The sequence below is a fragment of the Phyllobates terribilis genome, unplaced genomic scaffold, assembly GCF_046119375.1.
Source record: "Phyllobates terribilis strain yellow unplaced genomic scaffold, ASM4611937v1 Scaffold_2__4_contigs__length_985480577, whole genome shotgun sequence".
In the NCBI taxonomy this organism is placed as follows: Eukaryota; Metazoa; Chordata; class Amphibia; order Anura; family Dendrobatidae; genus Phyllobates; species Phyllobates terribilis.
The window spans coordinates 93,636,600-93,780,778 of record NW_027362762.1 but is presented as its reverse complement, the minus strand read 5'-3'; the positions used below and the strand labels follow the sequence as shown (position 1 = coordinate 93,780,778).

The window sequence follows — 144,179 nt, the reverse complement described above, 5'->3', positions numbered from 1 at the left end:
GCTTCAGTAGGGACTTCAAGGTTGGGGTCAGGAGGTCTCAGGGAGGACAGACCCTGCGTGACGGCTTGCCTCTACGTCTAGCACGTCTGGACTGCCTCTTGAGGTTGGGAGAAGTATTCCGGAAAGCGTAGTCACCCTGTGAGGATTCTGGGTGGGCAGTAGTCTCATTGGGCTGGAGGACTATTGCGCTACCCACACACATTACCCATTGGGGCTGCTCCGGGATATTGGGAAGTGAAGCTTCAGCAGGAGCCTCCGGGTTAGGATCATCGAAGACCATTAGAAAGGCCACCAGGAAGGCCATTAGGTCCAGGAGGATCGGATCCTGTGTTTCATATAGGGGGTTGATCCATTCCAAGGCATCACCCGCCAGGTAAGAGATAATGAATGCCACCTTAACCCGATCGGTGGGAAAACATAGAGGGTAGAACTTGAAGTGTAGCATGCATTGCTCCACAAATGCACGACTTTGTCTAGGATCCCCATAATAACGTAGCGGATCCGCGGGAACGAGAGCAGATAGATCCATCTGGACGGGTGCGTACTTCGCCTGGAACTCAGCTAAAGGAAAAAAAAAATATTTATTTATTTATTTTAATGCATGTATTCGCTGGAAAACTTCTCAGAGAGCGAAGGCCGTGGGGCTCAACGGGAACCATGGCCTGAGCATGCTGTTATGCACACGCCCGGGCTGAGCGGCGTGTGCGTGTGATTGTAGTGATTCCACTGGACCATGAACCGGAGAGTGCCTGGAGGGGCGTGACTAAGTATCTGGCCGATCCGACCAAGATGGCACGACGGCATACGACGCCAGTGCACCAGGGAGAAACCGGGCAGAGGAACCAGGTGCTACTCCAGGTCAAACTCCGGACACGGGGGTTGACCCACACAGGGATTACTGGATCAGGCTGGTTAGGCTGGCGCACAGACTGCAGGGTATAGGCAGGCACGACTGGTATGCAGGCAGGCGGGTAAAGGCAAGCGCAGCTAGAGTGCAGACAGGGAGGCACTAGCAGGTAGGAACACAGGCGGGATAGGACCCAGTACACACTGGGACTCAGGAACAATACAGGTAGAGGGGTACAGGCAAGCACAGCTAGAGTGCAGACAGGGAGGCACAAGCAGGTAGGAACACAGGCGGGATAGGACCCAGTACACACTGGGACTCAGGAACAGGCAGGTTAGGCTGGCACAGACTGGTGGATATAAGCAAACACGGCAGGTATGCAGATGGGTGGATACAGGCGAGTATGCAGGCAGGGAGGTACTGGCTGAAAGGACGGGCTGGAGCACAGAAAGGTTAAGACCCAGTACAGAATGGGTCACAGAACCACAGATGCGGTAGACAACCACAGCAGAGAGGGAACGCCCGAAGCGGTGGGCAAGAACAGAGCAGGACGGGGCTGCAGGAGCAGCGAGCACAAGCAGGGCAGGACAGGACTGCCGGAGCAGCGGGCAGAAGCAGGGCAGGACAGGACTGCCGAAGCAGCGGGCAGAAGCAGGGCAGGACAGGACTGCCGAAGCAGCGGGCAGAACAGGACTGCCGGAGCAGCGGGCAGAAGCAGGGCAGGACAGGACTGCCGGAGCAGTGGGCAGAAGCAGGGCAGGACAGGACTGCCGGAGCAGTAGGCAGAAGCAGGGCAGGACAGGACTGCCGGAGCAGTAGGCAGAAGCAGGGCAGGACAGGACTGCCGGAGCAGTGGGCAGAGGAGTCAGAGCAGGCTAGAACCGCCGGAGCGGTGAGCAAGGCAGAGCAGGGGGGACAGGGCTCTGTTCACACGGAACAGACAGGAAGAGAAAGGCAGAGCCAGATACCAACAGGGTACTTGCAGTGAAGTAGCGAGTGGACCACAAACTCACAAACGGGAGTACAGAGACAACAAGCAGGAGTTAGGTACGAGTTCAGACTCTGCAGAAAAAGGAAGGGAACGGACATCGGACATAGAGGCAAAACAGGTAAAGGATAGGAGAGAGTTCAGACTGGAACTGAGTGTACGGAGGAGACCGACACTGCAGAGGGATACAGGAGCGGGTCTGGGAATACGGCCCCCAGAGAGGCGGGACGAACAGGCAAGGAGCGTGTTCAGACAGGACAGACAAGATACAGGAGCGGGTCTAGGTAAACGGCCCCTAGAAGGCGGGAGGAACAGGCTAGGAGCGTGTTCAGACAGGACAGACAAGATACAGGAGCGGGTCTAGGTAATCGGCCCCTAGAAGGCGGGAGGAACAGGCTAGGAGCGTGTTCAGACAGGCCTGGAAATACAGCCTCCAGGAAAGGCAGACAAGAGAACACAGAACGGGACCTGGCACCTTCAGAGTGCAAGCACACACTGAATGAAACACTATGCTCAGGCAGGGATAGATGGGCGCAGCTGAGCTATATACCAGGTGACAGACAGCAATAGGCTGAGGATGCACAAGAGGTGTGACCCACAGCAGGTACAAAAAGCAGGAAGTGATCGGGCGCCGCCCTTAAGCAGCAGAAACAGACACAAACAGACAGCATGGAGGGAAGCCAGAGAGACATTCTGGACAGGAGATCAAGTGCGCGCTCTTGCACAGTGGGAGATGGACCACTATGCAAGGACGCCGCCAGGTATGTTACACATGTGAGTACACAAGCTTAATGTTAACCCAAAATGTAATATTGGTACAGTTCTTGATGTTTACAAATCAATATTGAGGCACAGAGCTTCACAGTTGCACAATGAAAGTAATAGTCTCTTAGCTTGTCAGTTATACTACCATACTTATACTACTATACACTACTACTACTACAGTGGTGCAGATCTTTGCCATTACACTACAGTGGCATAGAGTTTGTCAATTACATTACTATATAGTGGTACAGAGCTTGGCAGGTACAATACAGGGCCTGGAGCCTGGCGGTGTACTACTTTACAATGGAAGGGAGCTTGCTCGTTAGGCCTCGCTCACACTGGTGTATACATTGGACGAGTGCAATGAGAGAAAATATCGCATTGCACTCTGACCAATGCTAGTAAATGAGTCAGTGGTCATCTGCGAGTTTTTTCTCAGCTCGGATCGGACTGAGAAAAAAAATTGCAGCATGCTGAGATTGTCTGCAAGGATAGGATTGCACTCGCCGATGCAAGTCAATGGGTACAAGGAAAGAATCACACGGTACACGGACCATGCGTATGCCGTCCGATTTGTATGCACACATCTCAAAGGAAACCTGACATTTCATCAGCCAAGTACAGTAAATTCACAGCCCGAAACGTCAGAATAGGATAGAATAGATATATAGATAGATAGAGATATGTCAGTGAGATATATAATTAGTGCAGTGCATGTGTAGTTTTCTGTACTTATATTTAGGTAATAAAGAAATAAAAAAAATGGCATAGGGTCCCCCTCATTATTAATAATCAGCTAAGGGAAAGCAGACAGCTGTGAGCTGGTCTTATTAGTATGGGAAGGGGCCATTAACCATGGTCCTTCCCAGCCTATTAATATCAGCCCACAGCTGTCTGCTTAGCCTTTGCTAATAGGGGGTACACCATGTCATTTTTGGGTCCCCCCTTTTTAATAACCAGTAAAGGCAAAGCAGACAGCTCGGGGCTGATATCAACAGACTGGGAAGCTTCATGGTTATTGGCCCCTTTCCAGACTCCTAAGGTCAGCTCACAGTTGTCTGCTTTTTTAGCTGTTTATTAAAAATAAGGGGAACCCCACGCCATTTTTTTAAGTTAATTATTTATTTAATAGGTTAAATAAGGCTAAACACCCTTTAGTGCCACATGAAAAGCACTAAAGAGTGGTAGTTTATTATATGTAGGGGGCGTGTGACATTAAATATCTACAGGACATCTATCCTATTTATTCTATCTAATTGCTTTATTAGTTTCTAAACTAGCTTTAAATTACATAGAGAATTACAGTAAGTAAAAGCTGTCATGTGGATGCTAGTTAAGAAAAATTGCATTGTACTCGCATGACACTTGTTCTACTTTTCAGGAACAACATCGGAGAGATTTTATTTATGCAGATGAGTGCGAGCCCTTATGGTACTTTACAGGAATAGTCTATAATAAATATAGCAGGCAGTTTCCAAAGGCAACACATACTGGCTTATTGCTGCGTAACAAAGCAGTTATCTTACAAGTAGGTTACACTTGGAACAGACCACAGATGCTCTCTTAGGCCTCTTTCACATGTCCGGATATTTCTGGTACTGGAAAAGCCAGTACCGGAAATATCCGTGTCTGTGTGTACCTGTGTGGCAACCGTGTGCCGCATCAGAATCACACATACCGGGGAGTCAACTGTGCGGTTAGTGCTGTTCCCAAGCGCCGGGTGCTGGAGGAAAGTCTCATCATTGTCCCCTACCGGCGATGCGATCAGCACGAGCAAGGGACAACGTTGAGAATAGTATTCTGCTGCCGCGGTCTCCAAAAAGTGTAAAAATAAGAATAAAATAAAAAAATCATTATACTCACCTGGCTTGAGGCGACTGCACACACTGAGGAGCAGAGGAGAATGACATGCTGCAGCGAGCAGGCCACTGAACTGTGCTGATCTCAATGATTTTTTAATTCTATTCTTATTTTTACACTTTTTGTAGACAGCGGCAGCAGAATACTACTCTCAACATTGTCCCTTGCTCACGCTGATCGCAGGGGACAATGATGAGAGCTGCCTCCAGCACCCGGTGCTTGGGAACAGCGCGAACTGTACTGCTGATTCCCAGGCACTGGTACGTGTCACATGGATAACACATGTGTGCATGTGTGCTGGATGTTTTGCGGCTCGTGCAACATGCAAAAAATGGACATGTCAGCATGTTTTGCCCAAGGACACAAGGTCCATGGAAACACACTGACATGGGCACAGACCTATTCATTTGAATAGACCTGGGAGTCTGAACTGAAACGTAAATTTATGTGCATGCAAAATGTAAATGCATGTTCACACAAGGCCACTAGACAGAGAAAAGCCAAAGACGAGCAAAATACCCAAATAACTGGAAGTAACTGGATAAATCGCAAGTACATAAAAATAATGATGAATAATAAAGGAGTATTTAGTTAACATAATTTTGATCAAAATAATGTAAAAGCCACCCCACCACGTCACGGCAACCCTTATGGGACAGTCCTAACTCTAATATTAAAACCTTACCATTTGTCAAGTGACATAAGTACATATGGATAAGGGCAGAGAGACTGAACCCTAGTAGAAGCATGGACCTGAGAGGCAGCTCAGACAAAGGGTGGCCACACCCTTATATGCACTGAAGCACACTAAACTACTACTGCTTCTACTAGGGTTCAGTCTCTCTGCCCTTATCCATATGTATGTCACTTGACAAATGGTAAGGTTTTAATATTAGAGTTAGGACTGTCCCATAAGGGTTGCCGTGACGTGGCGGGATAGTTTTTACATTATTTTGATCAAAATTATGTTAACTAAATACCCTTTATTATTTATCATTATTTTTATGTACTTGCGATTTATCCATTTACTTCTAGTTATTTGGGTATTTTGCTTGTCTTTGGTTTTTCTCTATTCATTTGAATAGGTCTACATGTGTAAGTGTCTCCAGTACGTGTGAAAACTGTCATCACACGTACTAGAGGCACTAATGTGCGAAAGAGCCCTTACAAGGGGCATTGCAGGTTGACAATTGATTTCAAGGGCAGCCAGGACCTGCTAAAGTCCACGTGGTTGCAATCTTGGTACACATGTGCAGCTCAGCCTCAAGCTGGCTTCTTTACCATTATTTACACTATATACTGCAATACAGCAGTGTTTCAGTATCTACAACAACATCAAAGGATGGTAGGTTCAAGTCCCCTGTAATTAGAATCAATAAAAATCAATAAAAATGCAAGCTCTCCATGCAAAAATCAAGCCTTCAAAAAGCGAAAATCGCCCCCAAAAATGAAAAAGTTATAGGTCTTGGAAAATAGCAACACAAACCAATTTATTTATTTATTTTTTACAAAGATCTATTTTTTTAACCACTAAATTAATAAAAAAAAAATTACAACGTTTTGCTATCGCTGTATTTATACTGGACTGAGGAGTCATATTGCAGGATCATTTGTAAAAACCATGGCGAAATTGCATTTTTTTTTCAACAATTAATGCCACTTGGAATATTTTTCCCATTTTTTCTGTACATTACATGTTAAAGTGAATTATGCCATTTAAAATGCAGAAAACAAGCCCTCATATGGCAGTCGAATATAAAAAATAAATAAGTTATAGTTCTTGGAAGAAAGGGAGGAAAAAAAAGCTAAAGCTTCAAAAAGGAAAAATTGCCTGGGAGTGGAGGGGTTAAACAAGTTTAGACTGTTAATTATATATCTGCTTCATATTTTATCAATCTAAAACCCATTTTAATGAAAAACAAACAAAAGGTTGACACTGTGGTTTTACCACTTTACTGCAGTAAGTTTGGTGTTACTAATTATTTGCCATTCATAAAAGAGTCGTAGTGTTAAAAAATAGTGGAGTCACAACCTTGGCTTACTGACTCCGCAGCCCTAGATTTTACACCACTGACCACATCTACTAACAGTCTGCGTCAAGGTGTGTTATAATAAGCAACATAAACCCAAACTGGAAGTTGCGACCGAGACTACATAGTGGAAGAGAGCAATAAAAGAAGGAAAGTAGTGATAAAGATAAATAGTATTGTCAGCTGGACTGCACTCTTCGCTACTGGCCAGACCTTCTGCTGGATCATCAATCAGTAAATCGCTGATTCAGACATACAATTGATGATACTAAATAGCTTCCTCATGGAGAACTTGAAGAGACACAAGTCTACTCTGTTCGTAGCCTAAACACTAGAGCTGCCACAAACAAAGGACGACGTGTATGAGTTTATTCAAGACTGACCAATCTCTGGCTGTGAGATTGATAGAAGGACAGACCATGGAACTGGTCACAGACAAAAATAATCATTGGCCAACAGATCTTTGAATTATGTTTTAATTTCCTAAAGTCGGTTGTCTCAGTCCAATGTTCATGTATTGGGCCCAGGGCCTGCCTCAGTACCTAGGCAAGTGCCGGGGCCCTGGACCATTAGAAGGGCCCACTCGCCGTCAGAGCCTGGGCCGCTCCCCCAGCATCTGTGCAGGGCCACTGGCGCTATTTGATTGCCATCGCTTTACCAGACATGGCCACGCACAATGCACTGTGCTGCTGTGTATGCTAGTGACGCACCCCTGGGCCTGTGTCGCGCAGCGTTGCGCACGCGGGAGCTTACCCGGAGCCGGATCTGTTGAGGGTTGTAGTCTCGTGGCGGTGACCCAGTCCGTGCCCAGGGAGTCAGACTAAGTGGCGCTGTATCAGCGGTAGATGTAGGACGACTACGCCACCCGTTGAATGCAGCTATGGAGCTGCCGCTGCAGGGCAGACCGCTGAGGCCGGTGGTAGGATAGTGCAGCGTAGATGGTATAACCCCCAACGGGAGGGGTATGGCCTCAGGGCAGTCGACGTGGATGATGGGGGTAGCAGGAATCACTCAGAGACGATGCGGTGTGATTCAGGGTCTTTACTGGTGACAAAGATAGACCCTCCTGGAGTACTGGCTAGCGATCGGGGCCTGGTCAGTCCTTGAGCAGATGGGATCTCCCCTGGCCAGGCGGAGTTGTAGGCCTCCCAAACTGACTGTACTCTTCTGGCTACCTTGCTAGAGGCGGGTATAAGTAGCCCACGTCCCTGAGTGTACCGTGTGGTGCTCACCCGTATGGCCGGTGACTCGGGGCCTTCTAGTAGCTTCCGCTCCATGACGGCGGTGCTGGTCCCATGCGTGTGACCGTGCCTTCGGGTTTCTTGGCCAGAGGACCTGAAATCCCCTGCCTGACGGATTCTGCTGCTGGGTAGGAGTTAGTCCCCACAGCCTCGGACTCCGGGTCCGGTAAGAAATCTTCTCAGTCAGGGCGAGCTCTGCAGCTGCCAGCCCCTGACTCCTTGTAACACTGCTCCCACAGAGCTCCTGTTGTTTCTTCCTATGCTGCTTCTCTTCTCTACTTCTGGCATGGCCCAGGAGCTGGGCCCAGCCGGAGCCACAGCTCCCTGTCAGCCCTCCTGGCTGCACTCTCCCTCTGAACTCTCTAACCCTGCCTCAGCCCCAGGTTTATATAGGGGAAGTTCTTCCCCTCCCAGGACTGGGCAGGAGGTGTGGCATGCATAAGATCCCTGACCAAGAGACCTCCCACCTGCTCTCAGACATAATATTGCTATTATTGTGGAGACCAGACCCCTGGGGTGCCACATTCCCCCCTAGTGAAATTTAGTACTCCGGGACTAAACATATTTTACAAAAACATAACAGGGTATAACAACAACAATAAAATACAATAAGGAAACACATAAAGATGGTCACGGTGTGTCCGCAACCGGGTGCAGTCTTTGAAGAAAACAATGGTGTCCATTTCACCAAAACAGGGAGACGTAACCAGGTAGGGGTCTGTCCTGCCCCGAGTCCTTAACAGTCTTTAGTCCATTCCTAGGTTACGCTCCAACCATGTACAAGGATTCCCGGTAAATCCACCAAGGACTCCTAAAAATAACTAGAAACACATAATTATTTACAGGATATGGCCGCTCTCAGTCCTCGGCCAGGTAGAGGGAAAGAACGACCGCTCTCAGTCCTCGGTCAGTGGGGATAAGGAATGGCTGCTCACAGTCCTCAGCCTGGTTTAAGATAGGGGCACATGGGGAACAATTCACTAATCCCAACGGGGACCATATTTTAATTAGCAGCAGTCCTTGTACCCTTACGGGTAACTATTTACAGCTCTTTATTCACGCTACTTCCCTTCAGTAGCTATGTCCTCTTTGTGCTCCCTCCTGAGGGTAGTCCTCAGACCCGTCCGGGTCCTCTTGGCTTTCCTCGTATTGGTAGTACTGCAGCTCCTCCTCGGTTAGCTGGGTTAGTATCTCTGCGACAGTCCTCCTCCCAGGTGGCCAGGACTTTACCTCCCTTTGGGCTGCCCCGGTTAATTGGGCCACCAGGATGCTCACTTTTTGCTCCTCTGTGAGGGGGTACACCTGGAAGAGGCTATCCAGCTTTTCTCTAAAGTCATGCAGGGTATGTGACTCCCCTGAGTACTGGGGTAGCCAGGCTGCCCCCGGGATATAGGGCATGGTGAAAGGCATGACCGCAACAGCGGTGGCGCTGGCGGGGGTTGAAGCGGTGAAGCTCTCCTCCGTATCCGACATCCTTCTCCCCCCTAGTGGACCGTGGCCTACCTTGCGATGATCCTCTTCCGTAGGCCGCGGCTCCGCAGTGGATCGTCAGGGTTGAGGACCTTCCGTCGCGCTCCTGTGACGTCGGCGTCTGCTGGGCTCCTTCCAGGACCTTACGCAACGTCCGGACGTGAGGCGGGGCTTCAGTTCTCGCGCGCTTTCGGAGTCCACGCCCCTCTTCTTCCCGCGCGGCGTCTTCAAGATGGCGTCCAACGGCGGGAAAACTCCACGGAAGGCGGGAAGAAGGCTGAAAATGGCGCCGGATGGCGGGAATCTTCACCGATGGCGGGAAGAAGGCTGAAGATGGCGCCGGATGGCGGGAATCTTCACCGATGGTAAGTTTAAAAGTCTCTTTTTTCAGGCACGCAGTACCCGGTGGTTGCGGGCACGGAATCCTGCCGACTACGCCAAAAGTTGACGCACCCCTGGGCCTGTGTCGCGCAGCGTTGCGCACGCGGGAGCTTACCCGGAGCCGGATCTGTTGAGGGTTGTAGTCTCGTGGCGGTGACCCGGTCCGTGCCCAGGGAGTCAGACTAAGTGGCGCTGTATCAGCGGTAGATGTAGGACGACTACGCCACCCGTTGAATGCAGCTATGGAGCTGCCGCTGCAGGGCAGACCGCTGAGGCTGGTGGTAGGATAGTGCAGCGTAGACGGTATAACCCCCAACGGGAGGGGTATGGCCTCAGGGCAGCCGACGTGGATGATGGGGGTAGCAGGAATCACTCAGAGACGATGCGGTGTGATTCAGGGTCTTTACTGGTGACAAAGATAGACCCTCCCGGAGTACTGGCTAGCGATCGGGGCCTGGTCAGTCCTTGAGCAGATGGGATCTCCCCTGGCCAGGCGGAGTTGTAGGCCTCCCAAACTGACTGTACTCTTCTGGCTACCTTGCTAGAGGCGGGTATAAGTAGCCCACGTCCCTGAGTGTACCGTGTGGTGCTCACCCGTATGGCCGGTGACTCGGGGCCTTCTAGTAGCTTCCGCTCCATGACGGCGGTGCTGGTCCCATGCGTGTGACCGTGCCTTCGGGTTTCTTGGCCAGAGGACCTGAAATCCCCTGCCTGACGGATTCTGCTGCTGGGTAGGAGTTAGTCCCCACAGCCTCGGACTCCGGGTCCGGTAAGAAATCTTCTCAGTCAGGGCGAGCTCTGCAGCTGCCAGCCCCTGACTCCTTGTAACACTGCTCCCACAGAGCTCCTGTTGTTTCTTCCTATGCTGCTTCTCTTCTCTACTTCTGGCATGGCCCAGGAGCTGGGCCCAGCCGGAGCCACAGCTCCCTGTCAGCCCTCCTGGCTGCACTCTCCCTCTGAACTCTCTAACCCTGCCTCAGCCCCAGGTTTATATAGGGGAAGTTCTTCCCCTTCCAGGACTGGGCAGGAGGTGTGGCATGCATAAGATCCCTGACCAAGAGACCTCCCACCTGCTCTCAGACATAATATTGCTATTATTGTGGAGACCAGACCCCTGGGGTGCCACACTAGTAATGACACAGCAGGGTCGGCACTGCACCTTTAATTTTGCCTGTGTGTCGCCCCAGCCGTGACATTACTAGTAGACACAGCCACACAGCACACTGCATGGGGCATGTCTGGTAAAGTGATAGATTAAACAGCGCCAGCGGCCCTGCACAGATGCTGGGGGAGCGGCCCAGGCCCCGATGGCGAGTGTGCCCCCCTGATGGTCCAGGGCCATGTCTGTGACTGTGAAAGTGATGGCCCTGCACTGCCACATGCCAGAGGAGCTGGATGGGAGACAGGCTGGGGGCAGGTGAGCGAGGCTTTTTGCTGACTTACCCAATCCCCATATTAAAAATATTTCTAATGTTTCTGTGAGTGTGTCTGCGTACTGTTTATTATTATTACTTATTTATATAGCGCCATTGATTTCATGGTGCTGTGCATGAGAAGGGGTTACATACCAAATACAGACATCACTTACAGTAAACAAAATAACAATGATAGAACGGTACGGAGGGAAGAGGACCCTGCCCTTGTGGGCTTACGTTCTGTTTGTATGTGGGTGCGCATATAGAGTACTCTGTGTGTGTGCATGTCTGCGTAAAGTGCATGTGTGCATGTCTGCGTACCATGCATGTGTGCATGTCTACATACCGTGCGTGTGTGCATGTCTACGTACTGTGTGTGTGTGCATGTCTACGTCCCGTGCGTGTGTACATGTCTGCGTCCCATGTGTATGTGCATGTCTGCGTACCATATGTGTGTGTGTCTGCGTACCATATGTGTGTGTCAGCATACTGTATGTGTATGCATGTCTGCATTATGTATATGTGTGCATGTCACCATACTGTATGTGTGTGCATGTTAGCATACTGTATGTGTGTGCATGTTAGCATACTGTATGTGTGTGCATGTCAGCGTACTGGATTTGTGCGCACGTTTGCTTAAGTGAAGGATGAGGGTGCAGTCTGGGCCCTATATTTGTATACCTATATTTCTCTGCCGTATCTGTGCATCATGAATCATGGTGTGTGTTAAAGGGGTCCACTGAGTCTCTTTTGCCCAGGGCCCACGAAAACCTGGAGCCTGTCTGGGCAATTTGCACATATTCTGTATTCACAGCAGATTTTTTTCTGCAGCAAAAATCAGAGTGTTGGCAGGAAAAACGCTTTGTAAAATACACACTTTTTTGACAAGTTTTGAGTGTGTTTTTGATGCATTTTTGAGCGTTTTTTCCTATTCATTTGAATGAATGAAAAATTCCGAAAGAATTGACGATGCAGATTTGAAAAGAAAAACAAAAATCGCTTTGATGGTTAAAATCTGCAAGGAAAAAGTAAGCAGAGTGTGCATAAGATTTCAGAAATTTCATTCACTTTGCTGGAACTGTAAAACGCTGCATCGCCACATCTGTCCTGGGCAATGTGGTCAATGTCCTCCTTCAACAGCAAAATTGCAGATTTTGTTCCTGCATATTTGGTCCTACATGTTGCTGCACTTTTGGACAGAATGCATCCTATGAGCTTCAGTCATTGAAGTTCAACTGCCTCCAGTTACAACCAATTCCTAGGTTTCATAATTTTTTCAACCGTTAATAAATAATTAATGAAATTTCCGTTCTAGATCAGATATCAGATAACTGTAGAATAAGACACGCACCGCACATCCAAAACTTATACTGTACATTGACCTAAAGATTCACAAAGTTAAACACGAGGTTCTTGGTTAACATTCGAACTCTTAGTGGGTCCCTGGATCATCTTTTCTTGCAAGCAGGTCTTGTGCTGCTCCTCCGTTAGGACAGCTTGAATTTTGACAGTTGAAATTTGAATTTTAAATTGATAGTTGGATGTTATCAGTTGGGGAAGTGTCCCTACACAGTCTTGCCCTGTCCAATCAGTGCTGCGGGTATCACACGGTGTAGAGACACGCCCTTTTGAAAAGGAAAATTGTAACACCCAGCTGTCAATTTATTCATAAATATTTAGAAGTATCAGCACATTACAGAATTGTGAGAAACAATAGAATCATTTTCTATATGAAGAATACAAGTATTTACCAAAACATACATATCAGAAGTGGTGAGTGGTGACAGGTTCCCTTTGATAAATATTAATGAGGTATCAATTTGGAAAAGGACACAGAACTTTAACAAACATAACAATGTCTTTATTCAGGTGGGGCAACTCCGGAATAGTTTATTTAGTTTATTATTATGTATCACTAATGTCCAAAGGGGAAGGATACAGGTGCATCTCACTAAATTAGAATATCATCAAAAAGTTAATTTATTTCAGTTCTTCAATACAAAAAGTGAAACTCATATATTACATAGTCATTACAAACAGAGTGATCTATTTCAAGTGTTTATTTCTGTTAATATTGATGATTATGGCTTACAGCCAATGAAAACACAACAGTCATTATCTCAATAAATTAAAATAATTAACAAAAAACACCTGCAAAGACTTCCTAAGAATTTAAAAATGCCCCTTAGTCTGTTTCAGTAGGCAGCCATTGACACACTCCACAAGGTCCCATAGTTCTAATTTTCATTTGGAAATCAAGGTCCCAGAGTCTGGAGGAAGAGTGGAGAGTCACACAAGCCAAGCTGCTTGAGGTCTAGTGTGAAGTTTCCACAATCAGTGATGGTTTGGGGAGCCATGTCATCTGCTGGTGGAGGTCCACTGTGTTTTATCAAGACCAAAGTCAGTGCAGCCGTCTACCAGGACATTTTAGAGCACTTCATACTTCCCTCTGCTGACAAGCTTTTTGGAGATGGAAATGTCATTCTCCAGCAGGACTTGGCGCCTGTCCACACTGACAAGAGTACCAATACCTGGCTTATAAACAACAGTATCACTGTGCTTGATTGGCAGCAAACTTGCCTGACCTTAACCCTATAGAGAATCTATGGGGTATTGTCAAGAGGAAGATGAGAGACACCAGACCGACAGTGCAGACGAGCTGAAGGCTGCTATCAAAGCAACCTGGGCTTCCATAACACCTCAGCAGTGCCACAGGCTGATCGCCTCCATGCCACGCCGCATTGATGCAGCAATTGATGCAAAAGGAGCCCTGACCAAGTATTGAGGGCATTTACTGAACAGACATTTCAGTAGGACAACATTTCGGATTTTAAAAACATTTTTCAAGCTGTTATAAAGTATTCTAATTTACTGAGATGATGACTTTTGTTTTTTCATTGGCTGTAAGCCATAATCATCAACATTAATAGAAATAAACACTTGTTTGTAATGACTCTATATAATATATGAGTTTCAATTTTTGTATTGAAGAACTGAAATAAATTAACTTTTTGATGATATTCTAATTTTGTGAGATGCACCTGTATGTATCAACGAAACGATGTAGAAGAAGAAAGGTGTCTAAATGTCTGCGCTCCTCCGCATACAATGATAATCCAGTGTCCGATGGATAGATGTAAGAATTTTATTGGATAAAAGCCTCATTCAAACGCGTTTTGCTTTTTTTCTGGACAACTTATAAAAAAATCACAGACAGACAATATTTTCATGGACACATTGGAAAACCATAATAAATCATTACAATTTTAAGTGATAAATGTCTACAGCCCATAATTCTGATAAGAAGACGAGCTGTATTCTCCGTCAACTGCAAAATGATGATAATTACAGTCATAATAATCTGTACAGGTTTCTCCAGCTTAAAGAAAAATAATCACGTACATATCAAATGTTTTGGGTTTTTTTTACAGAAAGGAGAAAAAATTACCTTGTTTTTATGGACTGTCCAGGAATCTCTGGACAGATGGCAACCCTGGTCTATATGGGTACCATAGAGCAGTACATTTATAATAATCAAGTGGGCAAAGCGTTTGTTTCTTTTGCAATCTGTTTTTTTTATCTTTTGTAGGAAACAAAAGCAGTTGTGAAAACTATGTGTTTTTTTAATGTCTGTCCAAACAACGGATAGCAGATGGAACGATGCACATGGAAGACACTTTAAGAAAAATAATACCTTGAATGTGATTTGTAGCTGAACATTTTATTTTTGTGTTTGTGCTCCCCAACAGGTCATAAAAACGGACATGTGAACACAGACTAAGCACGGATTCACACAAGGTCTGTATATGGACCACAATGCTCGGACTGACCGTGGGTCTCTCGACCCAAACTTACAGCCTCAGGGTATGTCCACATGACTGTATAAAAAATCGTTCCGAGTTTCATCCTGAAAAGTGAGCCGATTTTTTTCTCACTTGTCATCCGTATACAATCCTTTTTTTTTACAGCACCAGCTATTAATCATTTACTTGACTATTTACAGTTCATTATGTTACAGAATAGCAATGTATCCGCAAAAATCGGATGATTTACTGTGGCTCCATATGGCATCAGATTTGCTTTTGTGCAACCATTCTAGTCTCATCTGATTTATAGAAGAAACTAGTGCATGATGCGATTTTTTTCACACGCAGATATGGTCAGTGATAAAAATTGCTTATCTGTACCGTCCCATTGAGTAACATTGGCCCAAGTGCTGTCCTTTTTTTTTCAAAATACGGTCGTGTGAACGAACCCGCAATGTGTGTCTATGAGGCTGCAAGTTCAGATCAGGAGTCTCGCGGTGAGTCCGGGCATTGTGGTTTATATATACACAGGTACGTAACTACAATGGGTTCAGTCGCACCTGGGCTCTGGAGCCCAGAGGGGTCTAAAAATCCTTTAGGCTCAAATTAAAAGGCCAATGAGACCTGTGATATTTAGGGGCCCTGATAGAGATTTTGCTTTGCGGTTTAGGTTACGCCACTGCACATACATCCTGTGAAATACTCTAGTGTGAACCAGGCCTTACTAAAAAATGGACCAGTTTCAGTCCCGTTTGTAGGGTTAAGGAAGGTTGGTCTCTCCCTGTTGGAATGAATGGTACTCATAGTATAATATTGCACGACACAATGCTCCTACAATTGACTAGGCCCACTGGGCATTTTCAGAGGTCACAATGTAGAATTGATAGATGTTGACTCCTGAAGAATCTTTATTTTATTTTTTCCACAATTGTCCTTCCTCAAGCTTTAGTACTCTAATTTAAGGAATTAAAGACATATTGCTAAAGGCAATTGCTATCCAGGCTGTCTACCCATGAGCAGATTAAGGGAATTGTAGACGTAAATCTCTTAGCCAGAGCCCCAGGCTCTTCCCTTTTAAGAAGCTGAAAATCGGCGTTCATAAGGCGTGTTAAAGAACCGGCAGCTAATTTACTGTGACAATAGGTTTTAGTAAATAAGGCAAAGAAAACGGCACCTTGGTAAATCCTGAAAAGTCTGAGCTATGCAGGGGCCTGAGATGAGGTGTGACAGATTAGCCTATGTCATTGCAGACAGCACCAAGGCCTTAATTGCAGGACCCCGGTGACAAGCGGCTACTTGTAGGAGCTCTTATAAATAAATAGCCGTGCAATGTAAAATCCTGAAGAATGGATGATTTATCTGCAGTCTGTGTTTAATTGTGATTAACCCCAGCCTAGGAAGGTTGCTGTTGACAGCAGACAGATTAGATCCTGATAGCCCTTGCAGCAATGCGGTGGCACAGGTTGACCTCTATAGACTGACATGTCTCTGCCCTCTGTAGTCCGCCACCGAACACTTAGGTAAACAGTAGGATAAATGATTCCTTCCAGTGGTTTTTACACCTCCTCGATGTTAACGCTTTCGTGACTCCATCTCTCAGCTGTCGCTCGGACGTTTCACCTTAGCTGACTCCTTCCTAGCATCTGCTAATCTTTCAGGTTTCGCAATATTGTCTTTTTTTTTATTCAGACCATTCCACTGCGGTGTGTGTTTTTTTTTTTTATACAGACAGTACCGTACTTGCCAACATTTCGGAGAAAACTTCCAGTGTAAATATTGGGTTCAAAATGTGCAATTTTCTCCGTCTTATGTGTCAAAAGGAAATGGTCATCGATTTATCATTAGGGATAACGTACGTACAGCTTTAGATTTTAAACAGAGAATAACATTACTAGCAACTTTGAAAAATATTATCTGCGTATAAAAATTGCCTGTTCTGCTGTCGGACCCCCACCGATCAATAAGTTATCACCTATTCTTTGGATAGGTGACAATCTCTTTTCACCGGAGAACCTCTTAAAATAGTGCAAAGTAGATCTCAAACTTTCTGTGATCGGCTATGAAATATTAGCACAGCCGTCGCTGGCTTTATCACAGGTGGGATGGATAGTTCAGGGCAGTAAATCTTCTCTCAGAAACAACTACAAAATGTTCTGTGTTAAAAGTAGCTACTCAATGTGGAGGAGCTGAGGGTGCCAAAAACTCAGACCACACACAGGTTTGCTTACACTAAACTACACGTTCCAGAAGTGGAAATTCTTCTCTATTAGTTGAATTGCACAGAACAACCCAAAATATATTACTAAACTGAATGGTCATTACTGTTACTTATAGTTGCTTATATGTCTACAAAAAATTAGCGTTGTGTGAAGTGTGACATGTATGTAGTATGTCGACATCAGTGTACCATGTTGGAGAAGTGTGCAGGGTGAGTGACATGGAAAATGTGAAAGCATCATTAGTATGGAGGGGTTTCATGTGTGTGTTCTTCTGAGTAAGGTCCATATGTCCAGTGTATTATAATGCACAGAATCCAGGGGACTAGTGTTGTACCAGAATTCCATATATTGGCTTTATAATGCTTCCAATTCTGGAGAATCTTCCTTACAACTTCCCTGTAATTCTTCCAGGACATATATAGATCAATTGACAACTGGGTGTTACCATTCATCTTTTGAAAGAGGTGTGTTCCTACACAGTCTGCTATGGTCAGCCCTGATTGGACAGTGTCAGACTGTGCAGAGACACACCCCTAACTGGTAACACCCAGATGTCAATATATTTCTAGGAAGAATTACAAAAGAATGGCACAACCCAGAATTCTAACACTAACTGCTCCAGAATTATTTAATTATGAGCAAACAATTAGCTGACAGTGACAGGTCCTCTTTAAAGGGTTATTCTCATCTAAGAAAGTGATGGTAGTGGTGCCGATTATGTTATGAGTCTGACCCCACACACCTGAGCATGCACAATGAACAGGAAATGTGCATGATACCTGCCGATCGCACATACGTATTGTCAGGTGTGCGGGGTCGTAATATCATCGGCAGTGCTCTGATGCAGAAGTGAGCAGAGAAGAACGGCTCTACATGGTTAAAATATGTAATTTCCTGCTCAGATACCTGGAGCTCAGTCAGATTTTATTGGTGACAGTTTATGGGTGGACTGAAGCAATTGGTCTGATGCATTTTGAACTGTTCTGAATTCAAGAAGAGATTAGGACTGGTGTAATGTAGTCAGAGCAATAAACTGGTAGAGTACTAGTAAAGATATGTGGTACCCCAGGGGTCTGGTTGCCACAGTGGCATTGCCTCCCTCACAAGAGGTGATGCCATGCCTGGAAGCAAGCAGGGGTCCCCTAATCAGGTTTTACTAAGAATGCAACACTTTCCTGGCTCCAGACCAACAAGGGGAGTTCCTCCCCTTGGCAACTGGGATCTGGGGGTGGGGTTAATTAGTCTTAGTGTGAGGAGTTGAAGTCAGGACATCGAGGAGAGAGGAGCTGGGGAGTGGAGCTGCGCGGCAGTTCACCCCAGAGGGACACAGGAGAACCGGACACCGGAGTCCAAGGCTGTGGGGCACTGAAGGCCCAGCCACAGAAACCGGAGGGCAGGAGACTGCAGGTCTCCTGGCCCCATCAGACGCCCGGAGGCTCAGCAGCACCACAGGGTCCAGCACCGCCACGTGGGAGCGGCGCACCAGCAAGGCCTGAGCTGCCTGCCATACGGGTGAGCACAGAAACATTGCACTCAGGGACGAGGGCCACCGCATAGCTACAAGCAGCAGGGCCAAAGAGTTTAGTGGAAAGGGAAGGCCTCCAACTTCACCTGGCAAGGAGGATTCTTTACTTGCTTCCAGGCTGCCCGGACTTCCACCTCTGGCCAGTACCCTAGTCCCGGCTTGTCTAATCACCACCAGTAAAGATAAGAGGAAACCGCCATTAAGTTGTGGACTGATTATTGCTGCGCCATCAAACCCTGCACTACAACGCCCAGCATAACCCATAACATCTACACTGCCCTGGAGCTAAGCTCTACCTGTGGAGAGCCACACCATCCCTGCTGCAGTAACATCAGCTCCAGAGGACCTGCTCCGCAGCGGCGGCTCCCCTAGCCGCATACCACAGGTGGCGTCACAAACTTTATACAATCACTGTAAATCCCCTATCAATAACCCCTTTTTATTGACCGCCCTGGGTCACGGACCGGGTCACCGCCACTGTGACATCCCCCAGCATTTACTGGCCCGGCACCGGGTACCCCACGGCCCAGGGGGCGCGTCAACTTGGCGTCACAAACAGGATATGAGCCCACCCGTTATCACCAGGTATTGTGCGCCTAAAGACTATGTTTTCTACTGAATGTGGCGCCCGCCCCAGAAGAACGGGCGCCATTATGTGCGAGCCAAAAGACAACAAGAAACCGCCTCCCATCGTGGGCCGGGTTCCAGAATGGCACCAAAAGCGAGGCCCGCCCCGAGCAACAGTGACCATGTATGTGAATGTGTCAGTCAAACTGGGGGGGCCGCCCCAAAGTGTGTCCGACAGCAAGTTGCCATGGAACCGCCCCCGAAAGGGGAGAGGAGAGGAGAAACCTGGGAGACAGGGTGTGGTCTCCAAGAGTCCAGACAGACCGCACCCGGAGGGCAAGATGGAGAGTCAGGAGCCAGCTCCCATCCGTGGTCTGCAACAGGCGGCAAGGCCTCTTACCTTGGAGGAGGCCATGGCAGAGCTATCCCTGGAGGATACTGAATTCCTCCAGGCGGAAATCCAGGAGCTGGGAAGGAGAATGGAGAGGGCCCAGCAGGACACCATCGCCGGCTGGAGAAAGGAGCTGCTGGAGAAGCTGATGATCCGGCAGCAGCCAGCGCTGCACTCCACCAGCAGCGCCCCAGCCCCGGAGAACCTGAACGGAGCCAGGAGGCAGAGGACGGCACAAGCGTGGCCGCGGGAGCAGGTAAGGAGAGACTCCCTGTCCCAGGCGCTGAGAGTGCTAGCCTGCTCCTGGGCTCCCCGGCGGAACCTCCAGCACCGGCGGGCACCTGCTCTGTTGATCCGCTGCCCGGTCTTCCGGCGGAATCTCCCGTCCCGAATACCTGCTACGCAGACTGGCTCCCAGACCCCTGGCGGAAACCCCGTACCCGGGCGCTTGCTCTGCCGACCTGCTCCTGGGCCCCCTACCGGAGCCACATGCCCCCGCGCCTGAGTGGATCTACGGAGACACTGGCTATGACTGGTCCGCCCGATATGAGGACCAGCAAGGACCCCCGCTCGCACCTGCACCCCCGGTTACCTGCTCAGGAGGAGAAGAGTTCCGGTGGGATAACCGGGGAGGGGACCTCATGGTGTTCCCATGGGAAACGCAGGCCCAGGCCCTCTGGAGGGAAGAGCACTGCAGGAGGGAGCTCCTGCAGCTGGAGCGGGAACGTCATGACCGACAGATGCGGTGGGAAAAGATGGAGGCCTGGAACATGGCGGCCAAAACCTGGGCCCCCCAAGCCTGAGCAACCACCCCTAATCCGCGTCTGGAAGGGATCGTCGTTAAGTTTGACCTAAACGCAGGGTGGGGCTTTGTGAGGGAACCGCATACCGACAGGGATGTGTTTGTAAACCGGCAGGATGTGGAACCCCACCTCCAACAGGGGCATTCCAGTCGAAATCTGTATCCCGGTGACTACGTCACATTTACCCGGCACAAGGGCGAGCGCGGCTGGTATGCCCTGCAAGTATACCGCGTGGTAAAGAAAGGAGACCTGCCCCCGCCACGCCCTGGGCCTACGTTGAGGGTTTTCGAACGGGTCCCTCATGTTGCACCTTCTTCAGTGAGATGAACACCCAGTTACAGATCTCACTGTAGTTACTGAAAATGTGTTTTATATGTGAAGAATGTTTTATTGATGTGAAGAGAATTTAATTGGAAAAAGTTTTACAATGTTTTGTAAGCTGATATAGTAACATGTAACGTTCAAGAAAATGTGCCTCCCATAAAGGGAAGAAAAAGTTTTGATTACTCTTATATGTGATGCATCTAAAATTTTGCATGTCTTAAAATTTGTTTCACTCTGTTCCAGCCCGCGGACGTGCTGTGTTTTTCCAGAGTTTTTTGCATCTCATCCAGAGGTGTTGTATCCCACTCTCAGGTAAGGATGGAGTACTACCCGGGACCCACGCACTTGCATCCATTACACTCCACTTCAGAGGGAAGAGCGAGATTGCTCCTAAGGGAGAGCACAGTCCCGGGTCCCTAGCTGGGGGGCAGGAACTATGTAGTGGGTGTGGGTGGAGGAAGTAGCTTAGGGGAGCACATGAGAGGAAGGTATAAAAAGAGAAGCCATCTTAGAAAGACAAGCCAGTCAGTCTGAGGAGAGAGAGAGAACAGTCTACAGTGAGAGGAGTGGAGCAGGGCTCTGCAGGGACTCTGCTCAGGCAGAGGGCCTGAGGAGAGGCCCAGGACTGAAGAAAGAGGAGAGGGAGCAGGAAGGGCTCCAGGAACGGAAGAAGGGACCTCAGGGGTATGGGCAGTGCTGAAGGCCACCCATACGCCCGAATCTACCAGGAGGTGGAGGGGTCAGTCCACACAAAGGGGAACGGTCCCTCAACTAGCAGAGAACTTTATGACTCAACTAGAAACCGGAGGCTGCAGTATTTCAAGTCCTGCAGCCAACAGTCCATATCAGTCTCACCAAGAAGGTAGCTATAGAGGACCCAGGGGACGGAACAGACGTCGCCCGACAAGGCCCGCGGTTACTGAATTGGGACACTAGGTGTGAGGTGCAGGGAGATGGCCAGAGAAAGGACACAGAAAGGGGTCCTGCTAAGTACTCCGGAGATATCTGAGGGTGGACTGAACCCCTCCCTGAGTAAGCGCAGCACGACGAGGGAAGTTACTGTGGTACCCGTAACTTGGACTGCAACAACCGCGAGTAAAGACCCTGAGGACTGCACTTCATTGTCTCTGTGATTACTGCTGCGCCATCAAACCCTGCACTACAACGCCCAGCACAACCTATTAAATCTACACTGCCCTGGAGCTAAGCTCTACCTGTGGAGAGCCACACCATCCCTGCTGCAGTAACATCAGCTCCAGAGGACCTGCTCCGCAGCGGCGGCTCCCTTAGCCGCATACCACAGGTGGCGTCACAAACTTTATACAATCTCTATAAATCCCCAATCAATAACCCCTTTTTTATTGACCGCCCTGGGTCACGGACCGGGTCACCGCCACTGTGACATCCCCCAGCATCTACCGGCCCGGCACCGGGTACTCCACGGCCCAGGGGGCGCATCAGATATAGCTATAGATAATGCACCCTGAGTTAGAAGTCACACCCTGGCCCTAGAGACTGAGGGTACTAAAAGGGATTGTCCTGCCTTGGGGTACAAGTCCGCAGTCACTATGTTGCACGCTGAGGATTCTTCGGCGTCGGGAGTGGGCAGTGACGTGACTGCAAGCATGTGATTTGCATATCTGGCCACATCCCAACTAGACGTGTCTGGCCTTGCTCAATTCACTTGAATTGAGCGAGGCCACACACGTCTAGTCGGCACGTAACCACATATATACAAATCGCATACTTGCTGTCACGTGCCTGCCCACTTCCAGTGCCGTAGAATCTTCACAGCGAACAGGCTCACAGTGCGCATGCTGTGAGGATTCACAAGTCTGCAGTCACATAGAGTGACTGCAGACTTCTACCCCAAGACTGGATAAACCCTTTAATGTCCCCTCTCCAAGGGCCACCAGTATAATATATGGAACATAGTAGGAGAGGGTCCTATTACAGATAAGGAGAAAGTTAGTTGAGGGCAGTAGGGACCAATAATCCTTGTTGCTCTGGCAAACGGCTAAATAGCAAGCAAGACAATATAGAAAATGCCTGATGTGGACATCCACCTGTGCTAGCCCTGCAAAGAACAGTGGACACCCCAGCACCTAACCCTGGCCCTCTATTATCCACTCTATTAGACAAAATGTGACTCGCTTCACCAGGTGTTCATTGTGGCTACTGTTCCACTGGTCCTTCTCTTTTTTTGGAAGAAGGCAACCATCTTTTTCTAATCATGGAAAACCCCTTCAAACAGTGGCATAACTAGAGTCTGCTGGGCCCCCACCTGCATGTTGGTCAGATATATGGGCCATTCTAGTGTTCTAGATCCTATAAAGATATATGTGTTCACTCTTCATGTTATAACATAGTAACATAGTTTTTAAGGTTGAAGGAAGACTAAGTCCATCTAGTTCAACCCATAGCCTAACATGTTGATCCAGAGGAAGGCAAAAAACCCCATGTGGCAAACACTAAGCTCCACATTGGGGAAAAAAATTCCTTCCCGACTCCATACGACAATCAGACTAGTTCCCTGGATCAATGCCCTATCAAGGAATCTAGTATATATAACCTGTAATATTATACTTTTCAAGAAAGGCATCCATGTCCTTCTTAAATTTTAGTAGAGAATCACTCATTACAACATCATGCGGCAGAGAGTTCCATAGTCTCACTGCTCTTACAGTAAAGAATCCGCGTCTGTGATTATGATTAAACCTTCTTTCCTCCAGACGTAGAAGATGCCCCCTTGTCCCCGTCTCAGGCCTCAGAGTAAAAAGATCAGTAGAAAGGTCTTTGTACTGTCCCCTCATATACTTGTACATAGTAATAAGATGACCCCTAAGCCTTCGTTTTTCCACAGTAAATAACCCCAAGTGTAATAACCTGTCTTGGTATTGCAGACCCCCCAGTCCTCTAATAACCTTGGTCGCTCTTCTCTGCACCCGCTCTAGTTCAGCTATGTCTTTCTTATTCACCGGAGACCAAAACTGTACACAGTATTCTAAGTGCGGTTGCACTAATGACTTGTATAGAGGTAAAATTATCTTCTCCTCATGAGCATCTATGCCTCTTTTAATGCATCCCATTATTTTATTTGCCTTTGCAGCAGCTGCCTGACACTGGCCACCAAACGTGAGCTTGTCGTCCACCAATACACCCAGGTCTTTTTCAGTTACAGTTTTGCCCAGTGTTTTACAATTAAGCATATAATTATACATTTTATTTCCTCTGCCCAAGTGCATTACCTTACATTTATCCCCATTAAAGCTCATTTGCCATTTATCAGCCCAAGCTTTTAGTTTACATAGATCCCCCTGTAATATAAAATTGTCCTCCTCTGTATTGATTACCTGCAGAGTTTAGTGTCATCTGCAAATATTGAAATATTACTCTGTATGCCCCCTACAAGGTCATTAATAAATATGTTAAAAAGAAGGGGGCCCAATACTGACCCCTGTGGTACCCCACTGTTAACTGAGACCCAGTCTGAGTGTGTTCCATTAATAACCACCCTTTGTTTCCTATCACTGAGCCAATTCTTAACCCACATACATATATTTTCCCCTATCCCCATTGTTCTCATTTTATGTATCAACCTTTTGTATCGAACCGTATCAAAAGCTTTTGAAAAGTCCATATACACAACATCCACTGCATTTCCTTGGTCCAATCCGGAACTTGTCTCCTCATAAAAACTGATCAGATTAGTTTGACAGGAATGCTCCCTCGTAAACCCATGTTGATATTGGGTCACGAGGTTATTCTTCTTCCGATACTCTAGTATAGCATCTCTTAGGAAACCCTCCAGGATTTTACCCACAGTAGAGGTTAAGCTTAACGGCCTATAATTTCCAAGTTCAGTTTTTGTCCCCTTTTTGAATATTGGCACCACATTTGCTATACGCCAGTCGTGTGGTACAGACCCTGTTATTATGGAATCTTTAAAGATTAAAAATAATGGTCTATCTATGAAGTTACTTAATTCCTGCAGTACTCGCGGGTGTATCCCATCCGGGCCCGGGGATTTGTCAACTTTAGTGATTTTTAGATGCCGCCGTCCCCTGTCCTGGCTACTTTCTGTAATAATGTCCCCCGTCCTGACCCCTTCATGTAATAATGCCCCTCATCTTGGCACCTTCCTGTAACAATATCCCCTGTCCTGGCCCCTTCATGTAATAATGCCCCCCATCTTGGTCCCTTCCTGTAATAATGTCTCTCGTCTTGGCCCCCATTCTGTAATAAATTATGTCCCCTGTCCATGCCCATTCCTGTAATAATGCCCCCCATCTTGGCCCCTTTCTGTAATAATGTCCCTTGCCCTGGCCCCCTCCTATAATAATGTCCTCTGTTCTGGCCCCTTTTTGTAATATTGTGTCCTGTCCTGGCCCCCATTCTGTAATATTGTCCCCATCTTGGCCTCTTCCTGTAATAATGACCCCGTCTTGGCCTCTTCCTGTAATAATGTCCCCTGTCCCGTCCTGGCCCCCATTCTATAATAATGACCCTCATCCTGGCCCCTTCCTGTAATAATGCCCCCTGTCTTGGCCTCTTCCTGCAATAATGTCCCATGTCCTGGCCCCCATTCTGTAATAATGTCCTCCGTTCTGGTCATGGCCCCTTCCTGTAATATATCCTATAATAAAATCCCCCATCCTGCTATAATGGCCGTGGACACACATTCAGCTGAAATAGGTGCCGCTGTCAAGGGGGCCCCCTCCAGCACGGAACCTGTCACAGTCGCACCCTCTGCGACCGCGATCAATATGCATCTGCCTTTAAAGAGGACTTTACCAGACTTTACCAGATCAAAAGTGGCCAGTTTTTGCTCTTATTTTATTCCCGCTGAGAATGCTGTATTTTTTTTTTTTAATTCATAATTTTAAGTCATATGGTTCCAGACAAATGGGCCTTTTTGTTCAGGGCTAATTTTTATAGTATTTGCCAAGGAGGTGTGTCTTTATGCCGCTCTGCATAATTTCCCTGTGAGCACTGCCACCTTGATAAAGATCATAAAAATTATCACCAAATAAAAAGGCCCATATCTCTGGACCCGCTTAAACCGTATGGCGGATTAAAAAACAAAACAAAAGACTGAATACTCAGGGGAGCAGCGGGACTAAAAGAAGAGCAAAAACTGGTCTCTTTTGATCTGGTGACAGGACTTTAATGCAGGTGAAAACGCTGGAGTCCCTGGAACTCTTGGCAGCAGTAGAGATGTCAAAACCTATTATATCCCGTTTATCGATGGTGGTCAGCAAACTGCAGTCCCAAGCATTTACCTACTTTAACATCAAATAATTTGGAGGGGTCACCCCATGGAAATACAGTTGGAAATCACTATATTGGTAGCACGGTGGCTCAGTGGTTAGCACTGTTGCTTTGCAGCACTGGGGTCCTGGGTTCAAATCCCACCAAGGACAACATCTGCCAGAAGTTTGTATGTTCTCCCTGGGTTTCCTCCAGGTTCTCCAGTTTCCTCCCACATTTCAAAGACATACTGATAGGGAATGTAGATTGTGAGCCCCAATGGGGACAGAGATGATAATATCTAAAGAGCTGTGGAATTAATGGTGCTGTATAAATGAGTAAATAAAATAAGAAATATTAGGGATACCGGGAAACCTGTAAATGACTATTTACAATAGGCAAGATGTTTTTCTTTTATCCCTTGTGAACCTCCATTTTTGAAGTTTCAGAAATATTTAGGAAATGCATAATGTGTGAAAATGAGTTTCTATTATACATGAAATAGCATATACGGTGTATCCTATGGGGCATCCATTGCATTGACTGCCGCTATATGGGGCTTCACAGATCATGCAGTTAATGCAGGCTAAAAATGCACATGTTGGAGGAGACAATAGAACGGTATTGATTTATCTGAGATTTCGTGTCTGTGATTGATACTATTCAATAGTCCTTGAATTGCACTCTTTCTGAGGACAAATGCTCCTCTTTATCATCCACACCTCAGCAGACCGTCCTGAAATAAAGAGTCATTTTGACATTTGCTTCAAGAAGAAAGCAGAGGAAAATATAATTAAGGCCGGTTTCAAATATTTTTTTTTCTCTCATACATGAAAATCCGCCCATGTTTTTTTTATAATGATTTGAACCCGTTTTTGGTCCTTATTTCAGTCTTTACAAACCTTGTTGCATCCGATTTTCACGTATGAAAAAAAGAAATCTTAGCTTTTACCTATTTACAGTGAAATACGGAAAGCCCACAGATGACACCAGTGTCCTGTTTTTTTTTTCATGGGGGACATTGATTTGAATTGGTGAGTTTGATCCATATCACAGATCAAAGTAGGACATGCCTATATATTTTTTGTTTGCAAGCAATTAGTCCACAAAAATATGGAACGTGAAAAGCGCATTCATTATAATGTTTCCGTGATCGGTCCTCAAAAATAATCGATAGCACACGTACCAAAAACATTGAGACCGGCCTAAGTATGTGTTTCAAGAGATTGATACAGTTTCTCATAGAAATAAAGTATCTAGAGGTGATTGTCACCACCCTATGCCTTCAATACAGACATTTGTGACTCAACATGGGAATAGAGCTAGCCATTTCTGGAGTTGAGCTTTCTGGAAAGTCATTGGGAGGTCAGGCTTGCTGCCGTCTGCACAGGTGATGTTCTGGGATCAGAATGAGCTCACTGAAAATGATGAAGTCTTGGGGAGCTTTATTAAGGGTAAAGCCCACCATACACAATAGATAGTTAATGGCCAAACGATGGTCTGGCTGATCTTTCTACAATCTGCCACCTCTCCCGACTAATCCACACACACTGGAGCGCTCAGACGCTGCTAGACTCATCTGATGGCGGCTAATCTCCCAGAGAACAAAAAGATTGGCCATAGGAAATCCAACTTGCCTAATTCTTCTCTCCCACAAAATCATCTGTTGGGGGAGAAGAGTTGGAGGCCTCACTACACATTAGACTATCGGCCAATGCTACCGATATCAGCGGAGTTGGACAACTTTAGTCTAATATACGTATAGGCCTTCAGCCCAGATGGAGAGGTCTTGTCGTGGACTGGCCAGCCTAAAAATAAGTAACAAAATAAAATTGTTGAAGTAGAATCATGGGATGTTAGCGTTGGAGGGGACCTCCAGGGTCATCTGGTCCAACCCCCTGCTCAACGTCAGATTCACTAAACCATCTCAGACAGATGTCTGCCCAGCCTCTGTATGAAGACTTCCATTGAAGGAGAACTCACCACCTCTTGTGGCCGCCTGTTCCACTCATTGATCGCCCTCACTGTCAAAAAGTTTTTTCTAATGTCTAATCTGTATCTTCTCCCTTTTGGTTTCATCCCATTACTTCTAGTCTTTCTTTGTGCAAATGAGAATAAAGCTGATCCCTCTACATGGTGACATCCCTTCAGATATTTGTAGACAACTATTAAGTCTCCTCTCATCCTTCTTTTTTGCAAGCTAAACCTTCCCAGATCTTTTAACGCTTTCTCGTAGGACATAATTTGCAGTCCGCTCATCATCCTAGGGAGTTGTGTCAAATTAAATTCATAAGTTTGGACTGTTCTGAAGTGAGAAAATGAAATGTACACCTGCTTGCTTTTCACGGTGCAACCTGAAGTTTTTATTGGTACAATTTTGAGATACATACAACTTTATTTTATCACTTTTTTCTCCATTTTAAAAAATAATTTGTATGTTTTTTTTTTAAACTACTTTGTCTTTTGGCCCCCCATAAAGCTGCGGTCGCTCTATCTATAGATTGCAATACTAATGTACTGCCCTTTAGGGATCACCCTAATTGAACCCTTCCTTTTGAGCGTAACAGAAGATGGGGTGACAGCAGCTCCCATCCCCGTGTCTGACTCTATGACCGCTTAGATGCCGAAGTCACGATTGACTGTAGCATCTAAGGTGTTAAACTACCATAATTTGAGGTTGCACAGATTGCGCTGGGCAGTTAAAGGCAGGTGTCAGCTGTATAGTACAGTCGACATCTGCTGCATATAGAACTCAATCGGACATCTTCAATACGTATGCGCCAAATGTAAAAAAGATGTTAAATAGAAAATATCAGGCAAAAAAAAAAAATCACACCATCAAGAAAAATTTTTAGGTTTTAAAAACAATCATCTTAAAATGGCTTAAGGGATGTTTGAAGATTTATTTCGGAAATTTCTTTGACTGTCCTAGCCATCTGATTGGGATTAGCGCAAATTAATGCAAATGCTGCAGAAACAACTCTAGTATGGGACAAACTTTCAGTCGCAGAAATGTGTGGAACAACGGAGAAAACGTTCTAAAAATTCATGTAAAAAGCACAATTGTGTTCTAGCATTACAATAGTTTTTTCATAGTAGTATTTCCTGGAATTGCTTTATCAAAAATAAAAAATAAAATAAGTGACATGAAATCTGGTAAATCTATGTATTCATGCCGGGGTTTCCATGCGGTTTTTAGATGTGGTCGTGGTGTAGCTCCCTGAGGCTATGTCTAATTAATTTGTTAATGTATTAATCTTATCATGTTTATTCCAATACATTATACCCCGGTTATGCAAAAGAGGGAAAACCAGAAATTAAAAAGAAAAATAATCATTACATTTATGATGAAAGATCCACTTGAGATTCTGGTTTTGGGTTAACCGCTGTGAATAATATGAAGACAAAACAGTCCCATTAGCCGCACATACAGGAAGCACAGCACTGGGATACTGTATACAAGCTCATTTTCCGCACAGTCAATCATATGATTGGAAATATATACACATACAATCACTTCCATATTTATTTTCAGTTGTCTTATTGTTTTGCAACACGAACGAAGCAGTTAGAAAAACAAAACCCTGCAGCCCGATCTTACAGGGGAGTATTCACAGCGTAACCACACATCCGAAAATCACACTATATATAGGTTCTGCTCCGCAACATGTGTCCACAGCCACCGGTGGTGGTGAGGAGAGTGGAAACAGTCAGACATGGTTTATACAGAACCAGGGTATGAATGAAACGTATGGGGGATGCAGCACTAAGCCATGCACTAAATATCTGCCCAAGCATCATGAAGCCAAGGTATGGATGCTGAGCTGTGGTTTATCACCTGTGGCAAGGACATGCATGCAATAAGGCCGTCAGTCCAGCTGCTATGGGGCTCTTGGAGAGAGGGGCGCCAATAATGGTTTGACCTTTTGCTATTTGGTGATGGTACAACCGTTGCTGCACTCCTCTCCTTAAGATTTGCAATGTTAGGCTACGCTCACATTTCCTTTTTGCACATTCCGTTTAGGGGAACAGACAAATGAAATTTACGTGCAAAATGGGTTCATTGCATTACTGATGCAAACGGAAACAGAGGGGCGCAATTGATTATTATGGAATCTGCTGAGTTCAATTTTGTGACTGTGTGTTTTTAGAATAGAAGAGAACACGCAGCATGCAGAACTTTGATTTCATTCTCAAAAGAGGACACAAAGATGGATCCCATAATAATAATAATAATAATGGGATCCTCTCGTTTCCATTTGCATCAGTAATTCAACAGATCTTGTTTCCACATGAATTTTGTTTGTCCGTTCCTCAAACAGATTGTCTGGCCTTAGGCTACAAGTCTGCAGTCATTCTATGTGACTGCAGACTTGAGGATCCTCACATCGGACACACTGCGCGCTGTGAGGATTCTCTGATGCCGGCACCGAGATCAGGAAGTCATGTGACCGTAAGTATGTGATTTGTATACTTCCGGCCACATTCCGACTACAGTCATGGCCAAAAGTTTTGAGAATGACACCAAAATTATATTTTTACATGATCTGCTGGCCTCTGGTTTTTATTAGTGTTTGTCTGATGTTTATATCACATACAGAAATATAATTGCAATCATATTATGAGTACCAATAGGTTATATTGACAGTTAGAATGAGTTAATGCAGCAAGTCAATATTTGCAGTGTTGCCCCTTCTTCTTCAAGACCTCTGTAATTCTCCCTGGCATGCTCTCAATCAACTTTTGGACCAAATCCTGACTGATAGCAGTCCATTCTTGCATAATCAATGCTTGCATTTTGCCAGAATTTGTTGTTTTTTTTTTGTCCACCCGTCTCTTGATGATTGACCACAAGTTCTCAATGGGATTAAGATCTGGGGAGTTTCCAGGCCATGGACCCAAAATCTCTATGTTTTGTTCCATGAGCCATTTAGTTATCACCTTTGCTTTATGGCAAGGTGCTCCATCATGCTGGAAAAGGCATTGTTGGGTGCCAAACTGCTCTTGGACGGTTGGGAGAAGTTGCTCTTGGAGGACATTCTGGTACCATTCTTTATTCATGGCTGTGTTTTTAGGCAAGACTGTGAGTGAGCCGATTCCCTTGGCTGAGAAGCAACCCCACACATGAATGGTTTCAGGATGCTTTACAGTTGGCATGAGACAAGACTGGTGGTAGCGCTCACCTCTTCTTCTCCGAATAAGCTGTTTTCCAGATGTCCCAAACAATCGAAAAGGGGATTCATCAGAGAAAATGACTTTGCCCCAGTCCTCAGCAGTCCACTCCCTGTACCTTTTGCAGAATATCAGTCGGTCCCTGATGTTTTTTCTGGAGAGAAGTGGCTTCTTTGCTGCCCTCCTTGAAACCAGCCCTTGCTCAAAGAGTCTCCGCCTCACAGTGCGTGCAGAAGCACTCACACCAGCCTGCTGCCATTCCTGAGCAAGCTCGGCACTGCTGGTAGTCCGATCCCGCAGCTGAAACAGTTTTAAGATACGGTTCTGGCGCTTGCTGGTCTTTCTTGGGAGCCCTGGAGCCTTTTTGACAACAATGGAAGCTCTCTCCTTGAAGTTCTTGATGATGCGATAGATTGTTGACTGAGGTGCAATCTTTGTAGCTGCGATACTCTTCCCTGTTAGGCCATTTTTGTGCAGTGCAATGATGGCTGCACGTGTTTCTTTAGAGATAACCATGATTAACTGAAGAGAAACAATGATACCAAGAACCAGCCTCCTTTTAACCCCTTAAGCCACGCGGGTGGTTTGCACGTTAATGACCGGGCCAATTTTTACAATTCTGACCACTGTCACTTTATGAGGTAATTACTCTGGAACGCTTCAACGGATCCCCCTGATTCTGAGACTGTTTTTTCGTGACATATTGTACTTCATGATTGTGGAAAAATGTCTTCGATATCACTTGCGTTTATTTGTGAAAAAAATGGAAATTTGGCAAAAATTTTGAAAATTTTGCAATTTTCAAAATTTGAATTTTTAAGCCCTGAAATCAGAGCGATATGTCACACAAAAGAGTTAATAAATAACATTTCCCACATGCCTACTTTACATCAGCACAATTTTGGAACCAAAATTTTTTTTTGTTAGGGAGCTATAAGGGTTAACAGTTGACCAGCGATTTCTCATTTTTCCAACAAAATTTACAAAACCATTTTTTTAGGGACCACATCACATTTGAAGTCACTTTGAGAGGTCTTTATGACAGAAAATACCCAAAAGTGACACCATTCTAAAAACTGCACCCCTCAAGGTGCTCAAAACCACATTCAAGAACTTTATTAACCCTTCAGGTGCTTCATAGGAATTTTTTGAATGTGGAAGAAAAAAATGAACATTTAACTTTTTTCACAAAAATGTTACTTTAGACCCAATTTTTTTTATTTTCACAGGGGTAACAAGAAAAAATAGACCGCAAAATTTGTTGTGCAATTTCCCCTGGGCACGCAGATACCCAATATTTGGGGAAAAAACACTGTTTGGGCGCACTGTAGGGCTCGGAAGGGAAGGAGCGCCATTTGACTTTTTGATTGTAAAATTTGCTTGAATAATTAGCGGATACCATGTTGCGTTTAGAGAGCCCCTGTGTGCCCAAACATTGGAGCTCCCCCACAAGTGACCCCATTTTGGAAACTAGACCCCCCAAGGCACCTATCTAGATGCATAGTAAGCACTTGGAACCCCCAGGTGCTTCACAAATTGATTCGTAATAATGAAAAAGTGAAAAAAAAAACACTTTTTCATTTTTACGAATCAATTTGTGAAGCACCTAGGGGTTCAAAGTGCTCACTATGCATCTAGATAGGTGCCTTGGGGGGTCTAGTTTCCAAAATGGGGTCAATTGTGGGGGAGCTCCAATGTTTGGGCACACAGGGACTCTCTAAATGCAACATGGTATCCGCTAACAAATTGAATGGAAAATCGGCTCAAATTGTTAGCGGACACCACATTGCGTTTGGAGAGCCCCTCTGTGCCCAAACTTTGGAGCTCCCCCACAAGTGACCCCATTTTGGAAACTAGACCCCCCAAGGCACCTTTCTAGATGCATAGTGAGCACTTGGAACCCCCAGGTGCTTCACAAATGGATTCGTAAAAATGAAAAAGTGAAAAAAAAAACACTTTTTCATTTTTACGAATCAATTTGTGAAGCACCTAGAGGTTCCAAATGCTCACTATGCATCTAGATAGGTGCCTTGGGGGTTCTAGTTTCCAAAATGGGGTCACTTGTGGGGGAGCTCCAATGTTTGGGCACACAGGGACTCTCTAAATGCAACATGGTATCCGCTAACAAATTGAATGGAAAATCGGCTCAAATTGTTAGCGGACACCACATTGCGTTTGGAGAGCCCCTCTGTGCCCAAACTTTGGAGCTCCCCCACAAGTGACCGTATTTTGGAAACTAGACCCCCCAAGGCACCTTTCTAGATGCATAGTGAGCACTTGGAACCCCCAGGTGCTTCACAAATTGATTCGTAATAATGAAAAAGTGAAAAAAAAAACACTTTTTCATTTTTACGAATCAATTTGTGAAGCACCTAGGGGTTCCAAGTGCTCACTATGCATCTAGATAGGTGCCTTGGTGGGTCTAGTTTCCAAAATGGGTTCACTTGTGGGGGAGCTCCAATGTTTGGGCACACAGGGACTCTCTAAATGCAACATGGTATCCGCTAACAAATTGAATGGAAAATCGGCTCAAATTGTTAGCGGACACCACATTGCGTTTGGAGAGCCCCTCTGTGCCCAAACTTTGGAGCTCCCCCACAAGTGACCCCATTTTGGAAACTAGACCCCCCAAGGCACCTTTCTAGATGCATAGTGAGCACTTGGAACCCCCAGGTGCTTCACAAATTGATTCGTAAAAATGAAAAAGTGAAAAAAAAAACACTTTTTCATTTTTACGAATCAATTTGTGAAGCACCTAGGGGTTCCAAGTGCTCACTATGCATCTAGATGGGTGCCTTGGGGGTTCTAGTTTCCAAAATGGGGTCACTTGTGGGGGAGCTCCAATGTTTGGGCACACAGGGACTCTCTAAATGCAACATGGTATCCGCTAACAAATTGAATGGAAAATCGGCTCAAATTGTTAGCGGACACCACATTGCGTTTGGAGAGCCCCTCTGTGCCCAAACTTTGGAGCTCCCCCACAAGTGACCCCATTTTGGAAACTAGACCCCCCAAGGCACCTTTCTAGATGCATAGTGAGCACTTGGAACCCCCAGGTGCTTCACAAATTGATTCGTAATAATGAAAAAGTGAAAAAAAAAACACTTTTTCATTTTTACGAATCAATTTGTGAAGCACCTAGGGGTTCCAAGTGCTCACTATGCATCTAGATAGGTGCCTTGGGGGGTCTAGTTTCCAAAATGGGTTCACTTGTGGGGGAGCTCCAATGTTTGGGCACACAGGGACTCTCTAAATGCAACATGGTATCCGCTAACAAATTGAATGGAAAATCGGCTCAAATTGTTAGCGGACACCACATTGCGTTTGGAGAGCCCCTCTGTGCCCAAACTTTGGAGCTCCCCCACAAGTGACCCCATTTTGGAAACTAGACCCCCCAAGGCACCTTTCTAGATGCATAGTGAGCACTTGAAACCCCCAGGTGCTTCACAAATTGATTCGTAATAATGAAAAAGTGAAAAAAAAAACACTTTTTCATTTTTATGAATCAATTTGTGAAGCACCTGGGGTTCCAAGTGCTCACTATGCATCTAGATAGGTGCCTTGGGGGGTCTAGTTTCCAAAATGGGGTCACTTGTGGGGGAGCTCCAATGTTTGGGCACACAGGGACTCTCCAAATGCAACATGATATCCGCTAACAATTTGAGCCGACAATTTGTTAGCGGATATCATGTTGCATTTGGAGAGTCCCTGTGTGCCCAAATATTGGAGCTCCCCCACAAGTGACCCCATTTTGGAAACTAGACCCCCCAAGGCACCTATCTAGATTCATAGTGAGCACTTGGAACCCCAGGTGCTTCACAAATTGATTTATAAAAATGAAAAAGTGTTTTTTTTTTCACTTTTTCATTATTACAAATCAATTTGTGAAGCACCTGGGGGTTCCAAGTGCTCACTATGCATCTAGAAAGGTGCCTTGGGGGGTCTAGTTTCCAAAATGGGGTCACTTGTGGGGGAGCTCCAAAGTTTGGGCACAGAGGGGCTCTCCAAACGCAATGTGGTGTCCACTAACAATTTGAGCCGATTTTCCATTCAATTTGTTAGCGGATACCATGTTGCATTTAGAGAGTCCCTGCGTGCCCAAACATTGGAGCTCCCCCACAAGTGACCCCATTTTGGAAACTAGACCCCCCAAGGCACCTATCTAGATTCATAGTGAGCACTTGGAACCCCAGGTGCTTCACAAATTGATTCATAAAAATGAAAAAGTGTTTTTTTTTTCACTTTTTCATTTTTACGAATCAATTTGTGAAGCACCTGGGGATTCCAAGTGCTCACTATGCATCTAGATAGGTGCCTTGGGGGGTCTAGTTTCCAAAATGGGGTCACTTGTGGGGGAGCTCCTATGTTTGGGCACACAGGGGCTCTCCAAACGCAACATGGCGTCCGCTAACAATTTGAGCCGATTTTCCATTCAATTTGTTAGCGGACACCATGTCGCGTTTGGAGAGCCCGTGATGTGCCTAAACAGTGGAGCTCCCCCACAAGTGACCCCATTTTGGAAACTATACCCCTCAAGGATTTTATTAAGGTGTATAGTGAACATTTTGAACCCAGAGGTACGGCACAGAATTTGTTTACATTAGGTCATCATATTGAATAAGTTGTCATTATTCTTGAGCGCAAGTGCTCGCTACTTGAGTTTGCATCGGGTACTCAGGTATGCACCATGTACAGCGTGTGCTCGAGTGACATGCTCGAGTCCCTGCTCCGCATGTTTCACGGTTATTAGACACCCTAAAAAAAACATGCGGGGATCGCTCGTGCATGGCAGGCAATCCCCGTAAAGTTTTTTGGCCGCGAAGCATATGGGGCAGAGACTCGAGCATGTCACTCAAATACCCACGATACTCAATGCATACCAGAGCACCCGATGCAAACTCAAGTAGCGAGCACTTGCTCTCAACACTAGTCGCCATATCGTCATCTTTTTTTCTTACTTTTGAAAAAAATCCCAACCCCAGCCCTAACCCTAGCACAACCCTAGCCCCAGCACAACCCTAGCCCCAGCACAACCCTAGCCCCAGCACAACCCTAGCCCCAAACCCAGCCCTAACCCTAGCCCAATCCTAACCCAAGAGTTTATTTTTGACGCCGTTCCTTGTGCGGTATAAGTGATTAGACGACTTTATTCTTCGGGTCGGTGTGATTACAGCAATGCCAGAATCATATGGGGTTTTTATGACTGACAGCTGTCACACACTAAAAGACGCATTTTTTGTAAAATCTAGTTTTTGCATCGCCATATTTTGAGAGCTATAATTTTTCCAGATTTTGGCAGACAGTCATGTGACGACTCGTTTTTTGCGGGATGACTTGACGTTGTTATTGGTGCCATTTTCAGGCACGTGACATTTTTTGATCGCTTTCTATTCCGATTTTTGGGAGGCAGAATAAACAAAAACCAACAATTCAGGAATTGTTTTTTTTTTTTTTTTTATTCTGTTCCGCGTGTGGTAAAATTGATGAGGTAGCTTTATTCTTCGGTTCAGTACGTTTACAGCGGTACCACATTTGTATCATTTTTCTATGTTTTGGCGCTTATACACAATAAAAGCTATTTTATAGAAAAAAATATTTTTTAGTATCGCTTTATTCTGAGAGCTATAACTTTTTTATTTTTCGGCTGATGGAGCTGTATGGTGGCTTTTTTTTTGCGGGACGAGATGAAGTTTTCAGGGGTATCATTTTTATTTATATGCGTCTTTTTGATCGCGTGTTATTCCACTTTTTGTTTGGCGGTATGGTGATAAAGCATTGTTTTTTGCTTCGTTTTTTTTTTTTTTTTTTTACCGTGTTCACTGAAGGGGTTAACTAGTGGGACAGTTTTATAGGTCAGGTTGTTCCGGACGCGGCGATACCAAATATGTGTACTTTTATTGTTTTTTTTTTATTTTTTTTATAATAATATTTATTGATGGGTACATTATATTTTTATTTTTGGTGTATTATTTTTTTTATTTTTTTTATAATATTTTTGCACATTTTTTTTTTTTTTTCCACTTTCACACAGTTTATACACTTTATTACTTTGTCCCACTCTTGGACTTTCACTTTTTTTTTCTGATCGCCTGCATGGCACAGGAATGGAGCACCATCCCTATGCCATGAAGGCTGACAGAAGTGCACAGTGTGAAGATTGCTTGGAGATGCACTGCGCATGTCCAAGCAATCTTCCTGCTCTCTGGTGACCCGGATGTTGTCATGACGACATCGGGTCGTCATGGCAACACCCGGGAAGCCTTTGCAGACTGCGCTGGAAGCCGGAAGAGGAGGTGAGTATCGCCGATCACCTCCCCTTGCCCCCGCAATGCCGCGATCGACTTCGATCGACTTCGATCGCAGCATCGCGGGGGTTAATGTGCTGGGAGCGGTGCAGGACCGCTCCCTGCACATAGTACCGGGTGTCAGCTGTGACAATCAGCTGACACCCGGCGGCGATCGCGCCCGCACAGCCTGTGTGCGCGCGCGATCGCGATGACGTACTAATACGGGTCTGGCTCTTAAGTCCCAGGGCACAGACGCGTATTAGTACGTCAAATGTTATTAAGGGGTTAAAGTGTCCAGTGATGTCATTCTTACTTAATCATGACTGATTGATCGCCAGCCCTGTCCTTATCAACACCCACACCTGTGTTAATGGATCAATCACTAAAACGATGTTAGCTGCTCCTTTTAAGGCAGGACTGCAATGATGTTGAAATGTGTTTTGGGGGTTAAAGTTCATTTTCTGGGCAAATATTGACTTTGCAAGTACAGTAATTGCTGTTAAGCTGATCACTCTTTGACATTCAGGAGTACATGCAAATTGCCATTACAAAAAATGAAGCAGTAAACTTTGGAAAAATTACTATTTGTCTCATTCTCAATACTTTTCGCCATGACTGTAGACATGTCTGACCTCACTCATTGCACTTGCAATGAGCGAGGCAACGCCCATCTAATCGGTATGTAACGGCGTGTATGCAAATCACATACTTGTTGCCACGCATAATGAATGCGTTATCAATAAACACCTGCTAACTTAACCCATATAGATAGATATTTTGGCCAAATCAGGCTCCAATTCTGATGAAAAATCTGATTGGTTGCTATAAGCAACTTCTCTAGGTAGTCTCAAGCTAAAGAATAGTATCATATGACTTTTCAGAGTAAGCTCACGTGTACATGAGCAATAACCCTATCATATGAGTTTAATGCTGCAATTTTCAAAAGTTTCCTTCTTTGTAAGTTTTATTTTTCATTTTCAGTTGTCTCTGTGCTACTGGATGGAGACTAGCTGGTGTGTGGTTGCCTTTGCTTAGTATACAGAGACAAGAGGGATTCCTGCTCCCTTAGGTGCCGGAATTCCATTTTCCTCAGGTTCCAGCATGCATTGTTTCCACATTGTCCAATTGCTTGCCCACTCTAAACTGAAGGCGTACCTCTGTGTTATGCCTGTATGCAATTTAACAGACAATAGAGCAGCAGGGAGGCAAAAAACACCTCACTTGCTGGAATTCTCAGTGTCTCTGCCACTAGAGACGGATTACACTTGACAACAGGCAGTGGACAGCAAGTTACAAAAAAGGGAGACACCTACTGGCCAGCACTAGAGTATTTTGCTGAACATAAAACAACACAATATTATCTACTAAATAAGATCAAAACCCAAGAAGAAAAAAATAAAAAATGAGCATATACCCTGTTGTAAGTAAATAATAATTGTACAAGTAAATAACATGGGGTACTTACCTTATGTCTGCTGACCTCAATGTGAATAAGGGCAGAGCAAGAAAGGAGCCCGACTGTTCAGACACCTGCCCATGGGAAGCTATATAGAAGAAATATCAATAAATATCTATATAGCTTCCCACGGACAGGTGGCTAAGCAGTCGGGCTCCAGTCCCACTATGCCCTTATTCACATTAAGTTCAGCTGACACAAGGTAAGGTTTCATTGCTAGAGACAGGATAACACCATCCTGATTGGATACACCTTGTCACGGTGTGATGGTTTTGATCAAAATAGCTTTAACTAAGTGCCCTGTTATTTACATGTGTTATTACTATTTATTTACTTAGAATTGTAGAATCATAGAATGTTAGAGTTGAAGGGGACCTCCAGGGTCATCGTGTCCAACCCCCTGCTCAAAGCAGGATTCACTAAACCATCTCAGACAGATGTCTGTCCGGCCTCTGTTTGAAGACTTCCATTGAAGGAGAACTCACCACCTCTTGTGGCCGCCTGTTCCACTCATTGATCACCCTCACTGTCAAAATTTTTTTTCTAATATCTAATCTGTATCTTCTCCCTTTCAGTTTCATCCCATTGCTTCTCGTGTTTCCATGAGCAAATGAGAATAAGGATGATCCCTCTACACTGTGACATCCCTTCAGATATTTGTAGACAGCTATTAAGTCTCCTCTCAGTCTTCTTTTTTGCAAGCTAAACATCCCCAGATCCTTTAACCGTTCCTCATAGGAAATAGTTTGCAGTCCGCTCACCATCCAGGTAGCTCTTCTCTGAACTTGCTCCAGATTTTCAATGTCTTTTTTTAAAATGTGGTACCGAGAACTGGACACAGTATTCCAGATGAGGCCTGACCAAGGAGGAGTAGAGGGTGATAATTACTTCACGTGACCTAGACTCTATGCTTCTTTATAAATCCCAGAACTGTGTTTGACTTTTTGCTGCTGCATCACACTGTTGACTCATGTGCAGTCTGTGATTTATTAGTATACCAAAGTCTTTTTCACACGTGCTGTTGCTTAGTTCAGTTCCTCCCATTCTGTAGGTCATTTTCATTTTTCTTGCCCAGATGTATAATCTTGCAATTCTCCCTGTTAAATACCATTGTATTAGTCACTGCCCATTGTTCAAGCTTATCTAGATCCTTCTGAATCCTTTACTTACTACAGGGTATATGCTTATTTTTTTTCTTGGGTTAGGTCTTTGAAATGGCCACCGTGTGAATGTACTCTTAGGCTGTGTGCCCACGATGCGTTTTTGGTGCGTTTTTTGGTGCGGATTTGCAGCGCAGAAATGCTCCAGAAACGCATTGCATACCTTATCCCATGACTTCCTATGACATTCTGCAAGTTCTGTGCACATGGTCAGGATTTTTTCGGCGTGGATTTTACTTGCAGAAAAAATCCGGACATGACCAATTCTTGTGCGTTTCTGCATGCAGATTTGCCTATACAATGCATTGGAAAAACACATGACAAATACGCATGCAAAAACACATAAAAAAATGCACCAAAAATGCATGTAAAAACCGCATGCGTTTTTCTGCCAAGGAGATGCAGAAATGCTCAGGAAAATTTCTGCTTCATGTCTGCATTGTGGGCACTAAGCATTACACATTGTATGTATACCAATTTATTAATGAGATCAAGGTGTCTAGAAGTACAGTGACTATTTAAAAGGAACACAAATAAATGGCAGGGAGTGAGGAGGTGGTGCATATCGCTCTCTTTTAATGCCAGTGTCATACAGCGCCTCCTCAGGTTCTGCACTTGGTACAACACCGTTCATTTGTTTGCCTTGCACAAGAACTGTTTTAGCCAAAAAAGGAAATATTGCATCCATGCATTCTGTAGGGCAAAGCAAATACTTGCTGAAGAACAATCATGGTCTTGTAAATCTACCTGGTATCTATAGTAAATCTTACAGACATGTCAATTGGTTCAGTGTTTATATCCTGAACATTCCTTGCAATGAATAAAAACATTTGTTTTTAAAAAAGTAATGATGTTTCTTTGCATAACAGCAGTTTTACAAAGAGTGGTGCAAGGGTTAAATCATGAGGACACTTCCCTGTCACCTTGAGTTATCAGTGTTACATCTGCCGGCTTGATAAAGAGCAATTTACCTTGAAAACTGAGATTTCCCAAAGCTAATAAATCACTGCTGTTCCTGGTGAACAGTGAGGAGCAGAGCAATGCAATAGATGTCAACACAAGAGTGGAGTATTTCACAGCAGACTGTCCCATTTGGGATTGAGTTTCCTAATAATGTCACAAGGGACAATCTAAGTGCCAGGGAAAAATATGGGGAAGTAATGGATCAAAGGCTTGATAGGGACGGATCTAGTAACATTTGGTCTAATATGATGATGCTTGTAAGTTGTAAATGAGACACCATCTTAGATCGCGGGTCGATGTACGAAATACCATTGCAAAGTATTCACGCCCCATCACGATACAGGAAAATGGGGGTCCAAGCTGTGTGTGTGTGCTGCTGGTACCCTAGCGATACACCTCTGAGGACCGCATACTGCCGCTTGACATGGCAGGCCAGGACCTGATGGATTGGACTTGCCGCGCCACTGCATCTTTAGCTCCCCATAGAGGAACTCGCCTGGCCATCTTCTCCTGGATGTTCCTCAGGCCTGGCTACACTCTAGCTTCTTATCTAGTATAGATAATCATTTGCTTAGGACCCGCTTGCCTGAGATGAGGAATCCTTCCTTCAGCTTAGTCCATGCTTTAAGCCTCCTTGCCTGAGATGAGGAACCCGTCTTCCTCTTAGTCCTTGTTAGGCCCTCTCGCTTGACATCCAAAATCTGCCTGCCACTTAATTTTGGCTTGCCTTCAGAACATGCCTCCCTCTCTTGGAACACAAACCCCCCGTTTCAATGCAGGTCTGCGAGTAACAGGACCATAGGTCTATTCACTTCTCAATACTTTCAATATCTGCCTAACAACAGGAAACTGCATTCCCTTATGCCCACATAACTCCTTCCATCCTGGGCTGGCTCCAATAGTTAATCCGGTCTGCAGCTAACCCACTGTTGTAGAACACAAACCAGATAAAAACAACATTTAAAATATGGCAATGCATTATATAACCATAATATCTTCAAGGGGGTGTGGGCAACTTCTCCAATCCTTTACACCATGAATGTTCTAAAGTTAAGATGGTGTTATTACTCCCTATAAAAGGGTATTCCTATGCTGAGCATTTAGAACTTATCTATAGGACATGTCTATGATTGGTGCTGGCCCTAGATGTGAGACCTGCACTTATTGCGAGAATGGAGTCTTGTCGATCAGTAGAAAGGTAGTTGCCCATATGCCGGCTCTCTCCCTTGATTTCTACGAAAGCTGTGATTAGAGCTGAGCAAGTGTGCTCGGCCATGGCAGCAGACCACGAGACTGCTATGGGGCCGGTGAGTTAGAGGGGCACTACCTCCTGCCTGGCGTTTGGTCAGCCAACTGCTCCTGGCATCCGCCAATGTACAGCAGAAGTCGGGAGGATTTGTGTGACTCTTATCCCATTCCATAACTTGCGAGTTTCCGGCTGTTTTACACAGCATACTTCTGATGGTAACTCCTGCAGTTGGAGTCAGGTGTGACTGCTGTAGTTTAACCCCTTTACTGCCGTGAAGAAAACCAAAGTGGTTAATCGGGAGGGGGGGGGACCTCTGTCACCCTCATTGGGTTATCGCAGCGAGATTGCACAAACCCGATTGAGTGTTCATTGGCAGTCGAGGTCCCCACTTAGTCCTTCACAATAGGATTCAAGATTTCTATGTATGCCCTGGTTCTATTTTCAGAGATCCCCTTACAGGTAAAGACAACTCTTTATTCCTGGCAGCATTAGGCAAGGCCCCATTCTGTGGACTTGTCATAAAACTCTTACATAGATGTCCACTGTTCAAAGCACTGGTCCCCAAACTTTTTCAAGCCATTGAATCCCAAAATCATTACAGACCCCACTGATAGACTGTTGTCCATACAATAACAGGTTTTACTGTAATGGCTGTATTATCCAAGAGGGTTTTCCCAACTGAGAAAGAATCAGAGAGTGAAGACAGTCAAGGATTGGTGGACATAGCCACCAATACTGGCATAAAGCCAAGCGTTCCTAAAAGGTGGGCCCCTGAGCAGATATATTGGTATTAATTACCTGCATCCTTAAATTGGCTTTAAGTATCCGCCATTACTGGGGTCTAATCCATAGACCCTCAGAGACCCCGGGTTGCTTTAGGTGGAAGCTCCAATTTATATTTGTGTTTTCTTTCTTTCCTCCCATTCTTCCATTAGCCATAACTTTATTTTTTCATCTTCATAACAAAAGGAAGGGCTGTTTGTTACGGGGTTAATTGTAGTTTTGAAAGACACCATTCACATTACCTTATATTATATGGAAAAAAATTCTTAGTGAGTTGAATTGGTGCACTGTAGGCAGTGCAGTGACAAAAAAAAAGACGACAATTATAGAGTTTGATTTTATTTTTTCACAGGCAGGATAACAATGAGAGATAACACATGATCCATCATAAATAACAGATGATGTCACAGCTCACCTCCTCCACCCTCCCTGCACAATGACTTCTGCACAGATAACAGAGCATGCTCATAAAGACTCTCCCTTAGAAATCAGTGATTCACCTATTGAATATTACTATCTATGGTCTTTTTGACTGCTATAAAACATTTTCTTAAATGCCGTTAATGAAAGTTCAAGCAAGATGTACAGAAAACAAAATAAAACAAATAAAAAAATAGTAATAATAATAATATATAGTACAAAAATTATAGTGATACATTCCCTTTAAAAGGATAGCTTCAACTGCAAGAGAACAATTTTCAGTTGGGTTGTTGGATTTGTAACATTTTGGAAAAAGCAATCAGCTAGATAAAGGATTTACAGACACTGCAGCAAAATTGGTAGAATAGTTTTAATAAAGAATAAATAGAAAATTGCTTAAAGGGAATCTGTCACCAGGTTTTTGCTACCCCATCTGATAGCAGCATAATGTAGAGACAGAGACCCCGATTCCAGCGATGTCTCACTTACTGGGCTGCTTGCTGTCATTTTGATAAAAACATTGTTTTATTTGCTGCAAATCTAGCAGTTCTCTAAATGCTGAGTTCTGTATAAAACTCCACCCACACAACTGATTGGCTGCTTTCTGTGTACACTCTGCCAATCAGTGGTGAGGGCAGGGTTTGCATTTAGGACTACATGGCAGCAGGTTTACCAGTCCTCTAGTGATTATCTCCTCCTGATAAAATCACTTTTATCAAAACTACAGCGAGCAGCCCAGTAAGTGATAAATCGCTCGTTTCAGGGTCTTTGTCTCTACATTATGCTGCTTCTAGATTAGGTGGCAAAAACCTAATGACAGATTCCTTTAAGTTTGCATTTAGGAAGCAACTAAACAAAGAAAGAAAAAAAAATCTGTGCAAAGGTGTACGTAAGTGTTAAGGATGCAAGAACCTGTTCCCGCTTCCCTAAAGAGCCCAACAATTAAAGAGAATGGTAGAACTATGATAAAGTGAAAAAATGGGTGTTAAAAAGAGATAAGGGAAATTCATCAAGACTTGGGCTTTGTAGTTTTATGATAGACTTGAACAAACTTATTAAAGGGTGTGCCCCTCCTAGTGAATTAGAAATTGAAATCTAATTAATTAATCTGATTAATAAATCCACTCTTCATCTTTTTCTGCTGTAGGTTTGTACTAGAGTATCAGTAAAACTGGACGTTATAAAAGGGGGGTTCCATTTTGACTATGACTTTAGCTAAAGAGGCACTGACATCCACAGAAAGGTTGCATAGGATTCTAAAAAAAATTGCTGCTTTCTTTCAAAAAACAGCGCCACATCTGTCCACAGGTTGTGTGTGGTATTGCAGTTCAACTATATTGAAATGAATGGGGCTGAGCTGTAATATCATTCACAACCTAAAAGACAGATGTGGCACTATGTTTAGAAGAAAGTGGCCATGTGTTTTTTAATCCTGTACATCATCTTTATCCACACCCACCCCCGCAATATATACTCAAAATGATGATATCCGTAGCTGGTGTGAAACGTCATAGCTTCCATTTAATAGGATTTCAGCGTGAATCAAACACCTTTCATAGTTTATTTTCCACATTGACTCATAAAAGCCAAGCAATCTGGCATCATAATCACGTTATCACATTATTACACCTACGTCAGTCCGATCGGCACAGTTTACATCCACTGGATTTTCGTTAGGCTTAATGCATTGTAGACTGGGCCACCATCAAAGATGCGATAAGGTCATTGCTGTCAAAATTATCAGGTACCATCATATCTCACAAAGTAAATCCCTTGCAATAACTACTTTAGTTGATTCTTCATCTATTTCCCAGGAGACTGATAAGATAATTATGAATTTGCCTGTTTGGTCTATGTCCCTGTGCTGCTTTTCCCTTTGCATTATCTTTATAGACTAAAGAATAAATAAATAAATATAGAATAAAGTCAATCACGTGATACAAGAATGGGCCGGGTCCACAGAAAGAGCTGATCTTTTTCGACTCTGTGATCTGGCTAACAGACACCACCGTGACCTCTACATGCCTTAAAGTCTATGGGCAACTTTGACATGGGAAAAAATGATTCCTTTTAGTTTATAAAATTGCACTCAGTTCCAGCCTTTAATTTTTATTCATTTTCAGACGCCCTGATATGCAACCGCGAACCAGATCCAAGTGTCAGATTTTTCTCAGTGGGAGTGTCCCTCCCAGTAATACGGGTTGGATGTGAAGTCTCTGTATATCCAGGGTACTGCTCTCTTTATTAGCTAATATGTCAGCAGAGCTTCTATCCTGCACTTATTATCTTCATGTGATTTCCATACATATACTGTATATACATATATGTGTGTGTATACATATATATATGTGTGTGTGTATATATATATATATATATATATATATATATATATATACACACACACATATACATATGCACACACAGTACAGACCAAAAGTTTGGACACACCCCATTTAGAGATTTTTCTGTATTTTCATGACTATGAAAATTGTACATTCACCCTGAAGGCATCAAAACTATGAATTAACACATGTGGAATTATATACTTAACAAAAAAGTGTGAAACAACTGAAAATATGTCTTATATTCTAGGTTCTTCAAAGTAGCCACCTTTTGCTTAGATGACTGCTTTGCACATGCTTCGCATTCTCTTGATGTGCTTCAAGAGGTAGTCCCTGGAAATGGTCTTCCAACAATCTTGAAGGAGTTCCCAGAGATGCTTAGCACTTGTTGGCCCTTTTGCCTTCACTCTGTGGTCCAGCTCACCCCAAACCATCTCGATTGGGTTCAGGTCTGGTGACTGTGGAGGCCAGGTCATCTGGCGTAGCACCCCATCACTTTCCTTCTTGGTCAAATAGCCCTTACACAGCCTGGAGGTGTGTTTGGGGTCATTGTCCTGTTGAAAAATAAATGATGGTCAAACTAAACGCAAACTGGATGGAATAGCATGCCGCTGCAAGATGCTGTGGTAGCCATGCTGGTTCAGTATAACTTCAATTTTGAATAAATCCCCGACAGTGTCACCAGCAAAGCACCCCCACACCATCACACCTCCTCCTCCATGCTTCACGGTAGGAACCAGGAATGTAAAGTCCATCCGTTCACCTTTTCTGCGTCGCACAAAGACACGGTGGTTGGAACCAAAGATCTCAAATTTGGACTCATCAGACCAAAGCACAGATTTCCACTGGTCTAATGTCCATTCCTTGTGTTCTTTAGCCCAAACAAGTCTCTTCTGCTTGTTGCCTGTCCTTAGCAGTGGTTTCCTAGCTGCTATTTTACAATGAAGGCCTGCTGCACAACGTCTCCTCTTAATAGTTGTTATAGAGATGTGTCTGCTGCTAGAACTGTGTGTGGCATTGACCTGGTCTCTAATCTGAGCTGCTGTTAACCTGTGATTTCTGAGGCTGGTGACTCTGATAAACTTATCCTCAGAAGCAGAGGTGACTCTTGGTCTTCCTTTCCTGGGGCGGTCCTCATGTGAGCCAGTTTCTTTGTAGCGCTTGTTGGTTTTTACAACTGCACTTGGGGACACTTTCAAAGTTTGGCCAATTTTTCGGACTGACTGACCTTCATTTCTAAAAGTAATGATGGCCACTCATTTTTCTTTACTTAGAATTTGTATTACGGCAAGAAAAAGGCAGCTAACAGTCTATTCAGTAGGACTATCAGCTGTGTATCCACCAGACTTCTGCACAACACAACTGATGGTCCCAACCCCATTTATAAGGAAAGAAATCCCACTTATTATACCTGACAGGGAACACCTGTGAAGTGAAAACCATTTCCAGTGACTACCTCTTGAAGCTCATCAAGAGAATGCCAAGAGTGTGCAAAGCAGTCATCAAAGCAAAAGGAGGCTACTTTGAAGAACCTAGAATATAAGACATATTTTCAGTTGCTTCACACTTTTTTGTTAAGTATATAATTCCACATGTGTTAATTCATGGTTTTGATGCCTTCAGTGTGAATGTACAATTTTCATAGTTATGAAAATACAGAAAAATCTTTAAATGAGAAGGTGTGTCCAAACTTTTGGTCTGTACTGTATATATATATATATATATATATATATATAGACTTGTTTTCTCTGCCCTTCCTGAGATACTTTCCCCCCTTTCCATGCGGTGGAGAGCTGTATAAAACAATCAAAAATGATTGTAGGAAAAGGAGGGAGGAAAAAGGAAAATCATCAGCTCACCAGAGTAGGAGTAATGTCAGATAGGGTGCGGTACATGGATAGCTCAAGGTTGGTTCTTTGGTTGAATATGCATGAAAAAAGGGTGTTTGTCCAGCAAGCGTTATATCAAGGAGAAAAAGTTTAAAACTTCACATCTATTCCATATTGTATTAAAAATTAAGAATAGATAAACTCAGAAAAATGGATGTTCAGACATCGTGCCTATGTGTTTCCAGCAAACGCTTTAAATGATGATGTACATCAGACATATATCATCATGATTAAAAGCGTTTGCTCAAAACACGTAGACCCGATATCTGGACATTCATTCTTATCGTTTTATTGTTTTTCCCAGTTTTTAATGAAACATGGAATAAATGATACATTTTAAAAATGTACTCCTTTATATCGCAGTTGCTGGACAAACCTTTATTCCTGCATCTGTGTAAAACCCCTCATCCTCCCATCTATTACAGAGAGAAGTAAGGGGAGAGCAGAAAGAGCCATCGGAACTGAGCAGGATTTGTAATGTTTTTGTAGAGCACCCAGCTAGATAAAGAATAAAAAACAAGGTAGAACATTTTCAATTTTAGAAAGTTAGGTAACTTTGCATTTAAAAAGCAAATGAACAATAGAAAAAAAATCTGTGAATTTGTACATAGCTTTTAAAGTCTAAATACAACTGCATTTTCTTGTCAAGTCCAGGCCCGATTGTGGATCTCCTTACTGGAACAAACAACATCATAGGGATAAATGATGTCATTTTGGATCACGAGACTGGTGGTCGAACCAGGAATTGCATCCGTAATACGAATGTGAATATATGGCCACTATACAGTCGAATGAACCTTCCATCAATAGGGTAGTAAAAATGGTTTTGGGAACCCATGCTCTTAAAAACAGAGAGCCAAGCTATAGGACGGGAAGCGAAAATCTAGCATAGAAAAATTTGATCCACACCAGGGGTGGTCTCCTCAAAGGGGAGAGAGGAGGGACACTTTGGAATAATGTCCTCCTTTCTGAGTATTGTCTTCAGATTTGTGCAATGAGAGGACATAGCATGTACAAAGTAAAGAAGCAGTAGTAAAAATGGTGTGGAGGACAATAATTGGCAGATATACCTTTGACCTCAAGGTTTTGAGCCTCTTTGGAACATCCTGTAATTTCTTAACTTTCATGGGGTTAGATCAAAACACCCTCCACATGCTCGGCCTCCTAATTACCCTTCAGTCTGAATGTTTAACTTGTGCCTCTTAATTGCTCCGAGAGTTAACAAGCCCTTGGCCCCTAGTTTTATGTGACATTCATTGCGGTGTTGCACACAGTTGCACTGGCTAAAACTTGATATTTGTCCAAGTTTCTTCCGTTTACTGTTGTAGGCCGTGTCCCTATTACTTGTCCCCAGTTCAGTAATCACACGGATCTATACATTTTGCTTACAGGTGGATCTGCTGAATAATGGGATCATCTATTAAGATCAGTAAGTGACCTTCAAATTTTTCTGTAGGACGGAGCTAAGAATCCACAGAAAGTAGATCACAGGGGTAAAGCATGGTTTTGACGCAGATTTTGCATCTTATTTTAAGTCCAAAATTAATTTTGAAATAGTAGAATGAAGGGGAAGGCTCATGTAAGAAACCATTACACATTGACGCTCATTACCAATTATCATTCCGTGGAAACATGCAGCCGATGACCGTTCGTTCGTCAGTTGATTGATGATTTAAAGGGAATCCGTCAGCAGGTTTTTGCTATGTATTCTGAGAGCAGCAGGAGATAGGGGCTGAAACACCGAATTCAGGGATGCATCACTTATCAGGCTGTGTGCTGTTGTTTACTTACAATAAAGGTTTTATCAATAGGACATTATCATTGCTGGGACTAGCTGCATCGTGCCATGTCGTCCGACCACACCCCCCTTTGTGATAAGCAGCTCACTCTCAATAGACAATGTACATAGAGAGTCTGGTGGGGGCGGGGTTAGCTTTCTCAGCTCTGCTACATTCTACATCTAAGAACTTGTGTCAAGCTGCACCCAGTAAACTAAGTGATATATCGCCAGAATCATGGTCTCTACTCCTACATTATGCTGCTCTCAGATGAGGTAGCAAAAACCTGGTGACAGATTCCGTTTAATAGTCCGCATGAAGAATCCATTGTTGGCTGTACATTGCCCCATGTAAAATGGAGATATGCTGTTGATAACATACAGTGGTGGCCAAAAGTATTGGCACCTCTGCAATTCTGTCAGATAATACTCAGTTTCTTCCTGAAAATGATTGCAATCACAAATTCTTTGGTATTATTATCTTCATTTAATTTGCTTGCAAGGAAAAAACACAAAAGAGAATGAAGCAAAAATCAAATCATTGATCATTTCACACAAAACTCCAAAAATGGGCCAGACAAAAGTATTGGCACCCTCAGCCTAATACTTGGTTGCACAACCTTTAGCCAAAATAACTGTGAACAACCGCTTCCGGTAACCATCAATGAGTTTCTTACAATGCTCTGCTGGAATTGTAGACCATTCTTCTTTGGCAAACTGCTCCAGGTCCCTGATATTTGAAGGGTGCCTTCTCCAAACTGCCATTTTGAGATCTCTTCACAGGTGTTCTATGGGATTTAGGTCTGGACTCATTGCTGGCCACCTTAGAAGTCTCCAGTGCTTTCTCTCAAACCATTTTATAGTGCTTTTGGAAGTGTGTTTTGGGTCATTGTCCAGCTGGAAGACCCATGACCTCTGAGGGAGACCCAGCTTTCTCACACTGGGCCCTACATTTTGCTGCAAAATTTGTTGGTAGTCTTCAGACTTCATAATGCCATGCACACGGTCAAGCAGTCCAGTGCCAGAGGCAGCAAAGCAACCCCAAAACATCAGGGAACCTCCGCCATGTTTGACTGTAGGGACCGTGTTCTTTTCTTTGAATGCCTCTTTTTTTTTCCTGTACACTCTATATTGATGCTTTTTCCCAAAAAGCTCTACTTTTGTCTCATCTGACTAGAGAACATTCTTCCAAAACGTTTTAGGCTTTCTCAGGTAAGTTTTGGCAAACTCCAGCCTGGCTTTTTTATGTCTCGGGGTAAGAAGTGGGGTCTTCCTGGGTATCCTACCATACAGTCCCTTTTCATTCAGATGCCGACGGATAGTACGGGTTGTCACTGTTGTACCCTCGGACTGCAGGGCAGCTAGAACTTGTTTGGATGTTAGTCGAGGTTCTTTATCCACCATCCGCACAATCTTGCGTTGAAATCTCTCGTCAATTTTTATTTTCCGTCCACATCTAGGGAGGTTAGCCACAGTGCCATGGGCTTTAAACTTCTTGATGACACTGCGCACGGAAGACACAGGAACATTCAGGTCTTTGGAGATGGACTTGTAGCCTTGAGATTGCTCATGCTTCCTCACAATTTGGTTTCTCAAGTCCTCAGACAGTTCTTTGATCTTCTTTCTTTTCCCCATGCTCAATGTGGTACACACAAGGACACAGGACAGAGGTTGAGTCAACTTTAATCCATGTTAACTGGCTGCAAGTGTGATTTAGTTATTGCCAACACCTGTTAGGTGCCACAGGTAAGTTACAGGTGCTGTTAATTACACGAATTAGAGAAGCATCACATGATTTTTCAAACAGTGCCAATACTTTTGTCCACCCCCTTTTTTAGTTTTGGTGTGGAATTGTATCCAATTTGGCTTTAGGACAATTATTTTTGTGTTTTTTCATTGAAGACAAATTAAATGAAGATAATACCAAAGAATTTGTGATTGCAATCATTTTCAGGAAGAAACTGAGTATTATCTGACAGAATTGCAGGGGTGCCAATACTTTTGGCCACCACTGTACAAGTTTCATGGACAGAACCAATGTATTAATGATTATTCTGCCCCCCATACAGTTTTGTTGGGCATTGTGGACAGGTCCATAAGCAAAAACAAATCAACATATGCAATCGATTGAAGCCATTAATGCGCAGAAATTGGCCAATCTAAATAGCTGAAAGAGTAGATTTTGTTTGTTTTAATTAGTTTTTATTTTTGTTACGGGTACAGAAAATCAGTAGGAGTCCAGGTCCTGAGACCCCCACCGATCGCTGCTCTGAAAAGATGCAAGCTCGGAGTTCCTGCATACTGATAGCTGTATGGGCGCAATGGAGAGTCTTCACAAACAAGAAGTGTTCACCAAAGGGTGAACGATGATAGAAGAAACATTTAATTCACATATCCTATACAAAGCATGTAAAGAGTTTTCTAAAATCTGGAAAAAATGAATTGCATCATTGTTGATGGTTCTTGAGAGACCCGGGGTCACATTACTTGCACCAAATTGCATCATAGAAGTGGGAATAGCGAACATAAAATGTACCTGTATGTCCTACATACTCACTTCCGGCACTGCCATAAATCAGCATTCTAGCGTCACGTAAGGGAGAGAAATACTTGCACAAGATTGCAGGCGATTAAATCATTGTGTTAGTAATCGGTGCTCCGATTCCTCGGGTCATTGTCTGAACAAGCCCTTCACCGACACCGACAATGAATTATTCGGAGTAAAGCCTCAGTCACACATTCGCGTGCTTTCCGTGTGTTTCACAGATACACCTGTACCCACTATAGTCTATGGGGCTGTTCATATGTCTGTGCTTTTTCAAGGACCATGTGTCTATGCAAAACTCATGGAGACATCCGTGAAAAACGCTGATGACATTCATGGCAAAAACGGACACACGGGCCAAACACTGTGGATATCCTATGGACTGTGCAAGTCTTAAAGCAACTCCCCTGATGAATCCATAGGGAATTCATCCCACCAAGGACATCTGCAAGGAGTTTGTATGTTCTCCCTGTGTTTGTGTGGGTTTCCTCCGGGTTCTCCTGTTTCCTCCCACACTCCAAAGACATACTGATAGGGAATCTAGATTGTGAGCCCCAATGGGGACAGTGATGATGATGTCTGTAAAGCGCTGGGGAATTAATGGCGCTATATAAGTGAGATAGATAAATAAATAGGGTCTTGTGACAGCCCTTGTAAGAGTGGGAGTCAATGGGACCGTAGGAAATTGTGAGCCTGGAAATAAGTGAGTAAAATCCGCACTGCCAATGGTCCAGAGAGGAGCAGGAGACCGGAATAGTAGAAATGCGGTTGTTATTTGTCAACACGTTTCGAAGTAAACATATTTCTTCATCAGGACAAACCACAAAGATCACTGATGAAGAAATAGGTTTACTTCGAAACGCGTTGACAAATAACCGCATTTCTACTATTCCGGTCTCCTGCTCCTTTCCGGACCATTGGCAGTGCGGATTTTTACCCACTGATTTCCAGCCTCACTAGTTTCTCCATATTGTGAATATGCAGCCGCCTATGTCTAAGCCCATACAGGGGTTGTGACTCTCATAATCCCCCCAGGTGAACATAAATCGCTTTTACAGTATCTCCTCAATTTCCACTCGGATAAGACCGTATTGTGCTTATTTTCTCTCCAGTTTTTTCTTTACTAATGAGACTGTAGGGTCAAATAGTTGTCAGAACCTATGGACATTTAGGATCCTCCTCACCTATGGGATTGAAAGGTTGGGATATCTGATTCAACTAAATGGGTGAGACCGTTCTGTTACTGTTGAGAAAATTATACATCACCACTGTGATGTTATTTATTGCTAATCTGGGGAAGTTTTAGATTAATTGACGTCCAACCACTGGTGGTTACCCTTACCCCACTATTCAACCTTTGATGGTTGCGGTGTGTGTGTGTTTGCTATGTTTGTCAGATAGGCTTTTGGATTTTCACCTTCTGATGTTTGGTGATTTTTGGGGTGTTTTGTGCGGGGTGCTGTCCAATTCTTGACGGCTACCTCAACCCGTTATCCTGTTTCCATACTTTACACACATAGTTTTATAAATAATATGGACCATTATTTCTATATATCTTATTGATATCCCGACTATTAGATAAGGATCTTTGAAGACATTGTGCAATTTTTGAAATGATCACCTATCGGCCATTGTCATTTTTGTATGTGACGTGTTCACTTGCGCTGCTGTCAGTTGATGATAAGAAGACAGGAATCTGAAAATCAATTGCTCCGGTTTATTGGTCAATGCGTTTAGAAGTTTCAAATCACCGTTTTGTCCTGATGAAGTAACAAGTTGACCAATAGATTTTCGGATTCCTATCGTCTTATCAACTGATGACAGCACAGGTGAACCCGCACTGTTCCAGCAGCTTTGATTCCTTTCTCGTGGGTCTGCAGCAGCCTAAGCCTCTGTCAGTGGTCGTGTGCACACAACCTTATCAGATGAGCGCGCTAGTGCGCATTCTCCTCATCAGATGAGCGCGCTAGTGCGCATTCTCCTCATCAGATGAGCGCGCTAGTGCGCATTCTTCTCATCAGATGAGCGCGCTAGTGCGCATTCTTCTCATCAGATGAGCGCGCTAGTGCGCATTCTTCTCATCAGATGAGCGCGCTAGTGCGCATTCTTCTCCACCATCTGTCCAGATAAGACCCTATTGTGCTTTTTGTCCTTTCCAGGTTTATTTCTTTTCTAGTAAAAAGCGTGAAAAATTACAAATGTTGAATAGCCAAAATGTCGATGTGCAGCGCAGAATCGGGACTACAAATGTTTCCATGCGTGAACATGGTCATAAAGGGGCTGAAAACTATATTGTTCCAGACCAACACGTCAGACATGCCAACAGATCACTTTTGGTTGGATTTCCCTGTCCATGTGATCAATAATCGACAGCATGAAAGTGAAGCGAAGGATCAGCTCCATGCATTCCACAGTGTAAAGTTATACAGGTGCATCTCACAAAATTAAAATATCATCAAAAAGTTAATTTATTTCAGTTCTTCAATACAAAAAGTGAAACTCATTATATAGAGTGATTACAAACAGAGTGATCTATTTCAAGTGTTTATTTCTGTTAATGTTGATGTTTATGGCTTACAGCCAATGAAAACACAAAAGTCATTATCTCAGTAAATTAGAATACTTTATAACAACAGCTTGAAAAATGATTTTAAAATTTGAAATGTTGTCCTACTGAAATGTATGTTCAGTAAATGCACTCGATACTTGGTCGGGGCTCCTTTTGCATTAATTACTGCATCAATGCGGCGTGGCATGGAGGCGATCAGCCTGTGGCACTGCTGAGGTGTTATGGAAGCCCAGGTTGCTTTGATAGCAGCCTTCAGCTCGTCTGCAATGTTTGGTCTGGTGTCTCTCATCTTCCTCTTGACAATACCCCATAGATTCTCTATAATAGATTCTCTATGGGGTTAAGGTCAGGTGAGTTTGCTGCCAATCAAGCACAGTGATACCTTTGTTTATAAACCAGGTATTGGTACTTTTGGCAGTGTGGACAGGGGCCAAGTCCTGCTGGAGAATGAAATTTCCATCTCCAAAAAGCTTGTTGGCAGAGGGAAGCATGAAGTGCTCTAAAATTTCCTGGTAGACGGCTGCGCTGACTTTGGTCTTGATAAAACACAGTGGACCTACACCAGCAGATGACATGGCTCCCCAAACCATCACTGATTGTGTGAACCTCAAGCAGCTTGGATTGTGGCCTCTCCACTCTTCCTCCAGACTCTGGGACCTTGTGGAGTGTGCCAATGACTGCCTTCTGGACATCTGTCAAGTCAGCAGTCTTCCCCATGATTGTGCAGCCTACTGAAACAGAATAAGGGACCTTTTTAAACGCTTAGGAAACATTTGCAGGTGTTTTTTGTTACTTATTCTAATTTACTGAGATAATGACTTTTGTGTTTTCATTGGCTGTAAGCCATAATCATCAACATTAACATAAATAAACACTTGAAATAGATCACTCTGTGTGTAATGACTCTACATAATATATGAGTTTCACTTTTTGTATTGAAGAACTGAAATAAATTAACTTTTTGATGATATTCTAATTTAGTGAGAAGCACTTGTATTTCAGGACATTTAGAAAGGGATTGGATTTCAGGGTCACAGAATGCATAGTAGTAAATGAGGCTTTCATATTTTATGGCAGATTCCCCCCAAGCCTCCTCGTGCTATGCAGTAAAAGACCGAGATAATCCGTCACCACAATGTTCTCTACGACTGTATACGTAATGCCGGCAGTCCATGTGAATGTTACAGAAGTATTTAATATCTGCTGGGAATCAGAATTCATCTCCGAGGATGCTTTATTGCATTGTCTGATGTCTCGTTATAGAATAATAATAATCCTGAAGTCCATTCTTCACATTTGCAATGTAGTTGAATGCAATCTGGGGCTCTCTGTTATCAGCCGTTTCTGGCTAGGGAGTGGCTGACTGCCCCCCCCATAATCAGACATGGGTTTCTGGAAAAATGTTCTTTAATCTTGATGGTAAACCTGACTCACAATCAAATAATGCTTGGAGGCGAATTCACTTCAAAACCGGATGATGTACTGCAAACGAGGGGGAACGCTAGCGTCTCGCCTTTGTATCACAACAGCTGTTTCAGTTAGTACTCACCTAACATTGCTAGATTTTTGCAAAACGTCTCGCTCATATCCTGTCACACAGACGATAAAAGAAGTTTTCTGGTAAATTAAAGAAAAATAATGTAATATATATATTACATTTTTTTTTATTTAAATTTATTATATCCTACGATGGCTTTTTTTTTTTTACTTTAAAGAAGTCCCCTGTCTAGAACCTAATAGTAGCTCATCAATGCCTTATCTCAATAGCCCAATGATTTCATTGAGGATTGTGTAATGCTGTTTTTGTCCAGTGGAGGCACTGTGGGGAAACTGAACACTTGCTGACAAACCCTCCAACAGTTTATAATGTGATCATTGGGATCAACAAAGATCAGCTGTAAGGGGACCAATCTCAAAAAATAAAGCAGTGTAGCTAATAGTTGAATCTGATCCTTGAAAGCTCAGCAATAATCCTGGTAGGAGATGAATATTGGATATTTCTAACATTTTGTGGAGTCCTATGAAGCAGAACATAACCCGCTCATAGGACTCTGCATAATTTTGCAATTATTGTTCAAGAGACCTAAAAAGCTGGGAAGCTACTGGGCTACTTACTATAGTTTTGATAGAATTACAGTTTTATCAGCAGCAGATTATCACTAGAAGACTAGTAAACCTCCTGCCATGTAGTCCTCCATATTCAAGAGCTGTGTAACCCCTCCCCCAACACTGATTGGCAGCTTTCTGCCTATGCACAGTGTACACAGAAAGCTGCCAATCAGTTGAGTGGTCGGGGTTATACAGAGATCTACACTCAGAGAACTGCTAGATCTGAAGGAGATGAAATGATGATTTTATCAAAATGACAGCAAACAGCCCAGTAAGTGATACATCTCTGGAATCAGGGTCTCTGCCCCTACATTATGCTGCTGTCAGATGTGGTAGCAAAAACCTGGTGACAGATTCCCTTTAAGTTTCCTAGATAAATATGTTGATAGCTAGATAAAAAAAATATATAAAAATCCTTTTTTTTCCTAAGTGTCTTAACAAGTGATTCAGCTCTTGGATACAATGTATCACCACTCTGTCTTGGTGTTGTCCTAAGCGGTGCCAAGAGTTTGAATCTGGATGTGACAAAGAAAAAGAAAAAGTTCCAACCTTACAGAAAGGAAACGCTGCCTGTACTAAGCGGGTGCAATGCACTAACTAGCACACTAGGGGCAGTGTTTCTCCTGACATTGACCACATTGATAGTCTCTTCTGCATCCTCATTACCTGTCCTAGCTCTTCAATTATCTGAGGAGCAATCACCACTTCCTGTACTTACAGGACATCATCCATATATCTAAAGCGGAACCTGCCGTAGAATTAGAAATCCGAGAGACACTTTTCGGGTGTGATGCCCGGCTTCAGTCACACAGGAAAAAAAAATAAAAAATTAATTATATATATATATATATATATATATATATATATATATATATATATATATATATATATATATATATATATATACACATGGAGGGAGACTGACACGTGACATTGCTGGGACACATAACTTTTACCGGATGATGAGTCGCGTATATTATATGATGGAATAAAGCGGTAATATGACATAAGAAATAAAAGACAATGCAGTCTAACATCCAGGATCAGTGCACCCCTCCTGTGCATAGGATTGAAATGGTAATGTAGCTGTAGTGAATGTGACTGAGCTGTAGTACCGGGAACAACCTTGGAGCAAGAGGGGCGCCATCTATGAAAAAAAAAAGAGCCATGTTTTTTTTCTTAATCTTATGCAACCCCTTTAATAATCTATGCATAGATATAATGGTGTCCGACATAGACCAATTACATCTCTTGTATGAAATCAGAGTGGTCAAATAAGAGGACCCCGGCCCCACCCCCAAAAAAACACCTTTATGGTTTCTGCACTTTAATTGCAATCTGATAGGGCATGAAAGGCAGAAGAATCAATTGTTCACTTTTTCGCATAATTAATACATCTGTATGTTGTCTCCAAGTTGTGCAGAAGTCTTTATAGCTACATACAGATACAGTGGCACCCTTCTAAAAGACGCCATCTTCGAGAAGACCACGCCACCTCCTTAGGCAAACAAGATTTTCAGTTACAACATATAATAACATGCAGGATCTCTTATTTGAGAAGACCACCCTACCCATTCAAGTCTATGGGTGCTTGTAAAACATTGGACTGCACTTGGATGTCATCTGAGTGCAATCTGATTTACGTGGACACAGAGAATGGAGAAGATGGAGAAATTAAGTTCTCCGTCTTCTCCGCACCTGTGACATATTCGCTCATCCACAACTTAAAGGGCAGAAGCCGCACTAAATGACCCCTCACTAGCGGGTCAATAAAATATAACTTTTGTTTATTAAACATGAGGTTAAAGATAAAATGATTTCAGGTTTGCCCTCATTAATTGGAAATCTATTTGATAGCCAAAGCTTGTCATTTAGTTAACAAGATATCACCCCGGAGTGCCATCAGTGATTACTCGGGCAATCTATGAATATTTCAAATTCAAGTGTGCAGATCTTGTGCCTCCAACATGTTTCACCGATATATCGGCTTCATCAGGGGATGGGGCAGTGGCGGAAATTAATGAGGGCAAATATGAAATAATTTTATCTTTAACCTCATGTTTAATTTACGTAACTTATTTGCTTATGTTTTATTGACCTGATACGGAGGTGTCATTAAGTGCGGCTTCTGCTCTTTAACGCCACGTTCACATGTTCAGTATTTGGTCAGTATTTTACCTCAGTATTTGTAAGCCAAAACCAGGAGAGGAACAATCAGAGGAAAAGTATAATAGAAACACGTCACCTCTTCTGTATTTATCACCCACTCCTGGTTCAGGCTTACAAATACTGAGGTAAAATACTGATCAAATACTGATGTGGAATACTCACCAAATACTGAGTGTGTGAATGTGGCCATATATATAATTAATTTTTTATACAACTAAGGCCACATTCACACATTCAGTATTTGGTTAGTAATATATAATATTTTTTTTTTTTATTGTCATCTGAGAGAACCGGATCATAGACAATTGACCCTCTGATCAGAGTTTGAGCTGAGTGTCATTTACATAATGGACACCCGGAGGATCATCGCTTGTATCACCCTGGCCTAAAAGGAATCTCAGACCCCCGTTCCTAGGATGAGTGGGAGTCTCAGTAGCCGTAACCCCCCCCCCCCCATCTATTTTTTTGGATAGGCAATAACTTATAAAAGAAGGGAATAATCCCCCCCAAACAAAAAAAAACAGGGGACTCTCAGACCCCAATTCCTAGGATTTGTGGGAGCCTCAGTAACTTCCCCCTCCTCCCCCATCTATTTTTTGGATAGGCAATAACTTATAAAAGATGGGAATAACTTCCTCCCCCAAAAAAAGTGTATAATAGAAAAAAAATAACAATCTGTGCAGTCATTATTATAATTATTCTCGTATGATTCTCACAGGTGATGTAGTAAATCTTAAACTGTACTGCGACCCTATATCACCTACACCTGATGAAACAATGTAGCTGAAGTGTAAACATCCACATTAATGGACACATTTCCTATATCAAAGTAACTGTAGAAGTGCAGGAGCCCTCAGGCTGCAGCCATCAGTGGATGCACCGCTCCTGCCCGGTGCTGCATTGCCTGTGCAGACACTGCCGCAGAGCAGCGGGGATGTACAGTGTGCCGGTGCTATCCAGCGGGCGGTAGGACCCGGGAGGACGCGGCTTGGCAGCAGGCAGGCAGTAAGGCTACCTTAAACCCAGCCCAATGCCTGCTGCTGCGCCACTCTGCGAGCTGGATGGAAAAGCCTCAGCAGCAGCAGCAGCAGCAGCAGCAGCTTGTTCATCAGAGCCGGGGAGCAGCAGCAGCGGCAGCGGTGTGGCCGGCGCAGACACCTGTTCCCAGGCTGCAGCCCCCGCTCCCTCCTGCAGCCGCCCCGCAGGGATAAGGAGCTGCCACCTGAAAAGTTTCCCTGCCTTCCTCCCGATGTGTGCGGTGCATTCTCCCCGGAGCCAGGATCCATACATTCTGACGTAGCCTGGACATCCTCAAACAGATCAGGCTGCTGGAAGTTGGCATGAGCACTGCTGCTCTTCTACCCAATGGAGGGAGCCCACCTTCCCCCCCTGATTGCCACTGCAGGGGCTGACCAAGGAGAAGGAGCCCTGCTCGCCTGCTGAGATGCGTGGACAGCACTATGTCACTAGTGGCTGCTTCTTCCTTAAGGTTTGACCTTGAACCTCTCAGCCCCACAATCTTGTATTATTGATGGATTGAAGAGAGAGAGGCACCATCCTCCCCCCTCCCTCACTGAGTCACTCACAGGATACAGTGTATACATATATACACCTGCCCTCAGCGCTTCCTCTCTGCAGCTGCCTCCCCAGCACCTCCACAAGGCTGATGGCTCCCTTGGGTGAAGTTGGCAACTATTTTGCAGTGCAGGATGCTGTGTCTTTTGGAAATGTACCTGTTCTGCCAGTGGATAACCCTATGTTGTTAAGTGACCACCTGAGCCAGGCTGAGGCTGGGGGGCTGCCCAGAGGCTCTGCAGTCACTGACTTGGAACACTTAAAGGGGATTCTCAGAAGGAGGCAGCTTTACTGCAGGACTGGATTCCACTTAGAAATTTTTCCTAATGGGACTATCCAAGGGACAAGGCAGGATCACAATAGATTTGGTAGGTCATTCTACATGGTTACTATTAAATCTGCAGGTAACTGATGCATTAAGTTTTTTTTTTTTTTTGTGGGGGGGGGGGGGGTACCAGGTTCTAATATGCATGCTTGGACCTGGTTGTGGTATGTATTGATTGAGTAGTTGTCAGGACCCTCAAATTTGGGGGATCACCAAGTTCTGGACCTTGCCATGGTATGCGTTGGTTATTAGTCTAAATAGCTGTCACGATCCTCAAATTGGGGGGCACCAAGTTCTATTGTGCATGCCTGGACTTTGCTGTTGGTTATTCTAAGTAGCTGTCAGGATCCTCTATTGGGGGGGGGCACCAAGTTCTGTACCTCGCTATGATAGGTGTTGGTTATCTTTCCAAGTAGCAGTCAGGACCTGCAGTTTGGGGGATACCCAAGTTCTACTATGCATGCCAGACCCCTGCTGTATATGTTGTTTTGGATTTTCTGAGTAGTCAGGACCCTCTATATTGGGGGACACCAAGTCCTATTGTCATGCCTGGCCTCTGCTGTATATATTGGTTATTCTGAGTAGTCAGGACCCTCTATATTGGGGGACATCATGTTCTATTGTCATGCCTGGCCTCTGCTGTATATGTTGGTTATTCTAAGTAGTCAGGACCCTCTATATTGGGGGACATCATGTTCTATTGTCATGCCTGGCCCCTGCTGTATGTTGGTTATTCTGAGTAGTCAGGACCCTCTATATTTGGGGCCACCAAGTCCTATTGTCATGCCTGGCCCCTGCTGTATATGTTGGTTATTCTAAGTAGTCAGGACCCTCTATATTGGGGGACACCAAGTCCTATTGTCATGCCTGGCCTCTGCTGTATATATTGGTTATTCTGAGTAGTCAGGACCCTCTATATTGGGGGGCTCCATGTTCTATTGTCATGCCTGGCCCCTGCTGTATATATTGGTTATTCTAAGTAGCTGTCAGGACCCTCTGATAATAATTGATGGCTTGGGCTCTATGGAGCACTGTGCAGCCCCCTCCTGGCTATTATTGATCAGTTCTATTTAGAGAGGTGTGGTGCAGGGTGATAATATAGAAAGCACAGATGTGTGTGGCCATTTGCTTCCCCCAAATTCCTCAGTGCTCGCAGTGCCAATCTGCAGGACCCAGGGATAAATCCCACAGACATGGACTAATTTTACAGAGCACATACCATGGGGGCTTTTACTTCTATAGGGTGCTATTTGTGACTCAGCATTAAGCGCTGGAGACTGGAGGGCGCATAGCAATACTAACCCCCACCCCAATCCCCTTCTTCCTTTTATTAACCGCTGAGATGTTGCTGGGACATTGATCTGCATTGCTACAAGTTTCAGAAATGTTGCAGCTGCTTTGACTGTGTGCAGAGTCCCATCCAGCCAACCTGATCAAAGTGAGACATGTTTAGAGGATAAGTGCTATCAATGTATCATCTGCAGATGCTCTGAGAGGATGATGGGAGTAGTGGATGCTGGGTGTGGGTGCTTTCATTGCAGCAGTAGCTGCACTTGGAAAGTACTTGCATGCTGTATTTTAGGAGGTGTGATCAGTGCTATCCTGTATGGGGGCAGGACTGTGTGATGGGGGGTCCAGGCTATGCTGTATGGGGGCAGGACTGTGTGATGGGGGGTCCAGGCTATGCTGTATGGGGGCAGGACTGTGATGGGGGGTCCAGGCTATGCTGTATGGGGGCAGGACTGTGTGATGGGGGGTCCAGGCTATGCTGTATGGGGGCAGGACTGTGATGGGGGGTCCAGGCTATGCTGTATGGGGGCAGGACTGTGTGATGGGGGGTCCAGGCTATGCTGTATGGGGGCAGGACTGTGATGGGGGGTCCAGGCTATGCTGTATGGGGGCAGGACTGTGTGATGGGGGGTCCAGGCTATGCTGTATGGGGGCAGGTCTGTGTGATGGGGGGGAGGGTCCAGGCTAAGCTGTATGGGGGCAGGTCTGTGTGATGGGGGGTCCAGGCTATGCTGTATGGGGGCAGGTCTGTGTGATGGGGGGTCCAGGCTAAGCTGTATGGGGGCAGGTCTGTGTGATGGGGGGGGGGGTCCAGGCTAAGCTGTATGGGGGCAGGTCTGTGTGATGGGGGGGGTGTCCAGGCTATGCTGTATGGGGGCAGGTCTGTGTGATGGGGGTCCAGGCTATGCTGTATGGGGGCAGGTCTGTGTGATGGGGGTCAAGGCTATGCTGTATGGGGGCAGGTCTGTGTGATGGGGGTCCAGGCTATGCTGCATGGGGGCAGGTCTGTGTGATGGTGGGGGGGGGGTCCAGGCAATGCTGTATGGGGGCAGGTCTGTGTGATGGGGGGGGGGGGGGGATCCAGGCTATGCTGTGTGGGGGCAGGTATGTGTGATGGGGGGGGGATCCAGGCTATGCTGTATGGGGGCAGGTCTGTGTGATGGGGGGGGGGATCCAGGCTATGCTGTATGGGGGCAGGTCTGTGTGATGGGGGGGGGGGGGATCCAGGCTATGCTGTATGGGGGCAGGTCTGTGTGATGGGGGAGTCCAGGCTATGCTATATGGGGGCAGGTCTGTGTGATGGGGGGTCCAGGCTATGCTGTATGGGGGCAGGTCTGTGTGATGGCGGGTCCAGGCTATGCTGTATGGGGTCAGGTCTGTGTGATGGGGGGGGGTCCAGGCTATGCTGTATGGGGGCAGGTCTGTGTGATGGGGATGGGGGGGGTCCATGCTATGCTGTATGGGGGCAGGTCTGTGTGATGGGGATGGGGGGGGGTCCATGCTATGCTGTATGGGGGCAGGTCTGTGTGATGGGGATGGGGGGGGTCCATGCTATGCTGTATGGGGGCAGGTCTGTGTGATGGGGATGGGGGGGTCCATGCTATGCTGTATGGGGGCAGGTCTGTGTGATGGGGGGGTCCAGGCTATGCTGTATGGGGGCAGGTCTGTGTGATGGGGGGGGTCCAGGCTATGCTGTATGGGGACAGGTCTGTGTGATGGGGGGGGTCCAGGCTATGCTGTATGGGGGCAGGTCTGTGTGATGGGGGGGGTCCAGGCTATGCTGTATGGGGGCAGGTCTGTGTGATGGGGGGGGGTCCAGGCTATGCTGTATGGGGGCAGGTCTGTGTGATGGGGGGGGGTCCAGGCTATGCTGTATGGGGGCAGGTCTGTGTGAAGGGGGGGGGTCCAGGCTATGCTGTATGGGGGCAGGTCTGTGTGATGGGGGGGGGGTCCAGGCTATGCTGTATGGGGGCAGGTCTGTGTGATGGGGGGGGTCCAGGCTATGCTGTATGGGGGCAGGTCTGTGTGATGGGGGGGGGGGTCCAGGCTATGCTGTATGGGGGCAGGTCTGTGTGATGGGGGGGGGGTCCAGGCTATGCTGTATGGGGGCAGGTCTGTGTGATGGGGATGGGGGGGGTCCAGGCTATGCTGTATGGGGGCAGGTCTGTGTGATGGGGATGGGGGGGGTCCAGGCTATGCTGTATGGGGGCAGGTCTGTGTGATGGGGATGGGGGGGGGGTCCATGCTATGTTGTATGGGGGCAGGTCTGTTTGATGGGGGTCCATGCTATGCTGTATGGGGGCAGGTCTGTGTGATGAGGGTCCAGGCTATGCTGTATGGGGGCAGGTCTGTGTGATGAGGGTCCAGGCTACCACATCACCCATTACTTACTTTTCTTCTGCGGCTGCAGATCTCCCCCCATGGGTGATCCACCATGCATGTAGCTGTCCCACCCCATTAGGCTCAGGCATGATGCAGTGAGGTGTGTGCAACACACGGTACATTGGGGAGCCCAGCATGGACTGCATTGCTCCCAGTCCGGGCTCCACGCCTCCAGCAGGTGTCTAGAGTGTGTATGTGTGCGCCGCGCCACCGCCGGGTCCTGAGCACCGCCGGCTTCTCATGCACGTGGGAAAGCCCGCAGAAGGGGAAAGAGCAGCAACTGCGGCGCTACTACAGACATTACGGAAATCGCTCAATTTCTCAGTGCTTGGAATTGACAGGACATTTATTAACATGTTCGTTTCCGGGAACTACTCTGGTAGAAGGGGAGAAACTATGTACATAGCAGATACCTATTAGTATATTTTAATATTAGTGATGTAGGGAGTTTTTCATTTATATGGGTGAAAGTCTTTTAAGTTGATCATGGATGATTTAAAATAATAAAAAAAAAAGAATAGAAAAATGTAAAAAAAAAAAAAAAAAAATCAGTTTTTTTTTTTTAAATTTACATATATACATACATTTAATTTACTTAAAATGGAAGTATGTTCAGCTATTTGTGACTCGGATTCTCACGTGTAGCAATAACTATTATTATTAGGATTGTTTTTATTATTAGTTGTTTATTTTATTATGCAACATTTAGTTATCACGTCTGTTCTAAAAAAAAAAATAAATAAATAAATAAATAAATATATATATATATATATATATATTGTCCCGCTACACATAACAGTTATCATTAACTGTTGCTGTTATCGGTCATACAGAGTGGAACACTGTTTGGAAAAGAAGGTGTGATTCAAACTTTAAAAACATTTTCATTTTTTGCCCCCATAAGGGGATCTATAGTTTAATCTATAGCTCGATATTATTTTTTTCTTCCCCTGGAAATTTTAGGCCAAAAGTTAGTGACAATTATCCCAACTTAATGGAAATCTAGGAGAAAATGATCCGTCCTTCTTAATAATAGTATGATTAGCTTAGAGTTTTCCTAATGTAGCAATGTTAATATTCAATCCTAGTACATATACATTGTTTCAGATAATAAAAAAAAAAAAAAAGCCTAATGCCGGGAAGATTTTTTTTTTTTTAAAGGTCCGTTCGGCTTTAAAAGGATCCGTAATCTATTTGCCTTCCACCTGCTTTCAGGTGGAATGTGTTAACTTTAGCGCACACATCATAAAAGGCCCAGTGGCCTGCAGAAGATAGGAATGTTACATTGTGACCATGCTGGTGGGAATTTCCTCCTTCCTTCTCATGGCCTGAGACTTCTTTATCATTTAGTTAATATGTATTTGCTGCAGTCATTCAGTGACAGCCGGGATTTGAACCTGTGAAGTTTTGTAATTTTTTTTTTTTTTTTTTTGCATTCTTGTGACTTTCTTAGCCTGGAGCATGGGAAATCTGCATTTCAACTTGAGAGATTACTGCTTATCTCTCCCTTGTTTTACATGTGGATTGGTGCTAATTGGTTTAAGTAATTGTCACTGTGAAAATCCTGAGTGCCTCGTCATGTCACAACTAATTAATAACATGGAGAACATTTGCCGCTTGCCCGCCGCTGCCAGCGGATCCTAATTAATAATTGATACGATAAATATGGCTGTGTTTAGACTGTAGGGTTAAAAGCTACATATGTTGGAGAACACCACCCTGTGACTCTTCCCTTTAAATGTTTCGCTGTGACAATGTTGTATTCTGTGAACAGCTTTGATTAATAAAATGCTGTGACGGAGGCTTGGAAATGATGGGCAGAAGGGAAACCCCATTATGTTGGCTACCGCTGGTCTATATTGGTTGCACTTGGAGCTCGAATCGATTTATGATCTAGATGTTGATCTGACACCCTGGCACACCCAGCCTTGTAATTTCGTCTGCAGACAGACCTTGATGGAATGGGAGAGCCTGTGTGGTCAGGTCCAGACAGGGCATTGGTCTTAGATGTGCATTTTTCCCCATTGACTTTAATATATTTTAATCTTTCATTGACTTGGTAATATATTTTAAAAAGTTGTCAAGAGTTTCTGTTTGTAGCAGGGTTTGACCAGGAGCGATCCCTACCAAATTACTTACCAACTACTTATCATGCAACTGGATAGTTGTTTGCAATAGTAGTATTCCCATTAATATCAGCCCTACAACTTAAAGGGCTGTCACTTTTACCATAGTGTCTGATGCGAAGGCAGTATGATAAACAGTAAGGATGAGCAGACCCGTGGAAGGTGAGGTTTGACTGAACTTTAGTCTAAAGTTCAGGTACCAGAACTGTACCCAAACGCCATAGAAATCAATGTGGACCCAAACTTTGGATCTCTGTGTGTCTCTCTCTGTCTGTGTGCCTCTCTCTGTCTGTGTGTCTCTCTCTGTCTGTGTGTCTGTCTGTTTCTCTCTCTCGCTCTCTGTGTCTGTCTGTTCCTCTCTTTTGCTCTCTCTGTGTGTCTGTCTGTTCCTCTCTCTTGCTCTCTCTGTCTGTGTGTCTCTCTCTGTCTGTTTCTCTCTCTCGCTCTCTCTGTGTGTCTGTCTGTTTCTCTCTCTCGCTCTCTCTGCGTGTCGTTGTTTTTCTCTCTCACTCTCTTTTTCCCCTCATCTCTGATAAAGAGCAAAAGGAACTGAACAAATTGATCTAGTATAACTTCTGTTTTGTTAAATACCTGTCTCTGTGCTTAGGAGTCATGTGGGCGGTGCTAGTTATCTCTGTATACTCAGTCTCTTAGTAGAACTGCCCAGTGGACTCCTAAGTAAGGGATTAAAGATGACTTGTTACCAGGTAAAAAGTGGACAGTTTTTTTTGCTCTTATTTTATTCCCACTGTCTCTCCGAGTATCCCAGTTTTTGTTTTTTCTAAAACCACCATACGGGTCCAGAGATGTGGGTCTTTGTATGTAGTGATAAGTTTTATGGCATTTAACAAGAGGGGTGTGGCACACAGACTATTTATGCTGAGCAGCCCAAAGACACGCCCCCAGAGAATCCTCTCAGCCACTCCCCCCTTAGTACAGGCCATAAAAATTAGAACTAAATAAAAAGGCCCATATCTCTGGAGCTGTAAGGCGAATTTACAAAAAAATAAAAAAAGGTTCACTCAAGGGGAACAGCAGGAATAAAATAAGCACAAAACTCGCCACTTTTGACTTGGTGACAAGTATTCCTTTAAGGGAATAAGATATAAGTAATTCAGAATAGTTTCTTAAACTATATATATAGATTGATTTAGGACTTGATGTACAATATACCAGGTCTCCTTCAAGGAGTGTTATAGCCAAGTGTGATGCTTCATGGGCTCTCAAGTACTGCCCTAAAGCTTGAAGGGCAAGCCTATCTTTGGTGTTTGGTGATATAACAGATTAACTACATATAATTGGTCACGATGATTGATGTATCAAGATTCTTTATATCCAGATATGCTGTAATACTAAGGAAATCCCCATAAGATTAGTTTTTGGTATATACTGTGCTATGACAGGAGTAATTTTCTTATCTATGAGAATGCAGAACTCGGACTGATACTCGGATTATTAAGTATCCAGATGTCTAATTGTCCCATGTAATTCCAGCCGGAGGTCATTTAGTCTGTCTGCACCTTATGGCAAAGAAAAGCCTTTCTTCCCTGTAAAGCAAGCAATTAGTGGTCCGTATAGCGTGCCGGTGACATGAGGTGAGCTGCACCTCTGCAGGTGGTGCTGGAGGAGTGGCATTCTGTAGTGCAGTCTGGCATTGTGTAGGGCATATCTAGTCCTTTTAAATCCAGTAATTCCTTATACAGTGGGCGTACCTCTAGCGTCAGCAGAACTGCTGCACGCACAGCATTAAAAAAAAAAAAAAAGTAAGAAAAAAAAAAAAGAAAACCTTGGAACATGCAGAATGGCAAAGTCAAGAGAGGAGATGACCTCCATCTACTGACGCAGGGCACAGAAAATGTTTTAATGCTGCATCTCCTATGCACACAGAAATGTGCTTACAAAGCCTGGCACGCTGACACCGGGCACCACTCCTCTCCCTGCCTCCTCATTCTACTGCAGAACATTGCAGATTCACTCAAAGTAGATCTATACATAGGATCCGAACAGAACTGCCATCTTGATTTCGCTCTGCTATTCCCTGATGCCCTCTAAATGTTGGGACAAGAGCACTCACGTGGATGCCATCGGATGTTCGCAGTCACTGCAGTCTTCTTCCTCCTCTCTGCTCGATGCTCAGTGATGCAGCGTTGTATTCTACTTCTTGGCGTAGAATAAAGTGCACGCTCGTTTTCTTACAAATTTGCCTAAATAAATAGTAAATGCAAGTTTTTAGATCATATACACATAGATCATCATGTACGTAAACATGTTAATAATCTATGTATCCACCAATATGGCAACCACTGACTTTTCCTAAAGTCCTGAATAGTAAATCCTTCTTCTGCGCCTTACAGGTGGTGAATGTATATCTGCATGTCTGAGCTAAATCGTGTGTGAAATGTAATGAAGAACATATTGGTCTTAACCAAGCTGTCAAGAAAAGGTAGAGTTTTTAGAAGCCAGAAGAAGCAACTCAAAAACTCTTAAGCCAAGTTCACAAACTTTGTTTTGCTGTGGAAATGGAGTAAAATCTGCGTCACCAGATAGTTGGTGCATTTTACCCTTGGCAGAAATTTTCACTGTGCAAATTTGTTGGGAATTGAGCTGCGGGCGTGACAACCGCATTTTCCAATTCTTCTAAATTGTTTCTCGAGACATGGGTGATTGTTGTGCACAAAACATACTGTCAGATGCTTATATGCAGAGCCGTGGCCCTTCCACATGAGCCGTGGCCCTTCCACTCGAGCCGTGGCCCTTCCACTCGAGCTGTGGCCCTTTCACACGAGCTATAGCCCTTTCACATGAGCCATGGCCCTTCGTCTTACACGAGCCATGGCCCTTCCACTTGAGCCGTGGCCCTTCGTCTTACACGAGCCATGGCCCTACTCCAGCTCTTGAATGTTTCTCTCGATGCAAGGGATTGGTGTCATGACAGTGGGAAAAGTTTGGGCAACAATGCTTTCTGGGAGGTCCCCAGATTCATCCGTAGTGCCCATAGATTTTACTACTCTTCTAGGAGTACAGGAAGTTTCCCGAATTTCCAGGAGCCTCCCAGATGTTTTTGGAGTGTTGGCAATTATGGAAAAAGTACAATTTTAGGGTATAAGAACCTGGCAGGTGTTGTAAACCTTTGTCAGGAGGAGGTCTCTTTACTTTTTACTATTTAGATCTTCTCCACTGTAAGTAGAGATTTGAGGCTTGGACCACCAGTCAGATCAGTGTTGTAGTTATGGAGGGAACAATCACAACAGTCACTTCTGGGTAGCATTGCCTGAATGAGCCCAATGGTCCTGCTGTACCATAAGAAGGCTTTGTTACAGATTTTGCACTGGGGCCCCAGGAGACTGAATTACATGTAGCTATCAGAAGAATGATCCATAGTCTATTGCATTGAGTTATATGAGTCACGACACTGAAGTCATTCTGATACATGTAGTATGTCATTAGCTACGAGCTGTATTGCTGTCTCTGAGAGCACCATGCTGCTGTTTTTCAAGGCCAGGAATACCACAGATTAAGTATCATTAATGTTCCTTCTGTGTGTATAGTACTATACTCAACCGGATGCCGTCTTCTTCTCTTTCCAGTGCCACTCGAGTGCCTTTCCACCGTCTTGTGACTGCAGCTCTTACCTGCTGGAAATCACTTACTTTCTCTCTTAGGCCACAGCCCCACTATCAGTATTTGGTCAGTATTTTTTCTCAGGAGTGGGAGCCAAAACCAGATAAGGAACAATCAGAGAAAAGGTATAATAGAAACAAGTCACCAATTCTGCATTTATCACCCACTCCTGGTTTTATCTCCCACTCCTGAGAAAAAATACTGACCGAATACTGACCAAAAAATTATAGTGGGGCAGTGGCCTTAATGTAAGTCTACCAGAGCCTCATTCGGAGTCTCATAGACTTACATTGAGAAGTGACTTCCGGTCCGCCAAGCAAACACTAGCGTGAGCAGGCCGTTCGCAAGGTGCAGAAGAGGACCGGAGCGGCGCTCGAAATGGCAGAAGTTGTTTTTTTACTAAACACAAGGAGATACGTTACTGATACCAGTCTGGTGGTGAGATAAAAAAGAGCAAGATGCCGGAGTGGTACTTTTAGACAATATATGTGGAGAGGTTTTAAATTCTAATTGGGAATAAAAAAACAGGGATGGAGTTACACTGTATTGTAATGCTTAGACCACTAATGTCCTTGGACCTCCACTTCTCACCTCCCCCTCCCCAAAAAAATAAAAATAAAATGAATGTTTTACTCCTATGCCAGTAACACCTTGACTCTTTGGCTTGTGGAGTTTGTTCTGATCTAAACTCAGGTCAAGAGCTTCAGTGCAAGCAAGGTGAGAGAGGAGTTTCTATCATGTCTAATCTCCAGGTTTGTTTATCATGGCGCAGGCTTTCCTCCTATACAAGCAATGGCACGCAGAAACCTTCAGAAAAGTTTCTATTATTTATGAAAAATATCTATATATCCACCCAACCCTGCTCCTTGTGAATTGCAGGTGATTTCAGGATCAAAGTGATTGAAGGCTCAGAGCATTGATTCAGGGTTCTGCTATTTACTTTGTTTCTGTCTTTATTTTGCTTGGTGTTTTATCAAGACTCATTTCCTGAGAGGTTTTGTTTTTTTTTCTGTATAAGCTGAAAAGTTTTTTTGGCAATTATGGTATTAAAGGAACACTCCGGACTGGACGGATACACTGTACAGGGTCTGTTCAATATTTCGTTTGAGAATGCACCAAACTTATCGCAGATAAATGTGCTGCGCTTTATGTCAAGTTTACTTTGTGCTACTTTTTTGGCACGTGTTTGTATTTTCAGCAATAAAAATTTTCATGTAAGCCATGCCCCCTTTGTCATTTTGAGGGGCAAAAATTGCCTATAGCACATAATGTTGTTTCAAGTTTTCTGGGCCAATACATCAAAGTTGTTCTATACATATGTCGGATAGTTGCAGCATTTTTGTGTAACATGGAGTTGGGCTAAAATTTTGCCGTTTTAAGTTTGAAATAGCTCTACTAAATTGGGCAGGATGTGATGTGGTTACTCCCACTTGTCAATTTCAGGAAAAGTTCCAGCGTTTCTTATGTCCTGTCTCTGACTGGAGTAATATTTCCGTCGAGTTGCATCACATTTATTAAGTGACATGTGCCTCTTAATGAATTTGGCATATTTTGTTCCTGCACGTCCCTAATTAAGGCTGATGTGCGAAGCGCCATTCTTAAAGGGGTTGACCAGGACTTTAACATTGATGGCCTATTTTTAGGATAGGTCATCAATGTCTGATCGGTGGGGGTGCAACACCCAGCACACACTCCGATCAGCTATTCCTGGTGTCGGCCGGAGCTCTGTCGACGAAATAGTGGCCGCGGCCATGTACTGCCCATCCATCACTTACTGGTTTGAATAGTTGGCAGATGTGCAATACCTGGCTGTGGCCACTAGGCATTTGATGGAGCTGTGCTATGCAGTACTGCAACTGAGCAGTTCCGGCTGACGGTGACACCGAACAGCTGATTAACGGAGGTGCTGGATGTCGCACCCCCACCGATCAGACAGTGATGACCATATTATCCCACCTCCAACGTTTATCACCTACCCTTAGAATAGTGACAAATAAAGTGTATGATAGGTGGGAGTACGACCATTGGGATCCCAAGAAGGGGGCGCCTGTGTCAATTAGGTGAAAGTAGAAGTAGTGCGCATGGGTGACCATTGCTCCGCTCCGTTTACGGGCTGAGCGCTGTGGTCATACATGCACATAACTGCTCCCATAGAAGTAGATGGAACATTGGACACATGTGCACAACTGATCCCACCCATGTCATTGGAGCATTGGTAACACGCATGCACTGCCATTCTATGAACAGCGGGACACAAAATCCCCATTCTCTGGATCGGTGGAGTTCTGTAGACTGAGACCGTCCAATGAATAAGTAATAATTATTGCTGGTGGAATTTCACCCGTAAGTAACTGCGACTGCACTGCATAGCCAGCACGGTGGCTCAGTGGTTAGCACTGTTGTTTTGCAGCGCTGGGGTCCTGGGTTCAAATCCCACCAAGGATAACATCTACAAGGAGTTTGTATGTTCTCCCCGTGTTTTCTGTTTTTCCTCCGGGTTCTCCGGTTTCCCCCCACACTCCATAGACATACTGATAAGGAATGTAGATTGTGAGCTCCAATGGGGACAGTGATAATGATGTATGTAAAGCGCTGCGGAATATGATGGTGCTATATAAGTGAGTAAAATAACTAAATAATGAAATAAATAAAAAACATAGATGTCCTATGGAAAGAAGGAAGGTGGGGGGGGGGATCAGATCCTTTCCTTTTAATTTTTAAGGCTATGTTCATATATTTTGAAGACACTAAGGCTTCATTCAGACGTACGTTTTTCTCACGTATGAGAAAAACGGACCGATTATATTAATCAGAGTATAGTCCGATTGTCATCAGTTCTTCTCATATGTGGAGAAAAAAATAAAATGTCTCCACCTTCTCATTTCTAACAGTCTTTGAAAATCGGACTGCACTTGGATGGCATCCCGAGTGCTGTCCGTTTTTAAAAAAATTTTTAAACAGATCCATAGACTTGAATTGCCAATTTTGCTCAAACCTCGGATCAAGATCAGACATAGCCCTAAGACATATATAGTACCTATGAACTCCTTGTACTTCATTTAAAAAAAAAAAAAAGAGTTAATGGACAATAAGAGATTTTTTAGGCTTTTTTTGTAGCAAAAACTGAGTGGAATCTCTCCAGATCAAAAACTGGTGTTGATGAATATGGTGCAAGGGGTATATTGGCTCATTATGCGAATAGTGCGCCTGTTCTGGGGACCAATGCGTTGTAGGGACCAAGGTGTAGTCCTCTCTTTAAACAAAAAAAAAGTCTAAAATTTTGGTAACCAGTATTGTACTATATAGAGCGTACATGGTGCGCGGATGTATTCAATGTGGACCAAGCTGTTATAACTTATGCTTTACTTTCATTAATTTTCCAAAAGTTTTCTTCCATTCAATTCAATTTGTCAGCAATATTCTCCATGGTTCCCAGCCTGCCGGGTGTCTGTACCGTGGATCATCACTTTTAATGCCTGCCATGCAGTTCTAATGTAAATATCCACATTGCGTCAGGCCGGCACTGATTGTATTGCTGCTCACGATCAGTACCGTTCCCATCAGTGTGGTCAGCCTGACTGGCGGGTCCCTAATGTGCGCTGATGGTGGTGGACAGCCGGTGACTCACAGGATACTGTGGTGGCCATATTTGCTTGATAATAGTTCCCATAAACACATCCTGAGCTTGCAGTTTCTCATGTATGTAATGTAGAAACCTCCGGGGAGAGATGTTCATCCTAATGTTGTGTAGCTGGGAAGTCTAGTCAAACTGGATGAGATTAATAGCAAACTCCGAGGTATAAACAATCAATGAAGGAACCAGGTCATCACTTCACTTAGCCGCTTCTTGGTACTGGATGATGTATGCTTATATTATTACTAGGGGGACTGAGACTCAGGTTTTCTTTTTAGTTATAGGAACAGAAAACCAAAAAATGACAGGAGTTCTGGATCTATTCCGCAATGGACAACGACAACACCCACAATAACACAACACAATAACATATGCCATGACTGGTTGGGAACTGTCATTGTGGCTGCCATTTTACTAGGAAGAATAGCTGTGTGCTTGACTGTCCTTCCTCTCCTTCCTGTCAGATGTGACAGAATTTAGGATGGAGGGTCCTGACCGGAGATGTGAACATGGCTTTACTTATTTTTAAAGGGGCTGTCCACTAGTTTTATACCGGTGACCTCTCCTTTAGGCGATCCCTATTCCTATTGAAGAGATTAGGAACTGATCTGTATGACCCGGCAGCCGCCACTGATCAATGTATGGAGTGTCAGGGGTCGGACCCACCACCAATCTGATATTGATGACTTCTCTCCAGGAAAAGTCATCCATTAAAAAGCTAGTGAACAACCCCTTGAACTTTTTTTTAATTTTCTTCTTGTAACAGAGGTTAGCCATTTTGAAAGAACGAGAAAACTGTCTTTGGTCCCAAGGCACTCTTGTAACAGTTTTAATTCATCGGCTTTATGGCCACAATGCCTGGCCTGGCCGTCCATTTATGGCCTATGTTTCGGGTCAGGGGATCAGAGGTTCTGCTGTTGAATTGCGTCAGGAATATACGGTTGTATAGTCGTGTGTATCTACATCTACTCTTGTGTTTGTCTCAGTCACTCCCCTGTGCCTTGTAAGGGTTTCTGTACATGGTGTTTTATAGACACCAGTGTATCCACTGAGTTTTTTTTTCGTTGCTGTTTTCCCTGAAGATTTTTTTTTTACAGCTTTTATCTGACGCCTTTTACTGCCTTTGCCTTTTTTAAATCGTATGTATTAATAGTGAGCTGCAGAAGAATGGACCTCTCATTTATTTTAAAGAAAACCTGACTGGTACCCATGTTGCCCGTTACACAGGAGGTATATTTCAGACAGTGGTTGCATAGTTTCAGCCATATATGTTTGACTGGAACGCGACGTTTCTGAGAAAGACATACTTCAAAAAGCTGGGAACCTGCCTATCCGTCAGTCCATGGCGTCTTCTCCCCGCCCGCTCCCCTTGAGTGACAGGTCTCTCTCTGCATGGAGAAAGGTTGAACTTGATGGACCTGGGTCTTTTTTCAACCTATGTAACTGAGCATGCATTGGGAGAACCCTTTTACTCCAGAGACGTGGGCGGGGAGAGGCTGTCGAGGACCTCGCTTTCTGACTAGTCTCCTGTGCAGCTCGGAACTCCGAGACTTTTAAAGCAGGTTTTTCTCTGAAACGTTGCAGCGTTTCAGAATCAAACCTATATGGCTGAAATCATACAGCCAGTGTCTGACACGTGCTGCCTATGGTTCAGGCAGCATTTTTCCTCTTTTAAGTTCCCCTTAAATGCTTTGTGGCTTTGGAAGCCTGATGCGGTTAAAAGAAGTTCAAGAAGACCTATAATCAGCAGGTCGTTGTTACATTGCCGTGCATATGTTTATTCTTTTTGCCTTTTTATTTTAGCGTTTTTTCAGGCAGATTCCCTGCGGAATTTGCAGGAAAGACGCAATGTGCGCATACCCTTAGTTTGCTTTTGTAAGAACGTGGAAGGCTGGAGCGTTACTTTAATGGGTGGGAAAAACATGGAAAATAATTATAGAATTTTCAATGAAATAAAAGAAAGAAACTATTCCACAGTGCACTAGTTAGCTAGATTGTTTTTATTTTTTAGGAAATGTCTGTGTAAGTGAACATACGGTACATTTATGTGGTTGTTGTTTTTTTTTTCTTTTTCTATGACATCATTAGTATATTGTGCTGCAATCCTTCTTACCTGATTCTGTTATCCCGCCTTTGAAAACTTTTTTGAGGTCAGTAGTGTTTATGTTATGGTTTTATCACATCTGCTCCTGTTTTTTTACACTTTTTAGTGGGATTTCTTTAAACGGTAATAAATTCTAGCTCTTGCATCTCTCCTAACACTAATCTGAACAGAACCTTATCCAAATCTAGTGGAAATCCTAGATCTTCTAAAATATTGAGCACCTCAATACTGTCCTCTGAAATGCTATGAATAAAGCTAATAATCCCTTTCAGGGTTACTACTCTCTTTAGACGTTATCACCTATCCATGTGTCCATCCTTTCATCTGTTAATCCATTTTTTTTCCCAGCAGTTCCTTAGAGAATGAATGACATGGTGGTGCATATGTTTGGCCGACGCTCCATTCAAACTGAGCTATGCAGAGATCTGTTCTCTGGATCGGTGGGTGTCCCAGCAGTCCAACCCCCACCAATCAGCAAGTTATCACCTATGCTATAGATATCTACTAATCATGGGAATTACCCTTTACTACCTCTCCGTGAGAATACCTCCATAACACCAGGTCCAATGGAGCACACCTTATTTTTGTTTTCTGTCCTGTTCAGTATTCCTCAGTGTAGACCCATAAGGAGGTACAGTGGTGCCCCAAGGAATTTTGGTGGTGCCATACTATTCCTATGTAAAATATATAATTTGTAAAGAGCAGTAACACAGCTTTGCATATTAGATCTTACTATTAAAAAACTTCATAGGGTTTTACATCAAGCACCAGGAGTAAAGTTAGTACTACAGATCCACCACCTAAATATTTTAATAGGGGGTAGATCTGCAGTACCCGGCCGCGGCCACTGTCGAAATGACGGAGTTGCTGTGAGATCTTCTGGCCGCCGGTAACAGTTGATTGGTGGGAATGCCCGTTGTTCCACCGATCAGATATTGATGGCTTATCTTAAGGATAGACCATCTATAATTAAATAGTGGCCAACCCATTTAACTTTACTCCTGTTGCTGGATGTAGAACCCATGGATTTACTCCTGCCTTAATCGTCCATCATACTATCCGTGCACATTCAAAGATCCCTTATCTGTTGGAACAGGAGGACCATTTGTTAGTGATGAGCTGAAGGCTTCACGTACTTTTTTTTTCTAAGAAAAAAGTATTTTTTTTCTTGAAACAGTGCCACACCTGTCGACAGGTTGTATGTGGCATTGCAGATCAGACCTATTTATTCCAACGATATGGAGTTGCAATACCAGGCGCAACTTATGAATAGATGTGGCACTTAATGACAGTCATGTTTTTCTAATCCTGAACATCACTGTCCACATAAAAATGACTATCCTCTCTTATGTTTTAAAAAAAAAATGAAATTATTTTATTTTTATAAATGTCAGAATTAAAAAAACTTTCTGGACACAACAAAATATTTCGATTTAAAATAGTTTCTGGTTAGCCAATAAAGGTATCACTCCGAGAATACTTTTGTCATTTTTGGACGTAAGTATTTACATCGAATTTTCTGGCTAACATGGTTCCACAATATAACTTTGTATTGTACGTCATTTAAAATAGAAATTTTGTCGCTTCACAGGAACAGAAAAATATCTTTCTGAGGGCAAGTAGCTGAAAAGCCCAATAATCGGCTCAACGCCTTCTTTTAAGAACCTCGGATGCCTCTGAGATATGCGGGTACATAAAAAAAAAAAAAAAAAAAAAAGATTAAGTGATTATAAAATGGGAGGAATTCACAAATAGCCATTTTTGTAAGAACAAATGTGCTTTTAACCTGGCGCTGTCTGTAGAGCAGGTATTTTGGACAGATTATAGGATTTCTGCGCACTTGTCCCGTACATGTTCCATTGTTTCCTTGTAACTGTAAAGCCTGCCCTACGATTATTCCTCTGAGTTTCTTTAAAGATTTCCCGTAACTTGTGCAAACCTGTTGGGAAAAGCGCCTCCTCTTGGCTCGACATTCCTTAATTTGTTGACTTCGAGCTGTCTTAAGCATCCTATTCTACCGAAAGAAAATAAGAAGGAAAAAAAAAAAAAGATAAACGCTGTTTTCACAAGAAAGAAGAAAAAAAAAAATGGAACAGCAAAAAACGTCAAAAGAAGAATAGAAAAATCCATTGAATTACCTTTATGTAATCTCCACCTAGAGGACATGAATTCCTTCCTCTTTAGGCCTGGGCGGTTTAGGATTATGTGATTGTGTCTTGCCCGTAGGAACAGTTATATGTAAAACCTAGATTAGGCGCTGCCCATTGTTCACCCCGACCGCGTAATTTTGGTTCTAGTATAATTAGGACTTTGTTCTCAATTTAAGGTGACTCCTTCCTCCATCTGGTAATTTTTGTGATATTGCATCACTTTATACGATCTACAGAGATCTTGTATTCCAAATATCTTGGAATATAATGAATATTGATTATTTTACTGCTGTGCAAAATTACTAGATATTCCGGAATTGGGTATCAAAATCTGTAACGGGGGACTCCACCTACAATCATGTTCCATTTATATTACTAGAGCTTTGTGGCAGAGGGTCTGTGGGACCCCCTTATGCATTAGGGCGCAGACATGGCTGCTCTTTCTGCAGCTCACTACGTAAAGTAGAGGTTAGGTTGTCTTGATATGTTCACATCTATATTGGAGGCTTTAGAAGGTAAAGTCACAAGCAGCATAAGGCAAAGCCAGAGGACTTACAGGAGTATTCACATTTCCAAGATCCTATACCAATATCTAGTAGGTGTAATAATAATAATATTAGCAAATACTTCCAATTAGAAATGTAGTATAGTTCTTCTGATTAGCTGTGTTGCTTACCCCATGTGCAGGGCATTGCAGCAGCTTAGGTATCCATGGTTACGGCCACTATCAACTAACTATAACTATGTGAGTGGCCATAATCATGGATATCTAAGCAACTGCAATGCCCTGCACATGGGGTAATCGACACAGCTAAACAGAACAGATATACTATATTACTAATCGGAGGTATTTGCTAATATCATTATTATTACACCTACTGCATATTGGGATAGAATCTTGGAGATGGGAATATCCCTTTAATTATAGTCAATCGAGTCCTTCAGATGTTATGAGTATCCATCATATGATCGATTTACACCCCGGTGTGCATTCTTTATTTCTATTCCTATGACTGAACTGAAAAACTTAATGTGTGCAACGAAGATTTGAATCTAGCCTTAAAGGGGTTTTTCCCACGAACAAAGTTAATTTTAATCAATAGATCTTGGAATGATAATAACTTCCACAATTGGATGTGATTAGATAAAATGTTCCTGTGCTGAGATAATGTTATAAATGTGCCCCTGCTGTGTACTGTGTAATGGCTGTGTCTGACCGTGCAGGAACATGGTCTGATCATACCACATCTCCTGGGCAGGGAGGAAGCAAAAGAGTATACAGACATTACAGCAAGGGATCACAAATGCTACTTTCTGTGAGGTAAAATATTTCCCTGGCTAGACGCAAAAGAGAGTATACAGACATTACATCAGGGGATCACAAATGCTGCTTTCTGTGAGGTAAAATATTTCCCTGCTGGTTCATGCAGTGAAATGTTTTACCTCACAGAAACAATCAGCTGCTATCCCATGTTGTAATGTCTGTATACTCTCTTTTGCGTCTAGCCAGGGAAATATTTTACCTCACAGAAAGCAGCATCTATGATCCCATGCTGTAATGTCTGTATACTCTCTTTTCCTCCCCACTCTGCCCAGGAGCTGTGGTATGATCAGACCATGTTCCTGCACGGTCAGACACAGCCATTACACAGTACACAGCAGGGGCACATTTATAACATTATCTCAGCACAGGAACATTTTATTTAAATATATCCAATTGTGGAAATTATTATTATTTCAAGATCTATTGATTTTAAAAAATTTTGTTTGTGGGAAAACCCCCTTTAAGTTGGCCATACATATCAGATGGCTTTGCTGATGAATGTTTGTCTGACACATCATCTTGATGTGATCTGTATGGGGTGAGGAAAGTAAGCTGCTTCCTTAAAAAAAAAAAAAAAAAATGTGCATCATCTACCAGAAAGTTGACGATGCAACAAAACTCAGAGGGTTCAGCTGACTTGCGTGGGGACACTTAAAGTATGTTCAAATTGATTATGTGGATTATGAAACGGATCTGGTTCAAAATCCATGTTAAAAAAAATCTGTCTCTAGATGTGGATGAAGTTTACCTTTATTGTCAGCTCTAGTCAGTGACTGCAGTTTAGTTACATTTGTTTAAAAGGAGTCTGGGTTATTCTGAACTCTGCCTCCCTTTATTCTGAACTCTGCCTCCCTTTTGATCAGAGGTAAGGCTACTCGCCTCGTTCACAGGCCCAATTTTTCAACGTACGCGAAAAACAGCCCGATTATTCTGATCTGAGTTTGAGCGAAGTGTCATATTTTTCTCGTACTTGGAGAAAAAAAAAGTTTTTCCATCGTCTCCATTCTGATAGTTCGTGAAAAATTGGATGCCATCCAAGTGCGGTCCAATTTTTTTCTCTTTTTTACGGACCCGTTGACTTGCATCGCTGATTTTTGATCCGTCCCTCGGATCAAAATCAGCCATGTTGCCCATGTTTTTCCGAGGACTACTAGATCCAAGGATAAATATCGTACCTGTGCACAGCCCCATAGAATATGATAGGTAGGAGTGCTGTTAATGAAAACCATGGATATCACTGGTACGTTACAATGGGACCTGTGACTGAGCCCTAGTACTGCATGCTGTGAGAGGGAGGGAGGAGCAGCAAGAAAGATGTTTGTTTGGTGCAAGTACATTGTACACTTCTAACATCACATCAACAAATGGCCAATCCCTTGGAAAGCATGGTGTGAAAAAAATCTGCATATTTTGGGTATTAGCTTGTTTCTCTTAAATGCAAAGTAGCAGGTGAAAAGGTGTGTTTTTTTTGGGTGGGGGTGGGTTGTAAGAGTCTGCTGATGGTTCCCAGTGCCTCTCTATCAAGATTCCGATAAAGTCCTGCTTGTACGATTAGTAAGAAATGTGCAGTCCGATGGCGCAGCAGAGTCCAAACATCTTCCAGTAATCAGACGGAGGTGTAATTGTCCTTGGCCAGGAGATTATTTGTTCAACGTTTAGATCACAGTCCTGATAAATTTGTGACAGTAGGAGATAAAACGCCCAAGCTGTATGAAAGGTGATAGCTAATGGACAGTAGGTGCAAGAAATCGTAGAATTGTGAGAATATTCTCTCCTGGAATGATAAGAACACGTGATCTAACCCTTAACCCTCCACAAAATATATTAATCTGATGATGTGGATGACTAATAGACCATACAGTAGGTGTCAGCAGGGCCGGCTCCAGGTTTTTCTGGGCCCCGGGCGAAAGAGTCTCAGTGGGCCCTTTTAACACATACACGATTCATGATGCACAGATACGGCGGAGAAATATATATATATATATATATATATATTTATTACACATGGCCCAGCCTGCCCCCTCATCCTTCACATACGCAGACATATGCGCGCTCACACACGGTACGCAGACATATGCGCGCGCACACACGGTACGCAGACATATGCGCGCGCACACACGGTACGCAGACATATGCGCGCGCACACACGGTACGCAGACATATGCGTGCGCACACACGGTACGCAGACATATGCGCGCGCGCACACGGTACGCAGACATATGCGCGCGCACACACGGTACGCAGACACACACGGTACGCAGACATATGTACACATACAGACATACACTTGGATAAAACAGACAAATATATATACACAGTTATACACACTGACATTCACATACATGCACTCACACAGACCCATTACTAATATTTTTAATATGGGGATTGGGGAAGCCTCACTCACCTGTCCCCGGTCCAGTGTCCTGTCCAGCAGCTCCTCGGGTATGGGGCAGTGCAGGGTCCCCGGCGTGTCACAGACTTCATGGCCCTGGAACATCAGAGGGGCCCACTTGCGGTCGGGTCCGGGCCCCTCCCGCCCATCTGTGCAGGACCTCCGCTCCGACGGTGTTTGATTGGGCCGCGAGCTGTGTGTTTGTGTCTCCTAGTAATGACGCGGCAGTGGCGACACACAAGCACAATTAAAGGTGCAGTGCCGTCGACCCTGCCGTGTCATTACTAGCAGACACAGCCGGACATTGCGCGGCCATGTCTGGGGGGAGTGCCGGCAATCAAGCAGCGCCTGCGTCCCTGAACAGGTGCCGAGGAAGCGGCCAGGGCCCCGACAGTGAGTGAATGGGTGTGTGGGCCCGGCCCCGACAGTGAGTGGGCGGGTGGGTGTGTGGGCCCGGCCCCGACAGTGAGTGGGCGGGTGGGTGTGTGGGCCCGGGCCCCGACAGTGAGTGGGCGGCTGGGCCCCTCTGATTTTCCAGGGCCCCGGCACTTGCCCGGGTACGCCGGGTGCTGACGCCGGCCCTGGGTGTCAGGGACACGAGAGGATCATAAACTCTTCGTAGATCGGTCCTGAGGAACAACACCTTAAAAACCTTCTTAAGTCTGACGTACAGTTCTAACTTGGAGTTAGTAGGAGTGAAACTTGTCTGCCTCAAACATGATGGCACATCATACTCAAGGATGTAATAGCTGAAATATCCTAGCCATATTAAAGAAGCCCTCCTCCTCCCATCAAAATTGTTATCCTCTTAATATATTGCAGTCATCATATTATATAGCACTGTGTACTTACAATTGCTCATTTTGCCTTTTTACCATTTAATTCTTCTCTTTTCCATTAGGTCTATGACATCACATGATTAAAAACTGACTATCTGAATCCTTCTAAGCTCTATGTAGAAACAGGAGATCAATTATTCCCTGCATGACTCATGAGTCACTGCAAAAGTCCCTGGCAGGGGGAGGAGCGGAGCATCTGGGTCAGAAGTTTGAAGAGGGGAATGATAAATGCAGGGACAAGAGACTTCTTGTTTCGACATAGAAAAGAGAAGAATTAGCTGGTAGAAAGGCAAAATGAGCAATTGTAAGTACACAGTGCTGTATAATATGACAATTGCAATATATTAAGAGGATAAAAATGTCAATAGGAGAGGAGTGCTTCTTTAATGTCCTAAAGGAACTCAACTCTCCTGGACCATAAAGTTGCATGGCCATCCATTAATTTTAATCCGTGATGTAATGCCACATTTCTAATGCAGGAAGGTTTCTGTTTAAAGATTATCTGTCACCAGATTGCTAGATTTCACAATACAAACGACATACATTATTTAATTGACCTGATAAGACCGTTGTACTTACATTGAAAGTTCACATTTGAAAGGTTCTATGAATTTTTTTTTTAAGTTTTATTCCAGTAAGAGAGTGAAATAGATCCTAAGTCCAAGTGTTATCATTCACTTCCCAACCAACCCAACTGACCGTTGCAGCTTGTACAAAGCAGTGTGAGATCACAGCAGAGGTAGGAAGGAAGGACACTAAGGAACTATCAATCAAGCTGGGTGAGCAGAGACTGAGTTTAGCTCATGATTATACTTTGAATTGAGGTCTTGTTGAACTCCACAGAAGTATTCAACTATTTAGACATTGAATGTTAGAGTAAGTACACCAGCCTCATCAGGTCTAAGGAATTTATTTAAATACCCAGTAGTTCTGCCTAACTGAGCTTGGATCATCACAGAACTTTTTGCTGTAAGTTTGGTTCAGAAAAAAATGGTAACTTGAAGTATAAATGCAACTTTATTATGCCCATGGATCTGACCTAAAGTAATATAGTAAGCTACTCCTGTTAATACAGAAGAAAAATATATGTCTAAAAGGCAGTAGATGTCATTTAGAATACACAGAGACAATATGAGCTTATGGCTTCATGTGACACATGCGTTGACTTTAAGCCAAAAGTGTGAACATGACCTAACGTTGCAGTTTCCCCACTTGTAAATGACTAAACGAGAAATCTCCAGTAGTAAGACGTCTTGCGTTCATCTTCTGGTTGGAGGACTAACTTTGAAAGTGAATTTGCATTAAAAAGTGTTTATTTCCCTCTTAAGCCAAATAAAATAATTTCACTGCTTTGATTATTGTGAGATGTGGAAATTGTTAGTTCAGAATAGAAAGCTGTTGATGAAGAAACCGCCAATGATCTTTATAAATCTTTAGACAATAGGTCTAGTTTTTTGGTAGAACTTGAGATATTTTGGTTTTTATTCTAGGCTATACACCTTTTTGTACAGATTTATTTTTTTTAGCATTTAAATGCAAAGTTAAGCAACTTTCTAAATGGTTTTCATTACAGATTTTCTACTGCAGAGAGTTACATAGTCAGTAGGGTTGAAAAAAAGACACATCTCCATCAAGTTCTACCTGGGGATGGGAAAGCGTAAAGGGAATGGGGAATACAGTGTTTGTAAGGCTAAGTACACACTGCGGTCATCAGTGGTCTGATGGCCTCCCTTAGGTGCTTCCATCTGAATCCCTGAAATAACTTGCACGAGCCCCTGAAGAAGCGATTCACTACAATAAGACAAATGGCGTTTGCTCTTTTAGGGTGGTGTCCATCTTTTCAGATGGGCACAATAGCGTTGTGCCCTTCTGAAAAGCCAGACATTGTCTCCAAAAGAGCAGAAATAAATTCAATTTGATCTCTGTTTCGCTCATTTGTAATGAATGGCTTCCTCAGGGGCACGTGTGAGTCATATGAATTCAGATGAAAATTATCAAACCTCTGCTGAACGTAGTTTGCATCTAAGCCTTAGTCCTTTATCTAATCTGTCAGAGCTCCTTACCTGATGATTCTCTGATGCATCTCGTTCTTCTCTGTGTTTAAAGATAGCAGTTTAGGGTGGGGTTATACACAGTTTTTCCCAGCATGGAGAGGGGAGAAAGTATCTCTGTGAGGGCAGAGAAAACTATAAAAAGACGGAAGGCACACAGAGGAAATAAGTGCTGGACAGAATCCGTGATGATATAGGAGCTAATGAAGGCAGCAGCATCCTGGATATGCATAGAGCTCCCATCCAGCCTATATTACTGAGAGGGACACTTCACCAAAAGAAAAATATGAAACTTGGATAAGGCTTCTAACTGCATGGAAGGGGTTTTTGAAAATGAATGAAAGAATGAAGATTGAAGACTGTTATGTAGTACAAATATATTAAAGGGTTATTCCAAAGATGTTATCCCCTATTCTATGCATGGTGGATAACTTAACATTTTCGTGATAAATATTTATATTTATTCCATGACCAAGATGCCTTTAAGAATGGCATTACCTTTTACTAAAAGAGATCCCCTTTAGAGTTGGACACGGGCGTGAAGTTGTGGCCAACTATATGGTGCCTAAGATGCCATCTTGAGGGCAGAAGCTATCATTCCCTGTCCCGGTTAGGCATGTATAGGTCAGAGCTGGAATTGTTTTACATAACCCCTTTTGGGCATAAAAAAATTGGACTATGTATGTTTCCTGGTAGCAATAAATGAAATGATTGTGCTGGAATAAATGCTGACTGGACTTCCCATAGCCTATACCTGTTTCAGCTGCAGAACCGGCCAAGTCTCATCAATCACTGTGCTGCTGGATGCTGATGCATAGGATTGGATTGAACTCATTAATGCAGACTCTTGTGATGCAAATCAGTATCCAATATGCTTTAATTATGTCTTTTGGCCCCGGAAAATAGAACATTGGCCTAAAATTCTAAGCGATTTACAGTTTTCTCCTTCTATCTGCTGATTTGGTTGATGAAAGGTGGTTGAAGAAAAAAATGTAAAATTATCTGTATTGTATTCTTTGGAAAACCCATTGGTTCTGCTTTTTACCAATTCTCTATTATATACGTACTACTTGAATTACTCCCTTTATGAGCATTGATGATTCATGTAGATTTACAGTGTATGGTCTATGACTTTAAAGGGGTATTCCCATCTCCAAGATCCTATCCCAATATGTAGTAGGTGTAATAGTAATATTAGCAAACATCTCCAATTGGAAATGTAGCATAGTTTTTCTGATTCGCTATCTCTCTTTCCTCATGTGCAGGCATTGCAGGACCTTAGGTATCCATGGTTACGACCACTAGCAACTAGCTAACTGTGACTTTATCAGTGGACGTAACCATGGATACCTAAGGTCCTGCAATGCCTGCACATGAGGAAAGAGATAGCGAATCAGAAAAACTATACTACATTTCTAATTGGAGGTATTTGCTAATATTACTATTACACCTACTACATATTGGGATAGGATCTTGGAGATGGGAATGCCCCTTTAACTTATGCCAAATGACCTGTTATATATTGCTTGCTAAAGGCTTATCTGTTACATATTGTACTTATTTGTGCTCAGAATTAATGCCTAAGTATTGGTCGATACATGTATATTTAAGCATTTGTTGTGCCCTGACTAAATTTCATGGACATTACAAGATGTGCAGGTAGACTTGTTAACTATATTGTTCTGAAAGGAACCTGACAGCAGGTTTTTGCTACCTCATCTGAGAGCAGTATGATGTTGGCAAAGAGACTCTGAATCCAACGATGTATCACTTAGATTACTGGGTGCTGCTGTTCTGACGCAATCAGAGCTTTTAGATTTAGCAATGCAGCAGAGCTGAGAAAGCAAACCCCGCCCACACCACAGCTAACCCAGCCCACACCAGGCTCTCTGTGTGCAAAGTCCATAGACAGTGAGGTGCCTATCACAGGAGGGAGCTGTCAGACCACGCACCAGCTAGTCTCAGCAATGATAAGCTACTGGTGCTAAAACAATATTGGAAGCAAACAAAACCTCATAGCTTGATCAGAGAGGCATCACTGAAATCTGTGTTTTAACCCCTACAGCATTCTGTCTTGAGCTTAGATAGAAAAAATCCACTGACAGATTCCCTTTAAATATGTTATCTCATTGAATAAATTAATGTTGTATCACAAGGATGGGCCATTAGTTCATGGTGCTCCAACAGATCCAACAGCTAAAATGGACACGGGCTGCTTGCCTAGCTACGGACTATAATGCTCCAATTGCATTGTCCAATATTGCCGAATGGACCTGCACACACTGAAACTATATCTTAGTGATTTACACTTAAAGGAGCCAGGCAGGGCAGGCATTACGAATCTAATATCCTTGCGCTGGTTCTGCCATCACTGCCTTTACTTTTGTTGAGAAGTGTCAAATATTAGGGAATTATTATAAATGATATTTCTTAAAGAGACTCTTCAATAAGAAATGATAATTTTTATGTAGCTTAAAAGTCATATACACATCAGGCTGGAAGTGCACTGTCAGTGCTCTTACACTGATTCTTCCAAGTGCATTCAGTGCACTTCCAGCCTAATTTGCATATTACTTCTACATTAGATTTTTAATGACATGCACATCATATTTCTACAAAAAAATATATAATTTTTATTGGGCAACAAGCGCCTCTACAGCCATACCGCTACTTCCTTATGTAAAAACATACTGATGAGTTTACTTTAATGTATTTGGTAAACCTGTTGTTGGTTGCTTAAAGGGGACTTGTCACTTCCTCAACAAATTTGTTAAATAACTTGTAAAAATCTCTGAGCTCCTGATTCTGAAGCTCTTTTCTGTTTTGCACTGCTTTGCTGCATTCCAGATACAGTATATTAACATGTGTTGCTTTTTGGAGTGTAGTATGTGAAATCTCTGCTTGCCGACCAACTGGGCGTTTCTTCAGAGTCTTCTCTCAAGGTGTGCGCTTTCACTCCTCCCTCCTAGATGCTGCCAATCACAGCTCTGTAGAATTTGAGACTGCTGGATCTGCTGCAAAGCTGTGAGTAGCAGCGTCTGGGATGGAGGGGAGAAAGCGCACACCTTGAGAGAAGACTCTAAAGAAACGCCCAGTTGGATTGCAAACAGAGATTTCATATACTGCGCTTCAAAAGCAACAAATGTGAATATCTCTGCCGTGGAGTGACGCAGCACAAAACGGAAAAGGGTGTCAGAATCAGGAGAGCTTATGGATTTTTGCATAAGTTAATTTTTGAGCAAGTAACAGGTTTGCTTTAAAGGGTGTCTGTCAGCACAGATTGACTGTTCAAACCAAGTACAGGCGTTCGTTGCATCATGGCTCAGCCAAACATTTACATACTGCTTCCAACCTATTTGTTTTCTATCTATCTTTGCCCTTCTCTGGCTCTATAAAGTCAGAGCTGCCAATCAAAGACTGAGACTGAGATGGAGAGAAAACAAGTAGGAGGGAAGGTGCACTGAGCTGTTTAGCCACACCAAGGGTGCACCGAGCAACTGTATAGTCCCTTTAAGAATTATTATGTCGATTCAACTGTCTCGGCCAATTCAAAAACTGGTCTAAGATAATTTAAGTTGTCAACCCCCTACTTTTGGTACTTTCACCGAAGGCTTGACTGTGTTCGGTGCAGAGGTAGAAGACTCTCTTAGACACCTCCTGACACGAGACACCACTATTATAAATGAGAGATGATCCGCATTGGCCTTTTTACAGATTTTACAATGTGGAACAAGAATTCAATATATTCATTTGATCATATGAGCCACTTTGACTTTTATATTAGGAAATTGCATCAGGATTGGTGGGGTTCCCAACAGTCGAACCCCGTATGAATGGCCGGTTGTCTCCTATCCAATGGATAAGTGAGTGGAATCACTCTTTATTGCAGTTCTTTACCACTAGAACAGCTCTAGGGATTATATTGGATTGTATTCCCCCTATGTATTTTAGTAGGTAGTCTCTCAGATTAGCACTACAGGTAGCAAGAAGGACCATGCATTGGGTACATTGAGAAACCTCTACAGTCTTGGCTCTCAAACAGGTTAACAATGGTTTGGTATGGCGTGTAAAGAAAAGTGAGAGTGACGTGCGGCGTTATCCAGGGATAACATATTGAAGATATTTGCATGACCGAGTCCTAGTCAGCAGAGGAGCGCTCCGCTCTCGGCCTCTGTCCGTATGGATCCCAATATTTGTGAGACATTTGGAGAGCAGTGTGTGGTCCACGGGCAGCACAAATCGAGGAACAAAGGGACAACAGGAGGCAAAGGAAAGGCCAGAAAATCAGTTACTTGTGAAATATTGGTTAATGGATGAGGAATTTTATAGGCTTTGGCCTGTTTTGTGTGTATATGTTAGTGTGTGTATATAGAATTTATGGATTACAAGTAGTCCTTCGTTCTTGAGATTTGGTCAAAGATCCATTTGCCGTCCATATCTGAGTTTGCCGTTTACATCATTCTTAAGGTTGACATGTGGATAATGTAAGTGTGGCAGATTTTGGGCATATGCTTTTTGGACATGGCATGATATAGAAGGCATTTTATTAGAAACCTCTAAATATTCCTACTACTTGTGCAACCGCAACTGCAGCTACCAACTAGCACAATGTTTTCTGTGGATTATACAAGGAATTATACACCACTTTTTAAATAGAAAAAAAGTATTGGTTGAAGTTTTTGGTATGAGGTTATAGAGGTTATATTAATAAATATAAAATGTAAGTGGTATTTTTTTTATTCTTTAAAAAAGGAATTAGCAATTATTTTAAAAGTTTTTCATTCGGAAGCCAAGTGAAATTATGGATAAAATAAATGTATTTTTTTTAAAGAAAGTATTACAGGACTAATTCTAGAAAATTCCTGTAATACTTTTCATTTTTAATCTTCTACATTTTTGTTTTTTAGAGAGGGATGAGTGGGATGGGGGAAATAATAATAATAATAATATTCGATTCATTCATCCCCCCTCTAAAAAAAAACAAAAAATAAAAAAGTAGAAAATGAAAGTATCACAAGAGTTTTCTAGAATTAGAAACAAATAAAAAAAATATATAGAATATATTGATATATTGTTGTTTTAATTATTTTTGTGTTTGTATATGTATATATATATAGTACAGACCAAAAGTTTGGACACACCTTCTCATTTAAAGATTTTTCTGTATTTTCATGACTTTGAAAATTGTACATTCACAGTCAAGGCATCAAAACTATGAATTAACACATGTGGAATTATATACTTAACAAAAAAGTGTGAAACAACTGAAAATATGTCTTATAGTCTAGGTTCTTCAAAGTAGCCACCTTTTGCTTTGATGACTGCTTCGCACACTCTTGGCATTCTCTTGATGAGCTTCAAGTGGTAGTCACCGGAAATGGTCTTCCAACAATCTTGAAGGAGTTCCCAGAGATGCTTAGCACTTGTTGGCCCTTTTGCCTTCACTCTGCGGTCCAGCTCACCCCAAACCATCTCGATTGGGTTCAGGTCTGGTGACTGTGGGGGCCAGGTCATCTGGCGTAGCACCCCATCACTCTCCTTATTGGTCAAATAGCCCTTACACAGCCTGGAGGTGTGTTTGGGGTCATTGTCCTGTTGAAAAATAAATGATGGTCCAACTAAACGCAAACCGGATGGAATAGCATGCCACTGCAAGATGCTGTGGTAGCCATACTGGTTCAGTATGCCTTCAATTTTGAATACATCCCCAACAGTGTCACCAGCAAAACACCCCCACACCATCACACCTCCTCCTCCATGCTTCACGGTGGGAACCAGGCATGTAGAGTCCATCCGTTCACCTTTTTTGCGTCGCACAAAGACACGGTGGTTGGAACCTAAGATCTCAAATTTGTACTCATCAGACCAAAGCACAGATTTCCACTGGTCTAATGTCCATTCCTTGTGTTCATTAGCCCAAACAAGTCTCTTCTGCTTGTTGCCTGTCCTTAGCAGTGGTTTCCTAGAAGCTATTTTACCACGAAGGCCTGCTGCACAAAGTCTCCTCTTAACAGTTGTTGAAGAGATGTGTCTGCTGCTAGAACTCTGTGTGGCATTGACCTGGTCTCTAATCTGAGCTGCTGTTAACCTGCGATTTCTGAGGCTGGTGACTCGGATAAACTTATCCTCAGAAGCAGAGGTGACTCTTGGTCTTCCTTTCCTGGGGTGGTCCTCATGTGAGCCAGTTTCTTTGTAGAGCTTGATGGTTTTTGCAACTGCACTTGGACACTTTCAAAATTTTCCCAATTTTTCAGACTGACTGACCTTCATTTCTTAAAGTAATGATGGCCACTCATTTTCTTTACTTAACTGTTTTTTTCTTGCCATAATACAAATTCTAACAGTCTATTCAGTAGGACTATCAGCTGTGTTTCCACCAGACTTCTGCACAACACAACTGATGGTCCCAACCCCATTTATAAGGCAAGAAATCCCACTTATTACACCTGACGGGGCACACCTGTGAAGTGAAAACCATTTCCGGTGACTACCTCTTGAAGATCATCAAGAGAATGCAAAGAGTGTGCAAAGCAGTCATCAAAGCAAAAGGTGGCAACTTTGAAGAACCTAGAATATAAGACATATTTTCAGTTGTTTCACACTTTTTTTTGTTAAGTATATAATTCCACATGTGTTAATTCATAGTTTTGATGCCTTCAGTGTACAATTTCCATAGTCATGAAAATACAGAAAAATCTTTAAATGAGAAGGTGTGTCCAAACTTTTGGTCTGTACTGTGTGTGTGTGTGTGTATATATATATGTATTCATCGCTCATTTATACGACCTCCTTACACTTCCCCAGGTAAAAAAGAAATGTAACTGTCAGAGGCCAAAAATTATGACATACAATGTAATAATATTAAAATATTGTCTTGCCTATAAATACAGATATAAAGTATATAATTTTTATTAGTAAATTTAAATAAAAAATTTCAAAACAAGTTAATATTATTTTACTTTTTAATTGGGAATGAAATGCTGCTGACTCAAGAATTGCTAATCATGGACCATGTAAATGGCCTGAATAATGCATAGACCAATTTGAGGAATGCATCCCTCCATTTGATCCCTGCTTTATTTTTTGAGCTGCACATGTTGTTCTCCGGGGATTTAACCCATGCTGTATTAGATTTGTGCAGCACATGGCTGGTATTGATTAGTGCATAGTCTATTTTGTAAGAGATTCAAAATTAATTGTGCAAAAATCCATGTAAGTGCTTTTTTATGAGGCTCAGGAGACGGTGGACCCAGTAATATGGAAGTGAGTTATTCTGCAGGCTGCGGCAAGCTCTGGACAGATAGGCCTCTTCACCTTCTACGAAAAAGTGAATCTTGTCATTTGTAAGCAACGCAAAGCTTCACATTGCTGGATGCTAAAGGGCAAAGAGGAGAAACACATCAGGAATACAGAGAATGTGTCGGAGAGGCTGCCTATACATTTATTAGTAGGAATCTCCTAAATCTGCGCTTTATGGTACTGATCCTACAAAATTTGCTAAAATTTTTGTTTAGATTTTGAAATGAATTTTTTTTGCAGACTATTTTGATTCTCATTATTGTCTATCTTTCTCACCATTATGTAGCCATTGGTCCTTAAAGGGGTTGTTCGGGCATATAATATGTCCACTGGGGGTCCGACATCGAACACCTCCACCCATCAGCTGCTATTAGCTCCGGCTGCTGGATTTAAAAATTGAATGGAGCTGAACAGCAGGGCTCCATTCAGTGTGTAGCAGCCACTGCCAAGAACTGCAGATCAATTCCTATCCTTTTTGAGTACGAGCTGATCTGCAGTTCTCGGAGCTGACAGTGGTAGATCGGTGAGGTTGCCAAATGTCAAACCTCAACCAATCTGATATTGATGACCTGTTTGTAGGATAGGTCCTCAATATCCTACCCCTTTAAACAAAACTCTCACTTGATTGTATAGGTGATGGGGCTGATCAACTTGCAGTATTTCAAAGTCTGATGAGTTTACATCACTGCTCAGTAATGTGCCAAAGCCTCTTTTTGCTTAAAGAGGTTGTCCACAACTTTTGCATTAATGACCTATCCTAAGGATAGCCCATGTCTGATCGGCTGGGGTCCGACACCCAGCACCCCCACTGATCAGCTGTTATCAGTGTCGGCGGTGGCGGCCACCGGCCAGAGGTGCTCACTTGTGAAGCAGGCCGTCTACTACTAGTGGCCGAGGCTTGGTACTACACATCCGCTTTCCATTCAAATCAGTAGGAGGCGGATGTGCTGTAGCCTGCGGCAGTCACTATAAGTAAACAGCCAGCTCCTCAAATAAGTACTTCCGGCCACCGCCGATGCGGATAACAGCGGATCAGCGGATGTGCTGGGTGTCAGACACCGGCCGATCAGACATTTATGACCTATCCTAAGGATAGGCCATCAGTGTAAAAGTTGTGGACAACCTCTTTAAGATCAATAATGTATGGACTCAGTTTTTGGAAGCGCGACCTGTACTTTATTCTGAAAGATGGCCTAGGGGCAATCTTATTACAATCTACAAATATATGAATGGACAGTATAGAGACCTTTCTAATGATCTTTTTACTCCCAGACTTGCAACATTGATAAGCAGGCATCCTCTATGTCTAGAGGTAAAAAGGTTTAATCATCATCATCACAGACGGTGATTCTTTACTGTACGAGCAGTGAAATTATGGATTTTTTACTGTAACAGTAGTGAGATTATTGAACTCCCTGCCATGGCTTGTTGTAATGATCTTTTCACTAAATAGTTGAAGGAGGGCCTGGATGCCTTTCTTGAAAAATATAATATCCATATAATATAGTAGATTTCTGGTGATGGAACATTGATCTAGGAATTTATGCTGATCGCTATATTTGTGGTTTATGTAAATGTATCTGTGAAATGTCAGATAGTAAAAGTTGCGCAAATGATTTAAATTTTGATTCATTTTAGATTTAATTAACATAGTTAATAGTCCATCGTCCACATTACTTGTGCCGCCACATGGTGCCTTTATATAGCATGCTATTACAGATTTACTCTCCAATAGATTCAGTGCTTCTACAGGACACCAACTCTGTAATTCGGATCTGTTTTCATGGCAGTCAAACAGAGAAAACCTTTCCATTCCTTAAAGAGGTTGTTCACTACTTTTACATTGATGGCCTATCCTTAGGATAGGTCATCAATGTCTGACCGGCCGGGGTTTCGACACCCGGCACCTCCGTTGATCAGCTGTTATCGGTGTCGGCAGCCGCTGGCCGGAAGTACTCACTTGCCGAGCTGCTCCGTATACTTGTAGTGGCCGGGGCTGTGTACTGCACATCCGCCTCCTATTCAAATCAATAGGAGTCTTATGTGCAGTACCCTGCGGTGGCCACTACAAGTAGACAAAGCCGCTCGGCAAGTGAGTACTTCTGGCCGGCGGCTGCCGGCACCCATAAGAGCTGATCAACGGAGGTGCCGGGTGTCGGACCTTGGCCGGTCAGACATTGATGACCTATCCTAAAGTTAGGCCATCAATGTAAAAGTAGTACTCATCCTCTTTGATGTGAAATTGAAGGGCCAATAGAGCCCCATAAAAGTCAGTTGGCTCCATATTACATCTCCTTAAAAAACTGAAGGTTGTACGTAACCATAATACAATGGTGTCCTCTTACCTGGAATAATTGCAGGGTAATATTTGGGAAAGGAAAACAATGTTGTACAAGATGATGGCATTAGAAGAGGCACTCTAGTATAAAAAAAAGTATTCCTCGACCTTCAATAAAATTATGTCGTAACTTTTAATATAACTTTCTAGTAGTGAACCCTGTACTACAAGTCATGAATATGCTACTTCCTGCATTGTGAGCCTTCTTCTACCTGAAATATTAATCATCAGATAATGCCGCCACGCAATGCCGTGGGGGATTTTATGTTTCAGTAGATTTGCGCCGGTCCTGTATATATTCTAATTTACCGGCTAGGAGTAAATTTATTTCAGGGGTTGGCCATGTGGATTGACATGGGATGGCCGCTCCAAGGTGCTAGACTCGTGAAGTGCAGAAAGCCCTGACACACCATCCAATCAGTGCAGATAAAATGGATCTGAAGGCTGTGTGCACGGAGCTGGAATCGCAGAGCGCGCCGCTCAGATGCGTCTCGGTTAAAATGTGCAAAGCACATGAATCATTTATGAGACAACAGGAATGAAAGGTGAAATGTTGACAATAAAGGATTCTGAAGTGTGGTGTAGTCAGATTTTAAAATTGCTCTTGACAAATAGGGTCAAGTTGTGTCAACACATTTGATACACGTCACACTCCTAACCTGCTCTGGTTGTGCATTTTCTTTGCACAAGCAGCAATCATTGTACAGTGATCCTGGCTACAGGCTAATCCCATATACTTACACCAACAAAATACTCAGCATATTACACTAAATGTTGGAGACGCACATATATATAGAGAGATGTAATACCACCAGGTAAAGAACTCAATGGTGCACTAATGTCTCAAATTAAAAAAATCCTTTATTAGAATGAATGCAAATATATAAACAAAATAGTCTAAAAAAGCAGAGTAACGCAATGGAGGACCATACATGCATGAGGGTAGTATATAAATTATTAAATGTGCTTTCCAATAGCTGTAAAATGCCAACGTGTGTTTCACCCGAGCTAGAGTGAAACGCGCGTTGGGGCGCCAGAACCATACTGCTATTAGACATTTCCACCATTACAGGAGGTAAGTACTCCTATTCTCATAATCATTGTCTATAATTTTCACTACAATATACAGTATAGATATTAGGAAGCACGTCTAATATAAATGGGTATATGCACTGTACAGCTATTGGAAAGCACATTTAATAATTCATTGTTCTACCTCATATATGTATGGTCCTCCATTGTGTTACTCTGCTTTTTTAGACTATTATGCTTATATATTTGGACTCCTTATAATACACTGTGTTCCAAATTATTATGCAAATAATATTTTCTCAGATTTTCCCAAATTACCTCTGGAGCATCATCAAAAGGAGTGTCTATGATGGTGGGAGGCAGTTCACATCTAAGGAACAGCTCTGAGAGGGTATTCTGTCCTTATGCAAAACAATTGAAGCAGAAACCATCCAAAACCTGACAAATTCAATGAATGAGAGAGTTCAGAAGCTCCTTTCGAACAAGGGGTCCTATGTGCAAATGTAACATCACCTAGAATAAAGTTTTGAGTTGAAAACTGTTTGATTTCAGTTTGTAATAACCTGCTAATGCTTATAATTTCAAAAATGACCATTTTTTTGTTCTTTATTAAAATGAAAAGGTTGAAAACTCTGCTGTGCATGATAATTTGGAACATGCATTTTGAGTGTTTTATTTTTTTTTAAATATACTGTTATCATAGGCTGTTTGTACAAAAACCTTTCAATTGTACCCTAATAGTTATTTGACTGGAAAATTACAATGACTGCAATTCATATAGGTAATTTGGGAAAATCTGAGAAAATATTATTTGCATAATAATTTGGAACACTGTGTAAAGGATTTTTTAATTTGAGACACCATTTAATTTTAGTGTACCATTGAGTTCTTTATCTGGTGGTGTTAGCCCTGTATACTGCACGAAGAACACGAAGAATGGGTGTGAAGACCATGTCTGTATAATGGGCCAATTTTTGGCTTTTTGAATTCCACTGTAAGGGTAGGTGTGTATGACCGTTTTCTCTCCGCCTAAGAAAAACTGTTGATTATTCTGATCAGACTAACGAGAGTTTGCATAGGGTGCCATCCGTTTTTCTCGCAGGTGGAGAGATAAAAAAAAGTTTCTCCACCTTCTTCATACTGGCAGTCTGTGAAAATCTCTGATGTCTTCCAAGTGCGGTCCGATGTTTTTCACGGACGTATTGACTTGCATTGCCAATTTTTTAATATCATGGTTGCAAGTGATATCTGTGAAAACCACAGATAGCACTTGTCCAATATAACCAGTCATGTGCACAAGCCCTAATTGGAATTTTTAAAACATTTTTCCTATTGGTCCATGTATTAACAATACTTTTTAGAGAGTTTATTTCTAAAGTTTTGTGTATTAGTTTCTAATTTTTGTTTTTATAAGAGCAGATGGTAAAGATCCAAATCCATTAACTAAGGCCGATCAACTATCGTTGCCGTTTACTTGCCTGTTCACACGGACTGACATGTACTGATGGAACCAGAATGATGGCTGTTACAATTGTTCTGTCCCCATACAGCAGCATGTTATTAGCAGCACTTTCACTGCTGGCAAAACAAAAGAAGAAATCTGATCACCCAACAAGCAAGCATTTTACTCATTCTTCAAATGATTGTCGCCATTTTTACAAGGGAGGATACATGGGAATTTTGAGCGTTTTTACAAAAATTCATTCTGCAATATGGTTCCAGAGATAGAGGCCTTTTTGTTTATTGCCAATTGTTGTAGTCTTTACCAAGAGGGTGTGGCTCACCAGAGAATTTTGCATAGCAACCTAAAGACCCGCCCCCAGATAATCCAATGAGCCACGCCCTCTTGGAAAAAGATAAAAAAAATTAGCACTAAATAAAAAGACCCCTATCTCTGGAATCATGTAGCAAAATTAAAAACAAAAGCGAATAATCAGGGCAGTAGAAATAAAATCATAGCAAAAACTGGCCACTTTGGGGAGTGGACCTCTTTAGGTGAACTCCTTATCTTACAGTAACTCTTCCTGTTTTTGGTTTATCACTGTGGGTTCAGCTGCTAAAGTTTGTAGAGATCAGCTGTTATCTTTGGGGTAATCTTCTGATGTGGCCACATATGCTCTGCAGTGTAAGTTGACGACCCCCTGTCATATCTCTGTTTTCATTTATTTATTGCTTATTGTACTTTTAATGTGACGGATTGGGAGGTTATTTTATGCATACATGTTCCTGAGAAATAAATTAGGCAACAGTAATAATATGAGGTTTTATATAATGAGTTACTGACTGGACCTTATTAACAAAAAAAACAAACACATGCATTTTTTGGATCTCTTGATGTAATGACTGCCGTGGTTGTATACATATGATAAGTCTCAAATCTTTACATTTAGCCTTTACATTAAACTCATATGGTCATAATATGTGTGTGTATGTATGTATGTATGTGTATATATATATATACAGTACAGACCAAAAGTTTGGACACACCTTCTCATTTAAAGATTTTTCTGTATTTTCATGACTATGAAAATTGTACATTCACACTGAAGGCATCAAAACTATGAATTAACACATGTGGAATTATATACTTAACAAAAAAGTGTGAAACAACTGAAAATATGTCTTATATTCTAGGTTCTTCAAAGTAGCCACCTTTTGCTTTGATGACTGTTTTGCACACTCTTGGCATTCTCTTGATGATAATGTATATACATATACATACAGGTGCATCACACTAAATAAGAATATCATCAAATAATTAATTTATTTCAGTTCTTCAATACAAAAAGTGAAACTCGTATATTATATAGAGTCATTACAAACAGAGTGATCTATTTCAAGTGTTTATTTCTGTTAATGTTGATGATTATGCCTTACAGCCAATGAAAACACTAAAGTCATTATCTCAGTAAATTGGAATAATTAACAAAAAACACCTGCAAAGGCTTTCTAAGCTTTTAAAAAGGTCCTATAGTCTATTTCAGTAGGCTCCACAATCATGGGAAAGACTGCTGACTTGACAGATGTCCAGAAGGCAGTCATTAACACACTCCACAAGGTCCCAGAGTTCCAATTTTCATTTGGAAATCAAGGTCCCAGAGTCTGGAGGAACAGAGGAGAGGCCACAATCCGAGCTGCTTGAGGTCTAGTGTTCGGTTTCCACAATCAGTGATGGTTTGGTGAGCCATGTCATCTGCTGGTGTAGGTCCACTGTGTTTTATCAAGACCAAAGTCAGCGCAGCCGTCTACCAGGAAATTTTAGAGCACTTCATGCTTCCCTCTGCCGACAAGCTTTTTGGAGATGGAAAAGTCATTCTCCAGCAGGACTTGGCACCTGTCCACACTGCCAAAAGTACCAATACCTGGTTTATAAACAACAGTATCACTGTGCTTGATTGGCAGCAAACTCACCTGACCTTAACCCCATGGAGAATCTATTATAGAGAATCTATGGGGTATTGTCAAGAGGAAGATGAGAGACACCAGACCCAACAATGCAGACGAGCTGAAGGCTGCTATCAAAGCAACCTGGGCTTCCAAAACACCTCAGCAGTGCCACAGGCTGATCGCCTCCATGCCACATTGCCGCATTAATGCAGTAATTGATGCAAAAGGAGCCCCGGCCAAGTATCGAGTGCATTTACTGAACATACATTTCATATTTTAAAATCATTTTTCAAGCTGTTGTTATAAAGTATTCTAATTTACTGAGATAATGACTTTTATGTTTTTATTGACTGTAAGCCATAATCATCAACATTAACAGAAATAAACACTTTAAATAGATCCCACTGTTTATAATGACTCTATATAATCATAGAATGGTAGAGTTGGAAGGGACCTCCTGGGTCATGTGGTCCAACCCCCTGCTCAAAGCAGGATTCATTAAATCATCTCAGACAGATGTCTGTCCAGCCTGTGTTAATATAAATATATATATATATATATATACATACATATATATATACACATACATACATATATACACACACACACATATATATATATATATATATATATACATATATATATATATATACACATACATATATACAGTACAGACCAAAAGTTTGGACACACCTCATTTAAAGATTTTTCTGTATTTTCATGACTTTGAAAATTGTACATTCACACTGATTGCATCTAAACTATGAATTAACACATGTGGAATTATATACTTAACAAAAAAGTGTGAAACAACTGAAAATATGTCTTATATTCTAGGTTCTTCAAAGTAGCCACCTTTTGCTTTGATGACGGCTTTGCACACTCTTGGCATTCTCTTGATGAGCTTCAAGAGGTAGTCACCGGAAATGGTTTTCACTTCACAGGTGTGCCCTGTCAGGTTTAATAAGTGGGATTTCTTGCCTTATAAATGAGGTTGGGACCATCAGTTGTGTTGTGCAGAAGTCAGGTGGATACACAGCTGATAGTCCTACTGAATAAACTGTAATAATTTGTATTATGACAAGAAAAAAGCTACTAAGTAAAGAAAAACGTTTAGCCATAATTACTTTAAGAAATGAAGGTCAGTCAGTCCGAAAAATTGGACAAACTTTGAAAGTGTCCCCAAGTGCAGTTGCAAAAACCATCAAGCGCTACAAAGAAACTGGCTCACATGAGTACCGCCCCAGGAAAGGAAGACCAAGAGTCACCTCTGCTTCTGAGGATAAGTTTATCCGAGTCACCAGCCTCAGAAATCGCAGATTAACAGCAGCTCAGATTAGAGACCAGGTCAATGCCACACAGAGTTTTAGGAGCAGACACATCTCTACAACAACTGTTAAGAGGAGACTTTGTGCAGCAGGCCTTCATGGTAAAATAGCTGCTAGGAAACCACTGCTGTGCACAGGCAACAAGCAGAAGAGACTTGTTTGGGCTAAAGAACACAAGGAATGGACATTAGACCAGTGGAAATCTGCGCTTTGGTCTGATGAGTCCAAATTTGAGATCTTTGGTTCCAACCACCGTGTCTTTGTGCAACACAGAAAAGGTGAACGGATGGACTCTACGTGCCTGGTTCCCACCGTGAAGCATGGAGGAGGAGGTGTGATGCTGTGGGGGTGCTTTGCTGGTTACACTGTTGGGGATTTAGTCAAAATTGAAGGCATACTGAACCAGCATGGCTACCACAGCATCTTGCAGCGGCATGCTATTCCATCCGGTTTGCGTTTAGTTTGACCATCATTTATTTTTCAACAGGACAATGGCCCCAAACACACCTCCAGGCTGTGTAAGGGCTATTTGACCAAGAAGGAGAGTGATGGGGTGCTATGCCAGATGACCTGGCCTCCACAGTCACCAGACCTGAACCCAATCAAGATGGTTTGGGGTGAGCTGGACCGCAGAGTGAAGGCAAAAGGGCCAACCAGTGCTAAGCATCTCTGGGAACTCCTTCAAGATTGTTGGTAGACCATTTCCGGTGACTACCTCTTGAAGCTCATCAAGAGAATGCCAAGAGTGTGCAAAGCAGTCATCAAAGCAAAAGGTGGCTACTTTGAAGAACCTAGAATATAAGACATATTTTCAGTTGTTTCACACTCTTTTGTTAAGTATATAATTCCACATGTGTTAATTCATAGTTTTGATGCCTTCAGTGTGAATGTACAATTTTCATAGTCATGAAAATACAGAAAAATCTTTAAATGAGAAGGTGTGTCCAAACTTTTGGTCTATACTGTATATATACACATACACACACATATATATATAGACACACACATATATATATGTATATATACATACACACACATACATATATATATATATATATATATATATACATACACACACATACGTACATTCATATATACACACACGTATTTATACACTGCTCAAAAAAATAAAGGGAACACTTAAACAACAGAATATAACTCCAAGTAAATATACTTCTGTGAAATCATACTGTCCACTTAGGAAGCAACACTGATTGACAATCAGTTTCACATGCTGTTGTGCAAATGGAATAGACAATAGATGGAAATTATTGGCAGTTATCAAGACACCCTCAATAAAGGAGTGGTTCTGCAGGTGGGGACCACAGACCACATCTCAGTACCAATGCTTTCTGGCTGATGTTTTGGTCACTTTTGAATGTTGGTTGTGCTTTCACACTCATGGTGTCGTGAGACGGATTCTACAACCCACAGAAGTTGCTCAGGTAATGCTGCTCATCCAGGATGGCACATCAATGTGAGCTGTGGCAAGAATATTTGCTGTGTCTGTCAGCGTAGTGTCCAGAGGCTGAAGGCACTACCAGTAGACAGGCCAGTACACCAGGAGACAAGGAGGGGGCTGTAGGAGGGCAACAACCCAGCAGCAGGACCGCTACCTCCTCCTTTGTGCAAGGAGGAACAGGTGGAGCACTGCCAGAGCCCTGCAAAATGACCTCCAGCAGGCCACAAATGTGTATGCACAAACGGTTAAAAACAGACTCCATGAGGGTGGTATGAGAGCCCAACGTCCGCAGATGGGGGTTGTGCTTACAGCCCAACACCGTGCAGGACGCTTGGCATTTGCCACAGAGCACCAGGATTGGCAAAGTCGCCACTGGTGCCCTGTGCTCTTCACAGATGAAAGCAGGTTCACACTGAGCACATGTGACAGACGGGACAAAGTCTGGAGACGCAGTGGAGAGTGATCTGCTGCCTGCAATATCCTTCAGCATGACCGGTTTGGCAGTGGGTCAGTAATGGTGTGGGGTGGCATTTCTTTGGAAGGCCGCACAGCCCTCCATGTGCTCACCAGAGGTAGCCTGACTGCCATTAGGTAACGAGATGAGATCCTCAGACCCCTTGTGAGACCATATGCTGGTGCGGTTGGCCCTGGGTTCCTCCTAATGCAGGACAATGCCAGACCTCATGTGGCTGGAGTGTGTCAGCAGTTCCTGCAGGATGAAGGCATTGAAGCTATGGACTGGCCCGCCTGTTCCCCAGACCTGAATCCGATTGAGCACACCTGGGACATCATGTTTTGCACCATCCACCAACGTCACGTTGCACCACAGACTGTCCAGGAGTTAGCGGATGCTTTAGTCCAGGTCTGGGAGGAGATCCCACAGAAGACCATCCGCAACCTCATCAGGATCATGCCCAGGCGTTGTAGGGAGGTCATACAGGCACGTGGAGGCCACACACAATACTGAGCCTCATTTTGGCTTGTTTTAAGGACATTACATCAAAGTTGGATCAGCCTGTATTGTGTTTTTCCACTTTAATTTTGGGGGTGACTCCAAATCCAGGCCTCCATTGGTTAATAAATTTGATTTCCATTGATAATTTTTGTGTGATTTTGTTGTCAGCACATTCAACTTTGTACAGAACAAAGTATTCAATGAGAATATTTCATTCATTCAGATCTAGGATGTGTTATTTGAGTGTTCCCTTTATTTTTGTGAGCAGTGTATATATATGCATACATACATACGGTACATACACATATATATATATATATATATATATATATACAGTACAGACCAAAAGTTTGGACACACCTTCTCATGTAAAGATTTTTCTGTATTTTCATGACTATGAAAATTGTACATTCACACTGAAGGCATCAAAACTATGAATTAACACATGTGGAATTATATACTTAACAAAAAAGTGTGAAACACCTGAAAATATGTGTGTCTACCTGACTTCTGCACAACACAACTGATGGTCCCAACCCCATTTATAAGGCAAGAAATCCCACTTATTAAACCTGACAGGGCACACCTGTGAAGTGAAAACCATTTCCGGTGACTACCTGTTGAAGCTCATCAAGAGAATGCCAAGAGTGTGCAAAGCAGTCATCAAAGCAAAAGGTGGCTACTTTGAAGAACCTAGAATATAAGACATATTTTCAGTTGTTTCACACTTTTTTGTTAAGTATATAATTCCACATGTGTTAATTCATAGTTTTGATGCCTTCAGTGTGAATGTACAATTTTCATAGTCAAGAAAATACAGAAAAATCTTTAAATGAGAAGGTGTGTCCAAACTTTTGGTCTGTACTGTATATACACATACACACACATACTGTACATATATACACACACACACACATATATATATATATATATACATATACACACATACATACATATATACACACACACATATATATATATATATACATATATATACAGTGCTGGCCAAAAGTATTGGCACCCCTGCAATTCTGTCAGATAATACTCAGTTTCTTCCTGAAAATGATTGCAATCACAAATTCTTTGGTACTATTCTCTTCATTTAATTTGTCTTCAATGAAAAAAACACAAAAAGAATTGTCCTAAAGCCAAATTGGATATAATTCCACACCAAACCTAAAAAAGGGGTTGGACAAAAGTATTGGCACCCTTTGAAAAATCATGTGATGCTTCTCTAATTCGTGTAATTAACAGCACCTGTAACTTACCTGTGGCACCTAACAGGTGTTGGCAATAACTAAATCACACTTGCAGCCAGTTAACATGGATTAAAGTTGACTCAACCTCTGTCCTGTGTCCTTGTGTGTACCACATTGAGCATGGAGAAAAGAAAGAAGACCAAAGAACTGTCTGAGGACTTGAGAAACCAAATTGTGAGGAAGCATGAGCAATCTCAAGGCTACAAGTCCATCTCCAAAGACCTGAATGTTCCTGTGTCTTCCGTGCACAGTGTCATCAAGAAGTCTAAAGCCCATGGCACTGTGGCTAACCTCCCTAGTTGTGGACGGAAAAGAAAAATTGACGAGAGATTTCAGCGCAAGATTGTGCGGATGGTGGATAAAGAACCTCGACTAACATCTAAACAAGTTCAAGCTGCCCTGCAGTCCGAGGGTACAACAGTGTCAACCCGTACTATCCGTCGACGTCTGAATGAAAAGGGACTGTATGGTAGGATACCCAGGCAGACCCCACTTCTTACCCCGAGACATAAAAAAGCCAGGCTGGAGTTTGCCAAAACTTACCTGAGAAAGCCTAAAACGTTTTGGAAGAATGTTCTCTGGTCAGATGAGACACAAGTAGAGCTTTTTGGGAAAAAGCATCAACATAGAGTGTACAGGAAAAAAAAGAGGCATTCAAAGAAAAGAACACGGTCCCTACAGTCAAACATGGCGGAGGTTCCCTGATGTTTTGGGGTTGCTTTGCTGCCTCTGGCACTGGACTGCTTGACCATGTGCATGGCATTATGAAGTCTGAAGACTACCAACAAATTTTGCAGCATAATGTAGGGCCCAGTGTGAGAAAGCTGGGTCTCCCTCAGAGGTCATGGGTCTTCCAGCAGGACAATGACCCAAAACACACTTCCAAAAGCACTATAAAATGGTTTGAGAGAAAGCACTGGAGACTTCTAAGGTGGCCAGCAATGAGTCCAGACCTAAATCCCATAGAACACCTGTGGAGAGATCTCAAAATGACAGTTTGGAGAAGGCACCCTTCAAATATCAGGGACCTGGAGCAGTTTACCAAAGAAGAATGATCTACAATTCCAGCAGAGCATTGTAAGAAACTCATTGATGGTTACCGGAAGCGGTTGTTCGCAGTTATTTTGGCTAAAGGTTGTGCAACCAAGTATTAGGCTGAGGGTGCCAATACTTTCGTCCGGCCCTTTTTTGGAGTTTTGTGTGAAATGATCAATGATTTGATTTTTGCTTCATTCTCTTTTGTGTTTTTTCCTTGCAAGCAAATTAAATGAAGATAATAATACCAAAGAATTTGTGATTGCAAACTTTTTCAGGAAGAAACTGAGTATTATCTGACAGAATTGCAGGGGTGTCAATACTTTTGGCCAGCACTGTATACACATACATACATATATACATACATACATACATACATATATATATATATACATACACACACTTACATATATATATATATACACACATACATATATACACACACACACACACGTGTGTGTGTGTATATGTATATAGAATATACAATTTTTTTTTGTGGGGGGGGGGTTTGACACGCTGGGACTTGTTGTTCCGCTGACTGCGGGGCGGGTCACGATGCCTTCCTTGGATTACAAAATCTCAGACATATTGTGTTTCCAGGACATAAAATGAATTCCGCTGTATTAATGTGCTATGTGCTAATTCACCAGGATTAAAAATAGAAGCGTTTTTACTGCACAGTCACAACATGATGTAAGGAGGGATTCGGGGCTGGGTGCAGTGTGCCGCTGGTTTTATTGCTGTGACACTATCCTGCTATCTGCAATGCATCATTCTGATACTGTGTTAGGAGAAAAAAAAAGACCTCCTGATTTTACCCTTTTCTATAAAGCTTAGGACATCGAGCTTGGAATGCATAGTACTTGGTAAACTTTTTACCAATAGATTATCTATGTATCTTCTTTCAGTTTATTTATTTAGTGCATGCCTTTGTGTTCAGTTTTATTTTTGTCTTTATTTCCTCGTACTAAATCCTCGTCATCACCTGTATAAATGTTCCAGATCTTAAAGTTTTAAGGCTGTGACAAACATTTACATGTTGGAGACGGACAGCAGATACTATGGATGAGACTGGGAAGTGGCTACTTTACACCACAAAGGCAGTTAGATATCAGAGGAAGCAGTTTTATGGCTCAGATGATGAAGGCTGAAAAGGCCAATAGACAAGTGAGATGGGAATAAGGTGGCAACGTGACTAATGGATATTTGACGAGCAGAGGAACTTCATGACAAAGCTGAGGGAAGTCTCCACCATACTTGTCCTAAAGCTTTAGCTACATAATGCTGATTTTAAAAGATGACGTTGAAAAATATGGAAGCATCACAACCCATTACAAATACATTATCTTACACTTTATTATGCTTGGCATGTGGCAAACGGAGAATACTAGTGCAAGCGCAAAAGTTGGGGAAGTGAGAATACTAGTGCAAGCGCATAAGTTGAGGAAGTGCCAAAATTAATGTTACCGCTTTGGTCAAATTTAGCTTTTTTTTGTCATTAAAGGGCTATTCCCATCTCTAAGATCATATTTCAATATGTAGTAGGTAAAATAATAATAATATTAGCAATTAGAAATATAGTATAGTTCTTCTGATTCGCTCTGTCACTTACCCCATGTGCAGGGCATTGCAGTAGCTTAGGTATCCATGGTTACGAGCACTCGTATAGTGACAGTTAGTAAGCTGTTAGTGGATACTTAAGCCACTGCAATGCCCTGCACATGGGGTAAGCAACATAGCAAATCAGAAAAACTATACTACATTTCTAATTGAAGGTATTATTATTATTATTCCTACTACATATTGAGATAGGATCATAGAGATGGGAATACCCCTTTAAGTATATTTTTAGGATATGGTGGATATATTCCTTACCTTTTGTGTATTTCAAAACTTATTTGTTTGAGAATTTTTTATCTGAGATGAGAAAAACTCACTTTTTTTCCAAATCAAACTGCAATACTGCACAGAGCCTGTGGACAGGAGTGGCACTATTTCTGGAAGACAACACCGCTTTTTTTCTTATACGTTAGATATTATAAGTGTGACCATTCATTTATCATTTTTATATCTTGTCTTTTGCAATGTTCTTTTATAGGAATCCTGGAATTTATAAGTATAGCTGTGGGTCTTGTCAGCATTCGAGGTGTCGACAGCGGACTTTACCTAGGAATGAACGAGAAAGGGGAACTGTATGGGTCGGTAAGTCCTTAAAATTTTTCCACTATTGCCGGAATTCGTTTTTGTCTTAGACAATCCTAGTTGTTATAAAATACTTGCAGATCTGACTTTTTATACAATAATAATTTAGTAAATTTTAAGCACCAAAAATAAAGTAAAACCATAAAGCTCCAATTTTTAATAGTAAAATTTAGTCCACATAGAGGAGAACCATATATACCAATGAGTATTTGACTGTAAAAAAACAAACAAAAAAGCCCAAAATGGAACAGTTTTGATGTATGATTAAAAAAAATTAAGTTTTTGTAGGTTTTACTCCAATTATTTTTTTTTTTTAAATCATGATCTGTGAAAATTTTGGCCAGATTGAAGGCAAGATGATGTCTAAATTTAAAGGGGGAGTGTTGGGGGGAGAGTTGTCACCAGATTGCACTGTTGGATGACTTAATGTGTGATAGATGTACAAAAGTCAGATGTGCTCAAAAACGAATTGAAATGCACAAGAATACACCGCATTGTAAGGAGACCACCATAAATCAAACCTGTCAGTCCCCCGCTGGTATTCCCCTGCATACAGATCTTCATTCATGTGCCTGATAATGTCCTAAGGGTGAGACAGCTTAAGGCCTGGTCAGAAAGGGAAGCAGAACTTGCATAATAAAGTAACCTGAGGGCTTTCAAAATAAAGTGTGTGAGGACAACCCGAGACAGAACAACACAGAGCATTTAAGCAATACGCATCTGACATAACCTTTCTGTCAGAGGACAAAGTGAGAGATCATACAGGCCTACAGAAAGAGATTTGCAAACATAGCACTCTCTAGGCATCCCTGTATTGAACGGCCATGAATCCACAATTTTCAAGTAAACAAGACAATGGTCACCAAATAAGACAACAATAATATAATGGGGGAGTTGGGTTTTACATGGGGTACATCGATGATGTGCACAGTGAAATTGCATTCAGAGGGCCAACAGAAAATTGCAATGAAAAGTGGCCTTCTAGACAAGTGGTCTTCTCACAATGATGGCTGGTATGGAGGAACTGATAATTGTCATTGGAACTCTGGTCTGGATAAAACGGTGGTCTTCTCAAATAAGGAGTGTTTTTGAAGAGGCTTCACTTTATTTCCAAAATGAAGTACAGTTTATGAATAGGATGACCTGTCTGATATCCGAACCAATGGCATTCATAGTTTCACAACATTTCACCTTTCTTGCAAGTGCTTGCAAGGTCCCCCTGCTCAAGAAGGCAAATGTGCAGGCCCATCTGAAGTTTGCCAGTGAACACCTGGATGATTCTGTGAGTTATTGGGAGAAGGTGCTGTGGTCAGATGAGACAAAAATTGAGCTCTTTTACATTAACTCATCCCGCCGTGTTTGGAGGAAGAGAAATACTGCCTATGACCCAAAGAACACCATCCCCACTTTCAAGCATGGAGGTGGAAACATTATGTTTTGGGAGTGTTTCTCTGCTAAGGGCACAGGACTACTTCACCGCATCAGTGGGAGAATCGATGGAGCCATGTACCATAAAATCCTAAATTCTTTGTAAATCAATGGTTGTCTCACTAGAGACATTCATGGCATATCCATCAGATAAGCTATAAATGTGTGCTAGATCTAAGTTTTGAATAAGAGGCGAGACTATTTGCTTGGTTGTATAGAATTCCTAAACAAAAAATTGGAGACAACCACCAACTCTACACTCACTGATGGAGGGACTGCTTTTGGATTGGGGGCCTTATTGCCTTTTTTATACTGAAGTCTGCAAAGAAATCTGCTAATTATTGTATTATCAGCATGGTTAGTCCTCTGGTGGCATCTCGCAACAGAAACTTACTGTTCACTTCTCTTGTGAATTACAGTTCATCACTTGGGGTCCCAACTAATATTTTTAGCATGTTACTTCTAATCCAGGTTCACAATAATATATATCTGTGGGGAAATATAAGATATAGTATTATGGTGTCCATCTTATAAGTGATATTGAAGCCTGTTTCTTATTTTTGGTCTACGGGAACCTACAGACTTGTGCACACACATTCACTTTTCTGAGTGGAATGTGTGAACTTGTCCCAGAGAACAGCAGTTTTCACACATCTATGTGAATACTCAACAAATCACTTTGATACTGCCATGCAAATTGTGTGAATGCGGAATTGTCAAACAATGAGCAATCCATAGGTGTTGGCTACTACAAAGAGCAGTTAACACATTTCTGAAGAAGGTAATGATGAGGAAATGATTGCATTGGCCAATTTCCTGCCACATCAATTTACATGTGTACTCTTTGGTGTCATGAGGTACATTTTTGTATAGATTGGAATTTTAATGGTTAGCTTTAAGGAATGTTCTTCTTCAAAGCATCCCACTGCCTAGCCTTGCTGTTTTCTTTCCTTGAAGTTTGAATGTTCTCCCATGTTCACATGGGTTTCCAGATTCTCATGCAAGTGCATTATACTTATGGCCACATCCATGTACTGTGTTGCCGAGTCCACTATGGCACATACCTCTCTCTGTAGCCACTCTTGGTTGTGAACCTTGCTTATGTCTGGCCATTCCGATGTGTGGCCAACGATAAAGACGGGCCATGTCAACGAGATTGAACAATCTTTTTGAATGTCGCTGACTCAGCAAGAGGGCCGAGGTCAACTACATGATGTCCATATATCCTAATAGGGCATATGGGAAAGGGATGCCTTCATAAATTAGTATTTTGTAGGAAGTATATGAACATTTTCATCCAAAACAACAGAAACATTGGGTGCTTTACGCTTGAACTTCATAAATTCAAGTATTTCTGAAGCGGGCCATAAACAGTATGCAGCTGTGTTGATTTGGCCAGTTTGGGCAGCAGCTATTTCTTCTGAACACTGTTTATTAGAAATGAGTGATTTTATTGAAGTGGAATTAAATTATTATCGAATTAAAAAAAACAACAAAAGGATCCGAATTCTTTAGAGTACGGATTTTTTTTGTAATTTGCTCTGCGCAAATCCATAAAAAAGGTGTCCATCTAGACCAGCTTGGAGTCCAACCTCGGACATCACTGTACAGTGACATCAAGCCAAAAGCCATGGCCTGGAGTGAAGATGTCGAAGAGAATGCGCACAATGGGCCAAGGGGAAAAGAAGAGGCCCAGAGGATTGTGTTCTGCTGAAATGACAGGATAGGTGAGTATAACAAATTTTTTACATCGTATGTTTATTATGCTTTGGGTCTAGAGATACCCCAGAGCATAATAAGGAACATTCAATACTAGGAGAATAAATTTGCTTCAATTCGAATTTCCCTGTAAGATCATCTCAAGTTGGCAAAATTTGAATTTTAGCAGGTTCGATTTTTCTCTACTCCCCATACATTCACACACACATCTGGTTTGGCCAAATAGACATACAGTAAGTATGGCATCTTTTTTTTTTTATCTCTGTGCACCCATAGACTTGAATGGCCGAGTGTCATTCGATTTCCGGAAGAAACTAGTGCATGCTTCGATTTTACATGCAGATTCGGTCCCTGAAAAAAAATGTGTTAGTCTGCACTGCCCCATCGAATTACATGGGTCTGATTGCTTTCCATTTTTTTACATACAGCATTCAGACCGAAAATATGGAGATGTGAACAAGCCCTAATAGTTAGTCCGTATTGTATAATAATCCACTACAGATTCTAAAATATAGCAAAAGAAACTAAAAATGTTAGAGCCATAAAGTTGGCAAAAACATACAGATCCGACAACAATGGGTATGAAAGGAGCGCTATGCTGGTAAATGATTTGACATTAGGGATCTGTCAATATTTCTAGTCTAGGAAGAGGCCTAGTAATTTCAAGCATCTCCTCAATGTTCCAAATTCTGAACAATGACTATATTGTGACACGGGAGACAACATTAAACGTTCCATTGTGTCAGTCGGCAAATTTCTACTGGTCAGAAAAATGCAAAAAAGTCTAGGAATACATTTTTCTTTTCCCACCCATGTGTTTATAACTGAGAACTGCCAACAACCACAGAATCCACAAAACACATTGTTCAGATAAAGGGACCGCAAAATTTAATGTACTTAGTAATGCATGTAACCGAGTTTTACGCCTCCTATTTCTGGTTTGTGGAGTGATTCTAGGTCAGTTCCTTGCAGATAAATACATTCACACACAAACTACTATGTCGCCGTTTTTTTAACCTATTTTATCATATCAGGAACAGCATAAATAGCTCCCAGATTTTGGATACTATTTACCTAGTGTCCCCATCTGTATCGGACTGGGGTACCAAGAGCCCACCAGTAACATTGATTTTGGGGGCCCACTCTTAAGTTATATGCAAATGTTATTGACCAGGGATGGAGGATACTACGTGGATTGCAGCTGGTCTTCTATGTAATTTCATTCTATAGTTCTGTAAAATAATACAATGAGTAGTTTGGTATTAAAATGAGATGCCACCTATCTCTGCATATTGTGCATCAAGTGTAATGTGCCAAGAACTGCTCACGTGGTGGGCCCACTCCTGCACAGGGGCCCACCGGGAGATTTACCTGTTCCCCTATGGTCCAGTCCCCATCATGTGTTGCTAAATCCGAAATAATTCTGGGGAATTTATAATGTCATGGCATGTCTACAATCATCAGATTTTTACCAGGAACGTATATAGAAATCTGGAGGCCCAATGGAGGTGATGGAGGGCCCTCCCAGCCTAACCATTTCAATGCCATTATTGCTGGTCACCATAACATTGAAGTGGATAAATCGCTGTGATCAGAACTAGCTTCAATCATGGGTGTCTGCTGTGAAAAACAGCCGGCACCCACTGGATACAGAGTTTGCTCAGTGCATGAGCACGCTGAATATAAATTGTACAGATTTCTGCCATACATATGATAGATATTGGGAAAAATGGGCAAATGCCAAGCAGGGGGTGAGGCCACTTTGTAAAGGGTGCCCCCCGATCATGGCACTCCTGCATAGGGGTCCACCGGGGGATTCACCTGTTCACCTATGGTCCTACCCCCATTATGTGCTGCTAATTGTAACAGTAGTGCCTCGGTCCTGGTACCCAAGGGGACCCAAAGGCCTCTTTACAACATAAGATAGCAATGGTATAAATGGCACATGGTACGTGTTGCAGATTTTGCATTGGGGCCCAGGACCTTCAAGTTACGTTTCCAGGAACAATTCCAACCATAACATTAAGGAATTGCTGATTGTGCAGTTATCTTATATTGTCTCCAAACTATCTATACGTTCAGCCTTCGTGGTGAAGTCCTCGGAGTCGGCTAATTAACCAGTCTTGTAGAATAAAACCTTTAGCTGTTTATATAACAGAATTTTTGTATTTCTTTTGTAGTTTTATAAAATGGGGTGAGACAGGTGTGGGGGGGGGGGGGGGGGAGGGGAAGAGCTCTTTGTTTGCCTTCCAAGCACTGTACATGTCACTCCCAGTTAAGAGATTTCTCTGGTGATATTAAATAATGCATTTTACCATCCATGTAGCTAAATAATTAAAACTCTGAAATAGCCCACTGATCAGTACATATTATAAAAGCCTCCGGAGCACCAATCGTTAAAGATCCCATACAGCAAGAACTGCCTCCCGAATGGTAAATATGGCGTGTTCTGGATGAAACGATCATTTTAGCCATGATTAATTTATTATTGGGGGTGCGCTGCCTATAGGGAGCTCAGACGGAGCTTTTCATGAGAAAATTACAGCTTTAAACTGTGCAGAGCGTTTAAGGTGTCTCCAAGGCGAAACGTGTCTGAAGCACACTTCCTTTTTTATTTTTGTGCGACATTCATAAGGATTGAAGCACAACAAATACACTTATTATAATTAATATATAATTATTGGAATTAGAATATTGTACAAATAATTCAATTACTTTTTAGCCTGAACTTTGGAAACTTGTTTGAGTTGGGGTCCCCTACTAATCCTTTATTAATATCTTACAGAAAAAGTAGTGGCCTATCTGAATTCCCAGACTATTTAAAAGGAATTTTGACCATTCTTGGTGCTCCTACAAATGTATGGAGAGAGCCACATATGCGGCAACATCTCTACTGACACCAGAGCACGACTCCATTCTATAAAAAAAATAAAATAAATTACAACCGCCACATCTTATATTTCTTGCATATTTTGTGATTATGCCATGAATGCCCTAGATGGGACAACCCCAAACTGTGCACATTATTATGTACCTCTCTTAGACCTGATAAGGCTGGTGTGGTCATTTTGGAAATCCCGGTCAGAATTCCTGTATCAGCATTTTAAAAGGGGGTTGTCTAACTGTAAAAAATATATATACATGTATAGGTTAAGTAACTATCCCCCTCTACGCCTGCTTGGTCAGACCTCATCTGGAATACAGCATCCAGTTTTGGGCACCACATTTTAAAAGAGACATCGAAAAACTGGAGCAAGTTCAGAGAAGAGCTACAAGGATAGTGAGCGGGCTGCAAACAATGTCCTACTAGGAACAGTTAAAGGATCTGGAAATGTTTAGCTTCCAAAAAAAAGGCTAAGAGGAGACTTAATAGCTGTCTACAAATATATGAACATGGAAACACGAGAAGCAATAGGATGAAACTGAAAGGGAGAAGATACAGATTAGATATTAGAAAAAAAATTTGACAGTGGGGGTGATCAATGAGTGGAACAGGCGGCCACAAGAGGTGGTGAGTTCTCCTTCAATGGAAGTCTTCATACAGAGGCTGGACAGACATCTGTCTGAGATGGTTTAGTGAATCCTGCATTGAGCAGGGGGTTGGACACGATGACCCTGGAGGTCCCTTCCAACTCTAACATCCTATGATTCTACATATAATACACACACATATTATATTATTATAAAAAAAATTCATTGTCAGACAACACCTTTTTAATATTGGGTGGGATAGATATCAAAAAATGGTTACACAGCCATGTTGACTTGGATTTTCAAAGTAAGTGCAGCAGCCTTATCAGATTTCATTGATTGATTTAATAGCATATGTATTTTGTATTGTAGAACCTGGTGACTCGTCTACTTTAATGTTTTTAGGTGCTCGCCTCATTATAAGACACATCTCTCAAATTCACTTATGGCGTTTTTTTTAGAATAATTTGTGTTAGGATTTTTTTTTATATATTTGTCTCCTGTCATATGGAACCTAGCTACGTTGCTTTTCCAGCCATGAAATAGTTACTGGGCCGGTGTGTGAGCCGCCCTTTTGTTTTTTTTGCGTTTTTTTCAGTCCTACTCAATATTTATTGACGGAAGACTCATCCGCATGAATTGTAAGAATTAAGTCTCATGCTGAACTGGTAAATTTCTTTGCAGTCAGACGCCTTAAAAGGGCAACATTATCAAGGAAAAATACATTTTTACATTGTCCCTGATTGTGATTATGGCATCTCCATACCAGCACTAGTTACATGGGCACAGGACACCCCCTTCCTTATCTCCTGTGGTTTACATATAATACATTGCGGGAGAATTTCTAAAAATCATAGTAAATCTGCCACCATAATTCATAGCAACCAATCACAGCGCAGCTTTAATTTTTCAAGAGACCCATAAGAAATGAAAGCTGCACTGTGATTGGTTGCTATGGGCAACAAAGATCAGGTTTTTCTTTCCGACAATTCAATAATTCTCCTCATTGACGACAGTAATGTAAATTATGGGGTCCTAATTAGGGAGGGATCCACATGTAACGTTTTTTTTTTTTTGTCTTTATTGGATTTATTTTTTAAAGTTTTGATAAGGGGAATAATTTCTATAAAAATTGTAGTTGGGATTTTTATAAGTACTGTTCTTCAATAGACCAGGAAATGGTGAAGGCTACAATCTAAGAGTTGGTGCGCATTAGTAATTAGTAAAACACTAATTAGTAATCTGTGACCACTGGATGGAAGCCTTGAAAACCACCAAGGCATCCACGGCTCTGCTTCTGATTAGCCAGCCTGGCGCACGTCACATGTTTGTCCCACCCCAAAGATGACGTCAAGCCAGGCCGGCTAATCAAAAGCAGAGCCATAGATTAGAAGGCAGAAGGCCGTCCTTGAGGCTCCCATCCAGCATCCACAGATAATTGACTTGGCCACTGAACCGGGTCCTGCGTATACATCTGAGCCAACTCTGCTACATTTATGTGGCTTTATCCGATTTTGCTTCCATCAAAAACAGATCGGTGCAAAGCTGAGAACCATGTTGGCTTCTGTGTGCTTTCAGTTCTTTTTTCTTACTCCAATAAATTTGAATGGCCTAGTCTGATCTGTGAAAATGGACTTATGTCTGAACCCCCCAGCAAAACTTGGACTTGTGCGCCCACGGGGCCATAGACTTTAATGGTGCCGGCAGAGTGAACGTGAGCTCTGAAGTGAATCTTTTTCTGGAGTGTACGCCTACTGGACGCGGCCACTCACGCCCGGCACCATTGCAGCCTATGGCCCCGTTGGTGCACATGTCCAGACTTTTTTTTTTTCCTTCATCAGTGAAAAAACTGCTACAAATCTCTGATAGCTCAGTCCGTTTTTCTCGCGTGTAACAAAAACTGACATCTGAATGAGGCCTTACTGTGATGGAGCTAGTGTGTAGGAAACAGGCATTGAAGCCCCTATTCTGGTGGTTGATGGGGCCTCCACTGATCACTCATCTACTTGATAGTTTAGAAATATGAGATAAGTGTTTTATTTTTGTCTGGAATACCTCTTCAGGAATCAAATCGTACAAATCTAGGACTCAAGGATTGAAAATTGGCCACTGATGAAATAGCCAACCTTTATTGTTGGAGGATCTTGTGTGATACTGAGTATTTGTCATCGCATATAATTCCTCCTTGAACCTCATACCTTGCTATATATGATCATACAAAATGTTTGCAAAGTTTATAGATCACTGCACCAACCTTATTAAAAATCTGTGTATAAATATTGAACTTCTCTTCTTTTATTTCTTCCAGGAAAAGTTGACCCGAGAGTGCGTATTTCGAGAGCAATTTGAAGAAAACTGGTACAACACGTATTCATCTAACCTCTATAAAAACGTGGACACTGGACGTCGATACTATGTAGCATTGAATAAAGATGGGACTCCTAGAGAAGGGAATAGGACTAAACGGAATCAGAAATTTACACATTTTTTACCTAGACCTGTGGACCCAGAAAAAGTTCCTGAACTTTATAAAGATATACTAAGCCAAAGTTGACAAAGATGTTTATTTCACTCGAGCCCTTAAAAAAAAAAAGTAACCACTATATTAAATCAAAAAGGTTTCACCGATGGGTTCTTATTGGTTAGCTGGGTCATCACATCAGCTGCACTGTTGCCAAACTTTGTCGCATGCATAATATATGATGGAGGCTTGGATGGAACATGCTAATTCTGTTCTGCACTTAAAGGATTGTCCTCCTGGAGGAAAGGCTGTGCCCATGAGTGCTTGATCTATTACAAGGCAAAGAGCTAAAAAAAAAAAATTATAGAAGCAAAGCAAGAAAGAATGAGGCCTGATGCATGCTGGAAAAATAGACATGCTTTTAAATTTTTGATCACCCCTTAATTCATCCTATATCAGCATAGCTGCCATACTTCGGTTCATCAAGAGTTTTGGCTAAAGGCCTGCTCCAAGTTATACGCTCATTTACAAAGGCATGGATGGGTGCAGTCTTACTTTAAGAAAAAAAAAAAAAGACTTTTCAGTTAATTGCTCGATGAGGTGCCATCCCAACGAGCATAAATCAAAGACCTCTTAGAAAAGGAAAAAAAAAAAAAGACTGAAGAAAAAAAAAAAGAAACAAAAATGTAAAAAAAAAAAAAAATACTATACAAAAACAAACTTTAAATTTATTTATAGAAATTCCAAAGGCAACATTATATTTATTTTATATATTTATTTATTATATAGAGTTTATTTTTAATGAAATATGTACAGGCCAGATAGGCATTTTCGAAGCATTAGGCTCGGTAAGCATTATCTGTTAAAAGACCATTATGAACCTGTGGTAAATTCATGCAAGTTTATTATTAAAGTGCATGGATTAAAATAAATAAAAAAAACAATGGAAAAAAAACAATAATGACCCTCTAGGTGACAATCTACTCTGTGGCCATTTTTCTGTTAAGTGCAACCACCTTATGCAACCCCATACTGAATTATTCATTGACTGTAAAAAAAAAAAAAAAGCTGGTCCTTTTAAATAACCACATAATCCAGTTGTCTCATGAATATAACTTCTTTTTAATAAAAACTGGATTCTCTATGGCTGGTGTCATTTGCTAGGGGTAGATAATGGCCAGCCACAAATTTTTCCTACAGTGGTCACTGCAGGGGAAAATGTCTGTGAATGGCTGTCCTTGTTATACAGTGTTTCCCAAACTCCAGTCCTCAGGGCACCCAACACATCATGTCTTCAGGATTTCCATAGTAATGCACAGGTGAGAGAACTTCTGATGCCTTGTTAATAATTCCATCACATGTTCAACACTAAGGAAATCCTGAAATGATGACCTGTTGGAGGACATGAGGACTGGAATTTGCGAAACATCGATGTGATACATGGATACGCTGGGTTCACCAGGGTGGAGCCGCTCTGGCACATAGTTATTTGGACAGCAGTTGTCATGCTAAGACAACCCCCTTCTAGGGGTTGTCCCATCTCAGCTAGTTGGCACAGGATAGTTGATAACTTGCTGATCACTGCGGATCAAACTGCTGGGACCCTCACTGATCCATGCTAAGGGTATGTGCACACAATGTCTTTTTCAGGTGCAACCCACCTGAAAAAGCACTAAAGAGAAACCGAAATGCCAAAAAGAATGATCATATGCACAGCAATGTCTAAATGTCTTTTGTTACTTCTTTTAACAGCTTCAAAAGCGGCTAAAAGAAGCGACTGGTCCATTCTTTTGGCGGCTACCGCTTGGATGCTACTCTCTTTAGGCCACTAATCATGCTGCTTTAGAGTCCCGGAATAATTCTGTATGGTCCTCTTGTCTTTTTTTTTTTTCATGTTTTCTCTACACCGTAGACAAGTTGGGAGTTGTACGAATACTGTGCAAACCCAAGTTTGCTCTCTTGTATGTTTCTTTGGGTTCAAACTTTTTTTTTTTTTTAAGACTGGAATTATTTTTGCAATTTTTCCCAAAAATGTATTTTAGCTTCCAGCAGTTGATTCCGACTTTACCTGTCAACCCTCTCGTGTTCATTTTCACCACTGTTAAAGTCTAATCCAAAAGAAAAAGAACCATGCCAGGCTTCCAATTTTTATGCTGTAACCTTGAAGGATATGTCCTTTCCAACTGTTCCACCATCGTCAAACTTCTCTGCTGCTGAAAGGCACCTAAGGTTTACTATATATGCATATATATATATATATATATAATCTACCTGTCTATTACATATTGAAACAGATGGTAAAATTATCGTTATGTTTATTTTTTTAGAAAATGTCCAGGAGCACATTATAATCTCATGTTTTTTGTCATAGTTAAAGGCTCTGTGCAGTAAAATAAAACGTAGGTGCCTTTTTTTTCCGCACAGCTATGTAATAATGGCTACTGGGACTATCAGATTAATACAGCAGCTGCAAATAGTCCCATATGTTTGCTAAAGCTTGAATAACGTGGTGGTTATTAAAATTAAAATGCAAAACCCAGGTTAACGGGATAACTCTTGTTCATATGTGCACACCGTATCTTCTACCTGAAAATGCAGCCTTCCTAGGGGTCAATGTAACATCTGTCTATTGAAATTGCTTTCTGTCATAAAACATTAGCACCCTATTTATTTTTTTTTCCCAAATAACTTGCAAAATGAACATTAATAAATCTTTACGAATAACGACAAGGGGAAAAGTATTATCCTTTTTTATTTATTTTCTTTAACTTTTTTTTTTTTGGGGGAGGAGGGGGGTTTTATGCTTCAATAATTGTCTGCACATCACAAATTCTGGACCCTTCATAGGCAATTTTGAAATGTGTGGTACGTTTTGAAAAGAAAAAAAAAAATTGTAATATTTTTTAAGCAATAAGCATAGAAATAAATATTTATTTAAAAGTGTTCTGAAATGTGTAATTGGACACAAAAGGTATATATTTTTTTTTATTCTTCCCCCGTTAGGTACCTGTTACACAAGCAAATAAGGTCACAATTGGTGATGAGCGTGAGAGCTAGTTACTCGAGTTTGCCGAGGGTGCTCAGGTATGCACCGAGTATCGCGGATGCTCGAGTGACATGTTCGAGTACCCGTGTCCGCAGGTTTTGCAGCTTTGAGACAGCCACAAAACATGCGGGGATTGCCCATGTATGTCAGGCAGTCCCCGCATTTTTTGTGGCTTTCTAGCAGGTGCGAAACTTGCGGCCGCAGGGACTCAAACATGTCACTCGAGCACCCGCGATACTCGGTGCATACCCGAGCTCCCTCGGCAAACTCGAGTAAGGAGATCTTGCTCTCATCACTAGTCACAATGTGTATACTATCGACTATATTTTTCTTCATGGTAGCCCATGGCACAACATGTTGGGGAGATCTGCTCCAATGGAAGATTGGATTTTGAAACATGAAGAAGAAGAAGGAGGAGGAGGAAAAGCGCTTGTACTGTTCCATCTTCACAAGGAAATGTTTCACCTCTGTTTTGTACCAGGGCATGATCTTACTTTTTGATAAAAAGGAAAAAAAATAATCTCCCAAGCATGATACGTATTAAATCTATGGCTGTACTGCTGGAAATACCATTAATATATCATTTGTCACTTTTACTTGCATCATCAGGCCACATTAGATCACCCAGGTCACATTTTTTATGAAAATTACATCATCAGTTCATGATGAAAAAAAAATCCAATCTCTAAGGCTACGTTCCCACAATGAGTATTTGATGTTGCAGATTTTGTGCAGAAAATCATTTACAACTGGCACCACATAATTATAATGGGATACTGTGCCATACACCAAAAAAGGCAGGAAATTGGTGTATATACGGCACCAGATATCCAATGATATGAATACACAATATACAGTTGTGCTCAAAAGTTTACATACCCCAGCAGTATTTTTCCTTTCTTGGCCTTGTTTCAGAGAATATGAATAATAACAAAAAAATTTTTTATCCACTCATGGTTATTGGCTGGGTGAAGCCATTTATTGTCAAACTACTGTGATTTCTCTTTAATAAATCTTCATGACAACCAAAAACATCCAAATGACCCAGATCAAAAGTTCACATACCCTGATAACATGCTCAGAATTTGACACAAATGGGTTTGAATGGCTACTAAAGGTAACATCCTCACTTGTGACCTGTTTGCTTGTAATCGGTGTGTGTGCATAAAAGCTGAGTGAATTTCTGGGATCCAGACAAACTCTTGCATCTTGCAGCCGCGGTATGTTGTGCTTTTGAGCATAACTGTATATAGCCAAGATTTTATTAATTATCAAAAAGACATACACAACAGATAAAAACAATTAAAAGGAGTGAGCAGAACTACAAAAACACTGATTTTGTTGTAATAGACAAAAATACAGTGATATACTAGCAAAATCCCATAATGTGTAAGCAAAAGGATAAGGGGATTGCAATTGGTCCGTAAAGGTATGGCATACACCTCAATTAATAAATATAAGTAATAGAAAAAATCCTAGGTCTAGGTTTGTTTTTTTAATCTGCGGATTTTCCCAATAGACTTCAATGTGAGGAAGAAAATCCGCAGATTAAAAAAACAAACCTAGACCTAGAATTAAAAAAACAAAACAAAACATGCATATGCATTTTTAGTGCAATTCCTCTGTAAAAAAAAACCCAGTAAGAACACGTCACCAATGTCATCAATTAAGTTTTAAAGCCAAGTAACAGGAAGTTTCCAAAACTCGAGCAGGTTTAATTAAAACGTGACATACCAAAAAAAGACAAAAAAAACAGCTGAAAAGAACACGATAAAAATGCATGAAAAATAAATCACTAACTGCAAAGTCGAGAACGAAACAGACTGCCCCAAATTTATAGCAATGTCAAAGTGTGATGAGAAGAAGGTTCACTGCATCATAATTATAATGTTTTGATCAGAGAGGTAACATGAAGCTCCTGCGTTCCATTGGAAATACTGTAATAGGATCACTATTATCCAACACAGTATGTAGTACTGGTCTCATCATACGTAGTGACACATTATAAAACCATGCAGTTCATGAAAATTGCATTGATAAAGACAGAGTTCCTAAATCTTCATTATTAAAAATAAAGGCTCGCATTTATGAAGATTGGAATATCTGAAGCCAAATAAGTAAGACCTGTTTCACACCTGTGTACTTTTACCATCTTCTAAAAACACAATTTTTCATCCATTTGTGCTCAATGAGCCCGATTAATTATTGCATTAGTGTTTTTTTTGGTCTAGTTTTTGGTGTTTTTAGTTTGTTTTACATTTGTGCCTTAGTCTTCTAATTTGTGCCTTTTTCTAGTCTATTTTATGTGTTTAGCTGAAAAAGGAGAATGGACAGCACCTCCAAAAACATACGTTGATCTAATGCCTCTCGGCAAAATTATATAAAACTGAACATGAGGTTCTTAGTTTAACATTCTAATCAGACTGTATGAAGCCCACTGCCACGTCATGGCAAACCTCGTAGTGAGTCCTAACATTTCCTTGCTTTGATGTGGCAGTGGGCTTCATACAGTCTGATCAGAATGTTAAACTAAGATCCTCATGTTCAGTTTTATATATTTTTGCCGAGAGGCATTAGATCAACGTATGTTTTTGGAGGTGCTGTCCATTCTTCTTTTTTCAGCTTATTTTATGTGTTTGCCTGTTATTGTTATTTCTTTTTTTATATTTATCAAGGGCAGGAGCGCCATTTGGCTTTTGGAGCTTAGATTTAGCTGGAATAGTTTTTGGGTATTTCATCTCATTTGTGGGGCCCCTGATGTAGCCGTACAGTGAAACTTCCTGAAACACTCCTCCCACGTTTTGAAATTCATATAGGGGTGTGATGAGCATTTAGACCCCACAGGGTTTCTCAAATATTTATAGCGCAGTAAATATTGCATGGTCTAATTTGCATTACATTTAATTTCAGCACCCAATATATTGTGCACATCTTGCACCACTGTAAAAACATAGCTGCTTAAAGATGTTGGGTTTCCTGTGCTTCACATTTCCCTAATGTTTCCCTGATATACATGTGTTTTAGTCAAATTTGACAGCCATACACATCACACCAATACTACGGTCTGCTGCAACTGCTGTCTGTTGCATGTGTCTCTAGCATTTCTTGCTCAGTCCTTTTTGGAAAGGAAGGAATGTGTGTAAAAAAAAAAAAATGCAAAAGAGAATTTATAAAAATTCATTTGCTTATCTGCTACTGTATACTGCGTAAGGTGTGCATTAGAAAATAGGGTTTGGGGTTTTTTGCACACATTTTAGTAGTCTAATTTGACATCCATACATGCCACACCCAGGGTTGGTTTTAGACAAAGTGGGACCCTGGGCAAAAGTTAAATATGGGGCCCAAAATGCTAACGTAATGCAGCATCATACAGAAAGATTTAGTTTGCATTTACACAAGCAGATTTAAGAACATTAAATGAACGCGATTTACTATATTGCAGTTTTTCGCCGCTCGTTTATCGGCCTCTTTACACAAGCTGATTAAGAAGGATTCTGTGATTGCAAACATGTTTACACCTCTGAACTATTGTCTGCGCTGTCGTTATTTATAAATGATACTACACAAACACGTACACTATATGTGACACACTGTATGTTACATTCACATATATACACAAGGCACACACACACACACATATGTATAAACAGAGCACATACATACACACATATACACATGTATATACTGAGCATATAAATATGTACACACAGAGAACATATACAGTGGGTACGGAAAGTATTCAGACCCCTTTAAATTTTTCACTCTTTGTTTTATTGCAGCCATTTGGTAAATTCTAAAAAGTTCATTTTTTTCTCAATAAAGTACACTCTGCACCCCATCTTGACTGAAAAATAACAGAAATGTAGAAAGTTTTGGAAATTTATTAAAAAAGACTGAAATATCACATGGTCATAAGTATTCAGACCCTTTGCTCAGACACTCATATTTAAGTCACATGCTGTCCATTTTCTTGTGAACCTCCTTGAGATGGTTCTACTCCTTCATTGGAGTCCAGCTGTGTTTAATTAAACTGATAGGACTTGATTTGGAGAGGCACACACCCGTCTATATAAGACCTCACAGCTCACAGTGCATGTCAGACCAAATGAGAATCATGAGCTTAAAGGAACTGCCCAAGGTGCTCAGAGACAGAATTGTGGCAAGGCACAGATCTGGCCTAGGTCATAAAATAATTTCTGCATTACTCAAGGTTCCTAAGAGCAGAGTGGCCTCCATAATCCTTGAATGGAAGAAGTTTGGGACCACCAGAAGTGTTCCTAGACCTGGCCGTCCAGCCAAACTGAGCAATCGTGGGAGAAGAGCCTTGGGTGGAGAAGGTAAAGAAGAACCCCAAGATCACGGTGGCTGAGCTCCAGAGGTGCAGTAGGGATATGGGAGAAAGTTCCACAAAGTCAATTATCACTGCAGCCCTCCACCAATCGCGCCTTTATGGCAGAGTGGCCCGACGGAAGCCTCTCCTCAGTGCAAGACATATGAAAGTCCGCATAAAGTTTGCTCACAAACAGATGAAGGACTCCCAGACTATGAGAAATAAGATTCTGTGGTCTAATAAGAAGAAGATAGAACTTTTTGGTGATAATTCTAAGCTTTATGTGTGGAGAAAACCAAGCACTGCTCATCACCTGCCCAATACAATTCCAACAGTGAAACATGGTGGTGGCAGCATCATGCTATGGGGGTGTTTTTCAGCTGCAGGGACAGGACGACTGGTTGCAATTGAAGGAAACATTAATGTGGCCAAGTACAGAGATATCCTGGATGAAAACCTCTTCCAGAGTGCTCTGGACCTCAGACTTGGCCGAAGGTTCACCTTCCAACAAGACAATGACCCTAAGCACACAGCTAAAATAGCAAAGGAGTGACTTCAGAACAACTCTGTGACCATTCTTGACTGGCCCAGCCAGAGCCCTGACCTAAACCCAATTGAGCATCTCTGGAGAGACCTGAAAATGGCTGTCCACCAACATTCACCATCCAACCTGACGGAACTGGAGAGGATCTGCAAGGAAGAATGGCAGAGGATCCCCAAATTCATGTGTGAAAAACTTGTTGCATCATTCCCAAGAAGACTCATGGCTGTACTAGCTCAAAAGGGTGCTTCTACTCAATACTGAGCAAAGGGTCTGAATATTTATGACCATGTAATGTTTCTGTTTTTCTTTTTTAATAAATTTGCAAAAATTTCTACATTTCTGTTTATTTTTAAGATGGGGTGCAGAGTGTACTTTAATGAGAAAAAAAATGAACTTTTTAGATTTTACCAAATGGCTGCAATGAAACAAAGAATGAAAAATTTAAAGGGTTCTGAATACTTTCCGTACCCACTGTATATACAGACCAAAAATTAATGGATGCAGCACTTCTGCACCAAAGAGCTAAAATAGTTTACTTGTTTCTTTTTTTAGTACTTTTTTTTTCATGCATTTTTATCGTGTTCTTTTCAGCTGTGTTTTTTTTTTGTCTTTTTTTGGTATGTCACGTTTTAATTAAACCTGCTCGAGTTTTGGAAACTTCCTGTTACTTGGCTTTAAAACTTTATTGATGACATTGATTACATGTGTTCTTACTGCGTTTTCGCAGTGGAATTGCACTAAAAATGCATATGCATGTTTTTTTTCGTTTTTTTAATCTGAAGATTTTCCTCCTCACATTGAAGTCTGTTGGGAAAATCCACAAATAAAATGCATATTAACCGCAAGAGAACTTGACATGTTGTGAATTTCAAAATCGCACTGCAGGTCAGTTTACATGGCATAAAAAAAGGAAGAAGGAAAAAAAAAATAGCACAGTGGGCATGAGAATTTTTTTATAAATTCCGTCCACTTTGCTTGATCTGTAAGACGCTGTGTTTTTTTTTTTTTGCACAGCAAATATTCATAATCGGAACTTAGCTTTAGCCTAGAAAGTTTTGCAATTGAGACATCTGCGACATAGTAGGTGTGTATTATGGAAAAGGACTCGGTCATTGTGACATTAGGGTCGGAGCAGAGGACTAGGTCATTGTGACATTAGGGTCGGAGCAGAGGACTAGGTCATTGTGACATTAGGGTCGGAGCAGAGGACTAGGTCATTGTGACATTAGGATCGGAGCAGAGGACTAGGTCATTGTGACATTAGGGTCGGAGCAGAGGACTAGGTCATTGTGACATTAGGGTCGGAGCACCCTCTGGAGCAGATTCAGTTAATTTTCATGGGAAAACAATGCTTCATGTTGAACTTTTTTCCAATCAAAACAACACACAGCTCGAGGGCAGAACCAGAACTGCTGGTGTCTGTTGTGTGCCAGATGTGGAACAATGTTGTCTTCCATTATAAACAGCAATCACAATGCAGCTGTGACCACTGCTCTATGTAATTCACTAAGGCACTCTGAAATTGGATGGCTAATGCAAGAGATACACAGAGACTTATGGCACATTCATCAATGGGTTGTCCAAGCTTGGGGATCAAGTCTGCATTCACTCTAGGTGACTGCCGACTTGTGAAACCTCACAGCGTGCATAGTGCATGCTGTCAGGATTCTCCGGTGCCAGCGCTGGATTTGCATACTTCCTGCCACATTCCAACTAGACATGTCCAGTCTCACTCAATTCACTTGAATTGATCGAGGCTGTGCATGTCTAGTTAGCATGTGATTGCATTTATGCAAATCAAATACTTGCAGTCATGTGCCTGCCTGCTCCCGGAGCTGGAGAATCCTGACAGCACGCTGTGGAGTTTCACAAGTCTACAGTCACATAGAGTGACTGCAAACTTGAAGCCAAAACCTGGACTACTCCATTAAGAATGCATCGATGAATGATCGTGCCGACATTCAGCAGGGTTGCAGTTCTCCTAGCTGTTGGTTCGCAATCATTTTTTGGGATGTGGGAGAGGAATATTGCAGTATTATGTCGCATGACTTCAAGTCGTTGTGTAGCCAGGGTTTTAATTTGCATTATTTGTCTCAAAGTCGCCCACCATCCTGCAAACCCCCAAATACATAATTGGTAACATAATTTTTCACATTAAACCAGATGTCTGTTGCATTGAGGAGATTGCTTACTTAGTGCATGCATTCAGAATCCTTGTGAAACACTAAAGGACGGAAAGAAAAAACAGTAAAAAATGGGTACACAAAATTCCGCTTCAAAAACGCAGTAAGAACACATGTCATCAATGTCATCAATAAAGTTTTAGAGCCAAGTAACAGGAAGTTTCCAAAACTCGAGCAGGTTTAATTAAAACGTGACATACCAAAAAAAGACAAAAAAAAACACAGCTGAAAAGAACGCGATAAAAATGCATGAAAAAAAAAATCACTAAAAAATGTAAAGTCGAGAAAGAAACAGACTGCCCCAAATTTAAAAGTGTGATGAGAAGAAGGTTCACATACAGTACAGACCAAAAGTTTGGACACACCTTATCATTTAAAGATTTTTCTGTATTTTCATGACTATGAAAATTGTACATTCACACTGAAGGCATCAAAACTATGAATTAACACATGTGGATTTTTATACTTAACAAAAAAGTGTGAAACAACTGAAAATATGTCTTATATTCTAGGCTCTTCAAAGTAGCCTCCTTTTGCTTTGATGACTGCTTTGCACACTCTTGGCATTCTCTTGATGAGCTTCAAGAGGTAGTCACCGGAAATGGTTTTCACTTCACAGGTGTGCCCTGTCAGGTTTAATAAGTGGGATTTCTTGCCTTATAAATGGGGTTGGGACCATCAGTTGTGTTGTGCAGAAGTCAGGTGGATATACAGCTGATAGTCCTGCTGAATAGACTGTTAGAATTTGTATTATGGCAAGAAAAAAGCAGCTAAGTAAAGAAAAACGAGTGGCCATCATTACTTTCAGAAATGAAGGTCAGTCAGTGCGAAAAATTGGGCAAACTTTGAAAGTGTCCCCAAGTGCAGCTGCAAAAACCATCAAGCTCTACAAAGAAACTGGCTCACATGAGGACCGCCCCAGGAAAGGAAGACCAAGAGTCACCTCTGCTTCTGAGGATAAGTTTATCCGAGTCATCAGCCTCAGAAATCGCAGGTTAACAGCCGCTCAGATTAGAGACCTGGTCAATGCCACACAGAGTTCTAGTAGCAGACACATCTCTACAACAACTGTTAAGAGGAGACTTTGTGCAGCAGGCCTTCATGGTAAAATAGCTGCTAGGAAACCACTGCTAAGGACAGGCAACAAGCAGAAGAGACTTGTTTGGGCTAAAGAACACAAGGAATGGACATTAGACCAGTGGAAATCTGTGCTTTGGTCTGATGAGTCCAAATTTGAGATCTTTGGTTCCAACCACCGTGTCTTTGTGCGAAGCAGAAAAGTCTTCCTAGACCTGGCCGTCCAGCCAAACTGAGCAATTGTGGGAGAAGAGCCTTGGTGAGAGAGGTAAAGAAGAACCCCAAGATCACTGTGACTGAGCTCCAGAGATGCAGTAGGGAGATGGGAGAAAGTTCCACAAAGTCAACTATCACTGCAGCCCTCCACCAGTAGGGCGTTTATGGCAGAGTGGCCCGACGGAAGCCTCTCCTCAGTGCAAGACATATGAAAGCCCACGTAGAGTTTGCTCAAAAACACATGAAGGACTCCCAGACTATGAGAAATAAGATTCTCTGGTCTGAAGAGATGAAGATAGAACTTTTTGGTGATAATTCTAAGCGGTATGTGTGGAGAAAACCAGGCACTGCTCATCACCTGCCCAATACAATCCCAACAGTGAAACGTGGTGGCAGCATCATGCTATGGGAGGACTGGTTGCAATTGAAGGAAACATGAATGCGGCCAAGTACAGAGATATCCTGGATGAAAACCTCTTCCAGAGTGCTCTTGTCCTCAGACTTGGCCAAAGGTTCACCTTCCAACAAGATAATGACCCTAAGCACACAGCTAAAATAACAAAGGAGTGGCTTCAGAACAACTCTGTGACCATTCTTGACTGGCCCAGCCACAGTCCTGACCTAATACCAATTGAGCATCTCTGGAGAGACCTGAAAATGGCTGTCCACCAACGTTCACCATCCAACCTGAAGGAACTGGAGAGGATCTGCAAGGAAGAATGGCAGAGGATCCCCAAATCCAGGTGTGAAAAACTGGTTGCATCATTCCCAAGAAGACTCATGGCTGTACTAGCTCAAAAGGGGCTTCTACTCAATACTGAGCAAAGGGTCTGAATACTTATGGCCATGTGATATTTCAGTTTTTCTTTTTTAATAAATTTGCAAAACTTTCTACATTTTTGTTTTTTTCAGTCAAGATGGGGTGCAGAGTGTACTTTAATGAGAAAAAAAAATGAACTTTTTAGAATTTACCAAATGGCTGCAATGAAACAGTGAAAAATTTAAAGGGCTCTGAATACTTACCGTACTCACTGTATACACACATGTATACACATAGCGCGCACACACACATACATGTAAACATAGCACAAATATGCATACAAAAAACACATTCATAAATGTACACATATGTATATTTAGAGTACATACACACACTTGTATTTATAGAGCACACACACACACTATACACAAATTACCAGCCTGTCTCCTTGTGTTCAGCTCTTGTAAGGTACAGAAAATTTGATTTACCATTGTAAATGACACTGAGAATGCAGGAGTGGTATTATCAATGCAGTTTCTGCTTGTAATTGCTGAGGACCCTTAAGGGGATAAGAGCCCTTGACTATTGCCCAGTTTGATCCCCCATAGGGCCAGCCCATGCCACACCAATACTGTGGTCTGCTGCCACTACTCTTTTTTGGAAGTGTTCCTAGCATTTCTTATTCGGTTCTCTTTAAGAAGGACTAAAATTGTGTTTAAAAAATGCAAAAGAAAATTATTAAATCCTGGCATTTATATGTGACTGTGTACCTTGCAAAATGCACGTCACAAAATACTATTTTTTTAACCCTTTTACCCCAAAGCCTGTTTTCACCTTCCTGACCAGGCCAATTTTTTTAATTCTTAAAACTGGCACTATACGAGGTAATAACTCTGGAACGCTTTAACGGATCCCACTGATTCTGAGATTCTTTTTTTGTGACATATTGTACTTCATGATAGTGGTAAAATTTATTTGATATGACTTATGTTTATTTGTGAAAAAATCTGAAATGTGGGGAAAATGTTGCAAAATTTCAAACTTTTAATTTTTATGCCCTTAAATCAGAGAGTCATATCACACAAAATAGTTAATAAATAACATTTCCCACATTTCTACTTTACATCAGCACAATTTTGGAAGCCTAATTTTTTTTTGTTAGGAAGTTATAAGTGTTAAAAGTTGACCAGCAATTTCTCATTTTTACAACAAAATTTACAAAACCATTTTTTTTGGCTACCACACCACATTTGATGTGACTTTGAGGGGTCTACATGACAGAAAATACCCCAAAGTGACACCATTCTAAAAACTGCACCCCTCTAGGTGCTCAAAATCACATTCAAGAAGTTTATTAACCCTTCAGGTGCGTCACAGGAATTTTTGCAATGTGGAAGGAAAAAAATAAACATTTCACATCTTTTCACAAAAATTTTACTTTAGACCCAATTTTTTTTAATTTCACAAGGGTAACAGAAGAAAATGCACCCCAAAATTTGTTGTGCAATTCTCCTGAGCACACAATACCCAATATGTGGGGGAAAACCATTGTTTGGGTGCACGGCAAGGCTCAGAACGGAACGAGCGCCATTTGACTTTTTGAATGTAAAATTAGCGGATGCTATGTTTCGTTTAGAGAGTAGCTGATGTTCCTAAACAGTGGAAACCCCCTACAACTGACACCATTCTGGAAACTAGACCCCTCAGGGAACTTGCATAGATGTGTAGTGAGCACTTTGAACCCCCAGGTGCTTCACAGAAGTTTATAACGCTAAGCCGTGAAAATAAAAAAATCACATTTTTCCCACACAAATGTTTTTTAGCCCCATATTTTGCATTTTCACCAGGGTAATAGGAGAAATTGTAGCATGCAATTTGTTGTGCAATTTCTCTTGCGTATGCAGATACCCAATATGTGGAGGAAAACTACGCCATGCCGCGTTTGGAAAGCCTCTGATGTGCCTAAACAGTGGAAACACCCCACAAGTGACACCATTTTGGAAACTATACCTCTCAGGGAACTTATCTAGATGTGTGGTGAGCACCTTGAACCCCCAGGTGGTTCACAGAAGTTTATAATGCTAAGCTGTGAAAATAAAAAAATCCAATTTTTCCCACAAAAATGTTTTTTATTCATAAATTTTGCATTTTCACAAGGGTAACAGGAGAAAATGGACCCCGAAATTTGTTGTGCAATTTCTCCTGCGTATGCAGATACCCCATATTTGGTCGAAAACTATTGAGGGATAGTGCTAAGCTCAGAAGGGAAGAAGCGCCATATTGGAGTTCAGATTTTGCTGGACTGGTTTGAGGGTGCCATGTCACATTGGTATAGCCCCTGAGGTGCCAGATCAGCTGAACCCCCCATAAGTGACCCCATTTTACAAACTACACCTCTCAATGAATTCATCTAGGGGTGCAGTGATCATATTGACACTACGGGTGTGTTACAGAATTTTATACCATTGGGCAGTGAAGAAAAAATAATAACATTTTTACCACCAAAATTTTGTTCTAGCCCCAGGTTTTACATTTTCACACTAGGTAATGGGTAAAAATAGCACCAAAATGTGTCCCATAATTTCTGCTGAATGTAGAAATAACCTATATGTGGCTGTGCAGTACTGCTTAGCCAAATGGCGAAACTCTTTTTGCCTCCCAGAGCGCAGATTTTCCTAGAATAGTTTGTGGACTCCATATACCTAAGTGCAAGCAGAGCAGAATCTCCCCTCAAGTGACCCTATTTTGGAAATTCTATCCTGTTGTGAATTTATCTACAGGTGTAATGACAATTTTGACTCCATTGGTCTTTTTCAGAAACAAACAGCAGCGGATGTTGCTAAGTGAAGATTGCAAACTGCCGTTGTAGTGACCAGTATGCTGCAGTGACCAGAACAATATGCCCAGTTTGTGCTTCTGGAGACTTGCACCCGTAAATTAGGCGGGGACTCATTGCTACAAGAATGCCAAAAATGTGGATGCTAACTGCAGTTTAGGCACACTGCGGAACTCAGAAGGGAGGGGGACATTTGGATTTGGGAGCGCAGAATTCGCTGGATTTGAATTTGGAGGGTGAGGAACCATGGCGCATTTCCAGAGCCTTTGTGCTACCTGTAACATGGAAGCCCCTATATTTTTGTTAACAGATGATGGACCTGAGTGGGGACTTGATTTTTTTGTGAATGGAGTTGAAGCTTTTATTGGGAACATTTTACATAACATTTGGGATCACATTTATCCAGCGCTCTATGCTGAAGCGCTTATATCGGGGTTTCCATCTACATTTCCGAGTGACGTGATTCAGATGAAACCCCGAGGGATCCATTCACTATAATGAGGCAGCAGAGTTACTCTGGACTCCATCTGGCCTCTGTTCAGCGTCGTCCTTCTTTTCAGGAGTGCACAAAACTGTGGGCAATGGTACTTTTATGCATGTCTAATAAAAAGACGGACACCACTGGATCATAGGCCAGACTTCGTCCACAGTGTCTCCATCTGCCTCATTACAGTGAATCTTCCGTTAGGGGCTTCCATCTGAATCACATACTTCAGAGATTTACACAGAAACCCCGGTGTAAGCGCTCAGCGCAGAGTGCAGGATAAATATGCACCGAGCCTTACTGCGATATTTGGGAGGCAGAATGAACAAATCAACAGCAGGTGAAGAATTGGTTTTATTTATTTTTTACGCCGTTCCTCGTGCGCTATAATTGATTAAGTGACTTTATTCTTCGGGTCGATGCGTTTACAGCGATACCAGATTTATATTGGGTTTTTATGTTTGGCTGCTGTCACACACTAAAAAACACTTTTTATTGTAAAAGCAAGTTTTTGCATCGCCATATTTTGATAGCTGTAATTTTTCCATATTTCGGCCGACAGATTCATGTGACAGCTTATTTTTTGTGGGATAACTTGACATTTTTATTGGTACCATTTTCGGGCACATGACATCTTTTGATCGCTTTCTATTCTGTTTTTTGAGAGGCAGAATGAACAAAAACCAGCAGTTCAGAAATTGTTTTTTAGGGATTCTTTTATGCCGTTTCACATGTGGTAAAATTGATAAAGCAGCTTTATTCAATGGGTCATTAGTAGTGTTGAGCCACCCCCGTAGTGTTCGAGTTCGGTTCGGTTCGTCGAACACCCGTGTGTTCGCCGAACTGTTCGTCGAACTGTTCGTCGAACACCTTCGAACACCGTTAAAACCAATGGCAGGCAAACAAAAACACATAGAAAACACCTTCAAAGGTGTCCAAAAGCTGACAAACTGCTCAGAAGACACAACTAACACATGGAAAAGTGACAAGTACATATAGTCATGCGAAAAGAAAAGAGGTGGAGGAGTAAAAGGAGAGGGAGACACAAATATAGGCATGTCATGCCCTTCTAAAATCCAAAAAGTGAGAAGCCGACACGTTCAGTCCGCTCCTGCCCGTGCCACCTCCGTGTCGCCGGGTTTGTGCCAGAGCCGCGGTGAACCCTGACGGCCAGCCCCCCTCTCCCAATACTGGTGCCTGTCCGCTGGTGGGTCGAGCGAGCCCCCCTGTGGTGGAGGCAGCTCTAAGCTTTTTAATTTAAATTGTCTCTCTAATTTGAATGAATACACTTTAAATCCATTTACAAGGATCTATTGGAGGGCAAGTCTCATGCCAGCAGCCGCGGTAATTCCAGCTCCAGTAGCGTCCACTAAAGCTGCTGCAGTTAAAAAGCTTTTATAAGGATCGAGCTCGGCTGTCCACCGCAAGGCATCCTACTGCCAGTCCCAGCCCCTATGCCTTGGGGTGCCTCCTGATGCTCTTCACTAAGTATCCCATGGTCCCGAAGCATTTCCTTTGAAAAAATTAAGTGTCTAAACTACAAGTGGTGTAGCTTGCTTAACAGCCGGGATAATCCGCTGACTAGCAGACACTGCTACTAGGCACAAAGTATTTCCTGGGCTAGATGCAGTTAAAAATTTGTAATTAGATACTCTCGTTGGATGCTGAGAAAGCATTCCATAGAGTCTCCTGGCACGCCATATATGATTCTCTTAAAAAGCTTGGGGTAGGGGTCTAGGGGACCCTTTTATAGCCAAAATCACGGCCCTGTATCGCAATACGTCACCTAGGCTGAAGATAAATGGAACTGTAGCACCCTGAGGGCTCAGTTGCTACAGACGTATTGCACCTCACCCAGAGGTGTGATATCTCACTCTCAGGTAAGGATGGAGTGTGGATCAGGACCCGACACCTGCATGCATTACACCACATTGCCGTGGGGCAGGGCGACCAATATGCCCCTGAGATGGGCACGACAGTCCCTGTCCCTGGCTGGAGTGGGGGGAGGGAACACTGAGGAAGGGGAACCCTGTAGTGCAGGAGCAGGGAGGAAGCAGTTCCTGGGTGCGTTGAGAAGGGAGTATAAAAGGTGGGCACCATCTTAGTTCAGTGCAGAGAAGTCTGAGCAGAAGTGGCAGGGAGCAGGGGCTCTGCATGAGCTCTGCTCCGGAGGCGGGCCTAGTAACAGAGGCCCAGGCCTGGAAGAGGGAGAAGGAAGGAAGAGGAGCGGAGAAGGCTCCAGGAACGAGGAATGAAGGGATCCCAGGGGTGCGGACGGGCGAGTCGCCACCGCACGCCCGAATCCACCTGCGTGGAGGGGTCAGGCCAAAGGGGGAGACCGGTCCCCGAACTAGTGGAGGCAGGAAACGACCCTCAGCTAGAAACCGGAGGCTCTGACATTTTATGTGGCGCAGCCCCTCGCTACACCCGCTAGGAAGGCACCACATAGGGTCAGGGAAACTGGCGCCAAGTTTACCAAGAGGAGGCCCGAGGCAGCCGGACAGAAGTGTTGGTAAGAAAGGCCAGACAAAGGACACACAAAGGGGGTCCTGTGAAGTGCTCCAAAGTTATCTGGGAGTTGTCTGAGCCCCTCACCTGGTGAGCACAGTACGACGTGGGCAGCCGTTACCTGCAGACGTGGTCTGGATAATAAGAACTGTGAGTAAAGGCCCTGGACTGCATCACTGACTCCGTGTCGTTACTGCTGCTGCCCTGCACCATCACCCCCATCCTCCGCATACACTGCCCTGAGGCTATACTCCTCCCGTGGGGAGTTATGCTACGCTCTGCTGCACCCACAACACCAGCCTCAGCGGTCTGCCCTGTAGCGGCGGTTCACTCTGACCGCAATCCACGGGTGGCGTAGTCGGACATTTAAACATCAAAACCACATAAATAGTTCCGCCACTGGTTTGACCGCCCTGAGCCACGGAACCGGGTCGCCGCCACGAAGACTACAACCACCAGCATCCACCAAAAAGGGTCCGGCTCCGGGTGTCCCAAGGCCCAGGGGGTGCGTCAGAACATTTTCATCACCTTTCACAATCACCAATGGGACAAGGCAGGGATGTCCTCTGTCCCCTCTCTTATACATCCTAGTGACGGAGCACCTGCTCTCATCAATTCGCCATAACCCCAATATTAGGTGGATTGAGGTGGGAGGCACCGAGTACAAGTGCTCTCTATTTGCTGATGATGTCCTAGTATATATCACTCAATCACATATATCCATCCCTGCTGTTATGGCTGAAATAGATCACTTTGTTACATGGTAAAATTTTAAAATCAATGCAGCGAAGTCTGAGGCCCTCGATGTCTCCCTCCCCAAATCCATATAGGATTCCATCCAGTCCAACTTTCCCTTTGCCTGGCCCTCACAGGGTATCAAATACTTAGGAATTCCTATTCATAGAGACCTCTCCCATCTATGTTATCTTAATTTTGGGCCCTTTATTGAACAATTCCATACAGACCACGGTTGGCAAGTTAGAACTGTAAGATTCACTACGTGAACCACTGGTGTTTTGTGGAAAAGCACATGTACACTGCGTTCCAAATTATTATGCAAAAAGTGTTTAGGAGTGATAAGGGAAGAATTTGTTTGTTTGTCAGTTAAACTCATTGATGGTGATGTGTGTCAGGGCTCTTTATATCACTGTAAGCAATTGCAGACACCTGTGCTAATTAGTTTGGCAGGTGTGTCCAATGAAAGGCAAGACTACTTAAGAAGGCTCTCTCACATTATTAAGCAGCCTACATTTTCTGCCAAAATGGGAAAGAAAAAGGATGTGTCGGCTGCTGAGAAGCAACAAATTGTGGAGTGTTTAGGTCAAGGCATGACTACAATCAACATTGTGCGATGATCAGGATGAAGTGTCTTGGCAATCAAGAAGTATGTAGCTGATTCACAGTACACACGTGTGCGTGCTGATAAGGGCAAATTGAGGACTCTTTCCTACAGGCAATTACGTCAGGTTGAAAGAGCAGCGGCAAAAAAGCCTTGTCATAGCAGCAGACAAGTTTTTGAAGCTGCTTGTGCCTCCAACGTCCCCCGAACAACAAGATGCAGGGTCCTTCAGAGGTTTGCAGCTGTGCATACGCCATCCTGTCGACCTCCTCTATCCACTTCACACAAGCAGAAACGGCTCCAGTGGGCCAAACATTACATGAAGACTGATTTCAAAACTGTTTTGTTCACGGATGAGTGCCGTGCAGCGCTCGATGGTCCAGATGGATGGAGTGGAGGATGGCTGGTTGATGGACACCCCACGCAAACACGGCTACAGCGCCAACAAGGAGGAGGTGGAGTAATGTTTTGGGCTGGAATCATGGGGAGAGAGATTGTCGGCCCCTTTAGGATCCCTGAAGGCGCTAAAGATGAACTCCATAATGTATGTGGATTTTCTCAAACAGCACTTCCTGCCATGGTTCAAGAAGAAGAACCGTGTATTTCACAGCAAGATCATTTTTCTGCATGATAATGCACCATCTCATGCTGCACATAAAACATCTGCATCTCTGGCTGATATGGGCATAAAAGGGGACAAACTTATGGTGTGACCCCCATGCTCCCCTGACCTCTACCCCATTCAGAACCTTTGGAGCATCATTAAAAGGAGTGTCTATGATGGCGGGAGGCAGTTCACATCTAAGCAACAGCTCTGGGAGGGAATTCTGTCCTCATGCAAAACAATTGAAGCAGAAACCATCCAAAACCTGACAAATTCAATGGACGAGAGAGTTCAGAAGCTCATTTCGAACAAGGGGTCCTATGTGAAAATGTAACATCACCTAGAATAAAGTTTTGAGTTGAAAACTGTTTGATTTCAGTTTCTAACAACCTGCTAATGCTTATAATTTCAAAAATGACCATTTTTTTGGTCTTTATTAAAATGAAAAGGTTGATCGAAAAGTTTGGGGGATCTAAGAGTGTGGCAACCCAGTAGTCATGATTACTTCGAATTCTGACAATATGAGGGTCATGCTGCAGGTAGTGCAGCAAGAAGGCACTTATGTGTCTTGCGCATCTCGGAGCCCCAAAATTATTTTCCGGGCTAGATGCAGCTAAAAATTATTTTTAATTTTAAATCTGGTGGAGCTTATTATAGATGGCCTAATAGGATCAGTGCTGCACACTGCTACAAAGCCCAAATTATTTTCCAGTCAAGATACAGATAAACATGATTAGTAATTTGAAAGCTTAAAACGGTTGGTAGGGTGATTTTAACCAATCATCAAGCTTTTACTCTCCCCAGGATGACACAGGGGTAGAAAAGTCGTTTCGGATCCATGATTTGTTCATCTTTATGAACGTGAGTCTGTCTACATTATCAGTGGAGAGCCGCGTGCGCTTATCTGTCAGCACACCACCAGCAGCGCTGAACACACGTTCAGACAGAACGCTGGCTGCGGGGCATGACAAGATCTCCAAGGCGTAAGTGGCTAGCTCCGGCCATTTATCCAGATTGGAAGCCCAAAAAGAGCAAGGGTCCAGTGACACAGTCGTGGCTTCAATGTTTACTTGGAGATACTCCTGTACCATCGTCTCTAGGCGTTGACTATGTGTCAGACTTCTTGTCTCCTGTGGCCTTGCAAAGGATGGGCTAAAAAAGTGGTGAAATGATTCCGAAAAATTGATGTTACCAGCAGATACTGTGGTTCTGTTACGGTTTGAGTGCTGAACACTTGACGGTCCCACGGTTGGCAAGTTGGAACTGTGAGATTCACTACGTGCACCACTGGTGTTTTGTGGAAAAGCACATGTAAGATTCTGCAACAGTCTCTGCTGATACTCCTGCATGCGTGCATCCCTTTCTATGGCAGGAATAATTTCGGCAAATTTACTTTTGTACCGGGGATCTAACAGTGTGGCAACCCAGTAGTCAGGATTATTTCTAATTCTCACAATTCGAGGGTCATGTTGCAGGTAGTGCAGCAAGAAGGCACTCATGTGTGTTGCGCATCCAGGAGCACCAAGTCCCTGTTGTGTTGGTGGCGAGGTAACAATCATGCTTCCTTCCTCTGTCCTCTCCCCCCAACCTCGCACAACAGAAATGTGATCAAGGTCTCCCTCATCTGATGAGTCTTCCATCAGTTCGTCCTCCACTTCTTCCTGGGCTCCTGCACCTTCCTCACTAGTTTGGCTGCTACCATGCGCCCTGGTAAAACCATCTCCCCCACCCTCAAAGGCCTGCCGCCTTGGTGCTGCCGACCGTCTGGACCTTGCAGATGTTAGCCCTTCCGCATACAACTCCTCCTCCTCTACTTCCTCCACCTCCTCTTGTGCCACCACCTGACTCCGAATTCTGTTTAACATGTGCTCCAGCATGTAAATCACCGTAATAGTCATGCTGATAATGGCATCATCAGCACTAAACATCTTCGTCGCCATTTCAAAACTGTGCAGAAGGGTGCATAGGTCCCTGATCTGAGACCACTCCTCCAGCGTGATTTGCTTCACCTCTGGATCTCGTTGGCCCAGGCTATACGTCAGAACGCATTGCACCAGGGCTTGTCGGTGCTGCCACAGTCGCTGCAACATGTGCAGAGTTGAATTCCACCGGGTAGGCACATCGCATTTTAGCCGGGGAAGTGGCAGGCCCAACGACTTCTGTAGAGATGTAAGTCGCTGAGCTGCGGGATGCGAACGGCGGAAGTGAGCACACAGCGACCGTGCCCTCTGCAGAAGGCCATCTAGTCTGGGATAGTGGGCTAAAAATTGCTGGACAACCAGGTTCAACACGTGAGCCATACAAGGCACGTGTGTGACATTGCCCCGGCGAAGGGCCGCACCCAGGTTTGCAGCATTGTCGCACACGGCCTTCCCTGGTTTCAGGTCCAGTGGAGACAGCCATTCATGAAATTGGTTCTCCAGAGCTGACCACAACTCCTCAGCTGTGTGACTCACATTTCCCAGACATTTCAAAGTAAAAACCGCCTGATGACGTTGAGCCCTACTGCCAGCATAGTAAGGAGGTGTGCAGGATCCCTTCTGCGCAGTTAGAAAGCTTGTGGCATGACCAGACAGGCTTTGGGTGCAGGTGGAAGACCGAGAGGAGGTTGAGGAGGCAGAAGCAGTGGAGGAACTTTGACATAAAGAGGATTGACGCACAACTCGTGGGGACGGCAAGACTTGGACAGCAGCCCCTTGTCCTGCTTTCACCATAGTTACCCAGTGCCCAGTCAGCGACATGTAACGCCCCTGTCCATGCCTACTCGTCCAAGTGTCTGTGGTGAAATGCACCCTGTCACACACAGAGTTTCTCAAAGAAGCGGTGATGTTGTGTGCGACATGCTGGTGGAGCGCAGGCACACCTTTCTTTGAGAAGTAGTGCCGACTGGGCATCTGGTACTGGGGCACTGCGACGGACATAAGGTCTCGAAAATCCTCTGTGTCCACCAGGCGGAAAGGCAGCATTTCTGTAGCCAAGAGCTTGCAGATGGTGAAATTCAACCTCTTAGCTTTCTCATGGCTAGGAGGAAATGGTCTTTTACTTGTCCACATCTGAGGGACCGAGGGCTGGCTATTGTGCTTAGACGGGGTTGATAAGGGTGTCCCCGGCAAACTGCCGGTCTGTGAGGAAGATGCAGGCGGACATGTTAGGTTGCCTTGATCCAAAGGTGGTGCTATCGATGTCGGACAGCGCTCAACACCAGCTGGTGTTACCACCTCCAAAGAAAATGATGACCTGCCAATCACGCTGGCTGTTGCGGGTAAAGAGGTGGCAGGTCTGCGCCCCAAAACAGGTGTGACTGCTGTCCCCCCAGTCACAGAGGATGAAGAGGCCGCGGATGCACAAGATATGGCAGACAGTGGTTGGCCCGGCCGGCTAGGCCGCATTGTAGCACACTGAGCTTCCCACTGCAACTTATGCTTCATGTCCATGTGCCGGTTCATGCATGAAGTACTCAAACTATGTATTTTTTGGCCTCTACTTAGCTTTTGCTGACAAATGTTACAGATAACACGAGTTGGGTCATCTTTATCGATCTGAAAAAATGCCCAGGCTATGCAAGGCTTAGCACCCATGCGACCTGAAGAGCCACTGTGGCACCCCAGGGGTCTGGTTTCCACAGTAACAACAATGTTATGTCTGAGAGCAGGTGGGAGGTCTCTTGGTCAGGGATCCTATGCATGCCACACCTCCTGCCCAGTCCTGGGAGGGGAAGAACTTCCCCTATATAAACCTGGGGCTGAGGCAGGGTTAGAAGAAGAGTAGAGAGAAGAAGAGAAGCAGTAATAGGAAAGAAAGACCAGGAGCTCTGTGGGAACCGTGCTAAGAAGAGGTCAGGGGCTGGTAGCTGTAGAGCTCGCCCTGATCGAAGCTTTCTCACCGGACCCGGAGTCCAAGGCTGTGGGGACTAACTTTTACCCAGCAGCAGAATCCGTCAGGCAGGGGATTTCCGGTCCTCTGGCCAAGAAACCCGAAGGCACGGTCACACGCGTGGGACCAGCACCGCCGTCGTGGAGCGGAAGCAACTAGAAGGCCCCGAGTCACCGGCCATACGGGTGAGCACCACACGGTACACTCGGGGACGTGGGCTACTTTTACCCGCCTCTAGCAAGGTAGCCAGAAGAGTACAGTTAGTTGGGAAGGCCTACAGCTCCGCCTGGCCAGGGGAAATCCCATCTGCTCAAGGACTGACCAGGCCCCATTCGCTAGCCAGTACTCCGGGAGGGTCTGTCTTTGTCACCAGTAAAGACCCTGAACTACACCGTACCGTCTCCGAGTGGTTCCTGCTACCCCCATCATCTACGTCGGCTGCCCTGAGGCCATACCCCTCCCGTTGGGGGTTATACCATCTCCGCTGCACACCTGTGTCACCGGCCTCAGCGGTCTGCCCTGCAGTGGCGGCTCCATAGCTGCATTCAACGGGTGGCGTAGTCGTCCAATATCTACTGCTACGTACACCGCCACTCAGTCTGACTCCCTGGACACGGACCGGGTCACCGCCACAAGGACTACCACCCCTAATAGATCCGGCTCCGGGTAACCCCTGCGTGCGCAACGCTACACCAGAAAGCAGGCCCAGGGGCGCGTCAACTTTTGGCGTAGTCGGCAGGATCTCATGCCCGCAACCACCGGGTACTGCGTGCCTGAAAAAGACTGTTCAAACTTACCAGTGGTGAAGATTCCCGCCATCCGGCGCCATCTTCTGCCTTCTTCCCGCCATCCGTGGAGTTTTCCCGCCGTTGGACGCCATCTTGAAGACGCCGCGCGGGAAGAAGAGGGGCGTGGACTCCGAAAGCGCGCGAGAACTGAAGCCCCGCCTCACGTCCGGACGCTGCGTAAGGTCCTGGAAGGAGCCCAGCCGACGCCGACGTCACAGGAGCGCGACGGAAGGTCCTCGACCCTGACGATCCACTGCGGAGCCGCGGCCTACGGAAGAGGATCATCGCAAGGTAGGCCACGGTCCACTAGGGGGGAGAAGGATGTCGGATACGGAGGAGAGCTTCACCGCTCTAACCCCCGCCAGCGCCACCGCTGTTGCGGTCATGCCTTTCACCATGCCCTATATCCCGGGGGCAGCCTGGCTACCCCAGTACTCAGGGGAGTCACATACCCTTCAGGACTTTAGAGAAAAGCTGGATAGCCTATTCCAGGTGTACCCCCTCACAGAAGAGCAAAAAGTGAGCATTCTGGTGGCCCAATTAACCGGGGCAGCCCAAAGGGAGGTAAAGTCCTGGCCACCTGGGGGGAGGACTGTCGCAGGGATACTAACCCGGCTGAGGGACACCTTTGATACCCGCACCTCAGCCGAGATCAAGCTTAGATTCTACGGGTGCAAGCAGCGAGCACAAGAGAGTATAAGGGACTATGCTCTGAACCTACAAGAGGCCCTGAGAGCCATTAAGCAGACCGACCCTGACGGCGTGGGAGACGAGGACAGGCTGTTGACTGAACAATTTATAGAGGGTTTATATTGCAATGCCCACCGAACTCAGTTGCGGGCAATGGCCTTACAGGACCCTCATCTGGGATTTGCACAGTTCAAGGACAGAGCCATCCGGGTGCTCCGAGAACCAGCACCAGGTGGCGTTGTGACCCACAGACGCCCCACTACCACTTACCACCAGGAGGCGGCGCCCTTGTTGGCAGGGCCTGTGGGAACTGATGCGCAGGCTTTGAGCAATGACCCGGCTCCAGACCTGCACCATCAGGTCCAAGAGCTAGCTAAAAGCGTTGCTGCGCTAACCCGAACTGTGCAGTCTTTACAGGTTTCCACTTCGGGGAAGATCCAGCTGGCATCCGGACCGGAGGACATCCCGTGGCGTCGACCAAGGAGGACCCCACCGGCCAGAGGAAGACCCAGCGACCGATACAACGAGGACGGACAACCCATCTGCCGCCGCTGCAATCAACCTGGACATATGGCAAGGTACTGTCCTTTAAACTGGCCCAACCTAGGGTAGAGGGCCAACCCCTAGGAAAAAGATCATCAGGCCCATCGAACTGGCGTGACAAATACGTGGGAGGACGTCCAGTCTTGCCTGTGGTACTGGATGGCATTCCTATGAGTGCCCTACTGGACACCGGTTCACAGGTCACCACCATCCCGTACGTGCTCTTCAAGCAGTACTGGAATGACTCGGATATAACCCGCTACCCTGACGACGACTTGAGTATCATCGCCAGCAATGGTCAGCCCGTGCCACAGATCGGATTTAAAGAGGTGACCATTAAAATCGGTAGAGTCGAACTGGCAGCACAGGGACTGATCATTGTAGACATTGACAAACACGAGAGTCACCCAAAGATAACTCTAGGAACTAATGTGATTGAAAATTGTCTTGCAGAAGTGATTTTCATTCTACAGCAGGTTGCCAAGAACGCCAGCTCCGGCGAGCAGCGAGTGCTCCAGAAAGAGATCCGGGCACTGATGCGACAGCAACAGGTGGAACTCTCCGGTGGTGAGATTGGTAGCGTGAGAATGTGTGACCCTTTCCCTATTGCCATGCCCCCAAAAAGTGAGATGATGATTTGGTGCCGGGCAGCTATTGGTCTGAGAGGTAGAGATTACCAGGCAATGGTAGAACCAGTTTACTCAGACAGTAGGCCCACCATTTTGACAGCACGGGGGGTGGTCAATGTACGCCATGGGAGGGTGACCGTTCGCGTAGTGAATATCGGGAAGAGGGAAGTGTACCTGCCGAGGTATGCCACGCTGGCCAAATTGTATACCATCAATCGAAATTCCATACAGTCCATAGAACCCTTGCCTCCATCTTCTCCGGAGGAAGGTAACGGCTCTGAGAAAACAATGGAGGACTGGTGTCAGCAACTACATTTGGGTACTGACTCCACTCCCTCACACCAGAAACGGGGAGTCTATCGGGTGGTTCAAGAGTATGAGAGAGTGTTTAGTAAACACCCGTTAGACTTCGGGCGAGTCAAGGGGGTAGAACACCACATCCCCACGGGAGATCATCCTCCCATAAAGGAGAGATACCGACCCGTACCCCCTGCACATTATCAACACGCCAAGGGGATGCTCAGAGACATGAAGGAGGCTGGGGTAATCAGGGATAGCTGTAGCCCCTGGGCAGCTCCACTAGTCTTGGTTAAAAAAAAGGACAACACCATGAGAATGTGTGTAGATTACCGGAAAATCAACCATATCACACACAAAGATGCGTACCCTTTACCAAGGATAGAGGAGTCTTTGGCTGCTTTAAGATCTGCTAATTTCTTCTCCACTTTGGATCTTACTAGCGGGTACTGGCAGGTTCCTGTAGCAGAGGCGGACCGGGAGAAGACCGCATTCACCACCCCGATGGGACTTAGCGAGTTTACCTGCATGCCGTTCGGACTCTGCAACGCACCAGGAACCTTCCAACGGTTGATGGAATGCTGTCTGGGACACCGAAACTTCGAGACGGTCCTGCTATACCTGGACGATGTCATCGTCTATTCCAAAACCTACGAGGATCACCTGAAACACCTGGCGGAAGTGTTCGAAGCTCTAGCAAACTACGGCCTAAAGGTGAAACCCTCCAAGTGTCACCTCCTGAAACCAAAGGTGCAGTACCTGGGACACGTGGTGAGCGCTGACGGAGTGGCTCCCGACCCTGATAAGATCACCGCAATTAAGGAATGGCCAAGTCCCTCCAGTGTAAAGGAAGTGCGGCAGTTCCTAGGGTTGGTAGGCTACTACCGCAGATTCATTCCCGGTTTCACCAAAAAGGCAGCTCCTATGCAGGACCTCCTGATAGGCCAGTCCCGGAAGGCCAAGAACCAGAAGCCGCCCTTCAGATGGGAGAAGTTAGAAGAAGAGTCCTTCCGCCAGCTGAAGATGGCCCTCACGGGGGATGAAATCCTGGCATACCCTGATTACAGCCAGCCCTTTATCCTCTACACTGACGCCAGTAACATTGGGCTAGGAGCCGTACTGTCCCAGACCCAGCAGGGGAAAGAACGGGTAATTGCTTACGCCAGCCGAAAACTGAGACCCACCGAAAGAAATCCTGAGAATTACAGCTCATTCAAGCTGGAGTTCCTGGCAGTGGTGTGGGCAGTCACCGAACGCTTTAAGCACTACCTCGCCTCTTCCCGGTTCACCGTGTACACGGATAACAACCCGTTGACGCATCTGGACACGGCAAGGCTCGGTGCCCTGGAGCAGAGATGGATGGCCCGCCTGTCCAACTATGAGTTCACAATCAAATACCGGGCAGGACGCTCCAATACCAACGCGGACGCCCTGTCTAGGATGCCAAACCTACCAGACGAGGGTGAGGATT

General features: G+C 43.2%; 1 protein-coding gene across 1 annotated transcript; it reads left to right on the top strand.

The window, feature by feature from the left end:
- Positions 1-59,788: 59,788 nt before the first annotated feature.
- Positions 59,789-118,691, top strand: FGF9 (fibroblast growth factor 9). The gene is made up of 3 exons (XM_073662228.1): positions 59,789-60,715; positions 106,779-106,882; positions 115,809-118,691. Exons 1-3 carry the CDS (start codon positions 60,439-60,441, stop codon positions 116,052-116,054), a joined length of 627 nt encoding a protein of 208 aa, XP_073518329.1. The 5' UTR covers positions 59,789-60,438; the 3' UTR covers positions 116,055-118,691.
- The last annotated feature ends 25,488 nt before the right edge of the window (positions 118,692-144,179 follow it).

Coding starts and splice junctions, on each gene's coding strand:
- FGF9 (XM_073662228.1), top strand. CDS start 60,439: ATGGCTCCCTTGGGTGAAGTTGGCAACTATTTTGCAGTGCAGGATGCT. Junction 60,716..106,778: donor GCAGGATCACAATAGATTTG/GTAGGTCATTCT, acceptor GTTCTTTTATAG/GAATCCTGGAATTTATAAGT. Junction 106,883..115,808: donor AAGGGGAACTGTATGGGTCG/GTAAGTCCTTAA, acceptor TATTTCTTCCAG/GAAAAGTTGACCCGAGAGTG.